Source organism: Ziziphus jujuba, chromosome 6 (assembly GCF_031755915.1).
Source record: "Ziziphus jujuba cultivar Dongzao chromosome 6, ASM3175591v1".
Classification (NCBI taxonomy): domain Eukaryota; kingdom Viridiplantae; phylum Streptophyta; class Magnoliopsida; order Rosales; family Rhamnaceae; genus Ziziphus; species Ziziphus jujuba.
The window spans coordinates 28,838,679-28,977,477 of NC_083384.1; the positions used below are offsets into that span (position 1 = coordinate 28,838,679).

General features: G+C 33.0%; 16 protein-coding genes, 1 long non-coding RNA gene and 2 pseudogenes across 27 annotated transcripts; 7 read left to right on the forward strand and 12 right to left on the reverse strand.

Moving 5' to 3' along the window:
• Positions 1–3,107: 3,107 nt before the first annotated feature.
• Positions 3,108–5,637, forward strand: LOC107430001 (NADPH HC-toxin reductase 1). Its single transcript, XM_060817945.1, is given in 6 exon segments — positions 3,108–3,231; positions 3,314–3,483; positions 3,573–3,685; positions 4,203–4,323; positions 4,326–4,600; positions 4,881–5,637. Coding segments are annotated over 6 exon segments (939 nt in total). The 3' UTR covers positions 5,017–5,637.
• Positions 5,638–5,823: 186 nt separating this feature from the next.
• LOC132799103 (uncharacterized) lies at positions 5,824–7,508 on the forward strand. 4 transcript variants are annotated; one of them, XM_016040781.4, is made up of 4 exons: positions 5,824–6,321; positions 6,764–6,781; positions 6,882–7,074; positions 7,169–7,508. In XM_016040781.4, the coding sequence occupies exons 1-3, from the start codon at positions 5,970–5,972 to the stop codon at positions 7,058–7,060; spliced, it is 549 nt and encodes a 182-aa protein (XP_015896267.1). In that variant the 5' UTR covers positions 5,824–5,969; the 3' UTR covers positions 7,061–7,074; positions 7,169–7,508. The 4 variants fall into 4 exon arrangements, with proteins under 4 accessions (XP_015896267.1, XP_024934916.1, XP_024934915.1 ...); XM_025079148.3 differs by having other exon boundaries at positions 7,242–7,508; XM_025079147.3 differs by having other exon boundaries at positions 6,882–7,056.
• Positions 7,509–7,535: 27 nt separating this feature from the next.
• Positions 7,536–9,612, reverse strand: LOC107430000 (probable WRKY transcription factor 53). The gene is made up of 3 exons (XM_016040779.4): positions 8,901–9,612; positions 8,663–8,791; positions 7,536–8,309 (listed from the first exon to the last, which is right to left on the reverse strand). Exons 1-3 carry the CDS (start codon positions 9,251–9,253, stop codon positions 7,679–7,681), a joined length of 1,113 nt encoding a protein of 370 aa, XP_015896265.2. The 5' UTR covers positions 9,254–9,612; the 3' UTR covers positions 7,536–7,678.
• A 3,304-nt stretch (positions 9,613–12,916) lies between these two features.
• LOC107429990 (transcription factor TRY) lies at positions 12,917–17,278 on the reverse strand. The gene is made up of 3 exons (XM_016040774.4): positions 16,707–17,278; positions 16,334–16,421; positions 12,917–13,243 (listed from the first exon to the last, which is right to left on the reverse strand). The coding sequence occupies exons 1-3, from the start codon at positions 16,729–16,731 to the stop codon at positions 13,120–13,122; spliced, it is 237 nt and encodes a 78-aa protein (XP_015896260.1). The 5' UTR covers positions 16,732–17,278; the 3' UTR covers positions 12,917–13,119.
• Positions 17,279–27,638: 10,360 nt separating this feature from the next.
• LOC132804054 (uncharacterized) lies at positions 27,639–28,748 on the forward strand. The gene is made up of 2 exons (XM_060817946.1): positions 27,639–28,371; positions 28,474–28,748. Exons 1-2 carry the CDS (start codon positions 27,639–27,641, stop codon positions 28,746–28,748), a joined length of 1,008 nt encoding a protein of 335 aa, XP_060673929.1.
• Positions 28,749–30,525: 1,777 nt separating this feature from the next.
• LOC132804055 (cell division control protein 48 homolog C-like) lies at positions 30,526–42,229 on the reverse strand (annotated as a pseudogene).
• A 1,962-nt stretch (positions 42,230–44,191) lies between these two features.
• On the reverse strand, positions 44,192–52,392 carry LOC107429980 (cell division control protein 48 homolog C). The gene is given in 12 exon segments (XM_060817947.1): positions 44,192–44,440; positions 45,235–45,375; positions 49,514–49,715; positions 49,804–49,868; positions 49,966–50,034; positions 50,321–50,384; positions 50,386–50,423; positions 50,523–50,639; positions 50,895–50,941; positions 50,944–51,043; positions 51,384–51,943; positions 52,095–52,392. Coding segments are annotated over 12 exon segments (1,950 nt in total).
• An 11,758-nt stretch (positions 52,393–64,150) lies between these two features.
• On the reverse strand, positions 64,151–67,963 carry LOC107429985 (E3 ubiquitin-protein ligase RSL1-like; annotated as a pseudogene).
• Positions 67,964–69,018: 1,055 nt separating this feature from the next.
• Positions 69,019–70,986, reverse strand: LOC107429989 (E3 ubiquitin-protein ligase RSL1-like). Of its 2 annotated transcripts, XM_048463873.2 has the most exons (4): positions 70,769–70,986; positions 70,577–70,641; positions 69,494–70,258; positions 69,019–69,242 (listed from the first exon to the last, which is right to left on the reverse strand). In XM_048463873.2, the coding sequence occupies exons 3-4, from the start codon at positions 70,210–70,212 to the stop codon at positions 69,173–69,175; spliced, it is 789 nt and encodes a 262-aa protein (XP_048319830.1). In that variant the 5' UTR covers positions 70,213–70,258; positions 70,577–70,641; positions 70,769–70,986; the 3' UTR covers positions 69,019–69,172. The 2 variants fall into 2 exon arrangements, with proteins under 2 accessions (XP_048319830.1, XP_048319829.1); XM_048463872.2 differs by lacking the exon at positions 70,769–70,986 and having other exon boundaries at positions 70,577–70,762.
• A 5,110-nt stretch (positions 70,987–76,096) lies between these two features.
• On the reverse strand, positions 76,097–77,994 carry LOC125419025 (E3 ubiquitin-protein ligase RSL1-like). Of its 2 annotated transcripts, XM_048463871.2 has the most exons (4): positions 77,809–77,994; positions 77,581–77,615; positions 76,694–77,461; positions 76,097–76,426 (listed from the first exon to the last, which is right to left on the reverse strand). In XM_048463871.2, the coding sequence occupies exons 3-4, from the start codon at positions 77,398–77,400 to the stop codon at positions 76,345–76,347; spliced, it is 789 nt and encodes a 262-aa protein (XP_048319828.1). In that variant the 5' UTR covers positions 77,401–77,461; positions 77,581–77,615; positions 77,809–77,994; the 3' UTR covers positions 76,097–76,344. The 2 variants fall into 2 exon arrangements, with proteins under 2 accessions (XP_048319828.1, XP_048319827.1); XM_048463870.2 differs by lacking the exon at positions 77,581–77,615.
• Positions 77,809–83,061, reverse strand: LOC107429988 (uncharacterized). 4 transcript variants are annotated; one of them, XR_007237944.2, is made up of 9 exons: positions 82,784–83,061; positions 82,334–82,395; positions 82,121–82,256; positions 81,627–81,699; positions 81,202–81,267; positions 80,651–80,897; positions 79,560–79,635; positions 79,404–79,441; positions 77,809–79,290 (listed from the first exon to the last, which is right to left on the reverse strand). XR_007237944.2 is itself a non-coding variant. In XM_025079210.3 (7 exons), exons 1-6 carry the CDS (start codon positions 82,945–82,947, stop codon positions 80,691–80,693), a joined length of 708 nt encoding a protein of 235 aa, XP_024934978.1. In that variant the 5' UTR covers positions 82,948–83,061; the 3' UTR covers positions 77,809–79,635; positions 80,651–80,690. The 4 variants fall into 4 exon arrangements, 2 of the variants coding, with proteins under 2 accessions (XP_024934978.1, XP_015896258.1); XR_009639390.1 differs by lacking the exon at positions 79,404–79,441; XM_025079210.3 differs by having other exon boundaries at positions 77,809–79,635.
• A 1,421-nt stretch (positions 83,062–84,482) lies between these two features.
• On the forward strand, positions 84,483–86,318 carry LOC107429984 (uncharacterized). The gene is made up of 2 exons (XR_001582487.4): positions 84,483–85,863; positions 85,952–86,318. It is a non-coding gene; the product is annotated as an uncharacterized LOC107429984 (long non-coding RNA).
• Positions 86,319–88,429: 2,111 nt separating this feature from the next.
• LOC107429987 (subtilisin-like protease SBT2.5) lies at positions 88,430–89,341 on the reverse strand. Its single transcript, XM_016040771.4, has 3 exons — positions 89,176–89,341; positions 88,867–89,014; positions 88,430–88,717 (listed from the first exon to the last, which is right to left on the reverse strand). The coding sequence occupies exons 1-3, from the start codon at positions 89,250–89,252 to the stop codon at positions 88,655–88,657; spliced, it is 288 nt and encodes a 95-aa protein (XP_015896257.3). The 5' UTR covers positions 89,253–89,341; the 3' UTR covers positions 88,430–88,654.
• Positions 89,342–93,801: 4,460 nt separating this feature from the next.
• On the reverse strand, positions 93,802–97,856 carry LOC125419114 (probable inactive receptor kinase At3g08680). The gene is made up of 2 exons (XM_048464338.2): positions 94,909–97,856; positions 93,802–94,585 (listed from the first exon to the last, which is right to left on the reverse strand). The coding sequence occupies exons 1-2, from the start codon at positions 95,384–95,386 to the stop codon at positions 93,990–93,992; spliced, it is 1,074 nt and encodes a 357-aa protein (XP_048320295.1). The 5' UTR covers positions 95,387–97,856; the 3' UTR covers positions 93,802–93,989.
• A 150-nt stretch (positions 97,857–98,006) lies between these two features.
• On the forward strand, positions 98,007–99,057 carry LOC112493417 (uncharacterized). Its single transcript, XM_025079212.3, has one exon. The coding sequence runs from the start codon at positions 98,047–98,049 to the stop codon at positions 98,821–98,823; it is 777 nt and encodes a 258-aa protein (XP_024934980.1). The 5' UTR covers positions 98,007–98,046; the 3' UTR covers positions 98,824–99,057.
• LOC107429995 (probable polygalacturonase) lies at positions 98,889–104,211 on the reverse strand. Its single transcript, XM_016040777.4, has 6 exons — positions 104,006–104,211; positions 103,216–103,902; positions 101,435–101,555; positions 100,830–101,004; positions 100,265–100,335; positions 98,889–99,958 (listed from the first exon to the last, which is right to left on the reverse strand). Exons 2-6 carry the CDS (start codon positions 103,549–103,551, stop codon positions 99,318–99,320), a joined length of 1,344 nt encoding a protein of 447 aa, XP_015896263.3. The 5' UTR covers positions 103,552–103,902; positions 104,006–104,211; the 3' UTR covers positions 98,889–99,317.
• Positions 104,212–104,792: 581 nt separating this feature from the next.
• Positions 104,793–109,377, forward strand: LOC107430144 (uncharacterized). Of its 2 annotated transcripts, XM_048464448.2 has the most exons (17): positions 104,793–104,954; positions 105,206–105,371; positions 105,616–105,666; positions 105,837–106,012; positions 106,325–106,402; positions 106,506–106,617; positions 106,693–106,777; positions 106,876–106,927; positions 107,017–107,078; positions 107,158–107,273; positions 107,371–107,492; positions 107,836–107,904; positions 108,088–108,145; positions 108,405–108,478; positions 108,608–108,656; positions 108,906–108,985; positions 109,135–109,377. In XM_048464448.2, exons 2-17 carry the CDS (start codon positions 105,254–105,256, stop codon positions 109,195–109,197), a joined length of 1,365 nt encoding a protein of 454 aa, XP_048320405.2. In that variant the 5' UTR covers positions 104,793–104,954; positions 105,206–105,253; the 3' UTR covers positions 109,198–109,377. The 2 variants fall into 2 exon arrangements, with proteins under 2 accessions (XP_048320405.2, XP_048320406.2); XM_048464449.2 differs by lacking the exons at positions 104,793–104,954; positions 105,206–105,371 and having other exon boundaries at positions 105,621–105,748.
• A 710-nt stretch (positions 109,378–110,087) lies between these two features.
• Positions 110,088–111,833, reverse strand: LOC107430137 (ethylene-responsive transcription factor ERF061). Its single transcript, XM_016040935.4, has one exon. It carries the CDS (start codon positions 111,332–111,334, stop codon positions 110,357–110,359), a length of 978 nt encoding a protein of 325 aa, XP_015896421.3. The 5' UTR covers positions 111,335–111,833; the 3' UTR covers positions 110,088–110,356.
• Positions 111,834–121,214: 9,381 nt separating this feature from the next.
• On the forward strand, positions 121,215–125,424 carry LOC107430140 (uncharacterized). Of its 2 annotated transcripts, none has more exons than XM_016040939.4 (4): positions 121,215–121,755; positions 121,886–122,363; positions 122,865–122,992; positions 124,229–125,424. In XM_016040939.4, exons 1-4 carry the CDS (start codon positions 121,678–121,680, stop codon positions 124,691–124,693), a joined length of 1,149 nt encoding a protein of 382 aa, XP_015896425.2. In that variant the 5' UTR covers positions 121,215–121,677; the 3' UTR covers positions 124,694–125,424. The 2 variants fall into 2 exon arrangements, with proteins under 2 accessions (XP_015896425.2, XP_048320474.1); XM_048464517.2 differs by having other exon boundaries at positions 121,216–121,755; positions 121,890–122,363.
• The last annotated feature ends 13,375 nt before the right edge of the window (positions 125,425–138,799 follow it).

Below are 138,799 nucleotides of genomic sequence, written 5' to 3' on the forward strand. Positions count from 1 at the left end.
AGACAATATCGGTCTGTTACATCAGACATATCAATTGGAAATAGAACTGTCAACTCAACGCCTGCTTCAAGTCATCCTATGCAAACTAGGTCTAAGAATGGCATTTTCAAGCATAAGGTGTTCTTCACTAACCATCATATAGCTACTTTGGAAGACACAGAACTTGCTACAGCTCAATAAGCATTAGCTAACCCAAAGTGGAAAGCTGCTACTATGGACCAAGAGTTTGAAGCTCTAGTTAAAAACCACACTTGGTCTTTGGTTCCTTATTGTCCTGGAATAAATCTGGTTGGTCATAAATGGGTCTTTCGAGTAAAGAGGAATGCTGATGGAACTGTTCAAAGGTATAAAGCAAGACTTGTTGCAAAAGGTTTTCACCAACAACCAGGCTTTGACTTCAATGAAAATTTCAGTCCAGTTATCAAGCCAACAACAATTAGATCAGTTCTCAGTCTTGCAATTTCACAAGGATGGGAGGTAAGACAATTAAATTTCAATAATGCTTTTCTTAATAGAGACTTACAAGAAACTGTTTATCTCTCATAACCTCAAGGATTTGAAGATAGAGGCTTGCCAACACATGTTTGTAAGCTTCATAAAGCCTTATATGGCCTTAAACAAGCTCCACAAACTTGGTATGATAAACTAAAAGGGGCCCTACTGAGTAAAGGATTTACTAACTTTGTATCAGATTCTTCTCTCTTTGTTTTGAAGAGACAATCTGCATATATCCTAGTTTTGGTTTATGTAGATGATATTATTATGACTGGCTCAAATAGGGATGTAATCAAACAATTGATTACTGATTTACATTCTCATTTTTCTTTGAAAGACTTGGGTGCCTTAAGCTTGTTTCTTGGTATAGAAGTAAAAAGAAGTGAAAAAAGCATGATGTTGACACAAACAAAGTATATAAGTGATTTGCTTAGGAAAACTAAAATGGGTGGAGCTAGAGCATTACCATCACCTATGGTCTTGAGTAAACCTCTGTTATTAATTGAAGATGATATTATGCATAATCCTGACATGTATAGAAGCACTATTGGAGCTCTACAATACCTTACAATTACTAGACCAGACATTTGTTTTGCTGTAAATAAATTGAGTCAGTTTGTATAAGCACCAACACTATTACATTGGGAAGCTTGTAAACGTTTATTAAGGTACTTGAAAAGGACTGCATCTCATGGCTTGCTCATAAAATCAGCAATGAAATTTGCTATTCATGGTTTTTCAGACTCAGATTTTGCAAGTGATAGAAATGACAGAAGGTCAACAAGTGGATATGGCATTTTTGTTGGTTCAAACCTCATCTCATGGAGGTCTAAAAAGCAACCTGTTGTGGCTCGTTCGAGCACTGAGGCTGAATACAGGGCTTTAGCTCACATCACTTCTGAAAATTGTGTTGGTTACAGAATTTGGTCAAAGAACTTCAACTAGAGTTACCTAAGCTAGTGATTTGGACAGATAGCCTTAGTGCAGCAGCTTTGGCTGAGAACGCCGTACTGCATCAGAAAACAAAGCACATTGAAATCGATATGCACTTTGTAAGAGACAAAGTAATGGATAAAACTGTTGAAGTCAGGGATGTGCCAACTAAGGAGCAAATAGCTTATGTGTTTACCAAAGCTTTGGGAACCTCTAGATTTCTCTATTTGAAAAACAAATTAGGGGTTGCCAATGTTGCTTAAGTTGAGTGTTCAAGAGGGAATTTAGTTCATATTTTTAGTTGAATGCTCAAAGAGAATTTTTCAGATGTTTATGCTCAAAGAAGTGTTCTGCTATTTTCCTGACTTCTTTTGCTGCAGACCAGTTATATATTAAGTCATTCTTTGGTTATATCATATATCTACTTCTGGTTTTCTGGCTGCTGGTGCTCTACTCTCAAGGAGTTCTACTTCTGATTTTTCTGGCTGCTGGTGCTCTACTCTCAAGAAGTTCTCTGTTGGTCTAGTTTGCTCAAGCTGAATGTCTCTAGTGACATGTTAATTTCAAACTCATATTTTGCTCAAACACAGTTTCACAAAATAAGAGTTTGAGGTGGAATGTTTGTGAAAAATGACGTGGCATTACTAGTTAGTTTGTTTTTGTTTTGTTTTTAGTCCAGGTCAGCAACTGAGGTGTTAGTTTGATTCTGTATTAATATAAATAGCACTCACATGTAATAAAATTTTTAACGGAAACAGTTTACTGAATATTCTAGAAAAGCCAGTTCATGTTTCTCTCTTCATTTTCTCTCTTGTTCTTGTATTTTCCTTTATTTTCTTTCATTTTCTTTATATCCAAACACTACTTTTACAAATATCACCTTACCCAACCGCTGTCCTATCTTAGCCGCTACACCAGCACACTTCACTGCTTTCTTTGCTGTATCAATATTGATAGCCAGTCTTCCATCAGGCAATCGGGTCACTTTATTTTATTTTATTTTTGGGTTGAACACCAATATAAACTTATCCCAAAAAAACATAAAAAATACCAATATAAACTCTAATATATTCTTAAAAAAAAAAAAAAAAGGTAAATATGAGCTTTTCAAGTTGTAGCAGAAAGAAATGGATCATATCTTTAATGTTTTTTTTTTTTTTTGGGAACAATCACATACGTTTTGACGATCAATCACATTCATGATTCAACTGAAATTAATCAATGTAGCGTTGTTGAACAGGGGCGGCTAGGAAAACAATCGCTTTCCGGTTTGTGCAATCTCTCTCTCTCTCTCTCTCTCTCTCTCTCTCTCTCTCTTATGTAACTATTTGGAAAACTATAAAGCCGCAAACATTATATAAATCACACTTGAATCCAATCATTTTAGAGTCAGCTTTCATTTCAATTTCATTCCTTTGCTAGCTTACAAATTTTCTATTTCCTAATAAAGGTAATAATTGTTTTATATTTTCTACAAAAGCATTTTACTATTTGTTTAAAATCAGAGAACGCCACCTGTCTGTTACTATACACGTGGAACATAGACAACCAATTAGCGTTCCTCAAAGGTCAACAACTCTGTTGTGTGATTTTTGTCCTAAGAAAACACAGATAATGTTTGTGTGTGCATATAATATATATTCATATACATTGCTACTAAGAAAAATAATAAACAAAGAATGGAGAAGCAGAAGCAAAAGTGTAGAGTTTGTGTTACAGGGGGTTCTGGGTATATTGGTTCTTGGATAGTGAAAAGGCTACCTGAAAAGGGTTATAATGTCCATGCAACTCTCAGGAATTTGGGTCTCTGTTTCTGTCTCTGTTCTTTTTGTTTATATGGGTGACCCTCTTTAGGCTCTTATCAATGTGATCTTATGGTTTTTAGAGGATGCATCAAAAGTGGGAGTTTTAAAGTCTCTTCCTCACGCAGAGACCAGTCTGGTGCTATTCCAAGCTGATATATACAATCCCATTGACTTTGAGCATGCAATTAAAGGGTGTGAGTTTGTTTTCCATGTGGCCACTCCTATGCTGCACAACTCTCAAACCTCTCTGGTCAGTCCCATCTTAATCATCAATTTAACTCGTCAAATTAATTTTGTGATCATGATTATTAACACTTTTCAAAGGGCTTAAAACTACAGTACAAGGACACTGCTGAAGCTGCTGTAGCTGGGGTTAGATGCATTGCTAATTCTTGCATTCGATCACAGACCGTCAAGCGGCTCACCTACACCGCGAGCTGCATGTCCACTTCGTAACTGGGGGAAGATGGTGCCGGAATCAAGTCTTGTGTTGATGAATCCTGTTGGACACCTCTTAATGTTTCATTTACTTATGCCAGTGATTTTATGTTGGTATGCTGTTTTCTTCCTTTTTTTTTTTAATTCAAATTTCTCACTTAAGGGTGAATTTACCATTTAGTTTTACACATATAAACTATTTTCTGAATACTATTTTTTATGTAGTTTTGTTGAATGGAATTGACAAAAGTAGTCATACGTTCTGAATAATGAAAAAAAAAAAAAAACAAAAAAACCAAAACAGCATACAAAGTAATTCTAAATAAACTTATTTAAGTGTGTATGCTTAGTTTTGTTAAATTCATTTATTGAGACGTATCATTGAAGTAATCGAACAAGAAAATTATAGCTTAGGATTAATCCCAATGAAAATATATTGTATGGTCAAAACTATGAAAAGGTAGTTATCAAAATATATATATATATATATATATATATATATGAAAACACGATTTTGTTTTTGGTTTTTTCTTTGGGTTTTTTGAAGGCATATAAAAGATCAAAGACATTGGCAGAGAAAGAAGTATTGAGCTACAATGAAATTGAAAATGGTATACTAGAAGTGATAACCATTCCATGTGGTGTAGTGGGGCAGATCAGCCTCTTCCTCCCTATCTTAATGCAACTGTCGGATCACTATTGGCACAGCTTACCGGGAATTTAACTGGTTACAATCCATTGAAAACTGTGCAAGAAAATACAGGTTCAATTCCTCTTGTACACATTGAAGATGTTTGTGAAGCACATATCTTCTGCACGAAACAACCTTCATTGAGAGGTAGATTCTTCTGTTCAGTGGTCAATCCCGCTCTCAAAGAAATTGCTCTCTACTTCTAAGAAAACTACCCGGAATACAAGATTGCAAAAGAGTAAGAACACTACATATAGCTTTTTCCTACTGTGCATGCCAATCCTACACTATAAAGGTGTGCCACCAATTTTTTGTCGACAATAAACTAATGGCATAACCCTTATAGTGTGGGACTGATGTTTTTTTTTGCAAATAACTCGCTATATATGCATCAATCTCCTTAATGATCATCTATGGTATTCTTTAGTTTTTTTGAAACTTTTTATATGTTTTTAATAAGAGCTTAATCTGTTTAGTTATAAATTCCATATAATTACCATATTTGCCATTAATTTTAGATTCATAGAAGAACCAGAGAAAGGAAGCGTACACGATTTCACGAAGCTGATCAAGATGGGTTTTGAGTAAAAATATGGTATGAAGAAGATATTAGATGACAGTATAAAGTATGGAAAGCGAATTGGAGCTGTCTAATAAGTGAATCCAAAGATTAGTTATGTGGGATACTTGTCTTTTTCTCTTTTTCCTTACGTGTCCCTATTTTAATTTTTTTCCTACCGGTTCACATGTTCCACTTCAAATCTCTTTAATCTTCTCTGCTTTAGACCATGTGAATATGCCCTAAGTATTGATCCACACCATATTACGTTTTTTTTGGGTAAATTTCACACCATGTTACTTTTTAGTGCTTTTTAATATCTTTTCTTATTCAATCCAAATACAACCTACTTTATTTTCTGTCAACCAAAAAGAGAGATAAATTATAGTAACACAAAGATGAAACATGTAATAAAATGTGACACAGAACTTCCGCAGCTGTTGACCATAAAAAAATATATAGATTTTATGTAAAAAATAAAATAAAATAAAAATTTAATAACAAAGTGTTAAATAAAAAATTATGTAAGAAGGTTGAAACTTGAAAGGATAGGTAAGGAAAAATATCAGCACCACTCACAATTTGTTGTTTAAGGGTAAGTTTCGGATTCAAAAGCTTCCATTTTTCTTTTCTTTTTTTCTTTTTTTTTTTAATAATGATCAAAAGTTTCCACTAACAACCCAATGAAGGTAAAGTCCACTGTTTGTTTGGTTGCCAAGAAAATAACGGACAGGCCCAACCCAAGTGATATACCGATAAGAGTGATAGACCATGAAATTTATGGACCAGGAGCCCCATCAGCCCAATTCAGGTTATCACGCAAAAAAGTATACAAATTATGCGATCCTGATCACCTTCCCATATTTCACTTTTGATGATAACACAAAATTGCAGAGGCCCATCGTCCCCAACCACGTGCATCTCCCAAACGACTTTTAAACTTGGCTCTGTTTCATCGCACAGTGCATTAGATTAATTCCCAGATACCGTTTCTCAGAGCCACTGCTCAGCTAAAAAATAGTGGAAAAATAGGAACTTGTTTCCCAAAATGAAAATTTCCAGTATTCAATTTCTCTGTAGGGCACCCTCAATCCTTGTCCCTTCAACATTTCTGGGTTGCACTTCTTTCAACCCATTATTTGGAAGAGACAGAGAATTCAAGTGTTGCAGAGTAAGAAGGCTTGGGAAGAAGATAAGGGGTGGAGGAATTGTGTGTGGAGTATTTCTGCCAGTTGATCCATGGGCACCCAACATTGATTCAGAGAGTATAGCTTCACAGCTTTTTGCAGCTTCTTTGTTTCCCTATCTTGGTTTCTTGTACTTCATCACTAAATCTAAGACTGCCCCAAATCTTACTCTTTTTGGCTTCTACTTCCTCCTTGCCTTTGTGGGGGCTACTAGTAAGTTCCTCTCAGCCTTCTCTTTAGATTTTTAATATTTCCTTTCTTTTTTCTTCTTGGCTGGGTGGGTGTTCTGATTGGAGTTTGAAAATCATATATATATATATATATATATAGAGAGAGAGAGAGAGAGAGTGTGTGAGATTGCAAATTCAGTTTATGATTGTTTTTAGTATTGCTTTAGGTCCTATGTATGTCCTAAGATTGTAGACTTTTTACAATCTGCAACTTGCCCTTGCACCTTTGGTTTGTGGATGGTGTAGTTTTGTTCTTTCACTTTTTTTTTTTCCTCATATTAATTGTTTCCCATCTTCATTTCCCGACTGAATTTCTCCTTGTCAAAACAAAAAGTTCTTCCATTTGTTATTAGTTGTTAGCTTTGTTTCATCTTTACTGACATCCTTCATTTTGGTCTTTTGATGCCCTTGTGTCTATTGAACAGTCCCTGCTGGCATTTATGGTAAGATTTAACTTTTGAAAGAGTTGATTATTTTAAGCTCGTATATATATCTGGTTTATTGTACATAGCTTGACTATGTTATTCTCTCTGTTGAAAACAGCAAAAGTGCATTATGGCACTTCCTTGTCTAATGTGGACTGGTTACATGGTGGTGCTGAGTCTCTTCTCACTCTCACCAATATATTTATTGTGTTGGGATTGAGAGAAGCTCTTAGGAAATATGAAGATGGAAAACAAACAGAATCAACTCCTGTTTCAAAGTTGGAAGAGGAGAAGTAAATATTCCCATTTAGGTACAACTATCTGATTTACGTTCTCCTTAATTTTTGTGCATTTTAACTACATGTCCTGCTTTCATTCTGTTTTTTTTAAACTTGTTTTCTCCAGCTTACATAGAATGGTTTAAACGCCCAATATTCCTCCAGTCTTCTTTACAACTTTACCGGATGGAATGTTGCAGGTTTCCTTGTTCCTTTGTCAAGTGATTCAAATATTGGCTTATATTCGGGATTTTTTACGAGGGCATGAACTTTATAGGATCATGTATATTGTCGTTTATTGGTTTATGTTGTTGTAAATTGGATTAAGAGATTGCTCTTTTTTTTTTTTTTCTTTTAATTTTTTTCATGTGTGGTTTACTTTTCCAACCTTGTTCTATGTTGGGGAGAAAGTTTCTGCCTTGTATTGCACCAATCAAATGTGCAATTTGAAGAACTTGTTAATGCCATCATTACTAGTTTTATGTCTAGTCATATTAGGAAAAAAGCTCTTATGTATTCTAGAAATCATTCTTCCTCTCTTATATAACAAACTACTTTTAACAAGTCCTGCTAGCTATTCTGGTGATTTGCAACTTGAAATGCTTACTTATTCTGATTTTACAATCTTCAAGTGGAATTAAGGGAAAAATCCCGCTGTGTCAAATGGGAAATTTGTATCGATTTCCACACGTTCAAGTGAGAAATCCATGTCTGGGATAGGAGAGTTGCTGGCTGAAGTGTTGGCCGAGATTATCTCAGGAAGATCAGATTCCGAACGCTGCCCGTTATGAATCCCTGCAAGGTTGTTCATCCGGCTCGGCGAAGCCATGTAGTAATTCGGTTCTGGCGTTGCCGGCGATAAAAATGATTGAGAGAAACTCCCCAAGAAAGTTTCATTGTCAAGAACCAAAGCTGAAAAGTTATCTTCACCCATCATGTATCCACATGAACCAGAAGGAAAGGAGAATGGAGGTGCAACAACCTCTCTGCGTTCCAAGTCCTCATTGTTGACCCTCGAATTACTTGGGGACTGCAGACTAAATTGCTCACCATATTGTTGTTGTTGTTGAGGAACAGGGTTCTGGTTATGTAGTTTCCTTTCTTGCTTTTCTGGTGATGCTGGTGGTTGAACAGGGTTGCTGCCTTGTGAGCATGTATGTTTTCCCCTGTATGTGATCTCAAACACAGATGGATCATCATCTGATCTTTGCACTTGCTTTGTAGCCCAACAACTTTGAGTGTTTCTGAAAGTGCATCTGTAATAGCTTCTGCATATATAATAATCTGATATTAGAATTCCACAAAGAAAAATGAAAAATGATATTCTTGGTGTCTTTCATTTTAAATTTGACTTTGGTTCATGACAGACAAAACCTGAAAACAATTGCTATTCAGCACAATTTGGGCTTCCACATGGCATGCTCTCATTTGCTGGCTTCAGTGAATTTGTTGTCAGTCCCAATGGATCATGCCATGTAGACTTCGCACCATTGGGTAAAAAAAAAACAAATTTCTTTTTGTGGGTTTTTGTGCATAAGATAATGTCTTATTTTACTCTTTTTTTGGTAAAATGGGATAATGATTAAATGGGCAAGTGAATAAAGTAGAAAACTTCGTTTACCTAGGATATTTGGCTCCGAGGATGTCCTTTTGCCCATATTTTCTCCAGCTATAGCCGTCATCATGAGGACCTTCCAAACCATTCTCAGAGTTAATTCTCACGTGGTCAGTCCATCTAGGCAATACCTTTCTGAAACCCAAAATTATCAAACATTTGAAAGAAAAGAAAAAGTATTAGGCTCTCAAGTAACAAGATTCATTGACTTTCAAAGAGTTAAATAGAATGGCAGAAAATTCACCTCTTCTTGGAGCAGTCTCTGAGGTCCTCTTTAATAATCGTACCTCTGTCAAATTCATCTCCACGTGGACTTTCATCCACTGAGATTGGAGACTCAGGAGGAACACTAACAGTGACAGTCACTCCCTGAATCTGAGTCTGAGTCTGAGTCTGAGGCTGTACCATTGGTCCACTCCATTTCAGAATCATCAGAGATTTCTCATATGAAGACAATATCTTCTGAAGTAAAAACTCTCTGGTCTCTGCTGAAGATTTCGCACCTAGATTTAGCCTCAGCTGTTTAGCTAATTCCATCCCTTCCATTAGCTCATTCATCAATGTCTTCTGCTCCCACCTGCAGCTATTACTCTCCATTGTTGTTTTTCTCTTTTTTCCTTTCTATTTTTCTTTTTATTTTTTTTTTCCTTGCTCTTTGTAGTTCTGTAAATTGGGCCTTGTCAAAAGGGACTAATATAAGCAGCAAGCAGAGCAAAAGGTCATTTCAAATTGGAGATCTATGGCTGTGAAGAAGCAAAAGGTTCAGGTGTAGGAATCTGTAAGACCCAAAAAATTTTGAAGAATATTTAGAAGGAAAAAACATGGAAGTAAGTGAAATAGTGTGAATTATTGTGTTATCGGAAGAGTAAAAAATGAGAAGCAGAACAGAGGAATAGAAGATTTTTGAGTTTGAAGGAGCAGAGAGAGTAAAGGGTGGTGTCTGCATATTACAAAGTGAAAGAGAAAAGGGCGTATTTAAAGTGGTGGAGTTTCAAAGTGTTGAAGAAGACCAAAATTAGAGGTTTGGAAATTTGAAGTTTGACTGAGAAACCGAGTTTTTCAGCTCTGACTGGTCTTTGGTCATTGAGAATGCGAGAGAAAGAGAGAGAGAGAGAGAGAGTGATGAGTGTGAGTGTGGTGGGTTCTATGCTGACCAATTCTTACTTGGAATATGTATTACTTGTAAAAGGGTGTGTATCTTTCTCTGATATGTCCAACTTGGCATATTATTGTATGACTGTGATTTGGTTGTTGAAAGTCAGAGATAAAGAGAAAAAGCGAGAGAGAAGGAAAAAAAAAAAAAAAATTAAAATATTATACCAAGAAATTTCAAAGATAATTTCCGCGTTGGTGCAATTGATAAATTGTTTGCAATCATTCAAGCAATAGAAAAAAGAAGTTAGATGGAAAGTGTGTTGACTAGCACCACACAGATGGGCACAGTGAGACTTACATTTTCCTGCACAATTACTTATTTTCAAAAATCACCCACAAACCAAGTTTTATTTTATATGCTTCCATATGCAAAAAGAAACTAGGAATTGCAGGAACAATTGCTTCTTTATCCGCGGTTTTAAGAGTAAAAAAGGAAGAACTTAGCAAAAAGTGAAAATTTGCCGCGGACCCTTTTCTCTCATGACCATATTATTGGTTGGAAATGGTCTTTTTGAAACAAAAAGAATCCAAAAATTGAAAAAGTCATATTTGAAGACTATAATATCTCAGAAAATACCTATTTTATATCCAAAAATCATCATAGTAATTATATTTAATATATACATGAATATTTTAAAATATGTTTGAATTTTACATTACAGTGTCAACCCTTGTAACGTATAAATGTTTGGGAAATAAGATCTGACAAAAAAGAAAAAAAAAAAAACTTTAAATTATTGTTTTTAATTTCTAAACTCCTATTAAAGACTACTGTTTTTCCAGGTAATAATTTTGAATTCAATATTTCATTTGAAAATCATAAAAAAGCAACAAGAAGAAATTTCTAAATTCCTAAGTTGCTTGTGAGTATTGAGTGTATAATGTGTTGAACTAGTAGCCACCACTATCGTACCCTATTGTCATAATTTTCTTAGAAGGTGAGCTATAATGCATTCTAGATTATGTGTAGCATGCATGGGCTATTGACCACACGAGTGACTATGGTCCGCTCTATATCCAACAGATTCCCTTGAATTGTAAATTTCAACCACTTGGGCCAAAATAATAATATTATTATTATTATTATTTTAAGCTAAGAGACCAAAAATAATATTTAATGTGGTAAGAATTTGGTCAAGTATAGTTCTTTTCATGCGTGTCTCTTGGTTAATAACAAAAGCAATCAATGTATACCAAACAATCTTTCTATCAAATTAGCAGTTTCGGATTAAATTTCATAGATTTTTTCTTTTTTAGAGCACTTAGCTGTCCAAAATGAATTAGAGCACTTAGCTATCCAAAATGAATTGAACTTAATTTGATGAGGTCCATTTAGAGTGACTAATTGGATCTATTAGACCCATTTATTTTGATTGGAACAAGTTAATGGATGATATCGGACTCCATTTCCTGAAAGGTAAAGGATTAGATATTATTTTATTCTAATATCATCAAATTTTGTATTAATTTATAGTTTATGTTAATCCGATATTACTTTTGTTTTTTTTTTTTTTTTATAATAGTAAAAAGTGATTGGAATAATCAGAGGTCTTGAAAGGATGATGTTCGAAATTTCTTAGTATCGTCCTGGTAATGAACACATCACTATCTTGTCTCTTTGTTAAAAGAACTAATATATTAGAATGGGTATTTTTAAATACAATATCTCTAATTTTTTCAATCTCAGTATATTATATTTGATTTTGTCTTTAGTTTTCAGTGGGGCTTCAGCTCCATTTATCAAAAATACGCTAATGAGGAAAAAAAAATAAAAATGAAAAAGGTCAATTTTGTGGCTATTTAAAGGTGGAAATGTCGGACCTACAGATAGTAAATATGCTCAAACTATGATGTAGACTAAAGTTGTCTAAATCTTTAATGCAATTTGTTAGCTTCCCGGCAACTGAGAGTAAATATATATGTTAAATGAGGTTGTTGTATGAGTTTCACATCTATATTTATAAATTTTATATTTGAGAGATATTTTTTTTTTTATAAATTTTATATTTGAGATATTCTTTCTTTTATACATATATTCGTATCTATTGTAATGATAACATTTATATATATATATATATATAAATATATATATAAAAGAACGATATGCTATATGTGCATTTAAGGAAGGCAGAAACATGGCGCATTAAGCTGACAATAATTAACCCAATCAAAGTAATTAAAAATTAATTAATTTCCTGTGTACTTAAGATTGAGATGGTAATATATATATATATATATATATATATGTGGATTTGATATATTGAAAGATTCATAAAGACGGGCGGTCATCTACAGCTCTCAAGTACTATAGGTAATACAAACTTAATGATTATGAATGTTATTTCTTACCACTTTATTTATCCATAAGTCTTTATATATATATATATATATATTAACTATCATTCAAAATATCCCTTCTATGTTTATCCCAAAAAAAAAAAAAATCCCTCCTATAGTTTTAGCAAAAAAATAGCATCGGTCCTTTCTATATATTCTCTATCTTGTTATGGAATATCAACCATAATTTCTTAAATATGAGATGACAAAAATGCATAAACGATATGAATATATATAATCATTCTATTTATTAAAAAATTATGGATAAAAAATCCGATGTATACGTTTATAATAAATTATAAATTAAAAAATATGGGACAAAAAATATGAGTATAATATGTATATAATTAAAATGAGTTATTTTTAATATTTATGATAAAAATATAACTATCAGTAAGATAATAAAAGTTTAATATATTAAAAAATAATAAATATTCAAAAAAACAAAAAAAAGTATTTTTATATACATTCTTTTATGTTCTTGTAAAAGAGAAAAAAATAACCAAAATTGTTTTTTTTAAAATACATAATTTTTTAAAATCAATACAAGAAGCAAATTCTTTTTTTAAAAAAATATGTACATATTTATTTATGAATCTACTAATTAGGATATCAACAGATATGCATATTATTTGTGAATTTATTAATTAGAACATGAATATGTGTGTGTGTGTGTGTACATATAGATATATGAACAAAAATAAAAAATTTGCTGACTTGATGATTAGCAAAAATAAAGAAATTAAAAAAAAAAAAAGTTGCATAGGGTGTAGAAAGACATAATCAATTATCACATGGAAGATGTTCTAATTCAACATTAAATATTACAATAATCAGAAAATAAATGAAAATTCCAAAAGAGGACAGTCTAAAAATTTGCTAGAGACCACCAAATTAAGATAATTGATGCAGCGAATGAGGAAAAATTAGTCAAATCTGTGGAAGATCACATTAAGAAGTGGAAATAAACATTAATCGTTGGGCGGATTAATGTGGCCCCTTTTATCGGCAAAGGCTTCAGCATTTCTCATTAGCCAGAACCTCTCAATTTCTTCAGCCGTACGACCTGGGATGCGACCCGCTATCAAATCCCACCTGCTCAATCTTCAAACCATTAATTGAATATCATCCATGCTCTCGTTTCATGAAACATGTGTTAACGGTCTTCATGGCCGTATATGTATGATCACTTCAAAAAATGTTTTGACAAATACCATCTTGGTAATTGAATGAAAACCTCCAGCTGTTTATAAATTATGAGTACGACTGCTAATAATTTCTCGATGTTTTACCCATCCTTAATGCACTCGTTCAAGGGCCAAAATGTGTCTGTTATTTGTCCAAAATATCTTGAGCCTAAAACATTCTATATTTAATAAATAATAAAAATAATCATTATAGAGTGTGAATATTCATATATTATGCACCTATCACCAATGTATTTTGGTAATGAAACATTTGGTTTATATATCCTTTAAGTTAATTCTACACCATAAAAGAACTATAAAATTTTATTATAGCGTATTTCCACACTCATATTCCTATAATGGATAATAGAACTTGCATACTCACTTAAGATGGGCATGCATGTCCACTCTAATGGACCTATATATTATATATTTATATATATGCTAATCCCAATTTTTTTCTAAAATGTTTATGAATCCTTAAGCAAGTTTTATTTGCTTCTATCAAACATAAGTATTTGTTTATTTATACGATGGTTGAGCAATAATATTATATTATATTTAACACTTGGAGCACCAAATTAGGGGGGAAACCCCCTATTTTTTTTTTAAAAAATATATGTTATATGTTTTATTGTTTTAAAAAGTATTTTCTTTAGAATAATAATTACTGCCTTCTCTCAAAATAATCTCTCTATAAAATAATGTTCCCTTTCAATTTTTGATTTTAAATTACATGAACTCTTATATTCTTTATATTTTTTAAAAAAGTTAATTTTTTCCTTTTATGTAGCTAGTAGCTACTTTTTCTATTAAAACTATGTAAAAAAATTTATAACATTATTCAACTTAAAATTTATATTCTTATTGGTGTGTATGTGGTTAAAATTTCTATTTTCATTTTGAATAGAAGTTGTCTTTTTCTTCTTCTTCTTCTTCTTTCTTTTATTTATTTATTTATTTATTTATTTATTTATTCTCTTTATATAGTTACCTTCGTAATTTTGCATAGAAGTTTTAAGAAAATGAAGTTCATTTCAGTTTATTCAAAATAGTAGCTAATAAATCCTATTTCAAATTCATTCCACTTAAAAAAAATATATATTTATTAGTTTAATGTGACCATTTATATTAACATCGCTTTAAAAATTATATTTTATCATTCAATCATAGAATATATTTTATTATTCAATCATGTTTTACTCCACCATTACTTTCTAGTATAATTCTTGGTTCAAGATGCTATATTAATAAAAAGATAAAATCTATCTCAGTCTAGTACTCGCAAAATCATTATTTCCACTCAAACATTCAAAATTGAAATCCCCACCATTAATTTTCAAAACTGATAAAATTAATTAGCCACAAAAAGATTTGATTTCACCAATGTACATGGCCACATAATCTATAGATATATATATATATATATATATATATGCATACATAGGTAATCAAGACAGAATATGTGTACATTTTTGGACGATCATGTTTTTGTCAAATCTTCCTGATTATTAAAATGGTCTCATATCTTACACTCCCCTTATATATACACGTACGTAACACGCGCGTATAATACATATCAAAATCAAGATCCTAAATAAATTATTTCCATGTGTATTACATGTGCAAAATTTGACAGCAAATAGTAAAAGGACAGAGGTGGATACGTATATTATATGCACGTTCGATGCATATTAATATTAACATAAATATATAAAACCATTATATTTTTTGATCAAAAAATATATATATTTTTAAACTTATCTCTTGTGTAATGCGTTAAATGAATCAAAGTAGTATAGCTTCGATGCAATCTCTCTTAATTAATAATTTTTACATTAGAATGTTAGATGGATTTTTCAATTTTTATTATTAGTTATTAGATTATTTAAAAATTTATGAGATTTAAAAATAAATTTAAGATTTATATTATTTATAACCATATTTATGTTGATTTCTTAAAATTTAAATATTATAATGAAGTCATATAAATTTTAATTTTTAAAACAATTTAAAAATTAATAATAAAGATTTTAATAAAACATTTATCACCATGTTTTGATAGAAAATTGACTCCTCTTTTAATTATGCATGTTGCTACTAAAAATGCCTCGATAAATGAGCTGAGGTGGACCGCTATAAATAAATAAATAACTCATTAAACTATGACAGTACCCGTTGCGAAAAAAAGAAACATTGACAATGCCCAAAAGTCGAACGCTGGCAAATCAATTAATGAACAACCACCGAAAAAAGAAAGGTAGCTTATATATATATATATATATATATATTCTTATTATGGTGACTAGGATTTTGGCAAATACCCATTACAACATTTAGAAATTGTCTCTTGAATACATGGGGCAATTTAACTTTTACAATTAATTTTACCAAGATAGGTTTGGAGAAGGAAAACTGGTAGTACCATACTACTAGAATGCGTGCTCTGAATTTAATTTACGTCAAGTAATAGCCTAGTTAGTTTTTTTTGCTTATTTTAACATTTTATGAGCAAATTGTTTCCTTCTAATTCTCTTACACACACACACACACATATATATATATATATAATATATATATCACGATTATGTTGCCGATTTAACCACTGTTTATGCAGAGCAGGAAATATAGGAGTATTATATTACTTGATTGCATGCCTTAAAATTTTCATCTTGACATAGCCTAACTAGTTTTTGCTTATTCTTTTAACATTTTGTGTGCAATAATTCAATTTTATTTATTTATTTATTTTTTTCCCTCTTTCACATATACATATATCATGGTTATGTCGCTGATCCAGCTTTCTGGCATTTATATATATATAGGGTTTGAAATTTATATAATCATTATCATAATAATCTGATTATAGATTTGGGACAAATTTACATATGCAGCTAATTATAAGAAGTATTTAATTAAATTGAAGCCAGAAAAAAAAGGAAATTGAATGGTGATTATCGGGTTAATTAATTTAATTGTAAAAAATGTTTAAACATACCTGTCTCCCACAAGCCTGTACATCCTGTTGATGAGATCTTCTTCTTGTTCAGTCATCTTTATGAGCTCCCACTCGATGCTGCTCACTTCTGTACTCATGAAAATAAATAAATAAATAAAAACAGGGTTACAAACATATATACATTATATATATATATATATATATATCTATATTACTACTTTGAAAAAGTCTTTCATAAATGGATCGTGGAAAAAAATTACATCCACTTTTTCTTTTTCTTTTTCTTTTTTCTTTTTGGTCATCAGGACCAATATTTTCTTGACATCCAAACAACAGTAAGATAAAAAACAGACACATCATGAAAAATTAAGATTGAAAAAAAATTGAGAAGTGAAGGGAAATACGATAAGACCTTCCGACTTGCAGCTTTTTGTCATGGTCTTTTTTTTTTTTCCCACCTAATGTTTATCCTTAATTGGAAGCTTTTGCTTGCAGTCAGAAAGAGAAAGAGAGAACAGAAGGGAAGGGAGAGATCAAAAGCAGTCTAATTCCAATGAACTCCAAGAAGAAGAAGAAGAAGAAAAAATATCAGTGGAAGAAAATTCGGAGAAATCGCAAAGCCAGTGACCCTTTAGGAAACCAATGAAGTCCAAGAAAGGAGGACTAAAAGATTAGGAGGAGAAATAAAACTCGAAGAAATTGCAGAGGCAGTACTGGTACCACCTGTTGAAGAAAACCAAACCAAATCATAACCATCATGAAACGACAAAATAGAGGAGACTATGTAGAGGGTTTGCATGGAGATCGCCCGAACATATATTAATTGAGTTTGAAGATTTTTTTTTGGTGGTTAAATTTTCCCAGAGACGAAGCTGGCTCAATGGAATGTCTGGTGCAACCGAACAGATGATGTAAAATCTTTGTTGACTTGTAGTTATCATTTGACTCCCTCTCTTTCACACACGCACACACACACACACACATACATACATATATATATTTATATATATATATATATATATATTATATTATCGGATTTAATATGGTAGAAAACTGCAGGGACTTATAAAGATGGACAATCGTTCATTAACAGTTAAATTATGTAGATCTGATCAGTATAAATAATTATCTCTTTACACAGATTCTTTATAATTCTTAATCATATCAAAACTAATTATATATATAAAGAGAGGGTTTGAAAATGTTAGAAAAATAATCTTTATCTTATATTGAAAGTTTATTAATTTGGTAAGTGTTAAAGGTTGTTATCGGTATTTGTTGAACGAAAATTTTAATATATATTAAAATCATATGTGTATATACAAATATAATTTGTGGTATTAAATTATATTATCTCTTTCAAAAGTTGGGGATTTTAAATCCACATATTTATACATATTTAGGATATAATGTGTGGGATGTAAAATTCTACATAAATTGTTGTCCAATAGGTAATTTCTGTATGAATGTATATATTTTATTCAATTCATATTAGTTTGAATACTTGGCCATTGGCACTAAAAAATATAAATGCGGCCAAAACCAAAATTCAATTGGAATACGTACTTTCATATATATATATATATATATATATTTGGATAAGAATAAGGACTTTCATATTTGTCGCATAAGCAAGATGTAAACCTTTCTTTTATTTAAAAAATAAAAAGAAGTAAAAACCTTTATTACCAAAAAAAAGAAAGAAAAAAGAGTAAAAACGTTGTGTGAGGTCATTCTCATGTCCACCTGGCTATGAAGACATCAGATGGCACGTATGAAGAGATAGTGATTGCATGGACAGGATGAAATTATGATACTTGTGAAGAGATAGTGATTGCATGGACAGGATAAAATTGTGTGGACATGAAATGATGTGTTCTAATAAATATTTACTAGTAGTAGTGCATGCATTTAGTATAAAAAAGATTAAATTTCCAGGTTAAAAATGATCCATGTGAGGTATTGTTTTATTATGGATTAGGCTACACTATCACTAGGTAGAGTGTGTAATCCAAAGGACAAAACGAAATACAACAGGGGCACCAAATACAAAGGGGACCTAAAAAGGTGATATTACTAAAAAAGATTCATCTACTGTATATGATGCATAAATTTTAATGAATTCATTACTTAGCATGGTCCAGGAACAATCTTTTTGCTTGTGGCAGTAGTTTTCATAGCCGGTGAATTTATTTACCATAATTTACTATATTTTAAATAACTAATCTTGAAAGCAAAACAATTTTCATTTCGTAGATCAAGAATATAGGGGTATTTTTTATTTTTAAAAAAGAATATTCTAAATTAAAAAGAATGTTAATGTACTTCAAAATAAATAAATAAAAAAATCAGAAACATAAAGTACTCTTCTTGAAAGATTTCCAATAATTTCTTTCCTAAAAGCATGCTTTACTTCTTAATAAATCTAACATTAATTACCACTTTTATTAAGGTATTGTTTAATATAGTTTTTGTTTTTGTTTCAGCTTTTTTAAAAATGCTTTGTGAAAAAATTATCATCCATTATTTTCGTTATAAGTGTTTTTGAAAGTGAAAATTATTCTGTGACATTTATCAAACACTTTAGGAACAATTTTTAAATTTTAAAAACTGTTTTTACGCTTTTAGAAATTATATTAAATAGATCTAAGATTGAGATAACTTATATATAATTATCTCTCAAGTTCTCTTATAAAGTTAATAAGTTTTCATGTTGATGCAAAAAGGTATACATATATTAATTATTTTTTTATTTTTTATTTTTACTGAGCGATCAATCATATATATATATATATATATAACTACTATAGTTTAACTGAATATCTATTAGACGAAGTGGCCTGGCCTGGTGGTCGAGAGTCATTACTTGCGCCAGAGATACAGTCGCTGGGGTGGGGAGAGCATAGGGGTCAGATAAAAAAAAAAAAATATATATATATATATATCACATGCTTTGATTTTCTAGAGTAAAAACAGTATCACTTTAATTAAGTAGGATTGGTGAACGTCTTCGTTTGGCAAAGTTTTTTTTTTACTTTATATGTCCATTTGAAATAACTGATGAAAATAGAATTTTATATAAGAGATTTTTTTGAAAAAATTTTTTTATTAAAAAGCTAATAAGTGTTTGGTTATAAATAAAAAAATTATATTAAATGTTCATTAAATTTCTATATAAATTAAAAAAAAAAAGCTTTTTTTAGAGAAACTAAAAATTTAGATTTCTATAAAACAGTTAAAAATTTTTTTTATCAATAAATACTTATTGATTTTTACCAAATATCTTTATTTTTTGATAAAAGAGTTTTTGGCCATCTAGTAGAGTTTATAAGCAAAAAAAAAATTCTATTAAATGAACGCTTAATATGAGCATTTAATACAGCTTAATAAATATTTAATACAGTTTTTTTATTTGTAACAAAACATTTATTAGCTTTTTAATAATTTTTTTTTAAAAAAAATCTATTATATAAAATTTTACAAATTAAAGTTTTACTTTCATCAATTATATGAAATGGGATCCTAATCTTAATACTAAGAAACGTGGTCCATTAAACTAGCTACCACATTATTGGTTCTGACTAATAACACACATAATCAATATAATACATATACTTAATTCGCAGCCAACTTGGACAAAAACTTTCTGTGCTGTTTCACGCTAAGTTCTGTCTTATTAGGGAGCCCTTGTTAAATGCATGTTGTTTTGTTTTTGTTTTTCTTTTAATTTATCGTCTATTCATAATTAGAAGCATTATCTGATAAAACACAATAATCTAGTTAATTTACTATTGGGGGTTGAAATTAATTGGTTTTTTCATAGTACCATATCCGTGACTGTGCAATATTCGTCCTGGTTATATATATATATATATATAGAGAGAGAGAGAGAGAGAGAGAGAGAGAGAGAGAGAGAGAGGAAAGAAAATCATTGTGGGCTGTAGACTGTTTGGTTTGAGAATCAATTTTGGAGACTAGGTGGGCAACGGTAAGTGAATGTCAGTATGTATGTATATAGATATATATATATGATATTTAATTTGTGGATTTATGTAATATATTTCCATATCATTTTCTCCGATGGGTCATTCTCAGCCATATGACAAAAATATACCTTATACGCATTCCCAATAAAAAAACATACACATTAAAACAAGAAGAAACTTCAAACCAAATCATTATATATCCAAACACAATCAGGAGGGTCGTTATTAACTATTCCCCTCACTAACAGAACTGACTAATTTTCCATATATTATAGAGCTAATATAAATTATAATTTGTAACAGAACTGACTAATATTTTTAGTGAGAACTGAAAATTCGTAACTATTGCTCTTTTTTTTGTTTTTTTGTTTTTGTTTTGGAGTGTTAAGTCTTCAGCTTGATAATAAGCATGTTAAAATATTGAAGGTGAAAGGTGTATGGACCAACCCTTCAATGGTTTTGAAAAAATGAAAAATAATCATCTTAAAAGTCCTTTTGGCAGGCTATGGAGCAGGAACTTTAAGCAAAACTCTGATAGAATAAAGTCCAGCTATCAGAATTATCCAAATCCACCTCTCTCATATCGTAGAGTTGCGTGATAAGTTGTAAGACCAACAATCAATTAAGGACCTTTATCAAAAAAATAAATAAAAAAATCAATTAAGGACAGATTGAAAAGTTACCAAACAAAAGAAATTTTTTCAGAGGAAAAGATAGCGTCACCAAAATAAAGTTCCTTTTTATCCCCTAGAAGACACTATACGAGGATGTTTGGTGATTTGTACTATTAACCTGCACATTATATATATATATATATATATTTGTTTTCTTTTTTGGTTGAATTATTGTGAATGATATTTGGCAATTTAAAATACTCAAACCGATGCATCTTAAATAATACCGGACCCACCCCTTTTAACACTATTTGCGGCGCACTGACCGCCGGGATGGGTTTTCCCTTTATTAGTTCAATTGATGCAAATAATAAATTTATTCAAATATTATTTAATTTTTATTTTTTCAATGATAAACTTTCTAATAATTATTTTTATAATTAATATTATTTAACTTTAGATAATGTAAATGCTACCATGAATGACAATAAAATAAGTCAACTTAGTATATTATTAGTAATGTAATTAGTTAAAAAAATCCATTAAAATACAAAAATCAAGTTAATCTATTTTGAAAAATGTAACTATTTTTTTAAAAAAATTAGGTGAATAATGATAAAATACAAATTTCTTTTGTATATTTTTAATAGTATACTTATTTAAGAAAATTTATAAAAATCAATTTTATTTTGTCAAAATTAATTTTTTGTATAAAAATTATAATATAATATGTTTCTACACCAAATGTTTGTGAAATATTAATTATGCGTATCAAACGTACTTTAATTAGCTGGCTACCATCGCAAATCAAACGGACTATAATTAGCTGGCTACCATATATCCATTTAGCGTGGATTCTCCAAATGAGACACATTTTGATACCCAGTCTACGTTTTCAAATTGCCAAGAAAAATTTTGTTTGAGTGGGAGAATATTAAGATAAGGTAGAGTACGTATACTAGGGGGTATAGTCGTATAGTACCACAATGACATGGTCATCAACGATTGTAAACAATCAGGGAACTTATTCAGTGGGTTGATTTTGGATAGAGAAAGGGCATGCCCTCTTTTTGTCTCTTTCTGGTTAGGGAATCAGGGCTGTTTTCTCAGGCCATAATGTCATTGCAAAAGCAGATTCAAAGGGCTAAATAAATAAAAAGTGAAGGAATCCCACTTTTTGCTTCAATGACTATATAAGAGCTTCATATCTCGTTCTGATATGCACCAGCAGAAAACACAGAAGAGAAGATAGTATAAGAAAACTAGCCTCTGCCTTTGTTTGAAAATGGCCTCAATCCAATCCCACAAGCCAGCCGATGAACCATGCCACCACACCAACCATTGTTTGACCAACTTGTTCAAAGGTAATAGTCATGACAGCAAGCAGACCCAGTCCACCCACAAACACCATGAAAGCACTGGCTCCGCTGGCCATGGCAAGACCAAGAAGAAAGAGAGAAACCTATTTCAGAGGATCAAGGATGGACTCTCTGGTAATGACAGCAGCAGCAGTGACAGTGAGAGCGACAACGAAGGCAGCCACAAAACAAGGACTTCAAAGAAGGCAAGTTGTTTTTCTGTATATATATGTATACATATATAAATAACCATCTCAAACACATATACCTTCACTAATTTCTCTCAAGCATCATGCATGCTTGTTGTTTAGACTAATTATTTCTTGCGTTTTTCATTGTAATCTAAAATCTTTCCAACTAAAGTTTTGTATGCGTGTGTTCTTTGTTTGCAGAAATAAATTGAAGAGGCAAGAGTGCTTCTGAAATATGGGAACACATTATTATGATCAGCATAATCAAGATGCTTATACTATATGATATAAAAATATAAAACTTAAATAAAAAGCCAATGTTCTGACTTGGTTAGTTTCCTTGAGGGATTTTATCCCTCAAAATGTAAAATAATTGAATGCACTATCTATAATATGTGCAAGAATAAGCTTGTTTGGTCTAAGGTTGATTCAAGCTCCCAATCCCTAGTATATCCTTTAAGGTTGCACACTTTGAACATTTTTGCTAACGTCCAATGGTGCTGTCTATCCTGCTCAGTACCAAATGGGATGAGCCATAGTAAAAAAAAAAAAAAAAAAAACAATATTTATTTAAGTTACTGATAATAGTTGTTAAAGGAAAACGAAAAGGAAAACTGAGAGAACCGAATGATACAGATGGAGAGATCTTAGTGATAATTTGCTCAAAGTGCTTCACGCTTTGATGGTCCACTGAGATGTATCTGAGCTACTGATGTTGGCTATTGCTTCATCCTGAGCAGCCATTAGAGCCTCTTTCATCTGTCATATTAAACCAAATTAACACCTTAATTTCATGTTCATATATTTTGATTAGAGACAGTCTAAGTGTACAAACTAACCAGAAATTTGAGATCATTTCCAATGAAATTATGACAAGCTTCATGACGTCCAATATCATTCAGATTCACACTTGGATCTTTAGGGCTCCCTTTTCCAAGAGCATTTAAGATCACTCCACGTTCATCTGCGCATGGCAGATATGATCAATTCTGGCCGTGAAAATGCCACATCTATATGATCAATTCTGCAAGAAAAGTTGGTGGTTAACTAAATAGCAACTAAATGAACTGTATCAATCATGTGAATCAAAGAGTACAAAGGAAGAAATTCTCTTTTACTTGTTTGTTGCACCGATTACAGATATGCCCTCCGGCTGGTCTCTGCCATCTAACTCTATAAGTAACTGCATTGTTGAGAATTATATCATATAGGAATTGTTAGTCTGAAATTAAATACTTTTGTTAAAATTAGTTCCAAGACTATTGTCTTCAGCAGATTGTTTGATTGATCACCTGCGTCACCATTTGCTGAGCCGAGCGTCCCCATGCTGCTGTTGTCTTGCTTTGCTGTTAAGCTATTTATCTACAATGATGAAAAAGAGAAATTTTATTAAGTAAATTATTAAAGAAAAGTATCACAAAATTAACTCTATGATTTGGTTCTATAAATGTAGTTTGAAATAATGTTTGTTGAGTGAAAAATAAAAGATTTAAAGAGAGCCACAACAGGAAAAGCAGCTAATATAGCTGGCCTTACCAAATGGGATTCAACTTTAGGCTGATAGTGAAATAGTCCATAGTTTTTTTTTCAATCATCACCATACATATTTACATGGGTAGGAAATTGAGAAAATTAGTACCTTATTTTGCTAAGTATATTTCACACAGCTAACAATAAATGGATCAAACATCTGCCTTATATCATTCAACTCTCCAACATCTTCCCATTTTACATCAGGAATGGTAGAGAAACCTTCTCTTTTACTTGAAGATTGAACCTTTTGAATCACTTCCTGCATATATAAATATATATCACATATAAAATGTTGGCAACTTGACTTGGTATCTAAACTAGCAGGATCATAGATATTAACCCATGAAATTTTAATACAATCATCACCACCTCAATATCATCCATATGTAATATTTAGGTTGTCAACAGCTTTATGCAACCACCGTTCCATCCACCACTTTTCTTTAAATTCCTTAGACTTGTTTATAAGCCTCCCCAAGGCAGTATAAGTAGACTCAGTAAGCAAGGAATCGATATCAGCCGGAAAATACCCTGGAGTAGAGGTTGCTATCTTCATAACACGAAAGGAGCCTTCAAATCTCCCAGCTCTCCTTAGAGCAGGCTCAAGATCATCAGGCCTATTCGTGGCATCAATTACAAGTATGTAGCCAGAATCTTGTGAGCGCCTGTGATATTCATCCATGCAACACATCGATTGTGCCACAATCTGCTTGTATATCTGGTTCCATAAATCCTGTCTTTTTGAAGCAATTGCTTCGATTTCATCAATAAATACAATTGAAGGGGCTGTCTTCTAAGCTTCTGTGAAAGACACCCTCAAAGTTGTATTCTGATTCACCTTAATTAATTACAGAGTAATATTAATTGAAGCATATAACTTGTTTGTTTTGTGGTTAAAGCTAAACCCATCCTCAATCCCACTTTCTAAAAAAAAACTTCCAATGTCTGACATTATTAGGAACATTGGAAACCGAACTTATTAAGCTATATTATTTGCCATAAAATTTTTAATTCATGGAAAATAAAATGGATGGATATAAATTAAATTGGTAGTGAGTATTTCAGTTAACATATATATTACAAAAGGGTACTTTCTTCTCATTGGTAATGGCATGGGCCAAAGTGGTTTTGCCACAGCCGGGTGAGCCATGAAAAAGAAAACCAGTCCTCAACTTGGATCCCACAGTTACCAGCTTCCTATGGCATAACAAGGGGCAAAATCAGAGTATTCTGAATCTCCTTCAACAGAGAATCCATTCCATCCAAATCCCTAAGCCTTGGCCTGCGACATTCCGGTTAGCTTTTCGGTTCAGTATTTCAATTGATATATATATATATATAGATATTTTTGGGTAAATATTGCAATTGACATTAGTCTAAATTAAAGAGGGGGAAGTGTGACTTGAAAGGTATACCAAAGGCCAACCGCACTAATCAAGAGTTGTAGGGCATAAATGGAGCTGAAGCTGGAGCAAGGGTCCCAAAGTTGAGAAGAACGATTGGCTACGGGACTGATCAGCTAACTGAGAAGCTCTTCTCCGTAGCCATGTCTGTCAACTAACTCTATGTGCATGCGGCTTCTCTACTAAATGTCAAAGCAATGCATATAAGAGGTCCAACGTAACTTGGGCTTCAAGTAAGTCATAAGTAAAATCTTGAAAACGTGTGTCACTTATTTAGTAAAGATAATTAAAACCAAATTAATACTTTACATTCACATCGTAAAATTTTTTAAAAACACAAAAAAAAAAAAAAAAAAACCCCTCCTGATAGATGTGTATTATATAACTGGGAATATCAAACACCAATTAGTTTTTTGATAAATTAGGAAAAAAGTTGTTAACACCTGATCCCAATTAGGATTTGGGATTATAACCAGTGATTATTATCATATGGACTGACTGGGACTTACAACCTATGGTCATTGCCATATGGAATTTTCTAAAAAGAGTTCCCGAATGACTTTTTAAGCTAAAAGATATCGGTGCTAATAAACATTTCTAAAATAACAATTGTCATATCTTTTTAATTTTTAAAAAAAATTAAATAAAACCAATAAATAATTGCCATATTATATATATATTTTTTAAAACTACTATCATTTTATAGTTAGCTAGTGATAAAGCGACAAATAGCAATATACATGTTCAAACATCATTTTTATTTTAGGTCTTGCAAGCTCTAAACGTATGACCATAGGAGAGGGATTTTGTACATGTAATGTTGATCTCCAACAAACAAAATACTGCGTCCTTTATTGTGTTTATCTTTTTTAATGAAAATTATTATTATCCTTTTCCAAAAATTTCATTTTAGAAGCTCTTCCATTTAATTGGGAGAATGGAATATAAATTGAAGTCTCAAAACTTCAACGGTTGAACCTGTTCTTCTCGCCCCATCCCACCCTAAAAGAAACAAGACAAAAAAAGAAGAAGAAGAAGAAGAAGAAAAGGCCAATACATTTTTTTGTTATCAATGACAATCAATGTGGGGCATGCATGGGACACATTTTTTATACCCAAAATCGCCAAGAACAATTTTGTTTGAATGAAAAAAATATTAAAATAAGGTATAATACCCAACATGTCATGGTCATCAACATTTATAAACAAGTAGGGAACTTATTCAGTAGGTAGATTGGATTCAAAAATGAAAAAAGCCATGCCCTGTTTTTGTTTTCTTTCTAGTCAGGGAATAAGTGCTTTTTTCTCTGGCCATAATGGCATTGCAAAAGCAGATTTAAAGGGCTAAATAAATAAAATGTGAAACAACCATACTTTGCTTCAATTCCTATTTGAGAGCTTGCTAACCTGCCTCTTATATGCACCAACAGAAAACGCAAAGAGAACAAATTATAATTTATAAGTAAGTGTTAGTGTAATGACACTTTTGTTAGTGTCTTAGTTCCTTTTTGATGTTTAGTTACTTTATATTCAGCTTTTTGATAAAACACTATTGTATTATGTAGCCAAAGTATGACTTGTCTTTTGGTGGTATGATTACTGCAATAGTAGGTGAAAAGTAGGTGATTTACTATTGTAAGCTCCTGTTTATATATTTTTGTCTAGAAATGAATGAAAAAATAACCACACCAGTTTAAGCTTCTTTCTCTTTCATTTTTGCTGTGTTTTTTGTTATAAAAATCCTACAAATGATATCAGAGCTCTAATGATCTTAGTGGGGCTATGAGTGAAATAGCAAAAAAAATTCAGAAACCTTCCTTTTACCTTTCCTTCCTTTTTTAAATAGCTTCAACTCATTTTTCCGCTCCATCGCATCCTATATTTTTTGGAGAAAATTATGCCATGTGGTCTATAAAAATGAAAGCTTATCTTCAAGCTTTTGACTTGTGGGAAGTTGTAGAGACCAATAGAAATCCTCCCCCTTTGACGGCAAATCCCACTATTGCACAAATAAAGTAACATAGTGAGGAGGTTGCAAAAACATTTAAGGCTTTATCTGTTTTACATGCTGGTATTTCAGATATGATGTTTACCAGAATTATGGCTTGTACTACAGTCAAAGAGGTCTGGAACAAGCTGAAAGAAGAGTTCCAAGGAAGTGCAAGAATAAGACAGATGTAGGTATTGAATTTAAGAAGGGAGTTCGAAACTTTGAGAATGAAGGATTCTTAGTTGGTAAAAGACTTCATTGATAGACTCATGAAGGTAGTAAACCAGATCAGAATTCTTGGAGAGGAGCTAGGAGACAGAAGAGTGGTGGAGAAAGTGCTGATCAGCTTACCAGAGAAGTTCGAAGCAAAGATTTCATTCTTGGAGGAGTCAAGAGACTTGAATCAGATTTCTTTGTCAGAGCTTGTTAATGCTTTACAAGCAACTGAACAAAGAAGATCTATAAGACAAGAAGAGGCTTTAGAAAGTGCTTTTCTAGCACTACAAAAAGGCAAGGCTCCAACAAACAATAACCAAAGGAAGCAGCAAGGTGGAGGAAGTAATGACGAAGGAAGATATGATGTTGGTACAAACAGAGAGGGTGAAAGAAAGAAGTTTGTGAAGTGCTCTCATTGCAAAAAAGACAACCATTCTGAAAAATATTGTTGGTTTAGGCCTAATGTTCAATGTAGAGCTTGCAGACAACTTAGACATATTAAAAAAGTTTGCAAAAACAAAGGAGGACCAATGCAACAAGCACACCAAGTACAAGTTGCTAATGAAGCATGGCAAAGTGAGGAAAGGCTGTTTGTTGCTACATGTTATGCAGAAAATAGTAGCAAAGAAGCGTGGTTAGTGGATAGTTGCTGCACTCAACATATGACACATGATGCTGATCTCTTCAAATGCTTAGACAGAAGCTTTGTTTCCAAAGTCCGAATTGGAAATGGAGACTTTATTCAAGTGCAAGGCAACGGAGATGTGGTTGTGGAAACTTCAACAGGTATTAAACTCATTTCAAATGTGTTATATGTACCTGAAATTAATCAAAGCTTGTTGAGTGTGTGACAAATGCTTGAAAATGGATATTCTCTAAACTTTCAAGATAAGTCTTGCACAATATATGATCAACATAGAAGTGAAATTCTAAATGTTGGAATGAAAGATAAAAGTTTTGAAGTAGAATGGAATTGGAAAAAAAGTGAAGTTCAAGCCTCAGAAGAGAATTTTATCCCAGAACATGATGAAATTCAAGAGGAGGCTGATTCAGATGATGAAAATGTCATTGGAATCCGAGGTACAAGATCCTTGTCCGATGTATATGACAGAGGCATCAGAAGTTCAAGACCCCTATCCGATGTATATGAGAGAAGCATCTGAGGTACAAGACACTTGACTGATGCATCCGAGGTACAAGACGTTTGACTGATGCATTCGAGAGAAGCATCCGAGCTACAAGACTCTTGTCTGATGCATCCGAGAGAAGCATCCGAGGTAGAAAACCTTTGATCGATGCATCCGAGAGAAGCATATGAGGTACAAGACCTTTACCCGATGCATCCGAAAGAAGCATCCAAAATACAAGACCTCTATCCGATGTCCGAGGTAAAAGACCCCTGACTGATGTCTAAGGTAGAAGACCTTTGACTGATGTCCGAGGTATAAGACCTCTGACCGATATCCGAGGTAAAAGACCCCTAACCGATGTCCGAGGTAGAAGACCTTTGACCGATGTCCGAGATATAAGACCTCTGATGGATGTCCAAGGTAAAAAACCCTTGACCGATGTCTGAGGTAAAAGACCTTTGACCAATATCCAAGGTATAAGACCTCTGACTAATGTCCTAAGTAAAAGACCACTGACAGATGTCCGAGGTAAAAGACCCTTGACCGATGTCCGAGGTAGAAGACCTTTGACCGATGTCCGAGGTATAGGACCCCTGGCTGATGTCTGAGATACAAGACCTTTGATTGATGTCCGAGGTATAAGATCCTTGGCCGATGTTCGAGATACAAAACCCTTTGGCGATGTCCGAGATACAAGATCCTTGACCGATGTCCGAGGTAGAAGATCCCTGAATGATGTCTGAGGTACAAGACCTTTAACTGATGTCCGAGATACAAGACCCTTGACAGATATATATGAGAGATGCCACCTAGCATTGTGTGATCCAATTACTTTCTATGATGCAAATCGGTTTAAGAAATGGAGAGAAGCCATGGAAACTAAAATCAGCATGATAAACAAAAACAAGACTTGGGAGTTGGTGAACAAACCTTAAGGCAAAAAGGCAATTGGAGTGAAGTGGATTTTTAGGACCAAGCTTAATGCAAATGGTACTATAAACAAGCATAAAGCAAGATTGGTAGATAAGAGTTATGTGCAGCAATCAGGTATTGATTATGGAGATACGTTTGCACCATTTGCAAGGCATGAGACAATCAAATTTCTACTAGCTCTTGCTGCTAAAGAAGGTTGGAAAGTTTACCAGTTAGATGTGAAATGGTTACTTGCAAGAAGAAGTGTATGTTCAATAACCTGAAAGCTTTGTTGTTCAAGGAAAGGAAGACAAAGTTTATAAGCTGAAAGAAATGGTGACGTGAAGCTGGTTCATTGCAGGTCTGAGGTCCAGCTTGCTGATATTTTGATAAAAGCCTTGCCAAGAAAAATGTTTGAAACATTAAGAAATGATCTTAGTGTTTCCAGCAAAAGTGTCAAGGAAAAGTGTTAGTGTAATGATACTTTTGTTGGTGTTTTAGTTCCTTTTTGATGGTTGGTTACTTTATATTCAGCTTTTTGGTAAAACACTGTTGTATTAGGTAGCCAAAGTATGACTTGTCTTTTGGTGGTATGATTACTGTAATAGTAGGTGAAAAGTAGGTGATTTACTGTTGTAAGCTTCTGTTTATATATTTTTGTCCAGAAATGAATGAAAAAGTAACCACACCAGTTTAAGCTTCTTTCTCTTTTGTTTTTGCTGTGTTTTTTGTTCTAAAAATCCTACAGTAAGCTTTTGCCTTTGTTTGAACATGGCCTCAATCCAATGCCACAAGCCAGCCAATGAACCATGCCACCAGCAGAAATGCTCAAACAATTCTTTGACCAGCTGTTTCAAAGACCCAAACCCAGCCCCAATCCCAGCCATGCCACAACCATTCAACCTCCTCCATAACCCACACTCAGACTCACTGTGACGAGAAAATAAACAAGGCACACCACACCAAGTGCCACAACCACACCCATCATCACCTTGCAAGCAATGGCTTGGCTTGCCATGGCAAGACCAAGAAGAAAGAGAGAAACCTGTTTCAGAGGATAAAGGATGGACTCTCTGGTAATGACAGTTGCAGTGACAGCAGCAGCGACAGTGAGAGTGATAATGAAGGCCGCTGCAATAAAAGGTGTTTGAAGAAAGGCAAGTTCTTTTGCTAACTAATTATCTCCATCTCAAGATTAATCGACTTTAATTTTCTTACATCTTATACTTCATTACTGCTTTGTTGCATTTACTAATCTAAATCTTATTATCTTCCAACTAACTTTTGCAATTGTTTTTTGTTTGCAGAAATTAAATAAATAAATAAAGCAGCGCTTGCTGGAGATTAAGCCATTAGAACATGATAAGCAGAAGATGCGCAGACTATAATATTAATATAAATAATTAAAATGTTATTACATATAAATAGTAACCGATATTCTGATCTGGTTACATTTAAAGGCTTTGTGTGTAATATTTACAATATCTACATGAATAAACTTGTTTAGTTTTAAGATTACTTTCAACTATTGTAAGCTTTGTGCATTTTCACCAACCACGGATGATGTTGTACATCCTGCTCAGTCCCCAAATGGGATAAACAATAGAAAAATAAATAAAAATTTTAAAGTTACTAATCAATTAGTTGTTTAAAAAAAACAAAAGGGAAAATAGAAAGAACAAAACAAAGCAAACCTCATCTGACACAGATGGAGAGATCTTAGTGATGACTTGCTCGAAGTGCTTCACTTTGACAGTCCATTGGGATGTATCTGAGCTACTACTGTTGGCTATTGCTTCATCCTGAGCTTCCATTATAGCTTTCTTCATCTGTCATAACAAACCAAATTAACACCTTAATTACATGGACGCATATTTAGATTTAGAGGCAAACAAAGTATATAAACTAACCAGAAATTTGAGATCAGCTCCACTGAAATTATGACAAGGTTCGTAACATCCAATATCATTCAAATTCACACTCGGATCTAGAGGTCTCCCTTTTCCAAGAGCATTTAAGATCATGCGGCGTTGATCTGCTCTTGGTAGAGGCACAAAAAGACGTTTACACAGCTTGCCTAGCCGCAAAAGAGCCTCATCTATGTTATCAATTCAGCAAGAAAAATGTTGCATATTCACTAAATAGCCACTAAATAAATTATGAAAATCTTAATTTCTAACATCAACTTAAAAGAGAATCACATAATACAAATGAAGAAATTCTCTTTAATTACATGTTTGTTGCACCGATTACAAGTACACCCTGTCGTTGGTCTCTGCCATCTAACACTGTAAGCACTGCAATGTTAAAAATTATACCATATGGAATTATTAGTCTGAAAATGAAGTACTTTTGCAAAAATTATGCTAAAAATGGATAAAAGACAAAATTAGTTCACCTGTGTCACTACTTGAATAGACGACCGTCCCCATGTGGTGTCATTCCGCTTTGATGCTAAGCTATCTATCTACAATTGTCAAAGAGAAGATCAAAAACTACATGACAGGACCCACCCTGGGGACCCTTCCAGGATCTCCCTGGTGGTCCCGCCTGGTGAAGTACCACTGGACAATTCCTAAGAATATCCAATGGAACTCCACTTGACACGTGGACAACCAACGCAAGTAATATCAATAATACCCCAACATATAAATATAAATAAATCCACAACAGCATAAAAGTCCACAACCGGCCTAAGGTACTACAGGCCATAACAAAAACATAAATACCGTGGTCTCTACAGAGTCCCAAATTTAATATCAGAGCATTCTAAGAGTGTAAACGAAGTCTGAGAGTGCAAATAAGTAATAAACGGGTCTGAAAAGATAAGATAAGATAAGAAAGATAAGTACTGCTGCTGTCGCGGAAGAACGAAGTAACGAGCGGTGTGCGAGGTAGACTGCTACTAACTGCCTGAGCCTAGGGGAACGAATTTAAAACAAATAAAACGTGAGATAAGGAAATCTCAGTGAGTGGCATAGTTATAATAGGAAAATAATAATTTACTTCAGCAAAAATCTTTCTCTCAAGACCTCTCATTCCTCTCGTTAGAAAAGTTCCCCGTTTAAAATCATTTCACAAGACCCAAACTTGTACCCCATTCAATATCATAAAATCGATGCTCAAAAGTATAAAATGAACGATCATTACAATATTATAAAATGTCTTAATCGAGATATAAGAATTGAGCATGAACATATTATACACACAAATCCACAAAATAATTATTACAGTGTAGCAATAACCACCATTTTTTTTTTAAAACCAACAATATATTTAAACATATGCAATTTACCATTCGATGTACTAAACTGTAAACCATGGGATTCACCCACCTCACGATCCTCAATATCCGAAAGGTATCGTGGGAATAATAAATAAATAAACCGTCGGTTAATCCCGACCTCACGGTCCATGGCAATAATAAACCGTTGGATGAAACCAACCTCACGGTACTGTGGCAATAATAATAAATCGTCAGTTAAACCCGACCTCACAGTCCGTGGTAATAATAAACTGTTGGATGAAACCAACCTCATGGCACCATGGCAACCCAGCGCGTTGTAATATAATATAATACTAAACCAAACCTCTGATACTATATGGTACATCGATTAAACATGACCCATACAGTACTCCACTGTATCGTAAATCATAATTTATTATTTAAGTTCCACCGCTTATTGAAATATTTTAAAAAAAATTCCAATTCATCAACTTCAAATAAAACCATAAATAACACAGTGAATTTATAGTCACCATAATCCAATTTTAAGCATATAAAATTTGAAAATACTTGAACATGCTTAAAACAATATAAATTTTTCACTCTGCTCCTCAAATCAAATACTTTCCAAAATAATCTGAAATCTCAATTCAAATACCAGAATATTTAATTAACATAATTTACAAGTTCACTATGAACTCATCGAATTTAGAAATCACTGAAAATCTTATTAAAATCCACATAAAATGATAACTTGTATAAGTGAAAGCAGATATTATATATACGTATAAAGCAAGCATTTCAATCAAACGGTATATATGCCAAATTATTCAAAACACATACATATTATAATATGCCCAAAATAATTTAAACAATATAACCACTCACAGTATAGATGCTGCTCAACTCCGCTCTCCTGCAGGCTCACCTCCGGTCTCAGTAACAGTGCCTGTCATAATATAAAAATATTTCTCAGGCTCCAATAACTAAACTAAAGGCATTATTATAATCCAAATGCCTTACAATAATTTTTTGAACTCTAAAATTTTCGAAATTGGACACCGGGCGGTCCAATTATACCGTGTCCCCTTCGGACCCGGTACTCCAAATTGGGGCTTTTTGCCCTAAGCCTAATTTTTCGCTATTGACCCACCAAAAAGGTTCCAATAATATCTAATTGCACTAATCCAACTCCAATTTCAACTGATTTGACCAATTTTTGTCCAAACACAGTCTAATTTTATCCGAAAGATTAATAAAATAACCCGAAAATAGGAAAATTACCAAACGATCTCCAAAATTCATAAATTATATGTCTATGGAAAGCCCAAGAGACAAGGAGTTCACCAGTGGCCTTACCTTGGTCCGGTGACTCCTCCGGTGGCCGGAAAATCGAGGTAAAGTTTCGGCCGAGTTTAAACTTGAGGGATCTCTCAAACGGTGTGGATTTTGGGCAATCTAACCCCGGAAATGGGCTCAGAGAGGTCGAAAATGGTGGGATAGAGGTATGGGGTGAGTTGGGTTGGCCGGAAAACACACAAATCGAGGAGAAAGAAAAACTCGGGCCGTCGAGCTTCGCCGGCTCTATCTGGGCGCATCCGGTGGCCGGAAAATTTTAGGGCCGAGCTCGCCTCCTCCCTCCGCTCCTCTCTGGCCGGCGCGTGTAACAAGGTGGTGGCCGGATATGGTTGAACGGCGTAAACCCGGTTGTGGGTAAAAACGGGTCGTTTTGACCTAGTTTGGGTCCAAAGGCTGGGGTGTTTTTCCTCGGGTTTCGTGAAGGAAAAGGGAGCTCTAGGGTTTTGGGACTCTCTTTGGCACACAAAACGAGGCTTTTATAAGCCTGGGGTTGCTATCAGACAAAAACACTTGGACTGGTTTGGACACAGATAAAATACTGAAACTGAACTTCATAGAACCGTAACTTTTGATTCGTAGCTCGCAATTTGGCATGCCGCTAATCTTTAAACTCGTATTGATGAGCTTTATCCAATGATACCTCGGTCAAACTAAAATATAAATGATAGAAACAATCAAATTTGGACCCATACTATTCACTTGGTCAAACTTGATCAACCCGGTCAAACTTAGTCAAACCTAGTCAAACTTCTCAATAGGTGCATTTTTTGGGTGTGGGGTGTTACACTACACCCCATTTTGCTCTTCAAGGAGAGAGCCAAATAGTAGAAGTTCTTCAATATATAATAAATATTTTAAATCCAGTTCTCAAACCTAGAAATTGAAATTCTCCCAATCAACCATTTATAGATTTAACAATAATTGGCTTTATGTTTGGTGAGATGAAATAATAAAATAAGTACAAATCTCATCAAAGAAAATTATGCATGGTGAACATGCCCTTGCACGGCTTAATAAGGTCCGGACTGCCCATTCACTTTCTCCAAGCACATATTGAAAAGTTCAGGACCCTAGGTACCATTAACGGAAGCCAAGGTTAATCAATCAATACTAGTTTTTCAAAATGAAAAATAAAATCAAAATCCAAGACATGTACAAACCTTGATATAGATGAAGTTAGCTCCTGCTTCATTAGCTACAGCTTTTGCTATTAGTGTTTTACTCCACATCCTAGAGGCCCAAATAGTAAAAATCGTGTCTCTATGTCCCCTCCACATATCTACAAAAGGTAGGTATGTTAAGTGAATTAGTCAAGAAAGCAAACAAAATTCACAGCTTCATCATTTGGTTTTGAAATTAAGTTTGAATAATATTTATTGGGTGACAAATGAGAGAATTAATAAGAGCCATGACAGGAACCAGCTTTTTAGCTAGCCTTCCTAAATGTGTTGCAAGTGTAGCCTTATAGTAACATAGCCTATTGTTTTTCTAATTCATCATCATGCATATATACATTGCATTGCAGGGAAATTGAGAAAATTAATTATACCTTATTTTGCTCAAGATACTTAAGACAACTGACAATAAATCAATCAAATGTCTGCCTTATATCATCTAACCCTCCAACATCTTCCCATTTTACATCAAGAATGGTGGACAAGCCTTCTCTTTTAGAAGAAGGTTGAACCTTTTTCATTGCTTCCTGCATATATAGACATATATCATATAAAAAGTTAGCAGCTACCATCATCATGTCCCCTCGGGGATAGTCCTAAGAGAATGATCTTGAATTCGATATCTAAACTATTACTATAATATTGCTAAAGAAATTTTAATAAATCATCACCTCAAAATCATCCATGGTAATAGTAAGATAGTCCACTGCTTTATGCAACCGTGGTTTCATCCACCACCTATCTGTGGAGGTAAATCCATTTTTGTGTTAGAGAATCATGGCAAGTGTTAGCCATGAAACATACAAACCTGAGACCAAGGCAAGGTAAAAGCTGAAATGCCTTGGCCGAAATCATTAACCTAGTTTGTTTCATATTTGGCTTGTATTTTTAATTCTAGCAAATTATGTAATCTAGGCTAGATAATTTGGCGCACAAACACACCAAAATATGTTGTTTAAAGTATACTAGCCAAATTAGGGTTTAGGAAAAACCAAGCACCTAGATGACATGGAAAGCACCTTGGTGATAAGGATGGTAACATGGAAGCTACTTGGTGACATGGAGCTTCACCATTCGGCCTCTCTCTCAACCAATGCATGAAAGGACATGTGTCATCATGCATGAGGACTACTTCACCATTAAGCAACTAATGAGGCAGCAACACTTGTCAACCAACCATGATGCATGTGGCAAAGTTACTTTATACATGTGGTTTTGCTTCACCATGAAGGACTTGTTTGTATTGGTCCTTAAAACCGGTCATGATGTGCTTTCGTACCTATTTTGTATGCTACAAATATGTATTACATTTCAATGAATGAATATATTTGAATTTTGAAGAAATATACCTTAGTTTCCATTTGAAACCAAGAGAACACTAAAACCGGCCTTGTTACAATTTTTTCAGCAGCTTATTACATCAAAGCCGAGATACACCTTCATTCCAAATCAATTTCAATCCTTCATACCTTGTTTTCTTTTGATTAACCTTGCCCTCATTATTTCATTTTGTTGACTGAAGTGAAAAGGTAGTCAGATAGAGTATAAATTCAATTTGAACTCTACTACCTTAGAAGAACTCAATTTCAATTTGAATTCCATCAAAAGAGAATTCAAATTCAAGTTGAATTCAATTTTAATTTGATCTCTACTGCCCATATGCATCTATAAATATGCACATCTCCTCACTTTGAAAATCATCCCATTTTGAAGAAGGACTGATCCCATTCTCATGTAGAAGCCAATTCCATTCTTGTTGTGAAAAACATGGAAACAAAGAGAGAGAAGGAGAGTATTAGAGAGAGAATTAGAGGAGAGAGAAGGAGAGTATTAGAGAGAGAAATAGTAGATCTTTGCTAAATATTTATGTCTTTCCTTTGTATTCCATTTCTTGGCATGAAAAGCAAAGAGAGAGTAGGAGAATATTAGAGAGAGAATGAAGAAAGGGTTTCTCCTAAATATTTGTGTTTTTCCTTTGTAGAGAGAGTATGTTTTCTCCTATTATAAGAGAGAGGATACTGTCAATTGTGCTTTACTTATTTTAGAGAGAAATTGTTATATTCTTTTGCTATAATTAAGTCATTCTACAATTGCCAATTATTTTGTGTGTATTTTATTTGAATATTTTATATGCAAATTTCTCATTTTTATAATTTCGACTTAAGCTGTAATTGTGTGTCACACAACACAATTTCCTAACAGTGGTATCAAAGCCTGGTTCATAGGCATTTTCAACAATGGCGGCAAAGTATGAAATAGAAAAATTCAAGGGAATAGTTTTTCATTTTGGTAAATGAGAATAAAAGCAATTTTAAGAGAAGATAACTGCTTGGTAGCAATTGAAGAAAGGCCCATGGAGATCGTTGACTATGGCAAGTGGAATGAGATCGATGGCAATGCTATTGCTAATCTGTACTTAGTACTAGCCAATAAAGTATTGTCAAGCATGGCAGAGAAAAAGAAGGCAAAAGAAATTTGGGACATTCTCACAAAATTGTACGAGGCCTAAAGAAAAACCTATTGTCTTTGGGACAATTAGATAATAGTGTGTGTAAAAACCCATATTCAAGATGGGATGTTGAAAATAATTAAAGGCGCGCTTGTGGTGATGAAAGCGAAAAAGATAGCTGTAAATCTGTACATGCTTAAAGGAGAAACACAACAAAAAGGAGAAGCATCTACTGCATCGAGAAGTTCTACAGAAGAATCAATGATAATGTGGCACTGTAAGCTTGGCCACATATCGAAACGAGATTTAAAGATTCTTGCTGAACAAAAGCTTCTTTCAAGGCTCAAAAAGGTTTCATTACCATTTTGAAAGCATCATGTTATTAGTAAGCAGCACAGATTAAAGTTTAGCAGTTCTAATGCTAGAAGCAAAGCTATTTTAGAGCTCATCCATTTTGATATTTGGTAAGCACCAGCTCTGTCCCTAGGAGGTGCAAAATACTTCATATCTTTTATTGATGATTACTACAGGAGATGTTGGGTGTGCCCAATCAAAAAGAAAGCAAATGTATTTCCAGTTTTCAAAATATTAAAAGCGCGGGTGGAACTTGAATTTAAGAAGAAGATCAAGTGTTTAAGGACGGACAATGGAGGAGAATATACTGGTGCAGAATTTGATAGCTTCTATCAACAAGAAGGTATCAAGAGGCAGTTCACGGTGGCGTACACTCCATAGCAAAATGGAGTAGTAGAGCAGATGATAGAACTTTATTGGAATGGACAAGAGTGATGTTGAGAACTGTAGGGATGGCCAAGTCATTTTGAGTAGAAGCAGTCAAAACTGCCTGTTATGTGTCAATCAGTCACCATCAACCGCAATTAATTTGAAAACATCGATGGAGATGTGGATCGGTAAACTAACTAATTATTCTCACTTACATATATTTGGAAGTCCTGTTTATGTTATGTATAACACCCAAGAAACATCAAAGCTGGATCCAAAATCCAGAAAGTGTATTTTCTTAAGGTATGCTGATGTAGTTAAGGAGTACTGCCTGTGGGATCCCACTGCCCACAAGTTAATAATCAGCAAAGATGTGAAAATTGCATTTCTTCATGGAAAACATGAAAAAGAGATTTACATGCTCCAACCAAGAGGTTTTTGAAGAAAAAGGAAAAGAGAACTTGGTTTGCAGTAGGTTGAACAAATCTCTATACGATCTCAAACAGGTGCTGAGATGTTGGCATAGGAGATTTGATTCCTTCATCATAAGACTTAGATACAACAGACTTAGTTCAGATCCTTGTGCTTATTACAGGAGATTTGGTGATGGTGATTTATTTTTTAGCTGTTGTATGTTGACAACATGTTGGTAGTAGGCCCTAACAAAGATCGTATTAAAGACTTAAAGGCACAGTTGACTAGGGAGTTTGAAATAAAGAAATTGGGACCAACAAATAAGATTCTAGAGATGCAAATTTACCGAGATAGAAATAATAGGAAGATTTGGCTTTCTTAGAAGAATTGCTTGAAGAAAATTTTATAGTGTTTCAACATGCAAAATTATAAGCCAATTCTTATCCCTCTTCCTATTAATTTCAAGTTATCCTCAAGTACAAGCCCTAGCAGTGAAAAAGAGAGGATGGAAATGTCTCGAGTATCGTCTACATCAACAGTGGGTAACTTAATGTTCGCTATGGTATGCACAAGACCAGACATTGCACAAGCAGTGGGAGCGGGTAGTCGATACATTGCGAATCCTGGTAAAGAGTATTGGAATACTATGAAGAGGATCCTTAGATATGTGAAGGATACCTTAAGTGTTGCATTATGTTATGGAGGATCAGACTTTACTGTCAGATTGACAAGTTTATGTAATGTAGATCTTCTATTGGTCTGGCAGAAACATGAGTAGCATAGGAATGAAATGGCAAGTAGAAATGATAGAAGGGTTATAACAAAAGTGACTTTAAATGGGAGATATGTGCAGGTAAAGCCACTTTTGTTGACTGAAGTGGAAAGGTAGCAAGATAGAGGACAAATTCAATTTGAACTCTACTACTTTAGGAGAATTCAATTTCAATTTAAATTCCACCAAAAGAGAATTCAAATTCAAGTTGAATTCAATTTCAATTTGAAATCTACTACCCATATGCATCTATAAATATGCACATATCCTCACTTTGAAAATCATCCCATTTTGAAGAAGGGCCGATCCCATTCTCATGTACAAGCCAATTCCATTCTTGTTGTGAGAAACATGGAAACAAAGAGAGAGAAGGAGAGTATTAGAGAGAGAATTAGAGGATCTTTCCTAAATGTTTATGTCTTTCCTTTGTATTCCATTTCTTGGCATGAGAAGCAAAGAGAGAGGAGGAGAATATTAGAGAGAGAATGAAGAAAGGGTTTTTCCTAAATATTTATGTCTTTTCTTTGTAGAGAGAGTGTGTTTTCTCCTATTATAAGATAAAGGATATAGTCAATTATGTTCTTCTTATTTTAGAGAGAAATTATTATATACTTTTGCTATAATTAAATCCTTCTACAATTACCAATTATTTTGTATGTATTTTATTTGAATATTTTTTATAATTTCGACTTCAACTGTAATTGTGTGTCACACAACACAATTTCCTAACACTATCCTCCTGATCATCTGTACAAGCTTCAGACTTGATCCTGCAGCAGTTTGTAAGCCTCCCCAAGGCAATGTAAGTGGCCTCAGTAAGCAAGGAATCAAAATCAGCTGGAACATACCATGGAGTAGACCTTGCTATCTTCATAACATCAAAGGAGCCTCCAGGTGGTAGCTTATGAGAAAGAATATCAGCTCTGGCATTTTCATCAGGCGCACCCAAAAGAAACTCCTTCTCGAATCTCCCGGCTCTCCTTAGAGCATGATCGAGAGCATCAGGAAAATTTGTATCCCCAAATCACGATAACGTAGCCGGAATCTTTTCCGGTCTTCAATTGTGAATGCCTGTGACATTCATCCATACAACTCATCAATTGTGTCACAATCCGCTTGTTCGTCTGTTCCCATAAATCCTTTCTTTTTGAACCAATTGCATCAATAAATACAATTGAAGGTGCTGTCTCGTAAGCTTCTTTGAAAAGCTTCCGTATGTTGTAATCTGAGCCACCTGAATTGCGAAGCAGCACCAAATCATATATAAACTGTTTGTTTATTTTGGGTTAAGCTAAAAACGTCGTCAACCCATGCACTATCTAAAAAAGATATAATTTTGACAGTAACAAGTTATAAAGAATTAGCAACATAACTTTTAATATACAAAATAAAGTCACTTCCTGATAGCATAAAATTTTTAATATAATATTAGTTTTAGTTACATTGACAACCATTTAAAACAATTAACATTGAAAGGAATGTTAATATAGTTTGATAAATATAATACACCCGTAAGCTTTCGAATCATTAACTTTTTCTTAAAAATAATAATAATAATAGTAAATCATCATGAAGATAAAATAGGGTGTATATATGTATGTGTATATATAAATATTGGCTAATTGGCGCAGTTAGTCCATGAAATATACTTATATTGCACTTTGATTTTTAAATTTTAACTCTTGATGCATTTTGATTCCTACCAATTCTTTTATCTATTTTTAATAGTTTTTAGATATAAATTGCATTTGAGCAACATGTACAAATCTTATGGAGTAGTTTGATTTTCTAATTTTGTCTTTTTTTATTACAGTAAATATACTTTACTGCATGTTTCACAACTGCTAACAATTAGATTAAAAAATAGTTTAAAAACCAAAATTATTACAGTAAATGTATTGCATTTTTCAAAACTACTAAAAATTAGATTAAAAAATAGTTTGAGAACCAAAGTGCATTAAAATATGAAGTTGAGGAATCAAAGTAACAAGAAACGAAGTTCAAATACCAAAATGCAAATATGAGTATAGTTACGGACTAACAATGCCAATTATCGATATGTGTATATATAAAAATATATATATATGAAATTAGTACCTGTGTCCTGAGAGAGTACTTCAGTTGCACAAATCTTATGAATTCGACTCCTAACTCATTGGCAATGGCATGGGCCAAAGTGGTTTTGCCACAGCCAGGAGGGTCATGGAAAAGAAAGCCGGTCCTCAACTTGGTTCAGAGTGACAGCATCTTCTGATGCATGACCAAAGGCAAAATCAAAGTATTCTGAATCTCCTTCAACAGAGCATCCATTCCACCAAAGTCCTTAAATCTAGGTCCTACTTTTTCTTGTTTGGGAATTGGTGGAATAATCCGAGTTGCTGCTGCTGCTGCTGCCACTTTTGATCTGTAAGGTGTATATTGAGCTTCAACTGCAGCCGCTTTCAAAGGCCAACAAATTGGCGTTAGTAGGTCAGCCGTGTTTAAATTTTTTCAGGGGAGTAGCAGTACACCGAGGGCATAGGTCTTTTTTAGCTGCTGCTGCTGCCGAGCTCATCTTTACCCGCGCCATGTCTGTCAAATATCTGATCTGTCTCTACGCGCAAGCTTCTGGCTTCTCTATGAATTCACTTACTTATAGCTTCTTTTTCTTTCTTTTTTCTTTTCTTTTTTTTTTTTTATTGAAAAAAAAATCCTATACCTGTTAGATAATTGTCATAAATTGTGGACATTTTACCATGGGGAAGGATCCTTTATTGTGTTTTATCTTCATCTATTTATTTTCCTAATTATTAGTATCCTTTATGATTAACTTATTTTGTTTATTACAAAAAAATAAGAAAAACCCTCCTTGGTTTAGGAAATTAATTCAGTTCATTATAATAAAATAATTTGATAAATCTAACTATTTCATTTTTCAAACTCTTTCGATTTTTTTTTTTTTTTTGAAGATATTAAAATTGGGAGATTGGAATATAAAATTGAAGTTGCAAAACTAAAACCTGTTTTTCTCACCCATCGCGCACCCACCCTCCTCCCCCTCCAATAAAAATAAAAAATAAAAAATAAAAAATAAAAAAATAAAAAAATAAAAAAAAAAGGAAAAGAAAGAGGAATAACACAAAGCAATTTTTTTTTTTTTTTTTTAACCATTAGGATCACTATCTGTTTGTTTATTGTTCTGTCCTCATTTTCGTTCATATTTTCCTTTGAGAGAGAATAGAAAAAGGAAATAAACGAAACCCAAAATTAAATCTACTTAGCTAGTTCGTATACATAAATCAGATTTATAAACTAACAACTACATATCTAGAATTGAGTATTGAGAAAAAGATGCATGGAACATATATTGTAAACTTGAAATATTTTCCATCTTTTTAGCAGGAAAAAAAAAAAAAAAAAAAGAAGAAGAAGAAGAAGAAGTATTATCCATCTTGAACCCATGGAGTTAGCATGGATTCTCGAAGGGACACATATGGGACACAAATTTGATACCCAACTATTTTGTTTGAATGTGGAAATCATAAAATAAGGTAATGTCACACGTGGACATGCTCATAGAAGTTTATAAAACAAACAGAGAACTTATTCAGTGGGTACATATATATATATATATTTATATCTGTAAGGAAAAAAAAAAAAAAAAAAAAGGACCTTGCGTATTGTTAAAATTTTACAGATTTAAATATACATAATAAATTTCATAAATCATAAATTACTAATTTCCAAATGCAGCCATTAATAAATTAAATCTTTAATCCTGCAAAATAGAAAACAATGTAAAGTAGTACCTATGGACACACTATTCTCAAACCACTTTCAGATCTCTGAAAACCCTAATATCAAAATACCGTATGGCATATATTTGTTTGTTTGTCCTAGACCTTTTATAGTCTCTGCAAGTTACACTTATTTATTAATTTTAACACACACAAAATAGTAATAATTTAATAATATAATAATACTAGAAAAAACATGGATAAGTCAATGGGCTTATAAAGAGAGTTGGTCCTCTAGTCCAGTGGACCAATTGGAGTCTTATAGAGAAAGTGTGACCAAGGACCCTACTACAAAATATTAAAATAAACCAGTCCCATTAATAACATAAATAAACCCTATAAATGAGTAATTGATTATACTAAATCCACAATTATTAGTTTATTTAACATTGCTTTGCTTTTGTTTCTCGCCAGTGAAGTGAGGATATAAGTGCTATTTTCTCAGGGCCATAATGGCATTGCAAAAAAACAGATTCAAGAGCCTATCTAACTGAAAAGTGAAAGAATCCCACTTTTGCTTCATTGCCAATATAAAGACCTCCAAAATCTCATCCACTGTGCAACAAAACAAAACGCAGAGAGAAAAATTGAATAGAAGCCAGCCTCCATGTTAAAAATGGCCTCCTACCAATGCCACAAACCAGGCCTATAAAACCTGCCACCAACAGAACTACTCTGAACAAAGCGAGTGGTTCAGTGGCACTACCATGCCAGCAACTGGACCGATCCAACTCCAAACCCAACCCAGCAGTGCCATAACCATGCCAGCACCAACCAGACCCATTGGTCCAGCCAAACCCAAGCCCAGCTCTATTATAACCAACCCAGCACCAACCAGACTCACTGGACAACCACCCAACCCAAGGCCATCCTGGTTATAACCATTCAAACTCCATGACCCAGATTCACAGTCACTGTGCTGAGAAAGTACACATGGACCAACAAGCCCACTCCCACACCCACACCCACACCCAGCGGTACACCACCATGCTAACAATGGCATGGCTTGCCATGGCAAGACCAAGAAGAAAGAGAGGAAGATGTTTCAGATGTTCAAGGATGGATTCTCTGGAAATGATAGCTGCAGCGATGACAGCGACAGTGACAGCAACAACGAAGGCTGCAACACTAGGTATATGAAGAAGGCAAGTTTGTTTAATTTCTCTGATTTTTCTCTCCTGCATGTTTATATGCTTTTCACTATTTCTTGCATTTCCTCCAATTCTGATTATTCCAAATTCAAGAATTTCATGTTGTGTTTGTTTTGCACCAGAAATAAATTTAAAGAAGCAGTGCTTGAAAGAAAAGATCACATCATCATGGATTAGCATAATGAAGATGCTCAGACTATATGATTAAAAAAAATAATAATAAAAATAAAAATAAAAAATAACTCAAATAAAAAGCCAAATATTATGAATTGGCTATCAGGAATTCCGTATTCCAAAATGGTTAAACTATCGGAGTTACTATCTAAATACGACATCCTTGGCTAAATAAACTTTGTTTGGCTTTAAAGTTATATTGATGGTGATCTTCAAATGTTGCATGCTTTGAACATTTTCGCCAAAGTCCAATGACGTTCTCTGACCTGTTCCGACCAAAATGAGATGAACAATGGAAATATATAAATTTGAAAGATACTGATAATTAATTGGTTTAAATTTAATCTTTTAATTTATATATAAAAAATAAAAATAAAAATAAAAAAACCTTTTTTGAGACTGATGGAGAAATCTTAGTGACAACTTGCTCAAAGTGTTTCACTTTTACAGTCCAGTGAATTAGAGATGCTTCTGAACTGCTGCTTTTGGCTATTGCTTCGTCCCAAGCAGCCATAATAGCTTCTCTCATCTGTCATAATAAATAAAATTCACATCTTAATTGCATGTTTATGATCCAATTCCAGGAATATATATATATATATATATATATATATGTATACCATTCGTCCAATGTCATTCAAATTCACACTTGAATCTATAGGCCTCCCTTTCGCAAGACATTTGAGATCACTCCACGATCATCAGGGCTTGGCAGAGGCACAAAAAGACGTTTACACAGCCTGCCTCGTCGCAAAAAGAGCCTCATCCATCAGATCAATTCTGCAACAAATTAAGATTGGAGATTTATATCCAACATACGACTAAAGATAATTGTTGACTATACAAAGGATAGTTCTTTTTTACCTATTTGTTGCACCAATTACAAATACACTCTGCCGCTGATCTCTGCCATCTAACTCTGTAAGTAACTGCAATGTTGAGAATTATATCATAACAAGGGAGTTATTAGTCTGAAAGGGAAAATACTTTCACAGAAAGAGTACTAAATTAGATGAAAAATGTCAGACTCCGTAGATTTTTTGATCACCTCTGTTAGCAATCCCTGAAACGACCGTTCACCTGTGTTCTTGTACGGCTTTGCTGCTAAGCTATCTATCTATAATAATCAAAGGAGAAGATCAAATACTACATGCCACTTTGTTTTCCAGAGAAAGCCAGATTATAAAAGTTCTTTAAAAAATTGTAAATTTAAATCCAGTGTCAAACTTGAAGTGACAATGATAAAATGGACTTTCTCTTTCAAATTGGTTTCATTTTTGGAGAAAAGAATATACATGAGTGGATTAAAAAAGAAATTGAAATTCCGCAATTTAAGTACCAGTACGATGTAAGAAACCATGCATATGTACAAACCTCATCAAAGAAAATTATACATGGTGAACATGTCCTTGCACGACTAAATAAAATCCGGACTGCTCGCTCACTTTATCCAGCCCCCATAGTGAAAAGTTCAGGACCCTAAAGTACCATCAACTAACGCCATGGTTAATCATATTAATGCAATATCTTGAATTAAGAAAAATAAACTTTTTCATTTTTTAGTTTATCAAAATAAAAAATTAAAAATGAAATCCATGAAACATGTATAAACCTTGACATAAATGAAATTAGCCCCTGCAGCCCCTGCGTCGTTAGCAACAGCTTTTGCTATTAATGTTTTACCACATCCGGAAGGTCCAAATAGTAAAAACCCAGTCTCTATGTCTCCTCCACATATCTACAAAAGTAACGGTTATTACTTAACATGAATTATTCAGAACCAGCAATTTAAGTTCCACTAAACTATCAAGCCAATGAGTCAAGAACTGTACACAACCATCACTGCTTTATGATTTGGTTTTATAAATCCAGTTTGAAATAAAGTTTTTCTGCTCAAAAATATTGAGAGAATTAAACAAAGCCACAAACTATGTCTATATATATATATGTACGTAAAATTTTAGATTAGTTGACCATACAAAGAAAATTGTTTTTATAAATCTAGTTTGAAATAAAGTTTTTCCGTTCAAAAATATTGAGAGAATTAAACAGAGCCACAAACTATATATATATATATATATACACACACAAATATATGCACATGGCAGGGAAATTGAGAAAATTAATTACCTTATTTTTCTCAGGATACTTAACACAACTAACAATAAATCGATCAAATGTTTGCCTTATATCATCCAAACCACCAACATCTTCCCATTTTACATCAGGAATAGAAGAGAAGTCTTCTCTTTTAGCTGAAGATTTAACCTTTTTAATTGCTTCCTGCATATATAAGTATGTGTATATATATATATATATATAGATATAAAAAGTTATCAATTACCACATGATATTATCAAAGAAAATTTAATAAAAACAGCACCTCAATATGATCCATGGTAAGGGTGAAGTCATCGATTGCTTCATCCAAGCAGGGTTCCATCCACCACTTACGCTTCTCATCATCATCTATAGAATTGATACCCTTATGTTCCTTAGGCTTTCTCATGTTTACAGCTCTCTCCAACACAATGAAATTAGCCCGAGTGACCAGGGCATCAAGATCAGCAGGTACATAGCCAGGAGTAGAATTTGCTATCTTCTTAACATCAAATGAGCCTTGACATGGTAGCATCCGAGAAAGAATATCGGCCCTGGCATCATTATTCATGCTTGACAAGAAAAGTACTACCAATCTAGTTCTGCTCTCTGTCTCTCTTTGATCATATACTACTCTTTCAATTATATATATATATATATATATATATAGTTATTGGTTTTTGGGCTTTATTGCTTGAGCTAGGGTTTTTCCTTGAGGTTTTTGTCAGAACTAGGATTTTATAATGTATATAAGAGGACTCTTTTTGTATCTTTACGTGCATATCAAGTCATATATTGTAGTATTTATTATTTACTGTATAATCGATCAAAGACAAATCGATAATAAGCAAAAATTTGAAGGAAATAGAAGTCAAACCGACTTACGGCCTTAATTTATCAAGAGGAAAAAAAATATATATATATATATATATATTCGTTTACAATTTAATCAATTTTTTACTTGGTTACTTACATTATTAAACACAACATTAAGCTTCATTTTTTTTTTTTAAGTTTATTGGAAATTATGCAGCAGTAAATCAAATGCATTTACACCTTGATTAGATCTTATTTGCAGAAACTAAGTAAACTTGATGTGGAATTTTAGGAGATATGCCATTTAAGTAACTCTAATCATTTTTAAGCAATTTTAATACCCAAACCAGAGTGTACTAAAAGTGTATTAACCCTAAAAACAAATAGAATACAAAACTTGCTCTCAAAATCACATAAACATAATTGGGGGAGAATAAAGAGGAAAACAATTAAAAAAAAAAGAAAAAAAAGAAAACATTTATCATCCAATCAGATGAAGAAGGAGCACGAGCACGAGCACCAGCTTCATTAGTTTACCCCTTTTCAAATCTCATTGAAACCCTAGAAATTGGTTATTATGAATTTATGATTGACAGATTGAGAGTCCCGCAGCGCTAGTTTTCGCGCCAAATATGTTTGAGAACTTAATAAAGCTAAACATTTGGGCCTTCGAACAGGGCGGTTCATGTTCCTCTTGTATAATTGGGTCTGATAAGTTCCAATTGGGCCCCATAGACCAAAATACCCAGAACTAGCCCAATGTCGATGATTTAGACCAAGAGTCACTTTCAGAGCACCATGCAAGCAATGGCTCAGCTTGCCACGGAAAGGCCAAGAAGAAAGAGAGGAAATTATTTCAGTCAAAGGGTGCAATTATATAAGTTGTTTTGCTTAAGTGCCCATCTGAAATCATCTTTCATTTTCCCTCATGTATTCCTATATATATATATATATATATTAAATTTTTTGCATTTCTATATATATATATATATATATTTAAGATTTTTGGGAGATGAGATTATATCATGGATCAACGTAATTAAGATGCAGACAGACTATAATTGTAACATAAATATAACTTAAAATAAAAAGCCAATATTCCTAAGGAATTAGTACTTATCTAATATACAACATCATTCATAAATAAACTTGCCATGCTAGATATAAAGTATTGCTGGTGATCTTCAAAGGTTGCATGCGTTGAACATTTTTGCCAAAGTGCAATGGTGTTGTCTGTCCTGTTCAGGCCAAATTGGATAAACAATAAAAATAAGTAAAAATATTTTATAGATACTGATAAATTAGTCGTTAAAAAATAATAATAATAATAATAAATAAATAAATAAATAAATAAGGGGAAAACAGAGATATCCAAAAGAAGGCAAGAACCTTTTCTGAAACTGATGGAGAAATCTTAGAGACAACTTGCTCAAAGTGCTTCCCTTTGACAGTCCATTGAGTTTGAGATGCTTCTGAGCCACTGATGATCTTCGGTAGTTGCGTTCTACGGAACAACCTACTCAACTTACATGTGGGACCCACCACATGTGAGTTGGGCATACCGTGGGACCATCTCACCGTAGTATTTTGGCTGATGTTGGCTATTGCTTCATCTCTAGCAGCCATTACAGCTTCCTTCATCTGTCATAATAAACAAAAATCCACACAACTTTAATACATGAATATGATATAATTCCACAAAAACTATATCCTTTTTAGATTAATCAGAGACAAAGTGCATATAAACTGACCAAACATTTTAGATCAGCCCCACTAAAATTTTTACAAGCTTCCATTCGTCCAGTCTCATTCAAATTCACACTTTGATCAATAGGCCTCCCCTTTGCAAGAGCATTTAAGATCACTCCACGATCATCAGGGGTTGGTAGAGGCACAAAAATACGTTTACACAACCTGCCTGACCGCAAAAGAGCCTCGTCTATCTGATCAATTCTGTAAGAAATTTAGGTTGGACACTAATTTCTAACATCTAATTAATTAAAGAAAATTGCTAAAACACGAAGGGATAGTTCTTATGTACTTATTTGTAGCACCAATTACAAATACACCATGCCTTTGATCTCTGCCATCTAACTCTGTAAGTAACTGCAATGCTGAGAATTATATCATATCAAGGAAATTATTAAAAAAAAAAAAAAAAAAGTGCTAAATTAGTTGAACAATGTCAGACTATTTAGATCACCTGTGTCACCATTCGATGAGATGACCGTTCCCCTGTGTTGTTGTTCCTCTTTGCTGCTAAGCTATCTATCTACAATAATTAAAAGAGAAGGTCAAATTACTATACGCCATTTTGTTTTCCAGAGAGAGCCAAAATAGTAGAAAATTAACAAATTTAAAACCAGTGCTCAATTTGCTTTTTTGTTTCTGGAGCGAAGATTAATATGAACTAGAGGATTAAAAAAGAAATTGAATTTCCCCCAATCAATCATTGGTTGATTAATTTTCAATAATTCGCTCTGTATTTGGTGAGATGAAATAATAAAATGTTGTTAAATACCAATATAAGCAATCAAATTTATGCATAATGTACAAACCTCATCAAAGAAAATTATACACGGTGAACATGTTCTTGCACGATTAAATAAGGTCCGGTGCCCGCTCACTTTCTCCAAGCCACGTATTGAAGAGTTCAGGACCCTAAAGTACGTACCATCAAACAAAAGCCAGTTAAGAATAAAAAAATTCATTTTTCAGTTTATCCAAATGAAAAATGAATTCCAAGAGACATATACATGCCTTGACATAAATGAAATTGGCTCCAGCTTCATTAGCAACAGCTTTGGCTATTAATGTTTTACCACATCCCGGAGGTCCAAATAGTAAAAACCCTGTTTCTATGTCTCCTCCAAATATCTACAAAAGGAATGTTTATTAGTTAACGTTATTCAGAACCAGCAATTTAAGTTCTACCAAGCTATTAAGTCAATGATTGAAGAAAAGTACACAAACATCACTTCTTTATGTTTTGGTTTTATAAATCTATAGTATGAAATAAAGTTTTTTGGATAAAAAATATTAAGAGAATTAAAGCCAAAAACTGGATATATATATATATATATATATATACACATATATGCACGTGACAGAGAAATTTAGAAAATTAATTACCTTATTTATCTGAGGATATCTAATTGAGTTAACAATAAATCGATCAACTCCTTTATATCATTCAATCCACCAACATCTTCCCATTTTACATTAGGGATAGTTGAGAAGCCTTCTCTTAAAAGAGAAGGTTCAACCTTTTTCAATGCTTTCTGCATATATATGTAAATATAAATATTATTAATCATTCTATGGTATGACTATTCTTATATAAAAAAATATAGATATATATATTATTATGGACATGGTGTAAAAGTCTATTTTTTATATATATTCATAAATTTTTATAGGGCGGATAGAATTTTCTATTTATATCGTACATAATATATTTTTAAAAAAAATTTATCAACTACTACAGTCATGCTTTCTCTATGGTAGCAAAGTGGCAAAGCCTCTATAAATGTCAGAGTTGGAAACTAGATATTAAAAATAAACAAATAAAAACCTATCATACCATAATATTACTAAAGAGATTTTAACAAAAATAATCACCTCAATATCATCCATGGTAATAGTAAGGTTGTCAATTGCTTCATCCAACCACCGTTCCATCCACCACCTATGCGACCTCCCATCTTGATTAGGTTTTCTCATGTTTACAGTTCTCTCCAAGGCAATGGAATTAGTCTGAGTGATCAAGGCATCCAAATCAGCAGGTACAAATCCAGGAGTAGACCTTGCTATCCTTTTAACATCAAATGAGACAAAAGATGGTAGCTTACGGGAAAGAATATCAGCCCTAGCATTTTCATCCGGCACACCTAAAAGAATCTCGGTTTCGAATCTCCCGGCCCTCCTCAGTGCAGGATCAAGAACCTCAGGCCTATTGGTAGCACCAATCACAAGAATGTAGCCTGCTTCTTCACCAGCCATTTGTGATCTCCTGTGACATTCATCCATGCAACTCATTAACTGTATCACAATCGAGTTATTCTCGGATACATTTTGTCGTCTTTGTGTACCAATTGCATCAATCTCATCAATAAATACAATTGAAGGGGCTGTACTGTATGCTTTTGAGAAAAACTCTCGTATTCTACTTTCAGATTCACCTGACCAATATTTTACAAAAGATATCAATATCAAAAGCATAAACTCAACTTCTCTGGCACTATATATATATATATATATATGTATAAACACATAAAAAATAAAATAAAGTAAATAAAATCTAACAAGTTCTTGAATACTTTGCATATATACCATAGAATTTATCCCCGATTTCACTTCCACTGATGCTATAGAATGGTAGGCCTAACTCATTGGCAATGGCATTGGCCAAAGTGGTTTTGCCACAGCTAGAAGGGCCATGCAAAAGAATACCATTCTTGATAAACTTGGTGCCTTTTTGAAGCAGCTTCTGATGCTTAACAAGCGGCACAATGATTGTGTTCTCTATCTCCATCAATATTTCCTCCATCCCTCCCAAGTCTATGAACGTTGGACCCTTTGTAGTTGGAGGACCATTATTATCGGTGTTGTTGGTGGTGGTGTTATTCATGCTTAACCTGTGCAATAGAGTTAGGGCGTCTCTGTGTCTAGCTAGATCTATTTGGGATAGTACGTCTCTGTGTCTAGCTAGATCAATTTCTCTGGAATAACTACGTAGTGCTGTTCTCGTTCTGTGTCTACCTTGATCATGTACTCCGAAATAATTGACTTGCCTTTTGGGATTTGTTGTTGTAGCTAGGGTTTTCTCCTTCGTGTCCGACTGAAGACATTAATTCTAAGTACTATTAATATGGATATTGCAATGAGATTATAATTAGGAGATGTGTAGAAGTCCAATTTAACTAGGAATTTACCCAACAAAAAAAAAAATCCAATTTAATTAGGGCTTTAATTAAAACCAAATCAATACTAGTTGAATTATTAAAAAAGATAAAATACAAATCCTCTGGCATTATATACTCTATGATGGACGCATTGTGTATGGTGGTTTAGTCTCATAGCCTATTAGTTCACCTATTATAGCATTATCGTATATATTTAGTTGGAAAATATATCAACAAATAATAGGGATTCACCAAAAAAAATGTTGCTTTCTTCGTCTTCTTCTTCTTCTTTTTATTTTTTTATTTTTATTTTATTACTCTGCTCTCGGCCGTATGTCTTTCATCACCCTTTTCACCATATATATATATATATATATATAAAATCTCCCACCCGGGCCCGCTAGGCTCATCATGCACGAATGGGCATCTCACCCGTTTTCCACCCCAACTTTGTCTTCAGTGGGTCCATGTATTTATGCTTAATTTCATATTTTGTTTTTTCTGTTTTAGTTTAATATTATGTACTAAAAGCATGTTGAATTGTAAATGTTATTTTGGAATTACCAATCCTATTACATGACATTAGGATGAACTTTTCAGCAGCAAATATTAGTGTTAGTGTTAAATTTTTCTTTTTATATTTTAATGACAAATATTAAAAAATAATAATGTTTAATTTTAAATTTTATTAAATAACAATTGAATCCATTTCTTACTATTTTTTTACCACTTAAAAATAAAATAACATTAATTAATTCATTAGATGACATGATATCCACATGATATCCACATGATAATCGAATTCAATACTAAATTTTGCCAATTTCAAATTTTTCAATTCCCATTCAAGAAGCCAAATGCAAGATAATTTTGATAATGACGTGCAATTGGAAATACTTTTAGTACACTTCAATAACAAATGCTATTTTGTTATTGACATAAATTATTCAACGATAAATGTTAAATGGCAACTCTTGAAAAATAGTAATACTAAATTTTAAATTTTAGAATCCACTTGTGGATTATTCAATTAAAAATAAAATAATACTAATTAATTCATTAAATGATATGGGATCCACATATTTTATGAAAATATTGCCTAATACTAAAATTTGACAACAAATTTTGCAATTCCCTTATTATTATTTTATAATAAAGAGCTTTTTTTTTTTTTGCTTTTTTTTAAATAAGTAGTAAAGTTTTAAAACATTTTTCAACAATATTATTATTTTTTTTATAAATATTTATTACTTTATTCGTAATCTATCATTCTAACGTTCTTTTTATTGGAATTATTTATTCAATTCTATAATAGTAATATTGTAATGTGTGATGTATTAAATTAAGTTAATATAATATTAAAATAAATAATTGATTTAGTTTTCTATATTCTGATGAGTCAAAGTATACTTTTTATATTAATAAATTAAAATTAAAATTTCTTTAGAGCTCGTTCTTAATATTTGACTCTTTGAAAAATATAATTTGATATATTTAGAAAATCTTTTAAAGATGCTCTTAGAGAATTAAATGCTTGCTAAGATACCATAATATTGGAAATACTACAGAAACCTACAGGCACCGCTTGAACTGATTAACAAATTCTGATACCAACAACAAATACCAATATTTTGGTAATTGAGTAAAAATTAATTAATGCGTGGCTGAAACGAAATTGCTTCAAAATTGCCCTAATATTGTAGGGATATTATTGGTTCAAATATCATTTTCATTAACAATAGCTTTTCAGGATACATTTTCATTAACAATAGCTTTTCAGAAGCGGTTCTTCTCTTCGATTTTGAATCCATGTCTTCGTCAATCTTCACTAGAATCCGATCTGGATCAGCAGACCAAGATTCTTTCTGTTTCTAGGTCCTATTCCGATTCCTCAATCTGACAATCCCTCTTCTCAACTAGGTTAAGAAAACTAATTTCATCAAGCTATCTCCGCTGAAAAAAAAAAAAAAAAGGTAATGGTTAACCATATAATCAACATTAACGATGATTTTTTTTTTTTTTTTTTGGTTCCAAGCCTCGACTAAAAGGTATTGATTTGATGTGAAGGAAAGAAAAATAAATAACTACTAAAGTAAATAGTTCATTCTTATTCAGATTTGTGCACACGGCTCCAATCCCCAACTTTATGGAAATTTTTTCTTTTTTCTTTTTTTTTGGTTAGATTTGATCCTGCTGGTTTATAAAGCTAGTGTTAGAGTTAGTGACCCGAATTCTTGTTGACTCGATCCGAAAAGTTCGCGGTGCGACCCATTTGATGAAACTAATTTTGGAGAAAAATTTGGGGCTCTGTGGTGGAAGCGGAGGTCTCGGGCCGATAGGCGCGGTATGGACCTGTTCAATTTTAGGGTTTCTTCCGTACAATATATATTGTTATGTTTTTGGGGTTTTTCAGCCGTCATTGGGGGTTTTAGGGTATCTGAAAATTTGGCTCACCTTTGTACCAATCTTTCGATATTGGATTTACTTCTCCCTGCCCGTGGTTTTTCCCGTCAAGGGTTTCCACGTAAATTGTTGTGTTTGTTCTTCGTTTTCTTTGTTTTCGTTACTATTTGTTTTTCTTCCAATTCCGTAACAAGTGGTATCAGAGCCGCGTCAATCTATTTGGGAATTTTTTTTCTTTCGATCATGGCAACAAAGTTCGACATTGAGAAATTTGAGCGCAACATGAGTTTCTCCATGTGGCAAGTCAAGATGAAGGCGATTTTGACACAGAACGGTTTACACAAGGCGTTGGTTGGCAAGGAGCAGATGCCGTCTTCGTGGGATGCCGAAAAGAAAGCCGAGGTTGATGAGCGTGCCCTATCCACCATTCAGCTATGCTTGTCCAATGAAGTTTTGAGGGAGGTCCTTGATCAGAAGACAACAAAGGACTTATGGGACAAGTTGGAATCTTTGTACATCACAAAGAATCTCACAACGAAACTGATTGCGAAGCACCGTCTATACACCCTTTCTATGGTTGAAGGTACGTCTATTAAAACACACATAGATGACTTTTCTACTATTTTGTTGGATCTGGCGAACATGGACATTAAATATGATGATGAAGATCAGGCCCTAATGCTACTGCGTTCCTTACCTCCATCGTATAAAAATTTTAGGGAGACTTTGATTTACAGTAATAAAACCCTAAAATTGGAGGACGTGAAAGCTTCTTTATATTCTAAGGAGTTGTTTGATAAGGAGTTGACCAGCAGTTCGGATAACAATAATTTTGGGAGTTCCGGAGGAGAGGGTTTGATTGTTAGAGGTAGAACATCATCTAGAGATCAAAATAACAATGGTGGTAGTCGGCCAAGATCGAAGTCAAGGTTCAGAAACCTTATTTGTCACTACTGTAAGAAAAAAGGGCACATCAAAACTGAATGTCGTAAGCTTCAGAATAAAAATAATGAAAAGAGTAAGGAACATGCCGAAGCCAGTGTCGCACATGAGGAAATTGAAGATGGAGATGTTTATTCAGTGACTGAGGATAGTTCGGGCAAGCAGGGATGGATTTTGGATTCAGCCTGTTCGTTTCACATCTGTCTCCATAGGGATTGGTTCTCTTCTTATGTTCCAGTGGATAAAGGTGTTGTGCTGATGGGAGATGATCATCCTTGCTGTGTCATCGGCATTGGAACTGTAAGGGTGAAGATGCATGATGGAATTATCAGAACACTATCTGAGGTACGTCACGTTCCAGATATGTCTAAGAATTTAATTTCTTTATCTGCTTTGGACAAGTCTGGTTGTTCCTTTTCTGGTGGAGGTGGAGTTTTGAGGGTTCTAAAGGGTGCTTTGGTGGTGATGAAAGCTAGCCTGGTTGGTACATTATACAGGCTACAGGGTTCTGTGGTAATGGGGTCGGCTGCTGTTTTAGTGTCCATGTCAGATTCGGATGTTACTCGTTTGTGGCATATGAGATTGGGCCATATGAGTGAGAAAGGTTTGGCGATGTTGAGCAAACGGAGTTTGCTTGGTGATCGGAGTATCTCGAAGTTGGAGTTTTGTGAACATTGTGTGTTTGGGAAGCAGAAGAGAGTTAGCTTCGGTACTGGAATTCACAAAACCAAAGGTACTCTAGACTACATCCATTCAGATCTTTGGGGACCCGCACGTACTACTTCTAAGGGTGGTGGCAGATATATGTTGACCTTCATTGATGATTTCTCCAGGAAGGTCTAGGTATATTTTTTGAAGCACAAGAATGACGTATTTGCTATCTTCAAGCAATGGAAGCTTTGGTAGAGAAGCAGACGGAAAGAAGGGTGAAGCGCCTTCGTACAGATAATGGATTGGAGTTCTGTGATGGTGTTTTCAATGAGTTTTGTAGAAACGAAGGGATTGTTAGACATCTCACAGTTAGAGGAACTCCGCAGCAAAATGGTGTGGCTGAGCGGATGAACAGAACTCTTATGGAGAAAGTCCGATGCATGCTGTCGAATTCTGGGTTAGCACAGGATTTTTGGGCAGAAGCAGCTGCTACAGCTTGCTACTTGGTGAATCGTTCTCCATCGGCAGCAATCGATTGCAAGACTCCTGAAGAGGTATGGTCTGGAAAACCTGCTAATTATTTAGATTTGAAGGTATTTGGATGCCCTGCCTATGTTCATGTTAATGATGGTAAGCTTGAGCCTAGATCGAAGAAAGGCATATTTCTTGGTTACCCGCAGGGTGTAAAAGGATATAGAGTTTGGCTTCCTGATCCAAAGTCATCTAAGGTTGTGATTAGCAGGGATGTTGTGTTTGATGAGATGGCAATGCTGCATCCGAAAAAGGAACTCGTTGTTTCAAACAGTATGCCAAAGCAGGTGGAGTTTAGGGTGGAGGAAGTAAGTACTTCACAAAATGGTTCAGTTTCAGGCCCATTTGAGACACCCACTCATGTGGAAGAAGAGAGAATTGAGGAGGTGCAGGAGCATTCGATTGCCAAGGATAGACCTCGTAGGGAGATCAAGAAGCCCTCTAGTTTAGCTGACTATGTCACTTTTGCTTGTGTTGCAGCACAGGAGATCGAGAGTCCCAGTGATCCTTGCAACTATTATGAAGCCATTTCATGTGAGGATTCTGCAAAGTGGTTAATTGCTATGCAGGAAGAGGTGGAGTCGCTTCATAAGAACCACACTTGGGAGTTGGCATTACCTCCAGAGGGTAAGAAGATTGTGGGATGCAAGTGGGTCTACAAAAAGAAAGAAGGCATTCCTGGTGTTGAAGATGCGAGGTACAAAGCACGTCTAGTAGCGAAGGGGTATTCACAGGTACAGGGAGTTGATTTTAATGATATATTTTCCCCTGTCATTAAACATACTTCTATTCGTGCTTTGTTAGCGCTAGTTGCTATGCATGATTTAGAGTTGGAGCAACTAGATGTGAAGACCGCTTTCTTGCATGGTGAGCTTGAGGAGACAATTTATATGCAGCAACCCGAAGGTTTCGAGGTTGAAGGAAAAGAGGATCATGTGTGTTTGTTGAAAAGGTCCTTGTATGGTTTGAAGCAATCCCCTCGTCAGTGGTACAAGCAGTTTGATAGTTTTATGGTTAGCCATGGCTATTCTAGAAGCCAATATGATAGCTGTGTGTATTTTAGGAAGTTGGAAGATGGCTCATTTATCTATTTGTTGCTTTATGTTGATGACATGCTGATAGTGGCCAAGAAGAAATCCGATATCAACAGATTGAAAGCAGAATTGAGTGGTGAATTTGAGATGAAAGATTTGGGAGCGGCAAAGAAGATTCTTGGTATGGAGATTGAGAGAGATAGATCTGCAGGTAAACTTTTCTTGACTCAAAGATCTTTTGTTGAGAAAGTTCTGAAGCTTTTTGGAATGAAGAACGCTAAACCTGTAAGTACTCCATTAGCTACTCATTTTAGATTGTCTGCTGATATGTCACCACAGTCGGATAGAGATATTGAGTATATGTCACATGTTCCTTATTCTAGTGCTGTTGGTAGTTTGATGTATGCTATGGTGTGTACCCGTCCTGACATTGCACATGCTGTTAGTGTTGTGAGCCGGTATATGGCTAATCCTGGCAAACAACACTGGCAAGCTGTCAAGTGGATTCTAAGGTACTTGAGAGGCACTACTAACACTTGTTTAGAGTTTGGTGGAAGTAAGGAGGGTGTAAATGGATATGTTGATGCAGATTTTGCTGGGGACCTTGATAGAAGGAGGTCCGCTACTGGTTATGTATTTACTCTTGGAGATACTTCTATCAGTTGGAAGTCTGTTTTGCAAGCAACAGTTGCACTATCAACTACAGAAGCTGAATATATGGCTATAGCTGAAGCGGTGAAAGAAGCTATTTGGTTAAGGGCGTTGATAGGTGAGTTGAGCTCTGAGCAGGAGAGTACGGTCATCAATTGTGATAGTCAGAGTGCTATCTATCTCACTAAGGATCAGATGTTTCACGAGAGGACAAAACATATAGATGTTCGGTATCATTTTGTACGTGATGTTATTGCTCGTGGAGATATTGTTGTCAGCAAGGTGAGTACTCATGATAATCCTGCTGACATGATGACCAAGGCACTTCCAGTAGCCAAGTTTGAGCATTGCTTGGACTTGGTTGATGTTTGTTGTTGAGCTTTGCCTTTAGGGGCTTTTGTGGAAGAGGATGGCAACTTTTATCGAAGATTGGAGTTTTGTATGTTTTTCATTCCTTATATGGAATTCGTGTCAAGGTGGAGATTGTTAGAGTTAGTGACCCGAATTCTTGTTGACCCTATCCGAAAAGTTCGCAGTGCGACCCATTTGGTGAAATTAATTTTGGAGAAAAATTTGGGGCTCAGTGGTGGAAGCGGAGGTCTCGGGCCGAATGGACCTGTTCAATTTTAGGGTTTCTTCCGTACAATATATATTGTTATGTTTTTGGGGTTTTTCAGCCATCATTGGGGGTTTTAGGGTATCTGGAAATTTGGCTCACCTTTATACCAATCTTTCGATATTGGATTTGCTTCTCCCTGCCCATGGTTTTTCCCGTCAAGGGTTTCCACGTAAATTGTTGTGTTTGTTCTTCGTTTTCTTTGTTTTCGTTGCTATTTGTTTTTCTCCCAATTCCGTAACAGCTAGCAACATCATGGAATACATTGGGTTGTGCGGTTTCTAACTTCCACTGGAGCACTGCTTCCTTTCGTTTTTTTCTTTTTTTCTTTTTTTCTTTTTTTCTCTTTTTTTTTTTTTTAAGAGTGGAAACACAGAGAAAAATTGCAACATGTTTTTTTTTTTTTTTTAAAAAAAAAGTTGACAAAGGGCTTTGATTATTTCTGACTTTTTGTATTTAATTTCTTTGTGGATTGATTTACGCTTCATTGTTCATCACTGGAGGAAATACTCTATTGGCCGCGGGTGGCCGATAAAAGCGAATATCATCTAAAGGAGAAATTGCTGGTGGCTATAAAAGCTAACGTCCATCAAGGATTAAAATGTTTAGTGCAACGTGGCAAAAACATTATTTATGGGACAGGAAATGAAGCAGGAATTCGAGACAAAAAATCTGAGTGCGTGATAGACCAACCTTCAATAGAGAGAGAACAAAAGAGAAAGAGAGAGAGAGAGAGAGAGAGAGACTTCTTTAAACCAAGTATCAAATGTGTAAAGAGTGACCACAGTTATTTACAGACCAATTTAAGATGTCCAATAATAAACATTATTTATGGGACAGGAAATGAAGCAGGAATTCGAGACAAAAAATCTGAGTGCGTGATAGACCAACCTTCAATAGAGAGAGAACAAAAGAGAAAGAGAGAGAGAGAGAGAGAGAGAGAGACTTCTTTAAACCAAGTATCAAATGTGTAAAGAGTGACCACAGTTATTTACAGACCAATTTAAGATGTCCAATAATAAACATTATAAAATACTCAAATCGTTTTTTTTTTTTTTTTTTTTTTTTTTGTTTTGGTTTGGGTACATCTTCTTACATCTGAATTTTTAATAAAACATTCTAGGGATACTACAACCTGTCAAAGTCAGTGTAACCAATACTATTAAGAGGCTTAAATGGAAATTCATGCATAAGCTAGTAATATTATACCACCCCAAGCGAAGATCAGCATGGGTTCAACAAGGATCCATATGAGACAAGATAACTAATCACCTGTATGGCAGTGCAGTGAGATCTCAAATGGAATAAAAACCCGCATAAGGAAGCTAACAAAGGAAATTGGGTATAGACAAATGGTGAGCAATGATGGTGACAAGTGTAATAATGTAATAGGGAAGACAAGTGGAGGGACAATTGTGACACGTGAAAAAATGGCAAAAAAAATCTAAACCTTTGTATAAGTAAAATAGTAAAAATTAAATCTTGGCAATAAACAAATAAATAATCAGAATATCACTTCTTCCTTATACAGAAAAAGAAAAAAAAAAAAAGCTATAATTTTACAGATAAGTCATATGGACTTCAGTTCCTCACTAATTGGACCAAAATTAAAACAGTGCAATTTTTATACATACTACAACAGTGAAAATAATAAAAACTGATTCAGTTTGGAAATAGGTTCACACAAAACACAGAGATAAGATAATTGAATGAGCCAGAGAAAAAAATAATAATAAATAAAAAAACTTATTATCCAATCAGATGAAAAGGAGCACCAGCACACCACCATGAGCCATGAGCCAAGACCATCACAGGGGATAATCGCTCCAGGATGGATGATGGTGGTGATGACATTTCACCTACATTGTCCTTCCTTTGGTTGGTCCAGCTAGAATAAGCATTAAATTATCATTTATCTTTAAAATTTAAACTGCCACGAATAGAATATAAATTTATTATGTAAATCAAACTATATCTTGATAAATATTAGTTATTTTATTGTTATCTTTAGCTTAACTGATCTCTTGTATATAGATTTTGAACATTGTTTTGTTGTATAGTTATATTTAACAACTATCAGTTACATATCTTGTATAAATACTAGTTTTAATACTCATTTTAATAAAATTGAGCTTTTTCCATCACTTTATTTAATTCCTCATATGGTATCTGAGCAATAAGCTCTAAGGATTTTTTTCTTTTTCCTTTTCCTCAATCCAGTCATTTTTTTTTTTCCTCCTTCTTTCAATCTTTTTCCTTAGATATGGCTGAGCAAACACCCATCTCATCTGCTTCTTCCTCTTCCGTGATGAATGCTCAAATATATGATTTTGCTAATCTAGTTTGCATTTACTACACAGGCACCAATTCGGCTCTCAACAAAGATTATAGTTCTTAGACCCAAGCTAAGTATTCTTACCACACATAGCTTAAGTGATCTCTTATACATAACACATAACTTAATGGATCTCTTGTACATAAATTTTGATCACTGTTTGGTTGTATAGTTATATGTAAAAACAATCCCTAGAATGTTTTGATCTCTATATGGATATCTTGTCTATAAATTTTAATCTCTATATAAATATCATATTAAAATATCATTGATTTTAATAATTTAAACTATTAAAATGTAACTTTATTATATATATCCAACTATGTCTAACAAGAAAAAACTATGAAGTAGCTATATATATATATATATATATATTCAGCCTATCAAGTAAAATAAGGTGTTGGAAATTTCATTAATTGATAAACCCCCATAAATTGGTCATTACATTGTGGGATCTAAAATTGGGCTTTCAACTGAATTCAGATTGGGCCCAAAAACCTTACCACCTATAACTAGAAGTATCCCAAATTCCATGAGCAACACCAAGCAAGCGAGACCTAAGGAAAAAAGAAAGGAAAGTATTTCACATGTTCAAAGAAAGGGTGGATTTCGCTGGAAAAGCCAGCTGTAGCGTCAGTGACCCCTATTATAGATTTAATTTATTTTGGTGACGTGTTTTTTTTTAACCTTTATGTATTTTCAACTAAAGATACTTCAATCAGAGGTAATAAAAGGTATTACCAATGAAGACAGCTAACTGTGTACCCTGAAAGCTAGACTTCTACAATTTCCTAATGCAAAACCAGTAGCAGAAAAACGATATGAATTGTGTTGACTTGATATTGAGGACTGAAAACTGCTATATATCCAAATTAAGCCGTTTGAGGTGTAACTATTTGCCGAAGCACAAATTGCGTCCTTGCAATTAAGCTACCATGCAGCTGACTCTACAGACTCGAGAATATTTATATATGTCCAGATAGAGCAAAGCACAAACTTAACATGCTAATATTGGTATCAGACAACAAATTCAACCACGACTGTTATTTCACTTTTTAATTGAACATGGTTAAGCAATGTCAAACATGCAGTGCATGGCTCTGTTGAATAAGGCATCAATTAAACTCACTTGGGTAGTGAAAGGTAAACCAATCAATAGCATATATGTAGTGCTTTTCCCATCATAGCTTTCCATTTGAATAAAAATTCAAATTATTTTTAGGATTAATGTAAAACAAGTTCTTTTGTCATAGTTGGGCAACTTATATATCAATCCTAAAATGTCCCCCAAAAAAAAAAAAAAAAAAAAAGGATAGTTCTTAGTTTTAATAAGTTATTCATAATTTAATTACCGTTCTTTTTCAATTCGTAATGTACTACAATCATAAATAATGATAATCCATGAAAACAATAAATAAATAATAAATAACCAGAACTTTCATAGAGCCTTAGCCAGAAAGCATGAAATCTGAATAATTTACAGATATGATTTCACTAATCGGATCAAAAAGACAATTCTTGCACTTTCTAAAGGTCAATTCAACAAACAGGATATTCAAATAGTGAAAATAATAAAAACCAATTAAAGAAGTGTAAAATTGGTTCATACGAACAAAAACATATTAGAGGAGGAAAAGGAAAAAGCAGAAGAAGAAAAAGACACTCTTATCATCCAACCAGAAGGAGGAGGAGCACCGGCACCATGAGCAAACACCACCACAGGAGATAATTGATCCAGAGCCGATGATGGTGATGATGACGTGTCACTTGCTTCATCCTTCCCCATGTTAGTAAAGGAGAAGATACTATTCCTTTTCAAGTAAAATCCCTTTGAATATGGTGCTGAAATTTCATCAACTGAAACCCTTCAAATTGGGCTATGACCGAATTTGATGGATTGAGTCCACAGCTAATTTTAGCGCCAAAAGTGTTGGAACCGGAGAGCCAATTATTGTGGGTTCGGACCCAGGTCTTGTACTTGGGCTTCTTAAATTCCAATTTGCCTAAAAAGCCCAATTTATTTTTTCAACCCAGAATTAGACCCAAAGTCTATATATAGTACCTTTTTTTTTTTTTTTTTGTCCGCTGATTACAGTAATTTTTCTAGACTTAAAGGGGAGGGGGATTAGTGATACTTCATCTTTCATTTACCATCTCAAATATTTCATTCTCACTCACGCATGTTTTTATATATGCACTTCATTATTTGTTTGTATTTCCTCTATTTTCTAAATGATCCAATTAAGTTTCACGGCATATCTGTTTCATTATTTGTTTCTCAAAAAGTATTCTTGAAAAAAAAAAAAATTGTAGACGTCATATCAAACAAAACTAATAATATATTTTGATTAATTTTCTTATTTATGGATTCTTTATGTGGTTACAATCCATGATGATGATACATACGCAAACCTTCATAATTAATAAATGGATCTATCATGACAAGATGGCGTCTACTTATAGGGCTAGTAAGATAGAAGATAATTCCACCGCAAAACCCAATAATCATAGGAAAAAAATTGATCCATAAATGAGAAACTTTCCAATTGGATTGGAGAGTTTTGGAAGAATTTTTTTTTTTTTTTTTTTAAATATGTATCAAATGATGAGACAAACATTATCTGAAGGTTTGTGAGCGGTCCATCTAAACAATATTGGTCGAACTCATTATGAGCGGTCCATCGAATCAGGTTTTACACTCCAATTTCCAACACTCATGGAATCAGAATTGGAAAAGCTAGCAATGTCCTGAATAGATTCTTCATGTCACTTGAATTTCCCTTTTTTTTTTTTTTTTTTTTTTTGGGTAAAGATGTCACTCAACTTGAGTAAGGCTTGAGCAATTGCTGTTCCTTAAGAAAAACAAAAAGCTTGATTAAAATACATTAATAACCTTGCTATTAAGTAAAGTTAAAGATCTTTATAAGCTTCTTTTATAGTGGAGTAGGAATACAGTTACAAGTATAAGTTCTCTGAAGCTTCTTTTATATTGGAGTAGGAATCCGTTTAAAAGGTATCAGTTCTCACTTCAAAGATCTTTTAATATCTGTTTAAGTCATTTGACAAACATTCCGTTAATTTCAAAAAAAAAAAAAAAAAAACACTAAAGCATGAAAAAAAAAATAATGGTAAACAAAAAACAAAAATCATGCTTACATATACTTCGATGATTATGATAATAGAAAGGAGAATCCTCAAAATCTTCTTTCTTTGATTAGTTGCCGACTTGAGCTGGATCACATTTATGATTCTGAGACCACTTTGATCCACAGGCATAGCAGAACTCATATCGACACCTATATAAAGCATAGGATAAAAATAATTAAGACTTAAAAAAAATAAAACTAAAAAAGCGAGAACCACAATAATTTGATAAGGCTTAGCCATCAAGACATATATGAATCCCTTTTTATATATTGTTTACACATTTTATTCTATCATCCCTGTCTTTCTAATTGTGTTCTCTATTACCCAAGGATAATTAAGACTTAAAAAAATAAAAAACAATAATTTGATTAAGCTTAGCCATTAATACATATATGAATGCCTTATATATGTATATATTTATATTGTTTACACATTTTATTCTATCATCCTTGCCTTTCTAAATATATTCTCTTTTACCCCCCAAAAAAAAAAAAATAAAAAATAAAATAGAGGGAAAGGTTGACAAAATGTAAAAGCAGAAAGCTTCTTTAATAGATGATGATTACCTGCATGTGATGTGTATGCAACCAGATATCTTTTCCACATACATTTTGCAGCTGGGGCATTTTCTCCATTTCTTCTTCTTGGCAAGCTCCATAGCCATTATGTCTTCTCTGCCTCTTTCCTCCTTACATAGTCTCTGAAACTTCTTACATTCCATACCACTATGCCATGAAACTTTACACCGAGCACAGAACAATCTATGGCAATTGGGACACTCGGACTGAGTCACAGCCTCTTCTCCATCATCTACTAACAAAGCAGAACAGTCCTTAAAGGGACAATAAAATTTCTGCTCTTCAAGAACCAAAGCTTCACAAAGTGCATTTTCCCATTTATCAAACACTTCCTTTGGAACAATAGAACGACAAAGATGCGGCTCCAATACCCTATTACATTTGAGATCAGGACACTCCACCTTTGATATATTTTGCTGAATCTTTGTTGCTATATATTCCGAGGCATTTGTTGCAAAAGGAATGAGAACAGCTGCTGTTTCTGAACATTCTTGCACTAGATTTTACATCCATGCAGATTAGACACAACTTATGTGATTTCTCATCTTTATTTCTCTTTGGTAGTTTAGCATCACTCATGGTTGTTTTCATTTGTTTCCCCTGGCTAGTTGGCCTTCGATGATGTGGAGTTTCTCTACTCTGTTTATTATATAAAAGGAATTAGATTGGGTTAAATCCTTTCCATAGAAAGTGTACAGTTATAGCTCTAAAAGTGTAAATCAATAAACATAATAGCAATAATGTCATGGACACTTTACCTTTAATATATTTTCCTGAATCTTTGTCGCTAGACCTCTCAGCAAAAAAAATCCTATACTAATCAACAAAACAATCAAGTAGTAAAAATAAACAAAATCATCCTCAAGAAATCATCTTAGCATGAGAAACAAATCAAATATAAAAAATCAACCTAATCCAGATCTTAAATTCAAAAGTAAAACGTAAAAATAAAATAAATAAATAAAAGTAAAATCAAATACAAAAGTGAAAAATATATACCATACTTGAAGGCCGACGCGTAACATGGAATTGGGGAAGAGGAAACTTTCACCTCAAGCTCGTTGCACTGGAAAGAGATTATAGAAAATGATATCGAATTGGATAAGAGGAAACTTGCGCTTCAAGCTATCTAGATTTTCCACTGCACGCCCACTCACTCCGTGATATTTGTGAGGACATTGTTTGGTTGGAAAGAAAAGAAAAGAAAGAAGAGAGGGAAAAAGAAGCTTTGAGAAACTTTTATTACCCTGTATTGTCTTTGTTAATTTATAACAGAAGCAGGAGCTCAACCTTTACATTTGGGCTTAAAGTACACATGCTTAAAACCAACGCTAACTAACTCTGAAGTGTCTAACCAGAATAACAAGACTGCCAGCTGGAAGATGACATGGCAACTATTTCCAACACTTAGAATCTTTATAAAAATTTCAATTAAAACCAACAGTAATTGGACCATTGTAAATGCATATATATTTATGTAAATCTAGTATTTCCGTATAATTTTAACATAAAAGTTCATTTGATAAGAGCAAGATAAACAATATATAAATGGAAAATGAAAATCTCTACTGGCAGGTCAGTCTATAAAAAGCCTTTAAAGAAGCTGAATCAATACTAACAATATCTAATGCTGTCCTACTCATATCTCTCACTGCACCATTCATATCCTGAAAAGGCTATCTGGATTAGAGACAACCGCTAGAAACCTAAAATAATCTTACTTACCCCTCCTAAAGGGACAAGAAGGCCATTTTTAACCAAAGACACTTCAATCGGAGGTAATAAAAGGTATTGCCAATGAAGACAGCTAACAGTGTAACCTGAAGCCAGACTTCTACAATTTCCTAATGCAAAACCAGTAACAGAAAAACGATATGAATTGCGTTGACTTGATATAGAGGATTGAAAACTGCTATATATCCAAATTAATTCGTTTGAGGTGCAATATATATAACAACCACTGACATATTCCATGTTAAACTCTATAGTGGATATCCCAACCAAACTATTTGCCAAAGCACAAATTGGGTCCTTGCAATTAGGCTTCCATGCAGCTGACTCTACAGACTCGAGAATAGTTATATATATTTACATAAAGAGCAAAGAACGAATTTAAAACGCTAATGTTGGTGTCGGACAGAATTCAACCAGGACCGTTACTTCACTTTTTGATTGTACATGTTTAAGCAATGTCAGAGATGCAGTGCAGGGCTCTGTTGGATAAGGCCTCAAGTAAACTCACCTGGGTCGTGAAAGGCAAACCAGTTCAACAGCATATATAATCCTACAAATTGGATTACGATCGAATTTGAGGGATTGAATCCAGTGCTAATTTCCCGCCAAAAATTTTGGAACCGAAAAGCTAAAAATTGAGCCTTCGGACCCGGGAGGTTAATCTCATGTAATTCGGCCTGTTGAATTAATTCGAATTAGCTTAAAAAGCCCAATTACCTTATCTACCTAGAACTAGCCGCAAATCCATATATATTCCTTTTTTTTTTTTTTTTTTGCTTTTTTTCTTTTAAATCAAGATTACAATAATTTTTCTAAATCTAAAGGGGCAGGTGGGGATTACTGATACTTCATCTTTCTTTACCATCTCAAATATTTCATTTCATCTCACGGATGTTTTTATAATGTACTTCATTATTTGTTTGTATTTCCTCCTATTCTTAATGATCCAATTAAGTTTTGCTGCATATATGCTTCATTATTTGTTTTTGAAAAAACACTAATAAAGAAACAGAAGCAAAAACTATGTCAAATAAAGCTTAATAATGTACATCAACTCATTTTCTCATTTATGGACGGGTCGTCTAGTTACAATGATAGAAGATGATAGATACATGCGGCCTTCATAACTAATAAGGGGATCAATTGCTACAAAATTGTTTCAACTTATAGGGCTAGTAAGATAGAAGAGAATTCCTCTACAAACTCTAATTATCATAGGAAAAAAAAAAAAGCTATTGTATATCTGAATGCAATGTAATCAGATAATGTTTATCTTTTCATTTGTTAAAAATTTAAAGGGGGAAAAAAATTCTTTCCGAAACTCTCCAATCCTATTGGCCTATCTGAACAATATTTGTCAAACTCATTCGGTCCTTCGAATCAAATTTTACACTCCAATTTCCAACTTTCATGGAATTAGAAAGGAAAAGCTAGCAATGTCACTTTGGTCAGGCTTCTGCAATTGGAACAATTACCTTTCCTTAAAAACACAAACAGCTTAATTAAAATACAATAATAACCTTTGCTATAAAGTACATTATCAAGATCTTTCTAAGCTTCTTTTATATTGGAGTCGGAATCCGCCGATTATAATGTTTCAGTTCTCCTTAAAAAATCTTTTACTATTTGTTTAAGTTATGAGGCAAATAGGGATTTGCTTTGCTCTTGTTTCGGCTTTATTAATTTCCTTAATTAAAAAAAAAGAAAAGAAAAAAACACTCAAACATGGGGAAAAAAAAAATAAAGGTAAACAAAAAACAAAAATCTATGTTTACTTATTTCGATGATAAACAAAAAACAAAAATCTATGTTTACTTATTTCGATGACTATGATAATATAAAGAAGAATTTCCAAAACCTTCTTTCTTTTAATTAGCTGCCAACTCAAGCTGGATCGCATGCATGAGTCCAAGACCATTTTGATCCGCACGCATAGCAGAACTCATACCGACACCTATATATATAAAAATAAAAATAAAAAGCTTAGGATAAAAATAATTAAGAATTAAAAAAAAAAAAAAAAAAAAAAGGAGAAAATTTGATTATGCTTAATCATGAATACATATAAAAATCCCTTTTTTATATTGCTAAACAGTTTATTCAATCATCCTTGTATTTCTAATTATGTTCTATTTTATCCCAAAAATAAAATATAAAATTTACAAAATGTAAAAGCAGAGATCTTCTTCAATATGTGGTAATTACCTGCAAATAATGTGTAAACAACCAGATCTCTTTTCCACATAAATTTTGCAGCCGGGGCATCTTTTCCATTTCTTCTTCTTGGCAAGCTCCCTAACCATTTTGTCTTCTCTCCCACTTTCCTCCTTAGCTAGTTTCTGAAATTTCTTACATTTCATTCCACTATGCCATGAAACTTTACACTGAGCACAGAACAATCTGTGGCAATTCGGACACTCAGACTTAGTCACAACCTCTTCCCCATCATCCACTAACAAAGCAGAACAGTCCTTAAAGGGACAATAAAATTTCTGCTCATCGAGAACCAAAGCTTCGCAAAGTGCATTTTCCCATCTGTCAAACACTTCCTCTGGTACAATGGAACGACAAAGATACGGCTCCAGTACACCATTACATTTGAGAACAGGACACTTCACCTTTGATATGTTTTCCTTCATCTTTGTTGCTATATATTTTCTGAGGCACTTGTTGCAAAAGGAATGAGAACAGCTGCTGTTTCTGAACATCTTTACGCTAGATTTTTCATCCATGCAGATCAGACACAAGTACTTACATGAAGATTGACCAGTTTCTTTCTCAACTTTATTTCTTTTGGGTGATTTAGGATCACTCACGGTTGTTTTCTTTCTCTTGAGTGATCCAGTAGTACTCATGGTTGTTGAACAAGCCATTGCAGAGGCCTGTAGCTCTTCTGCATCAGAGATTGGAAATTTTCCATCCATTTGTTTCCTCTAGCTAATTGGCCTTGGATAACGTGGGAATTTTACTCTGTTTATTATATAAAGGATTAGATTGTATAAAATCCTGTACAGCTCTAAAAGTGTATATCAATGAACATAATAGCAATAATTTCATGGACAGTTTATCTTTAATATATTTTCCTGTATCTTTGTTGCTACATCTCTTAGCAAAAACCCTAATACTAATCAACAAAACAATCAACAACGCAGTAGTAAAATATAAACAAGATCATCCCCAAGACATCATCTTAAGAGCATGAGAAACAAATCAAATATCAAAAATCGACCTGAAATTCAAACGTAAAAGAAATAAATAAAATCAAATACAGAAGTAAAAAATATATACCACATATGAAGGACGACGAGGATTTGAGGGTGCTGCTGGCCACACGGTTGATGGTGGTTGCCTATCTGGTAGAAGGGGAAAGAGATTGCGGTGATTGATATGTAATTGGGGCGGAAGAGTGATAAACAGTAGTTTTAGATAGAAACATAGAGAAAAAAAATCGGTAGAAGAGAAATAGATAAAGAGATAGACCTGCGGAAAAGGAAACTAGTAGTAGTAGTAGTAGTAGACTAGTAGTCGATATCAAAGAGTTCCACTGCAAAAGAGGTTATTAGAGAGAGTGATATATATCGAACTGGGGAAAAGGAAACTTGCGCTTTTAAGCTTTCTAGATTTTCCACTAAGTACCTAATCACGCGGAAAATCTTTTTAAAATTTAACAAATTTTTAATCTGATGAAATTAAAATTGGGGCGTTGTAATTGCAAATATATATGTGTATATGGTAAGGATTCTTCATACAAAACTATTTAACAAAGGTCTATAATCTAGTTTAATAATATATATATTCTAGTCATATATATATATATATATATAATCTAATTTAAGGTTTATATTTCATATCTAATTAAATATGAAATATTTAAGGATTTTTAATAGATAGATATGAACACTAGATTAGATTATTAAAAAGACTAAATTATTTGTTAAATACTTTTGTTAACAATCTTTGTAGGGAGAACCTCACCAAATGTTAATATGTTTTTATCTTTAAAAAAACATATCTTTACTCATTCAGAACAAAATATATATATATATATATATATATATATATATATATATATATTTAATCTCTCCTCATAAACCTCCTAAAAAATCTCACCTCAGAAACATTATTTTTCACAGCAGGGAAAAAAAAAAATTAACTCAACTAAAAATAATTAAAATATCAACATGATAAGTACAAATAGGTAGTTGTCTCTTTTCCATTATTTATAAGTATGTAATCCAAATTCTTAATCGATAGTTTCAAAAAAAAAAAAAAATCATTAAAGAAAAAAATAATTTAAATAAAGAACAATAATTTTGTGTTTTGATATTTGGTTCATAATGATCTCCAATATACTTTTTTGGATATACAAAAAAGGAGAGATTTTTCATTTTCCAAAAAAAAAAAAATGTAGAACAGAGATGAGGAGAGAGAAAATAGGTTTTTATGAGAGAGAATTGGAGATTTGTATTAGTTTTATTATAATAAATATTGTTTTTAAAATGGAAATAAATTTTTTTAGGTTGTTTTAAATAAGTAAATGTGTCTACCATTAGAGTTTACCAGTTTAAACATTGAGATCATTATTAAAAATCCTCGTCAAAACTATTGGTAAAAGGAATGGGCTCCTTAACATTTTTTTACATAAAAATTAGCATTGTTGATGAGAAAGAATATTGCACATTATATTATTTTGGCAATAAAAAATGTTGTTTTAAATATGAACATAAAGTTTAATAAGTGAATAATTTCTAAAAGTGATCATTAATACCTGTCATGGATTATATCAATTTAAAGGTTGAGATTATTTGTAAAAAAATCTTTACCAAAAACTATTGGCATAAGGAACGGGCCTCATATATATACATATAGTTAGTTCTTATGAAAACTTTTATTATCAGATTGTAAAACTATATATTGAAAAACTAATTGTTAAAAATTTATTAAAGAAAAGAAAAATAAAAACATAAAAAAAGGGAAAACAGAGAGATCTAAGGAAGCCAAAAACCTATTCTGAGACTGATGGAGAAATCTTAGTGACAGCTTGTTCAAAATGCTTCATTTTCAGGGTCAATTGAATTTTAGATGCTTCTGAGCTATTTTGTTGGCCATTGCTTCATCTCTAGCAGCCATTATAGCTTCTTTCATCTGATGTAATAAACCAAATTCATAACTCAATTACATTTTTAGCGAAATTCCAGAAAAAAAAAAAAATATATATATATATATATATATCTTTGTTGGATTAATTAGAGACAAAACTAAATTAACTAACAAACAATTTTAGATCAGCACCACTAAAATTCTCACAAGCTTCCATTCGTCCAATGTCATTCAAATTCACACTTGGATCTATTGGCCTCCCCTTTGCAAGAGTATTTAAGAGCACTCCACCATCATCAGAACTTGGCAGAGGCACAATTGCAAAATTCTGCAAGAAATTAAGGTTGGAGATTGATTTCTAGCATATAATCAAAGAAAATTGCTAAAATACAAAAGAATTATCATTTTTACTTGTTTGTGGCACCTTACAAATACACCTCGGTGAGTTACTGCAATGTTGAGGGTTATATCATAGCCAGTGAGTTATTAGTCTGAAATGGAATACTTTTGCAAACATTCCTAATTAATGAAGTTCAACTATTTCAATTTCTCAGATTGTTTGATTACCTGGGTCACCATCTGCTGAAGCACCCCATCCCGATTGGTTCTCACGCTTTGTTGTCAAACCATCTGTCTATAATAATGAAAAAAATAAATAAATAAATAAGATCAAGATTCAAAGTCTTACAGATTGAAGATTTCAGCTGCAGTGCACAAACATACAGAAACCATTATCTCATTCTATATCTATTCCTCTCTAATTACTGTTTTTATCTTGACCATGTTACAAAAGATCATGCTGGCGATGAAATCATTAATACCATATAAGATGGATGAAGTGTAAACTAACATCTGCCATTGTTATTTTTCCACAGCCATGTTTCAGTTTTGTTGTACACAGAAAATCCAAAAATTAGCCATCCAATTTACTTAAAAATTTCTTAAAGATTTGGTTATAGATGATAAAATAGTAAAATATTATCAAGTACCTTCATCAAAGAAAATTATGCATGGTGTGCACGTCCTTGCACGGCTAAACAAGATTCGTACTGCCTGTTCACTTTGTCCAACATTATTATTGAATAAGTTCAGGACCCTGGCCCTGAGAGAAATCAAAAAAAGCCGCTACTTAAGAAAAAATACAATGATTTTCACTCTTTTGTTGGAAACGAATAAAATCCAAGAGACATGTACAAACCTTGACATAAATGAAATTAGCTCCTTCTTCATTAGCAACAGCCTTTGCAATTGATGTTTTACCACATCCAGGAGGTCCAAAGAGTAAAAACCCTGTCTCTATGTCTCCTCCACATATCTACAAAAGGAATGTTTACTAATGAATATTATGTTACGGAATTGGGAGAAAAACAAATGGCAACAGAAACAAAGAAATCGAAGAACAAACACACAATTAACGTGGAAACCCTTGACGGGAAAAACCATGGGCAGGGAGAAGCAAATCCAATATCGAAAGATTTGTACAAGGTGAGCCAAATTTCGAGATACTCTAAAAAACCTCAATGACGGCCGAACAAAAAATACAGATATATATATAGTACAGAAGAAACCCTAAAATTGAACAGGTCCATACCGCGGGGGCGCTGCCCCCGCACCCCTGTTGGCCTCAGTGGTGGGCTACGGTCTCGGGCCTATTGGCCCGAGACCTCCGCTTCCACCACAGAGCCCCAAATTTTTCTCCAAAATTTAGTTTCACCAAATGGGTCGCACCGCGAGCTTTTCGGGTCGAATCAACAAGAATTCGGGTCACAAACTCTAACATATTAATTACCCAGAAACAGGATTTTAAGTTCCACCAAGCTATAAGTCAACATATGATTCAAGAAAAGTACACAAATATGAGGATCTTTATTATGAGTTAGTGTTTTTATAAATCCACAACAGGATGGATAAAAATGAGAGAATTAAACAGAGCCATGATAGGAACCAAATAGCTATCTAGTCTTCTCAAATTTGTTACAAATTTAGCCTAATAGTAAAATTGAATATTGTTTTTTCTTATTCATCATCAAACATATATACATGGCAGGAAAACTGAGAAAATTAATTACCTTATTTAGTTCAGGATACTTAACACAACTAAAAATGAATCGATCAAATATATGTCTAATATCAATCATCCAATCAACCAACATCTTCCCATTTTACATCAGGAATGGAAGAGAAGCCTTCTCTTTTAGCCGAAGGTTGAACCTTTTTTTATTGCTTCATCCAACCAAGGTTCTGTCCACCACTTATGCTCCGAATTATCATCTCTACATGAGAAATATCTCCCTTTTTCTTAGGCTTTCGCATGTTTATATCTCTCACTAAAGCAATGGAATTAGCCAGAGTAACCAGGGCATCAAAATCAGCAGGAACAAACCCAGGAGTGGCCTTTGCTCTATCTTCTTAACATCAAACGAGCCTTGAGATGGTAGCTTCCAGGAAAGAATATCCGCCCTGCCATTTTCATCCGGTACACTTAAAAACAATCTCGGTTTCAAAGCTGCCAGCCCTTCTCAATGCAGGAGACAATTGCTCCAAATTCAATGATGGTGGTGATGACGTGTCACCTGCTTGGTCCTTCCCCTGGTTAGTTAAAGAGAAGAAACCATTCCTATTCAAGCAAGATGGCTTTGAATAGGGTGTTGAAAATTTCATCAACTGAAACGCTAGAAATTGGGTTATGATCGAATTTGACGGATTGGTCCAAGTGCTAAATTTCGAGCAAAAATTTGGAACAGAAGAGCTAAAAATTGGGCCTTCAGCCCAGGGTGGTTAATGTATTGTAATTGGGCCTCTTTAATTCCAATTTTCCCTAAAAAGCCCAATTTAATCTACCTGGGGCTAGCCCAAGTCTGCATACACTTCAATTTTGTTTTGTTTAATATTTTCATTGTTTTTATTTTTGTCAGGATTTACAATAATTTTTAAAAATCTAAAGAGAAGGGGGATTAGTGATACTTCATCCTTCATTTCCTATCTCAAATATCTCATTTTTTCTCATGACTGTTTTTATATATGTACTTCATTATTTGTTTGTATTTTCTCCTTTTTCTATACGATCTAAATGAGTTTTGCTATATATGTGATCCGTTATTGGTTTCTTTAGAATTATTTTTAAAAAAATAGAAGCATAAACTATGCCAAATAAGGCTTAATAGCGCACATCGACTAATTTAATCATACATGGACGGATCATCTTGTTACAATCAAAGAAGATAATAAGATATGCGCAGCCTTCACAACCAATAAGGTGATCCATTGCTACAAAACTGTGTTGTATAGGCCAGTATGATAGAGGATAAGTCCACTACAAACCCTAATTAACATAGGGTTTAAAAAATAATAATAAAAAAAAAAAAAAATTGATCCAGTTGAATATTTGAATCCAGTGAAATCGGCTAATTTTTATCTCATCATTTAATAAACATTTAAAAGGAAAAACGACATTCTTCCAAAACTCTCCAATCCAATTGGACTATCTAAACAATATTGGTCAAAACTCATTATGAGCGGTCCATTGAATCAAATATTACACTCCAGTTTCCAAAACTCATGGAATTAGAAAGGAAGAGCTAGCAATGTCCTGAATAGATTCTTCATGTCACTTATCTTTAATAAGGCTTCAACAATAGGAACAATTACCTTCCTTAAAACAAAAACAGCTTCATTAAAATAGAATAATAACCTTCGCCATAAAGCAAATTATCAAGATCTTAATTTCTAGGCTTCCTTTATATTGGAGTAGAAATCCGGTTACAAGGTTTCAGTTCTTCCTTCATAGATCTTCTACTATTTGATTAAGCCATGAGGCGTAGAGTGATTTGCTTTGCTTTTGTTTCAGTTTTGTTAACAAAACAAAACAAAGCAATAGACAAAAAACGAAAATCATATTTACATATTTCGATTATTAGGATAATAGAAGGGAGAATCCCAAAACCTTCTTTCTGTAATTAGTGGCCAACTCGAGCTGGATTGCATGCATGAGTCGAAGACCATTTTGATCCACAGGCATAGCAGAACTCATACCGACACCTATATATACATAAAAAAGCAAAAAGCTTAAGATAAAAATAATTAAGATTACAAAAAAAAAAAAAAAAAAAAAAAAAAACAATCTGATTAAGCTTGGCCATTAATACACATACGAATCCCTATTTTAATATTGTTTACATAATTTATTCAATTATCCTTGTCTTTCAAAGTATGTGCTCTTTTACCACCAAAAAATAAAAAATAAAATAAAGTAAAAAAATTTACAAAATGTAAAAGCAAAAAGCTTCTTCAACAGATGGCAATTACCTGCATGTAATGTGTATACAACCAGATATCTTTTCCACATACATCTTGCAGCTGGGGCATCTTCTCCATTGCTTCTTCTTGGCAAGCAACATAGCCATCATGTCTTCTCTCCCTCTTCCCTCCTTAACTATTTTCTGAAACTTATTACATTTCATTCCATCATGCCACGCAACTTTACACTGAGCACAGAACAATCTATGGCAATTGGGACACTCAGACATTGTCACAGCCTCTTCCCCATCATTGACTAACAAAACAGAACAATCCTTAAAGGGACAGTAAAATTTCTGCGCATCGAGAAACAAAGCTTCACAAAGTGCATCTTCCCATCTATCAAACACTTCTTTTGGAACAATAGAACGACAAAGATGCGGCTCCAATACACTTTCACATTTGAGATCAGGACACTCCACCTTTGATATGTTTTGCTGAATCTTTGTTGTTATATATTTTCCGAGACAGTTGTTGCAAAAGGGATGGGAACACGTGATGTTTCTGAACATTTCTACACTAGATTTTACATCCATGCAGATTAGACACAAGTTATGTGAAGACTGACCAGTTTCTTTTCTCATGCTTGTTTTCTTTCTCTTGAACGATCTAATAATAATTATCAAAAAAACAAAGCAAAAAAGAGTGATCCAACAGTCTTCATGGTTGTTGAACAACACATTGCAGGGGCCTGAGATTGGGAATTTTCCATCCATTTGTTTTCCCTAGCTAATTGGCCTTCGATAATGTGAGAGTTTCTCTACTCTGTTTATTACTCTGTATATTATATAAAGCAATTAGATTGTGTAAAATCCTTTTCCATAGAAAGTGTACAGTTACAGCTCCAAAAGTGTAAATCAATGACCATAATAGCAATAAAGCCATGGACACTTTACCTTTATTATATTTTCCTGACTTTTTGTTGCTAGATCTTTAAGCAAAAACCCCAATAACAATCAACAAAATTATCAAGTGGTAGATATAAACAAAATCATTCTCAATAAATCATCTTAGCATGGGAAACAAATCAAATACCAAAAATCAACCTAATCCAGACCTAAAATTCAAAAGTAACAATAAAAAAAATAAAAGTAAAATCAAATACAAAAGTGAAAAATATATACCAGATTTGAAGGACGACGATGGTTGGGGCTGCTGGAGGCCGAGAGGTTCAGGGTGGTTGCTGACCTGGGAGAAGGGGAAAGAGATTAGAGAGATTGATATCAAATTGTGGAAGAAGAAAACTTGCACCTCAAGCTCTCTAGATTTTCCACAGCGGAAAAAGCTACAGAAACTGACATCAGTTGAAAAGCAAACCAGCTCTGATAAGGAATCTAGAGGATGATTGAGAGGAAGTGTACTAGTCAAGCTTTTCTTAGAGGAAAAAGATTCACCTATTTCCGGAGTACCAAACTCCACTCTTAGGTGGACGTGGGTCCCATGGGCCCATCCTCTAATAGAGACACTTGATGTTGCTAGACCTTCTGTTTAAGGGTTGTCAATGAAGCAGTTATGTTCATCTTTGTATATAATGATATCCCAAATAGTGTAATCGTCAACTGTGATCGTCAACCGTGATTTATAATGTTATACCACCAGGCAAATGTATCTGTGTTAGATCTATTGAAGACAAACATTTAATATTTGTTGAAATTTTGAACCGTGGACTAACTATAATCATGTCACCCATTTACCTATTCTTTCTTTGTGTCCAGTGATGGGTTAAACACGATGTTTTACTATTTACTGAATAAAGGCCTATAAGCACAATCCTTTTATTATTACCTTGGTCACCTATGGGACCGAGGTGCACTGTATTGTGTAGTATCTCCTTAATACAATTACAGAGCCCAGCATACTAAACCACATTATTTTACTATTATTATATTATGTTTACATTAATATATGTTGAAATAAAATAATAATGTATTTATAAATTAAACGGTGGTTTGAACAGATGGGCTTTACACCCGTCTCTTTTGGGTTAAACCCTGCGCTGTTGGTAGCTTGTGTGTTAATTCCATATTGCGGACAACTAATTAGGCTAGTATTCTAGTTGAGAAGGGTGATAGCCATGTGTGCTGGTTGGAGTCAAGCCAGAAACTCGTATATATATGCACTGGCTAAGGCAATTGATGTGAAATATACAGACAGGGAAGAAAGGGTATGTGTTCAGGGTATACTTTCTGTACATTTATTTACTAGCAGATTGTGGAATCAACCATTGAAAGCCAAATGGCCTCCGGTTCAACCTCTGCAGGTCACTGTTAAGTTTTCTTGGTCCCTATTTTTAACTTGTCAAACTGATATACGCTAAGCATACTTGAGTGATTTTGGCACTTGCAAATATGTTGTTTTAAATAACTAACAAAACCAACCAAAAATTTTAAATCAGCCACACTAAAATTCTCACAAGCCCCCATTCGTCCAATGTCATTCAAATTCACACTTGGATCTATAGGCCTCACTTTCGCAAGAGCACTTAAGATCACTCCCCAATCATCTGGACTTGGCAGAGGCACAAAAATACGTTTGCAAAGCCTGTCCGGCCACAAAAGTGCCTCATCCATCTGATCAATTCTGCAAAAAAATCCATCTGATCGATTCTGCAAAAAATATTAAGGTTGGAGATTATTTTCTAACATCTAATTAAAGAAAATTGCTAAAATACATTAGCATAATTCCATTTGCTTGTTTGTGGCACCAATTACAAGTATACCTTGCCGCTGATCTCTGCCATCTAACAATGTAATGTAACTGCATTGTTGAGAATTATACCATACCTAGGGAATTATTAGTCTGAAATGGAATATTTTTGCAAATAATTCCTAAACAAAGTTCAACAATGTCAGTCTTTTTCAGATTGTTTGATCACCTGGGTCACCATCTGCTGAAGCGCCTGTCCAAATTGATTCCCGCGCTTGTCCTTGGAAGCTACCATGCAGCTGACACTGCAGAACCATGAATAGTTAAATTTTATGAGGAGCAAAGCACAAATTTAATACGCTAACATTGGTATCAGATAAAGAATTCAACGACTTTTATTTCACTTTTTAATTGTACATGATTAAGCAATGTCAAAGGTGCAGTGAATGATTGCATGACACTAGGAAGCACATATCGGCTTCATTTGTTTTGAAATTCATCGGAGAGACCAAAAAAGAAAAGTCCTCTGTTAACTAAATCCCTTTGTCATTGTGTTGGTGAAGATCAAGGTTCTCTCTTGACTAATTCATGTCAACATCAGAAAAACGAACCAATACATGATAAGCATGTCTAGAACTGAGAAAAGACCAAAGATGCTTCATATAAGAAACCAGAAAGATTTTTCACCTTGAATTCATGGATTTAACTGCCAAATTCAGTGGATGGATCATGGCCGAGGGTACTTATCAAATGAAACTCAACCGGTTTTTCTGCCTTGGAGGTACCATTTTTACCCATTGGACATCTCTAAGCAAGTGCCAAATTTCGTTAAATTCAATCCATGATATCAGATTTGTTGAATAAGGCATCAATTAAAGTTATTTTGCTTAATCAGCCTTAATTTTCTCTCATGCATGTTTATGTATCTGTACCATATACTTCCTTAGTTCTTGCACTTATTCCTAGCTATTCTAAATGTTCAAATTACGTACAATGCTGTGCTTTTCACCCAAAAAAATAATAATAATAAATAAACAAAAAAGTGTCATGTTGTGCTTGTTTGCACCAGAAATAATTTAAAGAGGCAGTGCTTGTTGGGAGAAGAGATCATATCATGGATAAATAACCTAAATAAGGAATAGGTATTCCAAAATGGAAAATCTCCTAACAAATTCATAGAAGGTGCTTCCATTGTTATTAATTACATTAGATAGATTCAAGCTGAAAATTATACATAGGATAAGAAGTAAGAATTGTCAACAACACCACTGAAAAAACAAAAGCAAATGGGAAAAAAAGAAACCTCGACAGTGATATTACATTTCAAAAAGTCCTGTGTATCAAAGACATGTCCTTCCTGCTAGAGAGACCTTGACAAAAAGGCAGTGATTGCCTGAATCGCAAAATCTTCAGCTTCATCTTGGGTTGATCCATTGGTTTGCAGGTGCTTCTTCGCAACCTTGAAGGAGTGGTCACCACCATTAATCACATGTAAGCTGGTTAAGGATTTCATTTTCTTACGAGTAGATTCCAGTTTTTCCAGAGGACAAAGTGCGTCTTTGCTACCCTGCATGAAACATAATCTTAGCATACAGGCTGAACAGCATAAGAAATAATAAACATAATGAAGAAATTTCCATTCATGCATACCATGAGAATAAGATAACCCATGTAAATGAAAAATGAAAATCTCTGACAGGTCATTCTATAAAAAGCCACTCAAAGAAGCGGAATTGTTGCTACACTAAAAGGTTAACTGAAACATTAATAATATAATCACACTTTTTCCTAATGTAGGTATTCCAGTGGTCTGGGAACATCATAAAATATATAAATAACTGCTATGCTACTATACTAGTAATAATAAGTACCTGGACAAACATTACAGGAACTGTAAGTTGCAACAGAACATCATCTCTCACTGCTCCATTAATACCCTGACAAGGTTGTAGGGTTAGAGACAAGTGCTAGAATACTTTTACTTAAAACAGTAAAACACAAAATAGCAATCCCCAAGAACAAGAAGGCCATTTTCAACACAGGACACTGCAATAAGATCTAACAATAGGTGTGAAATAATAAAGCCAGTTAATAGGGTGCCCTGAAGGCTCTTGCTATTTGGTAATGAAAGCTGGGAACACAAAAACTATGTCAATTATGTTAGTTTAACAGAGTTTGGTAATGAAAATTGCTAAACATTCAAATCACGCGCTTAGAGGTGCAACATAACAACCACTAACATAGTTTATGCGAAAGAAAGGAAAATATACACAAAATATGTACCAGGAAGGCTAACCTTTAGTGGATATCCCAAGCAAACTATTGCTGAAGCACAAATATCGTCCTTGCAAGCTACCATGCAGCTGACTCTAGAGACCAATGGATAGTTACATTTTATGAAGAGTAAGCAGAAATTAATACACCAATACTAACATCTGATAAGGAATTCAACAAGCACTTTTTATTTCTTTATGAAACAAACACTTCGGTTTAGTTTTTAATTCTACATAATAAAGCAAAGTAAAAAATGCATTGCATGCCTGCTGCATACCACTAGGAGACATCCACAGCCTTCATTTGTATCTTGAAGAGACTAAGATAAATATAAGTCAAAAATCTGAAAAAATCCTCTGTTATCTAAACCCCTTCATCATTATGTTGGTGGAGATCAAAGTTCTCTTCTTAGCTAATTTATATTTACATCAGAAAAACAAACCAGCATTTATAAACTGACTACATATCATAAAAGACAAAAGAAGTATCAAATTAAAAACTAATAAGATTTTTCACCTTGAACCCATGGATTTCCCTGCCAAAATCAGCGGATGGCCAGGGTACTTAGCAACAGCCTCCTTGACAACAACAGAGTGAAACTCAACCAATTTTTCTGCCTTGGGAGGTGCCCTCCGTTTCCCACCAGACATGTCTAACCAATTGAAAATTTTCATTAAAATTCAATTCATGATATCAACTTTTCTTGAATTAGGCATCAATTAAACTCACATGGGTAGTCAAAGGTAACCACTTCAACAGCATGCAGTGCTTTGCCCAGCATAGTTTTCCATCTGCAAAAAAATTCAAACATTTTATAGGCTTTATGTAAAACAAGTTTTTTCTTTCCTATAAGTTGGATACCTTATCAATCCTATAATGTTCAATAAACCATAAAATCAATTGTTTGGGTAATTTTAAGAAATTATTATTATTATTTTTTTTTTATTCTATCATCCTTTTTAAGTTCATAATTTATTCTAAACCAAAAAGTAAAAATCCATGCCAGCAATAAATAAATAAATAAGCTAAATAATTTACAGAGATGGACTTCACTAATTGAACTAAAAAAGCAATTTTTGCAGGTTCATGCAAACAAACTACAGCCCATAGAGACATAAAGCATAAACATGGATATAATCGTGAGAGGAAGTGGTAAATCAATGAAAGAAAAAACAAAACCTTATCATCCAATCAGAAGAAGAAGGAGCACCAGCACCATGAGCGAAGACCACCACAGGGGATAATTGCTCCAGGGTCGATGATGGTGGTGATGACGTGTCACCTGCGTCGTCCTTCCCCTGGTTAGTACGCCTGCGTTTTGAAGGAGGAGAAGAAGAAGCCATTTTCTACTTCAAAGTAAATAAATATTCCTCTGAAAATGGTGTAAAAATTTTATTGTTTTGCCCCTTTTGAATGTCACCGAAGCCCTAGAAATTGGTTTAAGGTTGACAAATCGAGTTCAGCACTGATTTTCGCGCCAAAATCATTGGAAACGAGAAGGCTGAAATTTGGGCCTTTGCTTTCAAGAGCCTTAAACTCCAATAGGGCCGAGTAAACCCAAGCTGCTTTACTTAGAGTTGGCCCATACCAAAACATTAAAAGAAATGTTAGTTAAATTTATATTATATATAAATGAATTTTTTTGGATTATAATACATTTTTAATCTAAAAGGAAAGATTTATCATCAACAATAAAAAAAATAAAAAAATCCAAAGGGAATACCACTGGACTAAATATTGCGCTTACTTAAAATTTGTGGTCTAACGGATGATGATCTTCTGTTTTATTTTTCTATGCTTTTATCACATGATATTAAAAACAATAATTTTTTTTTTCTTGGATTATTTTGTCCCTTTGTTACAGTTTATAAGATTAATAATATTAATATAAAAAAAAAAGAATGATATTATATATCACTGAATCTATAATATAACCATTTCGCTTTGCTTTTCTATTAAAAATAAATAAATAAAAACTAGATTCCAAGAGAATGGAAAAGCCCAAAAAATTAAAAAATAGAACTCCACCAAAATTTCGAACTAAGTTTTTATACTTAGTGATTCAGTTCAATGCTTGAACTCATCTTGTATTGGTCCAAAACTGCCTAAATTTACACCATGGACGAATATAATAGTGCAAGAGGAATAAAGCTAATCATCATCCTTAATGATACGAACTTTACACGACATTAATAAATTTCATATATATATATATATATATATATAATCAACCACATCAAATAATGTTATATGCATCCTTATTAAGAATAGCATTTTTTTTTTTTTTCCTTTCACTTTTTGACAGATATGAAGAATCTAATGACCATTTCGCTGCATGCAATGTAACAGATGAAATTTGGTCCGCAACGTGTCCCATGAAAACAATGATCGACTCTGTTTTCAGCCAGTTTTGTGATCATAACGTTTTTGTCCCACTTCATGGTAGGCCACTGGCTGGCTATTTGTAACACTGAAAAGTTTATGCACAAGTTAAATGTTTTTGAGGAAACCCATGTGAACGATTTAAGGAACCCTATTATCTAATTTGAAGATATTCCATTGGCTATAGCCTATAGAGATAAAAAAAGCATAAAAATTAAAAAAATTAAAAAAAAAAAAAAAGGATAGGGATAGAAGAATGTCAAATAGAATATATATTATATATTTTGTATTGCCCCATTGACCTTAATATGCCTTTAAAGATAAGGTAAAGATGCCTAAGTTCTATAACCAAGCTGCTTTATTCTTTATTTAAAGAAAAGATTGTCGCCCTGTCGAGCTTCCTAAGGGCCAACTTTTCTTTTTCGGTTTCTGGAAGTAGTCGTCATTTATCAGCTGGTTTGGTGCTCCATATTAACTTTAAGGTTCCCAAAATTGATTGGACTGAATTTTCCAAAAATCATCCACTATATTTCAGATAAAGTATAAATCTAAGAACAATTCCCAAATATTTTTAAGTTGACTTTGCATTCTGATTAAAAAAAAAAAAAAAAAAAGATTTGTTCGTTTTCAAAGTTTTTGGGCATTTCTGATCACTACCCTTGTACAGTGTTAGAAACCCTCTTAGGAAGCAAGAAGATCTGGTTTTGCCACTAAACATCAAGTGCCAAAGATATGGTGACCCCACCAAATGGCCAAAAATGTCTCTTCACCATTATTTGTTGGCAACCATGTATTGTTAATTTTGCAGCCTATAAAAACAGGGTTTGGGAGCCAATCCAATTCTTCATCGAATAGGGCAAAAACCAATAAGCAAGAAGTTGAATCTTTAAGTAGCAGTTTCAAGGCATTGGTTGCTCGTCTCTCTCAAGGGCTTCTCACTTGGGCAATCCAAAAGGATCTTTTTCATATTTTTTTTTCCCTAATGGTGGGAACCTATGGATTGTTGCTTAGGAGCTCTTGGGGGGGAACGAACAAACTTTGCTTTGCTTGCCCACCAATCTATATATAGATGCATATATAGATGCATCTAAGTCCAAGGCATTTGTCTGTTGCTCACTCTCCCTCAACGGCTTCTAGCTAGATAGCAATGGCAGACATTGTAAACTCGAAGCCTTGTTGGAGAGCGAACAAAAGGTGTCTTGATATTATCATCCAGCTCAAAGGCCGATCGATTACCAATAACATTCGTATTGATTAGATGATCAAGTATATAAATATATGTACATGTTTGTATGTATATATATGTTGGAGTCCAAGGCATTTTTGTTGCTCACTCTCCCTCAAGGGCTTCTAGCTAGATAACAATGCCAGACATTGTATATAAGCTCGAAGCCCGGAGGAAGAGTGGACAAAAGGTGTCTTGATTATATTACTCATCAAGCTCAATCGGCTGATCAATTTGCACTGAAGAACATATACACATGTGTGTGTATTGAAGTCCAAGGCATTTTTATTGCTCACTCTCCCTCAAAGGCTTCAAGCTAAATACCAATGCCAAACATTGTTAGCCTGGGGCCTTATTGTGGGAGAGTGAACAAAAGGTGTCTCGATATTACTCAAATTAAGCTCAGAGGCTGATCAATTAGCATTGAAGATATTGTTTAGCAAGGTATATACGGTACTCCCAAGGCATTTTTGTTGCTCGCTCTCCCTCAAGGGCTTCTAGCTACCATGGCAAGAGATGGTGACGAGCTCGAAGCTTTGGGAAGAGCGAACAAAAGGTGTCTCGATAAATTTCAAGCTCAAGAGGCACAGGTTGGATTGAAGATTTATGGGGGAGAGGATGATGATTAATAATTACTGCTCTAGCAGCTCGGGTATGTATAAACTTACATGTTTTATGTATTTATTTATGTCTTGGATTAGTTATTAAATGATGAATTAATACTTAATTTAATTTTGTAGTGGTTCTCAGTTTATAAGCGGAAGAGTACAGTGCATGAGCAGGATTTGAAAGTGGTTTCTGCTATAACATATAGGAAACTACTGTTAATTTTCAAGTTTTTTCATACTTTTCAAAAGTACCAAGTTGCTATTTTTTTATATAGCAATTTTCAAAATAGCTAGCTAACTAGCTAGCTAGCAGTATACACTAATTTTTGTCTCCTTTGGTGATGGTGATGGTGGTTGGTATTGGAAAACTAGCAAACTGATGACAATTGAAGATAGGATTGACACTAGTATATATCTTTTGGTCCATAAAGTGTGCCATTGGAAAAAATATTGTGTTGAAAATGCATAAAAACCTTTTCTTTTTTTTCTTTTTTTTTTTTTTTTTTTCAAAAAGCTTAAGAATTCTACGAGAATCAAAGGGGGAAAAAAACACCTTTGGCTCCATTGGTATGCTTGATAAATTCTCAAGAACTTGATTTTTCACAAAGAGATGGAGAAGAAAACCGATCCAAACCAGTGGGTTTGGCCCCATAAAATGAACTTTTGGAGAAACTTTCTCTTCCTTAATGAAATTTGATATATCTTGGTTTGTGTCCAGGGGATAACTATACTTCTTCACCGTATGTTAAAATGGCATATTCTGCTTTCATGTAATATCGTACAATTTATATGCACATGATTCAGCCAAACCATTCTGTTCTATTTTATAAATTTTCTCTCACTCTGTAAAAAAACAAAGCAAGCAAAAGAATCAAACAACTGAATCAAAGATAGTGAGAGTACAGATGAATGCCCTTTATAACATCCGGCTTTCCAGCTGCATAGCCCTTTCTTAATGTTTGTCATTTTCTTATATTTCTATCTCATCCGACCACCAGGACTGTGTTTTCTCTCAGACCACTCACTCATTGGTCCTTAACTCCTATGTTCTTTATATAATTATAGATCTTAATTTGCATAATTTTGTTTTCTTCTGGATGTTACGGTCCCAAATTATATTGGGCGGCAGCATCCTATAAATAGTACTAGGACGTGGGCATTTGCCTTATGTTAGGCACCAAAATGCTTATAATGGATGCTCCTTGTTATTTAACCCAAAAGAAAACACGGTTTCTGTTTTGTTTTTCCTAGCCCATTTTCTTACTTTAGTTTTAATACTCTTGTTTAATTCATCTGTGATTAGTTCAAAACTAATACACAAATCAACCCATGAAGCCTAACATTGGATATCATGTTCGGGGTAATAATGTGTAAAAAAATGGATATCAGGGCATGGTTAATTTTCCCAAGAATAGAGATTTTGTGAATTGGGAAGTTTAATTTCATTCATGGTGGAAGGAGAGAATAAAATATATTAGTCTGTGGGACACAGAGATAGAGAGAGTGAATGGTGGTAACAAGTTTTTTGCATTGCATGTGAGGACGGAGGACGAACATGACCCACAATGTCAGATTGCCTCTCTCTTTTCACTCAACTTTTTTGAGAAATGGAAGAGCTTCAAGAATATTGGCCGTGCTTGGAAGTTACCTTAACTGGATAGAAGTGTTGGGAGAGACTGTCCATGAAATGTATCAAATCCCTGCATGCCCTTCCCTCTCCTACCCCTATTAAACAAATTGTAGAAGGAATCAGTCTCCTTTTATCTATCACCCTAGCTTTATTGTTGTGTTGTTCTTATGCATGTGTTTGTGGGGCCTAGGCTATTAATGGTCATTTGCAAGTTATAGGATAGCACCACATAGAAACTGCCATAATCCCATAAAACAAAAGGGTCCCATTTGTTAACCCCACTCAAAGAATATACAGCTTCATTTTTACCACCCCTCAAAAATGTAATACATTTCACATGAAGATTAAACTGACTTTTGAACCTTTTTACGCTTTCCTATGTTGTTTCACTATAATTCATTTCAGTCCAAAACACATTTTGTACCGAATTTGCATAAAATAATATATTGGAGATGAAGAATTTGAACTCTAGCTCTTTGTTGATTGCCGCTAAGCTGACTACATAGATAAAAAAATATCAATATACTTATGTCGTCCCAAATGAAAGAAAAGATGGAGAAGAGAAATTTAATAAAGATTTGGTTTTTCCGTTATCTTTTTAATAAGAAGATGAAAATCTTGACAGAAAAATGAAGAAAACAACATACAATATTTGAAATGAAATGGTTTTTTTTAAGAAAAGTGAGATTGTCATTATTAATGGATCCAAGATGAAAGTGTGTGGTACAAATATGACAAGCTTATGGAACTCTCAGATGAATGGCAGGCTATTCACCCAAAAAAAAAAAAAAAAAGGAATGGCAGACTTAATATCTATTCAGTACTCACATGGCATTGCAGGGTTGGTCAGTTCAATATACCCTGTTAATTATCCCTACTTTTTGGGTTGTGGGGGGGGGGGGGGGGGGGGGGGGGCTTTAATGACATCAAAGAATTGGAGAGAGAGAGAGAGAGAGTTTGAGAATATATAGAGGACCAAATCCAAAACTCATTTGTAAACTAGATAATAATTCTTAATTAAACTGATATTTAAAATAACATTAATTCACCGACTGATCCATTTTTTTCCAATACACAAATCTTCCTTGACTTCACCAGCATTAAAAATAACCCATAAAGCAATAGTAACCCAAAACTAAAGGGAAAAATTAATACACCAAATTATCCATCTATGATCAAGTACTTTCTCTCTGGTTTTATATAAACTAAGCAAGCTCTTGATTTTTCTCCACCACTCTAACTCCTTTTGCAGATCTAAGCACATTGGCCTTATAAGAACAAACAAAAAGACCACAATGAGTTTCTGGACCAAAAAAATAATCATATACAGAAATCAGAAGAGAAGGTTAAAGTAAGTTGATGATATAGTGCAGCACAACAAAATCTGAAAAAAAAAAATAAAAAATAAAAAATTCACCTGGTCCTCAGTGATTTCAACAGAAAACCCATCAACAATGACCAGAGACGATGTCTTCTTGTAGCTTCCAGGCTCCAAAGTGGTTGCCAGTAGCTCATCATGTTTCCGGCTCATGTACAAATCAAGCTCATTTGTCCCTTTTTTTGTCCTGTAACCAAACATCACTGTTGTCGTTAGAGATCATCAGGCATCTATATATTTTCCACGATCATCAAGTTACAAAAATAAATAAATAAATAAAGAATGGCTAATAATTATATATTATAGTATAAGAAAATGATTGAACATACAGATATATAATAGACTAACCGATCAGCTCGAAGGCGTTCATATTCGGGATCATAGTTCATGAAAACAAAGTATGACTCGGTTTTTGTACTTGCCATTGTGCCAAATTTTCTCAAAAATGCTAGTTTGTTATTTTTTCCAAGTAGCTAGGGTTATTGACGAACTTGCATATATGCAATGGTCTCGAGGACTGATGCTTATTTATACACATGAAACACCCCATGACTCCATGACCAAAGGCCAGCTCTGGGAGGCCCACAATATTTCTGGTTTTTTTTACAACCAAAAAAATAAAATAAAATAAAATAAAAAAACACAATGTATTACTAAAACACAAATTAATTGTATATTAAGAAATTTGTGTTTTTTGCCTGCCTCTGTTTCCGCCTGATAAGTTTCTCTTTTCACACTAGAAAATGGTAATTAATTTATACATGTAACTTTCATTTTTTGGCTATATATGAAATTAAGAAAAGAAATTCAATTGTTACCACCAAAAAGAAAAAAAAAAAAATTTCAATCCTAAACAGCTAAGGCGACCTATACAATTAGCCTAGCTAGAAGACTTATAAAAAATGAAAAATAAATTAAAAAGGAAAACTAGCGCTTTTATACGGCTAGCTATTTTAGGAATATACAATTGTTCACATACTTTGAAGTTTTCTCACCTATTAATACTGTTTATGAAGGCAAATGATAAAAAAATAAAAAATTGTAAACCACACGCTTTGGGCAGAAAAATCAACCTTATCAAGTGTATATAATTTTTTTGCAGAACATTTGTTAATCCAATCATATTAATTGTAACCGTGGATCTACCAAATAAATAATTAACTATATAGCCTGTAACGAGCACATGAAATTAATATATATATTATACAGTCCATGCATGTTCATGAGCAAATTGGACTATAAGATTCTCATCTCTCTTTCGATATATTCTATAAAATAATAATCCTGATTCTACTAAACGCATGAAGAAAATCAGCAGAGCAAAATAATATATTCTTCTTCTTTTGTTTTTTTATTTTTGAACAAAATAATATATTCTTCGCAGGCAGTCTTTTTGAGATAATGTAAGAGAAAAGTGACTTGAAAGTCAAAGATGCAATTCAGAATTGGATTAAAGTAATAAAAATTAAAGTCAAACAATACTTTTATCTCCACCACATATCCACATGGTTACCACTTCACATTTTCAGTCAAATATGTATGAAAGCCATTTTGGAAACAAATATTGCCTTGGTTTTCGTAGTCATTGATATATAAACCCAGCAATTCATCTATATAGCTACTTTTTCCAACAAAATGTTCAATATTTTTTTATAGACTAATTCAAATTTAAAATGATCGATGCTTAATTAGACTTCTCTAATGCTTCCTTCTAATTAAGTCTATTTTTCAACCAATATATTACTTTTGAGTTTGTTTTAAGCACACTTTGAATCAATGTAAAGCGGAAGGAAAACTCAGTAAGGTGAAAAACATGCTGGTTGTTGCTTTTTATGATTGCCCTTTTGACTCAACTGTTGTGATCTTTCGGGATGTTCTTTCAACAACCCTTTTTGACTCGATAGGTGATCTCTATGAAGCTATTAAAATTACTAGCCAGTTAAAATAGTAATTTTAACTAGCTATGTAGCATAGATAGGTACCATTTTTTTAATCTGTTTTCTTCTTCTAATGTAGTACTTCACTAGGTACTTTGTATTTATCAAAAAACATGCAATTTACATTAATAAAAAAAGGACTCTTATTAAGTGATTAATTTTATTAACATGAATATTACAGAATTAATGAAAGAAACAATCATGCAAATGTGTACGTATTAATTATTCCTAATGTGAACGGGCAAGTCATAGCCATCTTTCATAAAATGGGATTTGAATTATTTAAAAGAGTAGATCCGTTTGAAGTTTGAAAAGTCATAAAAGAGTAAGAGATTCGAAGGCAGGACATACGGTTAATTAAGTTCCATGTTAATTAATTATACAAGTTCATATATTATACAATATATAATTATAGATATATTAGACTAGGCATTAATTTGTAGAGGGTGAATGAATCAAAGATTCGAAGTGTATATAGAATATGATGCACGTGAGGAGAGCAGAGAGCAGGTGACCTGGTGCAGAAATGGAAGGGTGGAGAGTTGGTCACCAAAATCTTTGAAAAAAAAAAAAAAAAAAAAAAAAAAAAGAAGAAGAAGAAGAAGAAAAATCCAGTTGTCAAAGCAATAGAGATGTTAGAGCGGGGGACCTTCTTCCTTTAATTTTCTGGGATTCCTCTCCCCTCTCAAAATTAGAGGCTCAGATCCACAGCACAGCCTCTTATTTTTTCCCTTATGGAGTCTGGAAAGCTGTAAAGCTTGACCATTTCAATGTCTTTTACAAAATTAAACTCAAACAAACTCTCTCTCTATCTCTCTCAAATCTTATACAAATTACAAAGAGAAGAGTACAGGTGCATTTTGCTAAATACTGACACCTGCCACTCACGTGGTGGTCCTCTCTCTCTCTCTCCTATTTCTGAAAGACCAGGTCACTAGACTTTCTTCTCTTGGTCCACTGACCCACACGTGAGGATTGTTGGATGGCTCTCTTGTTAGATTCTTTTTTCTATATATATATATATATATATTTATAATAACTACACCGCAACTTCAATTGATCAACCATTGAAAACGTTACCAAAAGAAATAAAAACAATTAAATAAAAAAAATAATACTGCTTTTCAAAATGAGATGGAATTCTAGAATAAAAAATCTCCCAATTCCCATTGAGATATATGTTTATTTATTGCCATACCAAATTTTACACTTAGGAATTCTCATTTTAAAATACACCACAATATGTATATATGGTTCAATATTGTAATTATTATTCTAAATGTGAAAGATATAGTTCATATGAAAAAAATTTACATCTAGGAAAGCATTTTTCCAGGTCTATTAGGTTGCTTAATTGGACGTTATCTTATTTCGAAGATAAAAAGTTAATTTTGTATGCATTTCTTAAAAAGTTGAACATTTTGAGAATAAAAATTCAAAAATAATAGTAAAACCCAAAAGGAGCTATATGGACATCACTTGAAAGGATTCTATTAAACGTGTCCTGCTTATTTCTTTTTTGCTCTGAAAGATGCTCACTAGCTATAGCTAGCCAGGCAGACCAGCTGTTTAATTTACTGTATTTTTGTAAAAAAAATTAATTTCAAAATATATATATCCTAGTGGGATATTATCGATGGGTATTGATGATAAGTTAGCTGAAAAACTTTAGGTTTTTTTTTAGATTCTTTTAAATTGAAGAATATATACATATATGGTTTGAGTGTAGTAGAAGATTTAGGACATCATTTATAATTATTAAATTTGTATAATTTTTGTGGTTTAATATTTGTAGATGGCTATCCCTCACAAATCTTTTTTATAAATTATGTATTATATCATTTTATATGTGTATATATATATATATATACTTACACATTTGAAATTCTATTATTCAGTATTTTTTTTTTATCTGAATTGTTTTTTTGTGGAGAATTATTTTTGAAAACATCTATCCACATGTGATATTGTATATAAAATTTTGTATAATACCCATTAACCATAACGAGGCATTTTTCTACATAAAATATTTAAGATAAAATATCATGGGTATAAAAGTAAAGTTTCCTTTGTATATGTATAATTTTGCTAAAATATGCAGACAAGTCCAAATTAAGATAACATATCTAATCAATTACATATAATTCACTAATTATATATATGTTAGATTTCATATAATTGGATTACATAGTTTGACTACCATAGCCAATCAGATACATATAACTGATCGGGTATGCCGACATTACGATGGGGGTGCTTGTATATACATATATATATATATATATATATATGGGTATTATAAAATGTGAAATCAAAAGGTAATTTTACCCCCAAAAAAAAAAAAATCGAAAGATAATTAAAAATATTGTTGTCTTCCCTCAAAGGACTCATATGGTGGATTTTACTTACATAACAAAAACAAGAGAACAATAAGGATAATCCCTTTCATCAATTCTTGTAGTGTATATATTGTATTGTTTTGAATGAGACAGCATCTCTGCATTTTTACGACCATAAACAGTTGTCCACTTATCTCTTTTATTCCGACCCGACCAATCTGTGTCTTCTTCAGAGACTTGAGTATTCAGCTTTTTGCAACTATAAGACATATAAATAGATGCTGATGTTTATATTTATATACATCATATTTCTTCTGCATACATATGAATGTCCGTCATCAAATAAAAAATATTATTATGTAATATGGTTACCAATTTTCTTATCCAATTTGTTCTCCAACTTAATTATATTTCAACGGTGATTAATCCTCTGCTATGTAAACCATAGTAGTTAAAATACCATGCAACCATTCTAAAGAGCTAATTGGTCATGATGTATTTTTATTCCAAAAAACTATAATATTTTATCAATTAATTTCGCCTAGCCTAGATCAAAGCAAGCAGAAATTTGTCCGTGTTTGTGTGTGTGTAAATATATACATACAGGTACATTGTATATATTACATATCGAAAGGAAGATATTATGCCTCTGTCCACAACGAAAATAAAAAGGGAAAATTTCATAGGATGACCGAATTGCAAGTATTATTGAATATACCATTGATAAACATACATGGTTTATGTACATGCATTTATAACTTATAATTATAATTTGCCCCACAAAAAAGGAAACACAGATACCACTATTATTAGGTCCATAACTTAAAAACAATTGGTAAGCTATAGCATACAGAAAAACGAGCCGTTTCCCCTTACATATACACGATTATTTGTTTGACATAATTTTGACATTATTATTAATGCAGCAATTTATATCCCTTGCTACAAAATCTCCAAGACATAAAACCACTTGTTCCATTGAAGGTCTAGCCTCTGGTTTTCCATCGGTACATTCCAGTGCAATGTCCAAAACCTGCAAAGCTTGCCTTTTTTGTGTCTCTCCACTCAATGGAAACTCAAAAAACTCTACACTTCCTTCTTTGATCATTTCCTTAGTCTCTGCTATGTAGTTGATCATAACCAAAGCCTCAGGCCCTGCCAATATATCCAACAAAATCAACCCAAAATTGTAAATGTCGCATTTCTGAGACAAATCCTCCGAGTAGATCGGCTTCCACTGCCATGCCTTCGAAACTTCAACTCGCTCAGCCAACTGAGCTAGACCATAATCCGCTAAGCAGGCTGAGAAATCTGTATTTATCATGATGTTGGAAGCTTTTATATTCCCATGCACGTTCATTTGCATGTTTTTTTCTTGTGCCGGTGTTTGTCTATGTATGAATGATATCGCTTTCGCTATGTGAAGAATTATTTTCAGCCTTTGTTCCCAATCCAATGCCGAGTGACCATATTCCCTACAACCTTGATAAGAACCAAAAACGAGAAAAAAAAAAAAAAAAAAAAGAACCGTTTATTTTTTAAGTTCATAAAAATATTTTATTTTTTTTTGGTTAGATGGAAATTTGTTTAATTATCACTTTTTCAAAGGTGGAGTTTTATACACTTTAACATCCTTCCTTTGCATGAGTAATAAGGATTGAATCTAGAGTAGTAAGGATTATTAAAATCTAGAATTAGGCTCTGATACCATATTAAAGAACCTTTTTTTTTTTTTTCCCCCCAAAATCAAAAGCTCAAAACTTATAGAAAGTCGACTTTTATACACTTAAATAAAAATTAGTTACCTGAAAGCAAGTCAGCGAGACTTCCCATGGGATAGTAATCGCATAGAATAAACTTAATCCTCTTGGCATAAAGATAAGCTGTAACAGGCACAAGATATTTGCACTTATGGCTCACCATAGCCAACCTTTGTATCCTCTTCCCAAACTCACTCCTCCTAACGCTCAGTTTCCTAAACCTTTTCAAGGCACAGACTCTTCCATCTGAAAGCACCACTTTCTCTGTAATTCCAAGCCGGCTCTCACCTATAACTCCTACTGAAGATCTCAAAACCTCCCTCAAGGTCAAGTGAGCAGCTCCAGCTTCCCCACAACATACCCCACGCTTATTACCAACATGATGATCGCAGTGAATCAACGGTAGATCTTTCATGAACCCGACGATGCCTTCCTCGTAGTCGTTGATGGACACCGATTTGCTGCAGCCGTATCCATATTGAAAGCTCTTTCTGGGCTTTACTGTGAGAGCTCTTGACATCATGTTTTCAGAAACAGAGAGAGGGTGGTTTTTTTGTGGTGTTGTGGTTTGGGAAATGGAGGAATGAAGAAGGTTTCGGCTGTATTTGTTTAGTTTGGAATATGCTATTATATCATCTTGTTATTAACGATTTCCAGGTTGGTGGTGGTATGGTTTTTGTCCCTTTGGGCTTTTGGGATTCAGAAACCAAACATGGAATATCCCTGATAATTCCTACTGTTCCTCAGGCTTTGGAGAAACTTTCGTGGCATTCTCTTGTATATTCGCTCAAGTTAGATTCCGGTATTGTCATATGTTTCATGCAAACCAAACCATTTTGTCCACTTGGCTGGTGGGCTATAAATATGGAGGATTCATCAAAATTAGTATTATAGGCCCAAAAATAGTAATGCATGGCTGTATTCAAGAGTTATAAAAATTACCAAAGCAATATTCATTTATATTAGTCCCCACTCAAACTTCTATTGAGTATTTGGGTGGCTAAAAAAATCTAATTATGATTATTTGTAGAACTCAAAATTGTAATTAATAAAGCTTATAATCCAAACTTTCAATGTAGTCAAGTTAAACTTTATCAATTGGTATATCACCATGTGGAAGCCATTTGTAGTTTCAAGACCATGTAATTTTTAATCTAAAATCTTCATTTATGGAGAAAGTTATAAAGTTTTGAGTTTTTATGTGTTTTTTTTTTTTCATAAATATCCATGTGGGAGGGCCTTCATTGGAAATTAAGCATATGTTAAAAAAAAAAAAATGCTAAAAATTAGAAGCTTAGCCAAATATAGTGTTATATGGATCTAAATACCCATTTTCTAAACATCTTAAGAAATCAAAAATTAAAAAGAAAAAATATATATATAGAGAGTGAAAACCCACAACTAAAGATTACCAAGAGAGAAAGTTATAAAGTTTTGAGTTTTTATGTTTTTTTTTTTTTTTTGTTCCCATAAATATCCATGTGGGAGGGCCTTTATTGGAAATTAACCATATGTTACAAAAATATTAAACATTAGAAGCTTAGCCATATATAGGGTTAGATGGATCTAAATACCCATTTTCTAAACATCTTAAGAAATCAAAAATTAAAAAGAAAAGAAAATATATAGAGAGAGAAAACCCACAACTAAAGATAACCAATATTGCTATTTTTTTTTTCAACTTTCACTTTCTGCTTTTCTTTTCTATTTGTCTCTCTCTTTCTTTTTCTAGTTTCTAAATTTTTTTTTTCCTCTCTTAACTTTTGTGACTCCTATCTCAATTTCCCTTACTCTCTCTGTTTTTTAACATAAAAAAGGGGTAAAAATTATGTTCTTCTCTTTCAATTTTACTATATTGGTCAAATCAATTTTCATATATAAGATGTAATACAATGAATAGTTCACTCATATATATATGATCAACTGTTCACTTCTTCATTAATCGGAAATGCTTTATTCTCATTAAAAATTTTCAAAGAACCATCATCGGGAATGTATTGGAATCCCATAATCTTTTGAAACCTAATTATAAAACAAATAAAAAGAATTGTGGAGAGAATAAATAATAGTATAATAATGGTTATATTAAAGGTAATTAGGTAAACTCAAGTTAACTATTGGATACTCTTTAAATTTATTTAAAAAAAAATACGAAAAAAAAACTTAAAAAGTTTTTGGTCTAATAGGCAATAGTTAGTGGTCTCAACTTTTTGTTGGGTATAAATGACATTAGATGGGCCATTAGCATAGTCTATGGGCCAAAATATTACCGTATGCACTTATACTTAAATTATTAATAAATAGAAATCAAATGATATTTTATATTTTTTAAAGTTTTTTTTTAAGGTGTTTTTGGTAATGTAATTGTAGTTTTTTTTTTTTCCTTTTCTTTTACCTAATTATGTGTAATTTATTATTTTAAATGTTTTTTAGAGTTAGATGATATCTATTATAATTTGTTAAACACTTCAAATAATTATAAATTTGGAAAAACAAAAAATCAACTCAATTTGAAATTATGTTTTATTTTATATCATAAATACAAATATGAAACACACACACACAAACGAATAGATTGACAAAACAAAAAACACCATCCATGTTAATCTCAATGGGTAAAGTTTTCCCAACCAACCGCTATAATTAATATTATCTAATAATTTAAAAGATTATCATTTATCGTTTCTTTGGTCTTTCACTGCACAGCTGGTGAACTCAAAACGCGTTTTCTTCTTTATAAAAAAAAACAATTAAAAAAAAAATGATCAAACGTCCAACATGACATCGGTAGAGTTGAAACGACATTGAGAGACCCATTTTGGTAAAATTTGGCGTAGACAAAATAGTAATTCCGCTTTAATCCACTGATTTCCAAAGTCAACACGACGAAAGAATCGTCTTATACGTTGTGGAAGAAAAAGAAAAGAAAGAAATGGGAGCTCAAAATTCCACAACGTGGACCCCGCCCCTCCCCGACCAACACGCAATATCACCCACACCACCAGCCTTCCATTCACGTGGCTGGTCATCCCCATTGCCCGCTGCCCCTTTTTACCTCCGCCTCCGCCAAATCCCCACTGCCCGACCTGCCCGTATTTCCTATTTCTAACCTTCTTATATATATATATATATTGCACATACTCCTATCTAAATTTCTCATAATTTCGAAAACTAAATTAAAAGATGGCGAAACTTTACCTTACCGTCGCCGTTATCTTCCTCATTTTCGCCTTCTCTAATGCTCGTACTCCGGCAGATTTGCCCGCAACTGAAGTCATCGGCGACGAGTCGTTGAACACTCAAACCCGATCGGATATCCAGACCGCCTCCAACAATCCCATCCTCTTACCAAGCGAGAGATCCGACAACGAGCCTGTAACGCTGGTGGAGTTGGAACCCGATACCATCCGGTCGAATTTTGCCGAATTCAGAACCGGCGAATCCTCACCGAAGGACTCCGAACCGACGTCCGAATCCGTTCCGTTGACGGTGATCAGTTTCCGTCCAATCAACCGCCACTTTCCGAGACGTCCGTTCCCCTTATCTTTCCGTCATGGTCACCGTTGCCGCCATGGACACTCTCAGTTCAAGCCGTGGGGTCCTCGTCCCCTTCGCCGGGAAGTATCGTACGGTAACGATATGATCATCGACGGAGAGGAGGCGAAGTCGTTCAAACCAGTGTTTCGCGACGAAGAAGAGCCGCAGATCCGGACTAGAATGATCAGGTTCAGACAAGGACCTAGGTTTCCGTTCAGGCACGATGAAGAAGATCAGATGGAGAGGCCGAACGATCACGAGCACGAGCACGATCGTGATCATCACCACCACCTCCACGTCTTCCATCGCCACCATATGGATGTGGGAAGAGGGCAGCCTAAGGAAAGAGAAGCGGAAAAGGAGCAGCATAACCCTGTCGAAAGTTTCATGAAGAGTTTCCGCAAGTTCTTGAACCGTTTCTAAATCCATATGTTATGCGTAAAACCCCCATACCCTATATTTGATGCCACCTATTAGGCAGTTCTGCGTTGTTTTTCTTTTTCTTTTCCCTTTTTTTTTTTTTTTTTGGTGTAAATAATTTTGCATCCGGGAGAGATGTAGAAGCATGTAGAATATTATATACCTGTACTTCTAGTTTGATTTATGCAAATGGTTTATCTGCCTTTATACAATAGAATGAGAATAGTATTATAAATATATCGATGCCAAATCGCTCATGGGTGCAGAATTTTCAGTACTTTTAGGGGTTGTGTTGGCTTGTGCCTAAAATATCATATGCAGACAAAAAGTGAAGAAAGTATTGGAAATATTAAGTCAAATAATCGTTCTTAAAATTATGATTTTATTTATAAATTATATAAACTGAATAAATGGGGTACAACATCATGTAACCAAAGAAAAAGGAAAAAGGTAGAAACTGCAACATTACATAAAGATGAATATTATTACATAAATTTTCAGAAGTGAGTTGAGCAAGAACCTGTATTTTGGACACTGCTCAACTCTGAACATGGCAAAGGGCTAACCTGATGAGCAGCCCCTCTAACGTCGGAGCATTTCCAAGTTGGTGTTCGCGGCCTTGTTGTGGTGCGGAGGTTGATATTGGACAGACAAATCCCAGTAAAAGGAGAGTCCCTCAGGCCTTGTATTAATCCTGCTTGCAGAACATTCACACCCCAGACATCCTTCAACGTGATACCATGAACTACTGGGAGAGCATTTCGGTTATAGTTGTCATCCGGGTGGTCTCCAACATCTCCTGAAATCTTTATTCCCTTTCGAGCATTTTCTATGTAGACATTGGAAGCAGTAATATTTTTGATAAATCCTCCCCTGCCGATGTTTGTTTTTATATGGATACCAGTTCCCATGTTGAAAAGGTTTATGTGTTCTGCAAAGACATTCTGCACTCCACCAGAGGCTTCACTTCCAACGGCAATGCCACCAAACGGGGATGACCCAGTTACCCGTCGGATGGTGATGTCAGAGCTAGGCCTATCATAAGCAATCCCATATTCATCCCATCCACTTTTTACAGCCACAAGATCATCTCCAGTGGAGATGTATGAGTCCTCTATGCAAACTTCAGAGCTTGAATCTGTAAGAAGTAAAATCAGTTAGTATTAAGCCTCTCACAAGACCCTTCAGAGGTCTTACACAAGAATTATATCAACCCAATTATCTTCGCATTTCTCGAACCATGTATGCATGATAACTTGCAAAAAATTTGCATGCAGATATATAATGATATTCCTATGTATCAAGAATGTTATTGGGTCATCCCTCGGAATGAATTATCCGAATTAAGTTGAGGTACTCATGTTGCATCTAGCATTAAAACTGGGAACATCATCTCTCATCCCCAATCAAGATAATGTGGCGTATTGAGAATGTGGATACATACCTGGATCAATTCCATCAGTGTTGGGAGAGTCAGATGGAGCCAATATAGTGACATATCGCACAACAATATTTCTGCATAACAGAAAGTAACAAATCAAAATAAGAGTCAGGCTCCAGCAGTTCTTACAAGGGATGAATCAAGCCAGAAGCATAGAACAATTAATGCTTTGCAAGGGGCTGTTCAAAGTAACCTGGAATCATTTGGTCTAGTTTGTTCTACAAGATACTACAAATTAATATTTAATTGTAACTTTCTAAAACTCACAAGTAATTGGGAAACCATAGAATCTAAGACCCATATGTTTAGGGGAGTATCAATTATAAAATATGTTTACTTGATATTATAAATATACATATCAATTTCAGGCACATAATTGGTTTAATCATGTAACATAAGTCACTCTGAAGATGTAAAAAACCCTAAAATGTTGAATAACTTTCAGGACATAAATGGCTCATAAAAGAATACAAAACAAAATTTTTTATATAAAAGATTTTTTTTTTTTTTTTTTTTTTGGTTGCTCAATAACATCTATTGTTGCAGAAAATAGGTGTACAACTTTTACCTGGAATAAACAGGATGAATGTTCCAAAAGGGAGAGTTTCGAAAGATCACATTGGATATGATAATGTTTTGCGAATTTATGAATTCAACAAGATTTGGTCTAGTAAATTGAAGAGTTCTTTGCCTCCACATGTTCCACCAAACTTCACCTTGGCCATCAATTGTTCCATTTTCACCTGCATAAGAAAAAAACAATAGATGAACACATGTCATTTACCGTGTATATATATATAGTTCAAAACTTATGTATGATAGAAATATGTCAAATTAAATATAATGCCTTGTACCTTTCCTAAATGCGACATAATACAGAAAAACAGTTTGAGTTGCAAAAGCATTTCAACTTCATGGTCAATTTTCTGCAAGTTGCAGCACCTGATGCTTAGTTTATTATTTATTGAAAGTTCTATTCATATTTATATATTTTTTTAATAGAAGAAGAGATTGTCTTGGGGATACTGAAGTTTAGGCTTTCCTAGTACACAGCAATAGCACGTAACCTATATATTAAATAACTTCTTCACATGATTTTATAGCTACATGAGGTATTCATTGGCACATGTTCTAAACCATCACATAGTGAAGATGATTACTGTTTATACTCACCGGTGATGATAACATCACGAAGTCCATCTCCATGAATAAAGCTCATATACCTCCCACCAGGGAGCTCCCTCCCTCTTCCATAAGATGGCAAGGGAGCAATTAAAGGCCAATTCAAGGTATTCTGAAGCATTAATAAGGGGGTAAGAATATAAGAAAAATAAGAAGAAAAAAGGGAAATAATATAACCAACAAGAATATGAACTTTACAATTTTAACACATCACTTTCTTCTCGACAAACCATATAACATGCTAGAGTAAATTTACTATGTCATATTTAGAAATCCCATCGCGTACAGCACGCAACACCTCTAAGCTGGCTACAATTATCATCCAACAAATACAGAAATGAAAATTGAGAAAGACATTATATCAAGGAGATGTTTCACTATAGCAGAAAACAGGGACAACTAGAGCATGATAGATGCTAAACAATATGACCATGTCAACTGGGCTGCACGTGGAGAAGAGTATGGATTGATGAAATTTGTATGATGACCTGTCCTCTAACGATATAGGAGTGGCATTCTTTTCAACCAGCAAGCATAAAACCAAAATATAGAAAGTTGGCAATGTATGACAATGATTAGAATTATAAATAATATTTTATTAATCATCTTGGCTTAAGGAATATATTGATTGCAGTGGTTTATTTAAAAATAATATTTTACTAATCTCAAATATAACTTGATAGTAGTGTACTTCACAAATACAGAAATGAAAATTGAGAAAGACATTACATCAAGAAGACGTTTCACTCTAGCAGAAAACATGGACAATTAGAGCATCATAGATGCTAAACAATATGACCATGTCGAGTGGGCTGCACGTGGAGAAGAGTACGGACTGATGAAGTAAGTTTGATGCCCTGTCCTCTAACGATATAGGAGTGGCATTCTTTTCAACCAGTAAGCATAAAACCAAAGCATAATATCAGGAAAATTGGCAATGTATGACAATAATTAGAACTATAAATAATATTTTATTAATCATCTTGGCTTAAAGACTAATATCGATTGCATTGGTTTACATAAAAAATAATATTTTACTAATCTCAAATATAAACTTGATAGTGGCGTACTTCACAGTATAATACTAATATATACACTGCTACCCATAAAAACAACCCTTCATGCCTTAGCGGGATTAGCAATATTCCAAATGTAAATATGACAATCTCAAAGATGATGACATTCCGGGCCACCTATCTAGCTGTCCAACTATCTTTATTCTTGAGATGGAAATGTGAGGCACATGCAACCATGCGACATCAAACCCACCATGTTTTTCCTCCCTTAAAGCCCGGACCCCACACCGTGTCTTATCAGGATTTTCTTAATCCTCAATTTTAGTCCTTCCATTCTTGCTTAGCCGGAAAATGCGATAATACATCTAGATTTCAACCAAACATGCAGCAAAGCAGTATTAACCGGACCCCACACATTATTATTATTATTATTATTATTATTATTAAACAATTATGCTTACAGCCTAGATCGGCATTAACAAAATACATGGCCAAGTCCCAGCATTATTGTTTTTATTTTATCACCTTTTGTAACAATACCAGTCCCTATTTCATTTTCCGGTCACATTTGATTCATGGTAAAGTTTTGAGTGATTTAAAACTTCGAAAAATCAAACACTAAGAAACTGCAATTTCTCAGAGAACGTTTAAATTCCCACTAAAATTTCACGAGAACCAAAGGGGTGAGCATTAAACAAAGTCACACATATTTTAACGTTGAAGCATAATTGAGAGAATATGAGATTAAAGAAGTACCTGAGTAGCTTTGATAACAGCACCTCTGGCCAAGTAAAGCGTCATGTAGCTTGTGAGATTGAAGCTCTCCGTTAAGTATACCCCAGGTGGTATATAAAGAAGAGTGCCTCCTCTCCTCCTCAAATGCTCAATCCGATATATTGCCTCCCGAAACGCCTTGGTGTTCACCGTTTTCCCATCGCCGACTCCCCCAAAGTCCGTAATCGAAATCTTATCGTTTCGGTACCTCATCGGTACTATCCCCGAGCAAGTTATCAGTTCCGCAAGTGAGAAACAGTTCAAGAACGGCGCGATGGCCAAGTAACAGAGGAAAACCGAGATCAAAAACCGATTCATTTTCGTAAATTCAGCGTCCTTGAGGAGCTAATTTTTTTTTTTTTTTTTTTTTTGGATAAAATGTTAATTTAAAGAAAATCAGCAGAGAGTGTGCCAAAGAGAAAGATTACAAAAATCGCTTTCTAATGGAGGATGGTTGGAAGAAAATGCTAGAAAATTGTGAAAGAGATTTCTTAACGAAGCAGAAAATGTGTCCAAAATGGAAAAATTGTCGGTGATTTTGGGAATGGATACAAAGACAAAGATACAAAAACCATTTAAGAGCTCTGAATTGAGAAGAATTATTTTTATAATAGATCTGGAAAATGCTCCAGTTAGAAAGATCCAAGCCAAATACTAACAACGATGAACCTGCATTAATTTAATTAGAAACGAAATGAGAAATTTCATTCTTAAATAAAATAAATATTAACCAAAAAGCATTAAAAATTTTGATCAGACGGGAAAGAGCGACCTGTGAATTGAAGCTCCAATGGAGAAGCATCGTACGGCTAAAAACAAGCTTGAAGAAGCCGAAGCCAAAGAGAATCGAAGTCGTAAAGCAGAGCTGAAGAGCTTTTTTTTTTTTTTTTTTTTTCTGTCTGGAAGTGAGTGTCTTTAGCAACAGAAAGCAAAAAGAAAAGAGAGAGAGAGAGAAAGAGAAAGTACTGGCATAAGTTTCAGAGAAACACCGACTTTATTATACCTGTACATGTTAATAAAAAGTATTCATGATTGTGTCTGTAAATTATATCTAAATAAATTAATAATGTTAAGTTTATTAAAATATTTAAAATTTATTGATTAAATTGATTTATTTTTTTTAATTTATTTTTTATTTAAAAATTTATTTATTTATATTTAAATTATATTAGTGTATCAATCAATAATATTTTATCTAATCTATATTATTTAATAAATCTATTAATATTTGTTGTATTATTGATAAATTATCCATCGATTGATTAACAAGATATATATATATATATATAGTTATTTATAAGATAAAAAATTAAAAATAAGAACAAAAATCATTCAATTTGATATTGAAAACAAAAATCATTCAATTGGTATTGACAGCCAATCTTTGTCCTTTTGAGGGAGCGGACCGTTGGAAGCGTTTAATGAATGCCCTTTTTTTTTTTTTTTTTTCGCAATTTTGGTTTTCCAATAAGTCCAGGCCCATTTTAGCTTCCATAAGCCCATACGTTTCACACTTCCAAGATGTGAGCCATCCACTTTTTCCAATAATTCCCGCCAAAAGCCCAACTTGCCCTCACTGTCGATCTCTCTTCCCGCCATTTTGAAGCTACACTCTCATCTCTCTTTCTCTCTCTCTCTCTCTCTCTCTCTCTCGTTCTTCTCTGTCTTCGGTGGTTTCTGCTTCTACGGGTTCAATCAAAAACGAAAAAAGGAACAAAAGCGTAAGAACCTTTTTTTTTTTTTTTAATAATTATTTTAATTTTTTAAAATTATTTTATTTTTTTCCTCGAAATATTTTTATGCATTTTCTCATTTGACGGGCTAGGGTTTTAGTACATGGACGCTTTCGTTTCTGCATTTATTTGGTTTCAAAATTCGAAATGGAAATGATCTGGGTTGTATATTCCTGTTCAAGTCTTATCTAAATTTTTTCGTAAAAATTTTATTTTTAAATTTTGAAAATCTGAGACAGTGACGACGGGTCGTTGATTCGAGAGTAGAGGAATTGTGGTGAAACAAAATGAAGAAAGAGGAAAATGGGAACGGCAGGGATGAAATGGTAATAGATGGATCTGAGGAGAGAGAAGGGAATGCAGTTCCTGAGGGACTCAATGTTAATTATCTGAAACTTTATTATGGTAAGCCATTTGGTTTCTGTTTTTGGCCTCTATTTTCTGGTTCATCTGCCCCTTGTGAGTGTGTTAATTTGTGAAATGGAGTTGATTTTTACCAAAATACTGCATGCTTTTTCAGTGCCCTTTTTTTTTTTTCTTTTATCTTTTTTAAATAATTTGGAGGGCATTAGATAAGTTCACACCCCCCCCCCCCCCCCCCCTCCTTCCAAAGTAAAAGTTTTTTTTTTTTTTTTTTTTTTTTCGACAGGAAAGCTATTTCCTCATGCTGATATTCATAAATGGATGTCCTATGGAAATGGTGAGCTCATATCTTAATCAACCTGGTCTCCAAACTCATCTGAAATATTGGGTTTTCGGTCATATGAGCTGGGCTTATTTGGGTGGGCTGTTTTTCTCTTTTTTATGGGTACTCTTTTTTAATGTATTTCTTTTTGATGGAATTATGTGAATTGGGTTGTTGATGTGTAGATGGGAAGCATCCTGGGTGCGACCAGTCGTACTTCGGTCGAAGAGAGTTTTCCTTCACTTTAGATAATGATATATACTTGAGATTCCAGTCATTCAACAGTGCATCTGAACTTGAGAACTCTATCAAAGAAAAATGTCCATTTAAAATAGATATTGGACCTGTTTACAGTGTTGATGTAAGAATGAATTTTATTTTTCCAAATGAATTTTATTTTTCCTTTTACCCTTTCTGTTGATCCTGAGTTTCCTATTTTTTACAATTATAGTTTGGTCCTTCGACTTGAATTTTTATATGTTGATGATATTTTTTTAGTACTCCAATAACCCAAGAAGTGACTTTGTAATTAATCATGAGCATGCTTTTTTTGCTCATAATGTATTAAATTTTAGTAATATGGATGGCTCCTTCTAGATTCTATTTCTTGTCTGTCCTTGCCTTTATTTACTTTTCAAGCCTAATTTTTTCTCCAATATTTCATATGCTTCAGCCTTCAAAGAGACATGCATATGCACAAACTGGTGATAATGTTTTCACTCCAGTAGAGAGGGAGCTAATTTTTGATATAGTAAGCTAGTCAACTTCTGAAGCTAGTAAAATCCCATTGTACCTTTTGTCTTAGTAGTTATAATTGTATGGCTTGTATGAGCTCATATTTCCTTCCCCCTCAGGATATGACAGATTATGATGATGTTAGATACTGCTGTGCTGGGGCTGATGTTTGCTTGGACTGCTGGCCTCTAATGACGATTGCCATAAAAGTTATTGATACTGCCCTCAGAGGTGGGATATTAATAATTGCTTCATCGTGTTTATGTTATTGAAGTCATTAGTTTACACTGTTTGACTCTTCTACAGATGACTTTGGTTTCAATCACATTCTCTGGGTATATAGTGGGCGACGCGGTGTTCATTGCTGGGTCTGTGATGGAAAAGCAAGAAGGTAGTGCAGTATATATAAGACAACTGCAATATTATTTCTATTGGTTGCTTGCCTTTACGGCACTACTGGTCTATAACATGGTGTCATCTCTCCTGCAGGCTGACTAATGAACAGAGGGCAGCTATTGCTGACTACTTTCATGTCTATAAGGTGATATGGAGTGTTTAAGATACATATGGATTTTAACAACTCTTGTTTTGTAAATTTAAGCAGAAGTCGCTAATCTGTACTCTTTTCAGGGAAATGAGAATAGTCAAAAAAAGGTTTCTTTAACTGGTGCCGCCCTCCATCCATTCCTTGCGTAAGTATTAGCATATATAATTAATTTTCTGATGCTGAACTCTTAGTTTGCTCTGCTAATTTGTACCTTATCCCTGCAGGAGATCATATACTGAAGTTCTTAGGAACTTTTTTGAGACAAAATTGCTTTCAAGTCAAAATTTATTTTCGACAGAGGAGAGATATGAAAAGATTTTAGACATGATTCCTGATGAATGTGTGTATTAAGTTTCTTTTCTTGTACATAAAAGGGCTCTTTTCTTTCTTTCTTTCTTTCAATGGCAATTACTAAAGCTAATACTTATTTTTTGCAGCTCTTACTTCTGAGCTTCGTGGAAAATGGCAGGATAATAAGCGATCTACCTCTTCAAAGAAAGACATTGATTCTATTCGATGGGAGCAGCTGAAAACTATGCTACAATCAGGAAAACAGAAGGTATGAAAGAAGTTACACAAAGGTATCATAAGCATATAGCCCTTATTTTTCAGGGTCTAAAGTAATTTGTACAAGTGCACTTCTCTACTGAAAAAATAATCATATGTACGTTGAAGTATTTACCCTCTAGTCTTTGTTTTTTTATCAACCCAGTTATGCATTTTGGTACCATTATGTTACCCAACATGTTTATATGTGTGTTTGCGTGCTTGTTTGTCAGATGTTTATGAGTTCATGCATCAGACGTATGTGTATTCTGGGAGCAAGGTTGTGGTCACAAAGTTGCTGTTGATAATTATCGTTGCACGTAAACTAATTTCTTTAATTCCAATTTTTGTTTCAGGTGCAAGGGCTACGAAGGTGTGTTGAAGAGATTGTCTTCTCTTTTACCTATCCTAGGCTTGATATGGAGGTTTGTGGTGGTCTCATCCTTCTATCAACATGTTTTTAACAACTTTTAACAATAGTATTTGTACTTTCCAGGTTCAATTTTACCAGTGTAGATAATGGATAATATAATCTTTTAAGTACAAACTATTAAATTTAATAGGTAGTATCCATTCTTCTGACAGGAATGTATCTGTTATCATCTTAGGTTTCGAAACACATGAACCATCTGCTAAAGGCACCTTTCTGTGTTCATCCAAAAACAGGTTAGTGCCTGTACTATTTATTAGAATGTAATTCCAACAGGAACTCGCACTATATGCTGCTTTAAATTCATGCGGGTTACAATTTGTTTGAGACATAAACATCACTTTTCAAACATAGAGATGCATTTTATCTGTTGACAAATATTAGTGGTGAGAGTTATATGCTTACCTTATCACCTAAGAATATTTCAAGGATTTTATGCTTGATTGGTGTTTGGATGTTCATAGTGTTACTTTAGTTATTCTATCTTTGTTCCAGGTCGCATTTGTGTTCCAATTGATCCAAATGAGTGTGAGGAATTCAATCCTACTACAGTACCAACCCTTGCAACGGTAAAATATTTACTATACTGATAATTTTATTCTTCAACAGCAAACTTTTTATTTAGCGTGAGATTCTTGCTCCATTCCAAGACAATCTTCTTTTCAACCTTAAAACATATTTTTCCTTAATCTTTGCAGCTTTTAGAAGAGCTTAACATGGGAGGGGTGAGACAAGAAGTTAATGACGGTATGTTAAATATTAGATATATTACAATTTACTTTTCATTCAGGATTGGTCCACTAATTGAGGGTGGACACCGGTTAAAGAAAAGTAAAGAAAAGCAGGAAATTATATTCTAAAATTAGGTGTGTAAAGAGATGGTTCTATGCGTACCACTTAGATATTCCTGCCCACTTTCCTGCACATGCACCTGCTTGCATGCTATTCAAAATGTTTTTCTTACAGTGACGGTGGTATATTTTTGCTTGATTACAGAGCTGGATAGAACATCCCTTGGAGAGTCAATCAGGTTTTTCAGATCATCATTTTTGCAGCCTCTCTTAAAGTCTTGCAAGGTGTGCTATGATGCCATCTTTATTTGATTCTAATTTGTACATCTAGTTAGGAAATTAACATGACCCAGAATCATTTTGTAACACTAGTAATTGGCTACAATTTTCTAGAAACGCAAGAATCCAACTTTGTATTCCATGAATGTTTGCAGGAGGAAATAGAAAGTTCCTACAACACAAAGCTTCAGCGCTCAAAGAATTCCCTGACCTGGTAGTACTATACTAATCATTTCATTACGCTGAATTTGGTATCAAAATACTATTGGTGCAAAAATTAATGTCTTCTAGAATCAGTTCAACCCAGAAACTTGTCCACAGAATGTAATTGCATCTATGTTCGGTCAGTTACAGACTCTGTATCATGTTTTGTGTCAAAAGTTTAATTCTGCTGCATCTATATTTGTTTTAAACCATTGAAGTTATAATCTGAAAATCAATAACCCAATTCCTTGACGTAGTCATTGCATGCTTGTTAAAAGGGACATGTTTGACTATTCAAGCAATCTGTCCGATTGAGGAGTAAAGGTTATTTTGTTATAAAATTTGGCTTATGGTCAAGCTTAGCCTACTTTAGACAAATGAAAAAACAGAGTGAATGTTTTCATTGGATTAAGGAAAAAGGATCAAATTAAAATTTTAATTTCAGATTTGATTCTTCACTCGGGGTGGACCTAATTTCAGAATTCAGTACTTGGTCCCTTGTCAAGCTTTTTCACGCTTTTTTGTCATATTTTTAAGTCTGAATAGTAAGATAGTACAAAAAGGATAATATAATACTGCACGGAAAATGCTTGTATTGTGTTGTCGTTCTCTATTTAAGATGAGTAACTAATCCCAAAAAGGTATATCACTTTCACTTGGTCTCTTGTGTTGTTCAAGGACCACAGCCTCTTTTCTTAAACGATAAGCCTCTCTGTGCCTTGCCTAACGCCATGTATGACATAGCATTTTTCATATACATCCTGCATAACAAAAACAATATTTAATTCGGAATACTTTTTCTATAACAAATCTAGCTCCTGGTCTTTCTCATAAAATTCAATAACAATTACTGGAAAGATAAAAATAAAATAAAATAAACAATAATCATAAATTATCTCAAAGATACTTGAAATAAACTTTTCATATAAATAGCAAATAGCCATACAGTAGAATCTCTAATTGCCTTCATAAAAAAACAAAAAGGCACATAACATGGCGACATATGATCGAAACCCCTACTTTTAGAAACAAAAAGGCGCATAACATCACCCCAAAAAAAAAAAAAAAAGGCTAAACTAAACTAAAAACAGAAAAATAAAAATAAAAAACACAATTTTGCTACTCTCAATTCGTATTCAACGAAGAAGAAGGTGGGTTGTGGGTTTTGTTCTTCTAGTTAGCAAGAACTTCCCAGATCAATTCTGGATCGTAGGATGGCATCCTCGCAAGAGAACAGCCTTCCAATTCAAAATCCTCTGCTACTGCCATGGTAGGACACTCTGTTGAAACAGAGGGGGTTGAATTCCTAGAATTCCAAAACCCATCCTCCGAAGCCTCCGGCGACAAGAATTCCGACCCCAAAGTGTCACCAAAAACCAATGGAGACAACGATATAGACGACGAAGACGAAGTGGTTGTCGTCGTAGTCGTTGTGGTCGTGGTGGTTGAAGAATCAACTTTCGTAGCTGCCAGGCCTTCCCTGCCATTGCTATCACCTCCTGAACCTGAACCTGAACCATTCTTTTTGGCAATCTTTTTGGCTTTTTCCCTCTTCACCTTCTGACAGATTGCCTGAATCTTAGCATCCACTGCGATTTTCAGAGCATTCAATCTGCTGCAATCTCCGAAACCCAACTTGCTTGGATCCTTAAGATTTGGAAAATTCAAACGGGCATATTCACCTCGGAGCTTGTAAGCCGCTCTATCGTACGCATATGCGGCAGCTTCGGCTGTGTCGTAGGTTCCCAACCAGACTCTCATTCTGTTCTGAGGAAGTCTGATCTCGGCCACCCATTTTCCCCAATGCCTCTGTCTCACTCCCCTGTAAAGCTTCTTCTTCAATGGAGCTATGAAAGTGGCTGTTGTGCAAGCTGGTTGGTGAAGTGGGTTTGTTTGGAAATAGCGGTTAAACGCACCGTTTGGTCTGTTTTCATTGCAGAACTTCTGGAGAAGATCTATCTGATGGAGATAAACAGAGGAACCCAAAGGTTCAGAAACAGGATTGGTTGTGGAACATGAAGGTGGACAATGAGAGAAAATGGAGTCCAAGGTGTTTGTTCCACTTGTTAGTATGAGATTTGACAACGAAGATCGGATATCAAAGCTGTCGGTGAATGCGAAATGAACGTTGTTTTCTTTCATTCTTTCCATGATTTTGGAAATTTTCGTTCCCTTTTTCCTGGAAAATCGAAAAGAGTGCTCGGAAACAGAGAAAAAAAAAATTCAAGGAAACAGGACACTAAAAGCCAGTCCTATTCCTTGCAGGAAAAAGAAGGATAAAAACAGAAAATTTGTAACTCTGTATCTCAAATTGAAACGAAAAATGAAAAACTTGAAATGGGTGAACAGAAAAATAACTAACTTTTTAGAGATTGGAAACGAGGATGAAGGAAAACAAGCAAGAATTCTTACTTTTCAAACAAAGTGACCCGTTAAATATGGTCAATATAGAACCGACGAGCTACTGAATCTGAAAATACAGATTTTTTGGGTTGAAGAAATTAGGCAGAGTGAAAAATTAGAATTTGAGAAGCAGGGTGACCATGGCAGGAGAAAGGAGAATCATTGGAAAGGTTTTGGTTCTGAGAGAAAGAAGAGAAAGATTGAGATTTTTTTTTTTTTTTTTTTTTTTTTTTTTTTGAGTTACTATCCTTGATGCTAAGGTTGGTCTCCAACTATGCGTATTTATAGCTGCAGTGTATTGCGTTTCCTATGGAAACTTTTTAACCTCCATCTGTTCATGGCACCAAAATTCTAAATGGTTTGACATTGGGTCTTACCTAGAAAAAGAACAAAAAATCTTCCAGGGATATGTGTATTGACTTTTTTGTCCCTTCCATAGTTATGAACATTTTGGATGGACCCAAAAAAAGAAAAAAAAAACAAAAATTAAAAATTGAGATGGAACCATTAAAATCTCAATGTTTTTATTTAATTAATAGCCATCAAGAGTGGATTTCTCATTAACCATGATTTCTCATTCACCCTGTCTTAATGATTGGATTGACTCTCTCCCTCCTTCCTTTTCTACTATTGGACTTTAAAATTAAACATTTAAATTTCTTATGCAATTCCAAAGTTAATGTTTTTCTAATCCAAATTTCAAATATACTTTCTATTAAATATGAAAACTTTGTTTAATGAAACTTGATCGTAGACAATTTCTAATACCTCCCTTGTTATTACTAATTGAAAACTCACCCTATGTTTGAAACTTATTATTTTTATTATTATTATTATTATTTATTTATTTATTTTCATTGGTTGTGGAGAATTCAAATTCAAATTCTTTATATAAAATAAGACTTTTTTTATTTTTAAAATTTAAAATTCACTAGGAGAGAATATCGGTTTCAATTTAATGGATTTATAGTCAATATTTAAAACGGTTCTGATTTTTCAATTCGCCAATTCAATTCAATCTAAATGTAAAGAAAATTTTGAACCAATTCAACTAAACCTTAGTCGGTTTGAATTGGTTACTTCTATCAGATTGGAGTGGATCCAATTTTGTCAAATCTAGTTCAATTTTGATTGCTTAAATTTTAATTAATTTTATGCAGACACTTGATTAGCCATAATCATTAGTTCTCATATATATAAAATATTAAAAAAAACTATTAATTAAATAACATATCAATAATATCATGTATAAAAAGATTATATGGCTTTTTAAGTCGATGCAATCAATAACAATCAATAACAAACGCACACTACAACATCAAAAATGAGTTATTTTGTTTCATAAAACATAAACTAACAATGGAAAAAGGTTTGAAATAGGCTAAATATGCACAACCAACAATTACATCCAAGTTTTTCCATGACAATAATTAGAACTCCAAAAAAAAATTTGCACACCTAATAAATATTTAACATATTGTATAATTATTAAATTGAATTTATTTGGATTAGTTATTTATAACACCAGAATCAAGAGTTAATTCAATTAAAATTTTTAAATTCTCAAATCCAATTTAACCTAATCTAATTGGATTGATCTAAGAAAATTGAATTGTATTGCTCACATGGGCGGATTTACATGGTGACCTGGAGGGCAAAGACCCCCCTCAAAAAAAAAAAAAATTAATATGTATGTATTATTATATTTAACTTTAGAAAAAAAAAATGTTTGAGACAACAAAGAGTGGCCCCTCTCAAAATACAAAATAAATAAATGTGCCCTTCTTAATTTTGCTCTTTCCAAATTACGAATTAGATTATTTTTACTTATAAAACATTTTCCTTTTAAAAGTGTAATTTATTCCTTTAAAAGTTAGCTTTATATGAAAAACATGTAAAATTATTTTCTGCAATTTCTCAAACTAATTTTTTTTTTTACTTTTAAAAAAAACTAAAGTTTAATTAGGTTATAATTATGTCTCAAAAGTTTTCCAACTTAAATTTCTCTTCCTAATCAAGTTATAATGGTATGTATCTATTTTGGTATAATATATTACTATCTAATCATTTATTTTAATTCTTCTGTTTCTAGTTTGGCTTCAAATTGTACCAAATAATCATATTTTAAAGTTTTGAAATTTTTAAAAAAATCGTTTTTGATGAAATTTTTAGCATATTATTATTAATTTATTTTTTTGAAATAAAAAATTTTATATAATTAATTTAATATAATTATATAACATATTATTAAAAAAAAACTTTTTAACATATTATTATTACTCTTATTAATTTTTCTTATTGAAAAAGTAATAATAATTATAAAAGTTGAAGAAAGAGGTTAAGGATGAAGGGTAATAAAGTAAATGCAGGTAGCATGTTCTAGAAAGAAGAAGAGAAAAAGGGTAATAGAGAGAAACAGAGTCAAAACAGTGAACGTGAAATTTGTAAGACAGGAAAGTGGTCTCACACCGTGTGGTCCCATCTCTCCCCGGCGACGTCTGTGAAGGTCGCAGCAGGCTCTAAAAGCTACTTTTTCGATTTATTGCAGACAGTCAGCTTCCCTATTAAAGTCCACACTTTCAATTATTTCTTAACCCTACGTGTCTCCTTCTCAACACATCTCCTTTCTTCTTATTAAACCCTCTTTTTTTTTTTTTTTTCTTTTTTTCTTTTACAAATTTTATTTAAACAGCTCTATCTTATATTTAAATTATCTGCGTTCGAAAAACCATTATCAAAATTATTTTTAATTCGACGGAGTAGATATTTTTATTTATGTTTATCAAAACACGAGTTTAAATAATTTATAAATTAGATAAATTATTAAAAAAATTTATTTTTAATTATATATATATATATATCAAAACAATCAATCTATCAATTTTTATCCATAAATTTTAATAAAAAAATTAAAAATTAATATTTTATAATTAAATAATATTATAAATATACCATTATAATTTTTAAACTGTAAAATTTGATAGATAAAAAAGTTAGTAATAATTTTTTTGAAATGTAATATTGAAATATAATTAGAACAAAGTTAAAAGGATCTAAAATAAATAGTTCTTTTTTTATTATTTTTCCTTTCTCTTTATTTATGAATTATTAATGAAGAACTCATATATATTTATCATTCTACCAACAACCTCCAGTTCTTTTGCCAACTTTTAATACTTTCGGGACCAGTTTATTATTATCCAACATAGACAGGAAAAAAATAATAATAATCTTTAATTTGATTCGTATACCTTCTTGGATTGACTGCCTACATAAAATTTTATTTTATTATTATTATTTGTTTTTTGCTATTTTACAATGTCATCTGTGATATTTGTTTTTATGTGTTTTGATTGTACTTATGTACTTACAATTTGATTATCATCCAATTAGGCATGAAGCATGTGTGTCATGCATATGTCAATTTATCATATCTTATTCCAACAAACAAACTTAGAAAATATAGTTCAAATGTTCTTGTGAATTGTAATATTATTGATTGACCCTTGTATTCTTACTTGTCAATGTCGTATCAACGAAAACATTCACTTATATTATATTTGAAACAGTTTTATTACAGAAATGATTAAATTCATTCATAAGGTGAGAATTTAAAATTGAATATTATTTGGGAAGGTTCAATTTTATTCTAGAGCAGATAATTTTTTTACGAAAATATGCTTACATTGTAAATATATATACTTCAATGCAAAAACTGATCATTTTAAAATGATTGTTCGATATTAAATTCTTATAAAGTAAATCTGATTATCCACAGCAAAATCAATATTTGAAATTTTAAAATTAATTACTAAAAAACAAAAAAGTATTAAGAAATTGAATTGGTAGTACTCAAAGCACAACCTTACAATACGTCTGGCATGTTGTGCTTTGTACTTGCAACGTGAGAGTCTAAGAGAGATCATAACACAAGTGATTGTTGTTATCTAAAGTATCCGACAATATAGAAGCAAAGAAGGAGGACAATGCAGCTCTCTCTCTCTCTATATATATGTATATGGCTGAAAAAGTACTTAATTAAACAGATTAGAAAGCTGGATGACTCAATCATATATGGCATTAAGGACAAGTACCATATTTGGTTCCCATCCTTTCAAAAGATTAGGCGGACCTATAAGCAAAGCCTAATGCGTTTTCCACGTGTATCCTTCCTTATTCTCAATGACTTGCATTTTTTTTTTTTTTTCCTTCTTTTTTACAGTCTCATATGTATTCCTATGCAAAAACCCAAGTGCTAATTAATTATGGGCATAGATCAGATTTCACAAAGTTGTAGAGACAATCACATGATAAGTAGTTACAAAGAGTAGTCCAAAAGGCTCAAATATCGAAGCACTTGCATATGCAAGGTCGTGTATGGTTGTCCTCGACTCAAAAGCTGCTATAACAGATAAGCAACTTCAATAAGCAAAAACCCTAGAGTCCATATATCCTTATTTCAATTTGCTTCTTTTGCTTGTTTTGGTTGCTTACTGTTTGCTTTGCATAAATCCATATCTCAATCACTACTGGACTGGCAGGCGTGTATCTCATGCACCATTTTGAGAAAATCAAAATCAATAGTATTAGGTAGAATGTTTCACAAATTTGAACAGGCAAACTTTTTTGAATCATATAAGCATTGAGATGTAATATAAATATACATAAAGATGGTAGAAAAATTAATCCAATATTAATTTGTCACTCTTCAAGTTGATTGTCACGGCAAGCAAACAGTTAAAAAGTTCACATGTTTTTAAATTGACTTCTTGTGCTAAAGGATATACATACATATATATATATATATATATATATTATGAGAAAAGGAAAGGAAATTTACTTTTTCTCCACTTTTTGTGGACACGAACAGCAGAAATGGTACATGGAAAATGGCAGAGCATGTGAGACACATATCTATAAATCCCACAAGTCAAGTCTGGCCGAACCAAAACACAAAAAAAAAAAAAATATATATATATATATATAATAGAAAGAGGGCGTTTCTTGGGGGAAAAAAACCAATTGTATGAATAACAAAAACAAAATCCAAGCCACAAAATGAATTACAATTTCAAAGGATATTTTTAGAGATCAGTTTTTCCTTTAAAAGGGTAGGAATCACATCAGATTGTGGAGCCCAAATTTCAGTGTGGTGTATTAAAGATGTAAAGGTATAAAAAGCTGATATATATAAGGCTATCCAAAAGACAAAGCTCGTGAAAAGACAACCTTGATCATATTATCAAATGGCCAAAAACAGAAAGAAAAAAAATTTAACTTCTGTGTTTTTGCATGTGAACAGACCTAACTCTCCTCCCGCCCCTTAAAGTCAAAAGCCAAAACACACTACTCTTTCTCAATATTCATGTTATCTATCTCCCTCTATTTCTCTCCTCATCTTTCTTATCTTCTCTTTTTCTGTCCTTCCAACTATCAGAACTTTTACCTTTTTAAAACAAACAATGATAAAAAACCATTATTTTCTTCGAATTAAATTTTTTTTTTATTATTATCAATGTCAAAAATTTTAACAGAAGTTTTAATAAATTAGCTATAAAATTCCTCTTTGCAGCTAAACAAAAATCAAAACTAAGGTTGAAATATTTGACTATTTATATATAATTAATGTATGAAAGAAGCATTATATGTATTATATATGTGAATCCTACTACAAGTTGTGGGTGGTGTACTAGGATTTTCTCAACATGAGAGAACGGCTGAAAAAGTTGAAAATATATATTTGTTAGCGGAAATGACACCAAGGAATCGAATATTGGCTTCATGTAATTATGAGCAATAGCAAGGGGCATATATAATATGGACTCCAAAAAGTTATGTTTTGGCAGTATTCGGACTTTTTGTTTTGTTTTTTTTGTTTTTTTTGTTTTTGGTAATAATGGCAGTATGCGGACTTGGTCTCGATAAAGTAAGCCAGAGACGCCGACTATAAATGTCTTTTTATGGGGTCGTCCACGCTTCCATAGCCAAACACGACTCTATCCTCAAAACAGTCACAGATCATCATATCCCACGTGTCATTTCAACACTTTCCAGCCGGAAAAAAAAAAAAAAAATTATCAGAAAAAAAAAAGGTGAAGTTTGAAAGTCTTCTGAATCTGATTTCCTTTTCCCACATAACAGGTCGCCGTATTTGTAGATTTGGGTTTGATAATTTTCCCCACCCATTCCCATTTTCTTTCTCTGTCAAATTAGATTGGTTAGATTGCTTAACCATTCAAATTTACAATCAAAATTATACTTTCAAGTCACCGGTGAAAAATTATTGTAATATTCAAAAAACAAATTTTCCCACTCTCTCTCTCTCCCCCCCTTGGTGAAACCATGCCACGTCATAGGAGCCCAAAAGTCCCGGCGGTGAGCCACTCACATGGGCTCCAGCCCATCTGATTAGAAGTGTGATAGATGCTTGACTGACTGGGTCATACTGGCTTGGCACAAAACTGGTCCCCACATGTTTTGTTGAGGCGGTGTTGGCTGTAAACTAATCGCCCAAAGAGAGAAGCCACGGTCATGAAGTTGACATGTACGATACATGTTTGCATATGTGTTCTTCGCAAAACTATCCCTCGGTTCATAATGGATGGATGATATGGTAATATAGTAAGTGTTATTTTTTTTTTTTTTAGGTAAATTATGGTAATATAGTAAGTTATACATATCATGGTACTTCAAATCATTTTAATTAAAAGCTTAATTTGAAATGCATGATCTGTAGCATTTATCAATTTATTATATTTTTCATTATAAAATAAAAAAATAATTTTAAAAAAATTTAAGTTTGTGGTGATCTATTAAGAATTTCAACATAATATAGAAATATATTGATATATTCATTTTTAAAGATATTATCTCAATTATTTATCATTTATTGTATCGATAAATTTTTCAATATAAAATGAAAATTATGTATTAAAATCATGTATGTGCAAATATATTGCATATATATATATATGCAGAACACGTGGTTGGCCTTCAATTATGGTAAATTCCCTTTGGATAAGCTTTATTATTTTCATTTTTTGTTTATTTATTTTTTGGGTACATCTCCATTATTTATTCTTCTCAAAATGATAAGCTAATAGTGATAGCTAGCGAAACAGACACCAAAAATTCTAATAAAAAAGTCTGAAGATGAGGCTGAGTTTTATGCATATAGTATTGAAATGTTGAAAAGAGAGACAAAGTAATTATTGTGAACATCAACCTAATTATGGTCCCCTATTTCTCTGATATTGATATTTTCATCAGGGAACTATACTATTCACCTTGAGGTGTTGCAGAAGAACTAGAATATGAAGGGAACCCTGGCAGCTTATCTTCATTTTAAAGCTCCATGTGAAACAACAATATTGAATTTCTTAATAAAAGGTAGACAAACCCAGCTAATGTTGCACCAACTCTTTGCCATGGGCGCGCTAATTTGTTTGCAATCTTGAAGGCCAACATATTTTATTTCATCATAATTAATCCAAATATTTCATTTGTTGAGGTCAAAAAGGAAGAGTTGGAATTAGGTGCACACATTATGAATATATCAAACCCAAGGTATGAATCAGAAAGCCAGCTTCAATAGACAGAAGCCAAGGCCTAAATGGAGATGATTATCATCCAAAATTCATTCTTTTAATATCCGAAATGAAAAAGAAATTTAAAAATTAAATTGTGGTTCTTATAAAAGTCTGCCTTTTTTATAAACTTTTGAAAAATGGTATTTTAACACAATATCTTACAACCATAAAATCAACCCATATTACTGTCTGTTTATGAAATCCTTCTAGGAAAAATTGTCCTCAGAGATTAACATGTCAAGTAGTTCTTCAACTTAAATTTTGATTTGCATTTTCGACTGCTTTTTTAACTTTCCTTGGATTCCATCGAAATAGTGATGATTGCATAGTATACCTAGGAAAATTGGATCCAAAATCTTGGGCAACAGGATTTGCATCTACAACTCATGCATAGGCAAAAAGTAAACTTTTAAAACCTTTTGTGGAAATCGTATATTCAAGGTCCTGCACTGATCTTAGATATGGCCTCTAATAATTTATTGAATCATTAAGCATAAAAGGTGGAAGTCAAAGATTTAGCTTTTGGAACAGAACAGGAGAAAAGGAAGAAAGACCCATGTCTAATCAGGTTTCCATTTTCACTTTTTTTTTAAGTGTTTTAAATTTCAATGAGCTGGCTTGGACTCTTTGTCCAACATGGAAATTTCATTGAACTTCTTTTCATTCTTTTTCTGAGGTATCATTTTGATGGGTATGTTTTGGGCCAGGGCGGTTTGACAATTCTAACACTACCAAATTAAGATCAGGTATTTTCTGACCCTACACAGCATCCCAACTCCCAAAACCCAATCTAAACTCAACTGTTCATGCATACTTACATACATATTAGATGTTGTGAACTAATGCAAACACTTGAAACTGTACAATTGTATAGCTACATTATAGTTTTTATAATTTTCTGATATTAGATCATGGACTTTTTGGACTCTCAATTATTAAGCACCCTTGCTGATTTAGAGATATAACCGCTTATGACTTTCTTGCTACTTGTTGTCTACTTATTAAACCCTCAGTTTTGGGTAAGTTGACTTGATGCCCATGCCCATGTGGCCGATGTGCAACGCCGACACGGCTACGTGGTTGCACTTTATTGCTCCTTTTGTTGTCGGAGCGAGCTGTTAAGGAGGGCATATTGTTGGTATAATTACTACAAATTCATAGAAACATCATTTTCGCATTATCTTCTTTTAGTCAAATTCTTTGTTTTATGATTAAATCAAAATTGTTCAACTTGGAAACCGGCAGCTAAGAAATAGATTGAAAGTGTTGGGTTTGGTCTAAAATTGGACCCTGCTATTAGCCCAATACCCAAAGAAAACCCAAAAGGCTCTTTAAGTGAGACCAACTTGTGGCCTATTGGGTTTCAACTTTAAAGTGTCAATGGATTGGCTCCATGGAAGTCTACAATGAGATTGTCACTAATTTTCTTTAAACTATACTGATAACTATAGTAATCCCCTAAAAATTAGTTTCAAATGAAGAATAAATTTTTATCTATATTAATTAAGCATCGTCCATGTGCAAGTAAAGCTTGTATCCTGAGTAGACCCATTTTAGAAAACAAATTTAGAGAAAAAAGGTTATGAATGATAGGTAGTAGATTTTGTTCTTTGCCAAGTGCTGAGGCTAAGCATATTCTATGCTTATAGATGATGCTAAGTATATTGCTTTTATCGTAAACCATCCATTTTTTTTTTCTTTTTCAGATAATATACAAGTTAATATTTTTATACTAGTTTCTTTTTCTTTTATGTTTTTTTACACACATTTTTTTGTAGTTAGATTGAGTATTTCTTTGTTCTTTTTCATTTATAAAACTAATAACAAATCTAATACATTTCAAATATATTATGATAAACAGGACTTATTAGCCTCATTGGGCTACATGCATAAAAATAAAAAAGACGGACAATTTGTCGATTCCTTTTCCATTTTTGTTTTATTTTTTTAAATATTGTTTATTCATTTAGGCCCATTTGGGCCCAAACAGAGAAGGAATCACAAAGTTTTAGGAAGCACTGCAGGGGTAGACTACAATCGTAGACTCCAATGGTGAGTAGGTCATAAGTCAACCTCGCTTCCTCTGTTTCTCTGATGGGTAGTTTCGTTATAGTTTATGTTTCTCTGTCGCACACTCACTTCACAAACACTTTTTGTTCCCAATATCTGTTACGTGCACGTTCCAACCCAATGGAAAAAGCATAGCTTCTGTAACCGCAATCCTCACTAGGTTCATGCTAAAACAAGGACAGAAAAACGCTACGCTCTCTTTTTTTTTTTTTTTTTTTTTTTTTCCTTTCGTTTTTTAGGTGACCAATCTCAATCCTTGTTGGTTTTGTTTCTTCATACATAAAAATGTTTTCTCTTTCTCATTTTGTTTGTTGGGTTTTTCTCATTTTAGTCTCGTACTTGTAGCTTTGGTCTCAACTTTATGTTCCAATTCTGTGAAAATTAGGATCCTCTTTTAGTTTGAAGAAGTGGGGTTTTACTTTTACATCGGAAATGGATAAGAATTTTGCTCTTTTGCTTGGGTTTTTACTGGTATTACCTCTGGTTCATTGCTCTGATGCTGATTCTCAGGTAAAGAATGAATACAAATGTTGACTTCTTCTTCTTCTTTTTTTTTTTTTTTTTTTTTTTCACTCTTAAGTTATAAATGTAATTTGTATTTTGTGATTGTGTTTAATTAAAGCGATAGATTTTAATTTAGACAGGAGCGAATAGGACTACTGGTTTAGGTCTCGAAATTTCATTGAATCCGAACGGTACAGACAGTACAAATGGGAAAAACAGCGCCTCGGATTTGGTTTTGAATCCTACTAAAGTTGAAAAAGTAAAGTCAATGGAAGATCAAGTGGGTGGAGAAAACAAGGATATTGAGAAAGGTAATGATGATAAGAGCAATTTGGGTATGCAAACAGAAGCAAAAGAAGCTCAGAATTTGCAACAGGGAAAGGGTGGATCGGATGAGGAACCAAAGCCAAAGGATGTTTATGACAAGAAAGAGAATAATGAAGGTGACAGTACTGGACCCAAGGATGTGCCTAAAGAACCAGTGAAAAAGGAAAATGAGTTAACTTACAAACCGGTTAGGAAGGAGGTTTCTCGCGGGGAAGAATGCGATTTATCTAACCGTTGCACCGCCAATGATCATAAGTTGATAGCTTGTTTGAGAGTTCCTGGAGATGGTATGTGTTACTTGCATTTTGTAGCTGACTTTGCTTCTTTAAAAGTTGAATTTTTTAGTCGTTCGTTCCATTTAATTCAATTTTTCAAAAGAAAGATGAAAGAAAGAAAGAACAGGTCGAATTCTCTTTTTCTTGTATATCAGCAATACCCTTTTGACAAATTATCTGAGTAGTGTGTTAAAGTTTAGCCATCAAAAGTAGTGCCCAAATTGCAGGAAATAGGTAATATCCCATGGTTATTGATTGTTATGGAATGAAGAAAATTACTATTTCCCATTGGCATTCTAAGTTGGTGTATATTAGTTCTGTGAAATGTGAAACTGAAAGGACATTAGAATTTATGCTGTTTTTAGATAAAATGTCAATATATATATTCCGTTGCCAGTTCAATTGTGCTGAAATTATACATATATATATATATATATATATATATGAGTGTGTGTATAGATAAATATATAAATTTGTAAATATGTTTAATTCCTCATATTGTTTGTTTTTCAGATATTCCTCAGCTTTCACTTTTGATTCAGAACAAGGGTAAAACCCCTCTTAAAGTTGCCATTTATGCTCCCAAATCTATTCAGCTAGACGAAGCTGAAGTAGATCTTCAGGAGAACGAAAACACAATGGTACATGTGAACACAGCCCAATAGTAGTTTTTTTACGAGTTCCTTCACAGGGTCATTTTAATACCATAGAGAATTTTTCTTTTTTGCTTTATAATTAATGTCAAGATGACATATAGTTATGACTTCGAGTGAATATTTGTTTTAGCACTGGTTTGTTATTTAATACCAGCCAAAAGGCCAATGCCTTTGGTTATAAGATTATTAGCTTTTCGGTGATAAGGTACAACAATTTGATACTTGTCATGACATGGCGTTGCATTGCATCATTAGACTTTTCCGAAGGTGTTTTATTATTGTTATTGTTATTATTGGTTTATCCAAAAAATATTGTATACATTGAGGCATCATGAGAAGGCATCCTTTATAAAGTGTCTTTAGATGTGGGTTGCATTCAAGGTTTCAGCATGCACTGTAAAAAGTGATGGATCAACTTCATGCTGATACATGAGTGGTTGACTGTGAACATTTTGTGCAAGGTTGCTTCATAGTCATCTTGAAGAATCCACCACTTTATTGAAACATCTTGTAATTATCAAAAAACCTAAAAAGGAATAGAAAATTGTCATCCTTATAATGTTTCAGTTCATTAAGAAGCGTGTGTATGCAGATTTAGGACTAAAATTTAGCTGCTTCTGTTTCTTATCGTGAGGGAGTTAAACTCCAATAGGTACTCTTTACCAAGAAATAACATTATTTTTGGTAACAACTTATAAGCAAGTACAGAAATGAAGATTGGCTGCTGATTCTGTGCAAGCAGAAAATTCTAAATAATCATAAGAGGAAGTGCCATAGTTGTTAGGGGTTAGAACTGTTTGTTGATATCGCCTTGCCTAAGAGACTTTAAGCCAGATTCATCTCATTCTTTGGCTTACCCATTTTCAAAACAGAGTTTTTAATTTCAATTCGTTTTATCCACATTACCACTGACTGATTTTATGTTCTTAAGATTTCGAGAGATATGAAATTATTGTGTTTTTGCAAAACATTCATACTGATTTGTCTGCCACTGGAATGATTCACATCTTGAACAGATTAATTGCATAGACAAGATATAAGGTTATGATTTTCCTTCTGGAGTTATAGGTTCATAGTTGGTCTTATAATCTTTAATAAACGACTGTACTTGTCACCTGCCAAATCGTTGTCATATTAGGAATGATAGGGTAACATGTTAACATAGTACTTATTATTCACCTCTTGGCCAGATTGTGACCTTGATATGCTTGGATTGTGCAGGTCACATTTTCAATCCAACATGAAGGAACTGACAGTCTGATCGTTTTAAGAGGAGGGAATGATAATTGCACTCTTGATTTCAGGGATCCGACATTGCATGGTACAAGAAAGGATGCTGATAATTCTCTCAACTCCACACACAAAAACCTCTTGTCACGGAGATATGTCATTGCATTCGTATCCTTTTCTGCAATGTTGATAATTGCATCGCTTTGGATGTTCATTGGCTTCCAGCGAAGGAAGCTTTTGAACGGTGGCTATAAATATCAAAAGTTAGACATGGATCTACCAGTTTCTAGCGGAGTAAAACCGGAGATGGACGTAAATGATGGATGGGATAACAGCTGGGGTGATAATTGGGATGATGAAGAGGCACCCCAGACACCATCAATGCCTGTTACTCCAAGCCTCTCTGCCAAAGGCCTTGCCCCACGCCGGTTAAACAAGGACGGTTGGAAAAGTTAATTGCATTTTATAAGAGCTGACTAATGCATTTTTCTGTTTGATAGTTTTTTTTTTTTTTTTTTGGTGGAATTTATATATATATATATATATTCCCCCCCCCCCCCCCCCCCCCCCGCGGGGTTTTTCTTAGGTGAAATAGAAACTCAGAAAAAACTTAAATATACATTTTGCTTGTTTCCACTTCTTTTTAAAGTAAGCCATGTGATTTTTCTTCTAAATCAGATGGGTGCTTCTTCCACAGTTTCCTGTAACATTTCTTTAATGCCACAATTGTTCAAGCTGGGCTCTACTCTGGTCCACGACCTCTTCATGCAAAAGAAGGGAAGTCTGTTGAAAACTTATATATTATTAACATGTTCAACCGAGCTCATTCAAAAGATGCTTTTGCTTTGAGTTTCTACTTCTTCACCTAACTAGATTTTTCCCTACCTTTTGTTCTTTTCTTTTTTTTTTATTTTTTTCTCCCTCCAAATAAAAACAAATCAGATTGAAATTTTTTTAATAAAGTTCATGAACTATAAGCTGTCTATTGCAGAAAAAGCATATTACTTGATGAAGGCTGAACTGGTCAAATTAAACTCTAATGCACCAACCATTGAAGTGGACCTTCCAACTCCATGCCACTAAAACTCCTCCTACTGGGCCAAACTTCTAGCAGATCATCAAAGTTGTTTGGTTTTGGACTTTAATTGGGTTGGGCAATCCAAATACATGCTAAATCTGTATGACCATTTGGGTTTCTGTTTGATGTAGTTGGCTTTTTTTTTTTCTTTTTTCTTTTTTTTTTCCGTTCAAAAGCATCTATTAATGGTCAAAACCATTTTTAAAAGGAAAAAACATTTCAAACTATGGTTTTAAATATACATTTTTAATTTGTTGAAATTAAATTCTATATTTATATTGAAAACCATTGAGCTCTTTTAACATTTACTATATCAGCTCAGATCTCAATATAAAATGAAAATACGTTCCAAATTTCACAACTTTATGTATAAAACTCTTAAAAAAAACACACCAAATAGAATCTTTTTTCCTTTTTCATTTTTTGGAATTCAACCACCAATAGACTTAATGTGAACTATGATATATTATTACTGGTGGTTGGTGATAAAAGAGAAAGTAGCAATTGAGCATACTGGGAGTGAATGAATCTACCAACCTATCAAATCCATCTAACCAGTATAGATTGGTACTACTCCTAGCAAGGTTGAACCATTTGCTATACCTACAAATTGTTCAAGCATTCAAAACCAATAAATAAAAAAGAAAAGGAAAAACAAATAAAGTTCAGTTAAAAATAAAAAATAAAAAAAAGACTTTTATGTTTTTCTATGAAAGGAAACAAATTTTTGTTAAAATGGTAGAGGTTGACAAATTCTAGACGGATTCAGATTGTACACAATTTGAGTTTTGCTTGATATAACTACATTATTATTTGTTGTACTTTTGTTTTGTATTGTTGGAGGGAATGCTTTTTCCTCCATACTAGTTCAATGAATATGTGAAATTCCTTGCGGCGATTTTGTTTTTTTTTTTTTTCCTTTAAGAAAAAAGTAGAATGCTACATATGATAAAAATGATCGTGTGATTGCTTTTAACACAAACATTGTATGGAAGCAGGTATCTTTTAACACAATTCTACTTGACATTGACATTTGATAAATAACATGTTCTTGCCATGAAAATTTTTGACTATACCATTTGTCTTTCGGATCATATCTTTATTTTTTTTTATGCATTGTCGGATTCTTAAATGTCCAACATCACTTCTTTTCTTTTCTTTTTTTTTCCTTTCTTTTCGAATTTAATTTTTTGATCTTATTGTTTTTACCAATCATTTAAGTTTATCAATTCAAAAAGTTGCTTTCCCTTTTTTAGAAAAAAAAATATATATATTTTACTTGAAAACAATAGAAAATCGTAGGGTAATTCCCATTTTTAATTTCCCTGTCTTATCTTTTCATTTTATTAACTTATCTCTTCCCCATTTATCTCCTTTATCGTTTTTCTATGTTTCATTTTCAATTTTAAAATTTATCAAAACAAGAATTTGATTTAAATATGTTAAATTTTATATGGAAATTATTCTTCTTGTACCTTTGGCTAAAGTTAATTAAAGTATTAAATTTATTGCAACACAACCAACATAAGCAAATGCATAACAAAACAATAACTTTACCTAACCACCATAATAAGGATGGTTTTAAGTTTTAAACTTTTAGGTAGGAGCCTACAAAGTTAAAACAACACAAATAAAGCTCATCAAATCTAATTCAAAGATTAAAAATTGGACCACATTTTGATTTAGTTATATGTGTGCAATCTTATAAAGTCACCCCAAAATCTATATTGTTTTGGGGAAAAAAAAAAAATATATATATATATATAATATTACAAAGAGAAATTATATGGTAGTCCCGTGTTTCCGTTACACTCAAATCAATCCCCTCCATGAGTCCATGTTCTTGTACATTCTTCTATTCCACAGTGTTGTCCTTTCTTTCAACTTTATTTCAATAAAATCATGACCCAAAAAAAATAAAATAAAACCAATAAATTTCAATTTATTACAATAAAAAATGAAAATCTTTGTAATTTACTGTATACAACGACAGACAACGGTGGTTAGGAGCATGTGAGGGTGCATCAGTAAATGCGGCCGTGGTAAATCCCCATTGGAACACCATGGCGGAGCACGTGGAGTCCCTATCTCTGCCTATGTGGGTCCACGGGGAGAGGATCGGCACGTGGAGGGACCCACTCGAGCTTGTCAGAGTGCACGAGGCCTCACATGAGCAAGATTTAATGCCCCACTCCGGAAAGATACACGTGTCCCGATGTCCCCGGGATTTTCGGCACGAGATCACCGTTGATCACGATATGAGAGTGCCAATGGGGGGCCCCACGCTTTCGACGTGACCTGCGGAGGTATAGACGGCTCAGATCTTCCAACATCACATTCTCTATCGTATTCTCGGTCTTTACTCCTTACTTTGTCACTACTTAGTAAAGTCAAAATTTTTATTTTACGGCTCCAAACGAGCGCCGATCTATTTTTGTCTGATTTCATTCTTTTTTATTTATTTATTTTTACTTCCCTGATTCCGCATTTTTTTCCCATAAAATATATATATTATTATTTTTTCCCTTAGTAACAAATTTATGGTTCCCTAATACAATAACCACAAATTCGAATACTTCAACTTTTATTGAATAAAAAAAATAAACTGAACCTTTTGGTTTTGTATTAAAGAATAAATTTCTTTGTAAACCAACACCATTATATTTTAGCATTATAGATGTTTTGGGAGAAGAGATTGTATGGAAAAAACACAATCTCCGGGGCAAGTTGCGAATACTCACAAAAAACTGTTGGGCCATAAAATCCAATATACAGTTAGTGGAGGGCGTTAGTTCGCCGGGATTCTGGTGTCGGCCTACGTAATTTCACTATCAAAATCTTCTCCTTTTTTCATTATTTTACACACACAAAATCAAATTAACCTCCTAGCATATCTTCTTTCTTTTTCTTTTTTTTATATGGATATATTTTATTTTAATTTTTTCGCACTATCGGCTAGTATAGCGTCATTGAAATCCTTGAATGAAATGAAAGTGCGTTAGAACTCACAGGTTTTTGGGGACTAGTGCCTCTTTAAGCATACATACCCTATCTCTTTCAAATTGTTTCTAAAGGATGGGAAATTAAATTGGAAGTGATAAAAAAAATTGAGGATGTAAAAATCCTAATATGTTTTTTTTTTTTTTTTAAAAAAAAATTTTAGTGTTTCCCAAATAAAATAAGGTAATTGTGCTTATTATGAAAAATTAATTGGAAAAGGACCATTATAGAGAAGCATTAGTTGTCTCTTTTGTCGGCTGAGTTCTAATGTCTCTACAACTTTTTACACTTAATAAAAAATAAAAAAGACAAAGTGGAATCTTTGGACCCAAAACTTCTCTTCTTAACCCTCCAAAAAATTTGAAAAAAAAAAAAAAAAAGGTAAAACAACAATTAATAATTAATTACAGTGACAACTAGAGGAATAATTACTAACTTTTAAAAAGGCAATTTGAAGACAAAGCAAAGATTTTTACTGCCAGCAGTTAATTAACGAATTAGCCAAATAGAAGTAGTAGTTAATGATTAGATTAATCATTAACGTTTCAAACATAATAATGTACTAGGCTCTACAATAGTGGTAATTTTGGCTTTTAACAATATGAAAATGACCGAAAATGGAGGACATATTGAGCATCATTCTTTTTTCTTTTTTTTAATTTATATATTTTTTTTTGAACTTGAGTATATATCACTCATATTGGAATATTTATCTATTTGATTTTGTTGTCACAAAATGATGTTGATGGTATATATTCCCGTTTGTTTGTCTTTTATATCATCATGGTGTTACATTTTTTAAATATTTTTCACCAAAGTTCATACCCAAATGAACTAATCTAGGGTTTTGAATTTCAATGTTAATGGAAAGAAACCAATCCCGGCCTAGAAGACCATTTTGTCTGTAATATAATATGGAGAGTAATATATATATTTTTTTATGTGATAACAGCCATGATTTAAGATGAAAATGACAGTTAGAATAGTTAATTTGACAGTTGAAAAGCGAACAACAACGACCTTCAAATTATCTTCTTCTTTTTTTTTTTTTTTTTTTTTAAGAAAACACAAGTTTTGAATCAAACTCAATAAAAGTCAAATTGTATAAAAATAACAGACCGGGGTTTTATATTGACTTGGAAACATTATGTTACACTCCACCAAAATAAACTTTAGCTCCAAGTTTAACATGCATGTGTATTTGAAATTTGGCCGCGGATGTATTGATCAAATCATGAAAAAGACAGAAAGCTACATATATAAAAAGGCCAGATATTTCATATATATTAAAGGCTACGGTATATATATGTATGGTGATAATTATTTATATATATATATATATATAAAGCATGCATGCAAAGTGGCAATACCATATGAAACATTAATAATGATACAAAATTATCAAAATAACATCAATCATTCAAAGAGTGGCGGGTAGTGGAGGTCCTGGAGGGATTGGATATTAGGAAAATAAATAAATAAATAATAGGAAACCACCAAATAATAATTTGCAGCCGATAATGGTAGCATCTAGCTAGCAAGCTGGTCCAGACTTGAATTAAGAAACAAAAGTCTTCTATTTGTTGGGAAAAAAGGGAAAAGACCAGCTACCTCCGTGATTACCTCCCTTTTTCCTCAATTTACTTTTCCCTCCTCATTTCCTCATAGCATGCACTTAGAAAATTGCCTTGATTTGCGCTTCGTACATGCTCTAATTAATGGAATTTTAAAACCATATTATACATTCAAATTCTTTGCTAAATCCTATAATATATATCAGCTTTAAAGCTACCCACTCTTTTAACTTTATTGTGTAGTGCTTGTTCATGAGTGAGCTTAGCTTTAAGGTATTGAAGGGTAGGAGAAACCATTTTTTTCATTTTTACTTTTTCCTTCCTAGTTCCTATGGATTGGTGCAAGGATTAATTGGTACATATATTAATATGTGAATTGGTGAATTTGGAAAAAAGTGAAAATTAAAAGCAACATTTTTTTTTGAATTTGGGTCATGTTCACATTTAAAGTTACTTTTGCATTTTGTTGTCTTCTTAAAATTTGAAAAAACGGTATCATTTGTGTCTTTTCTTTTTCTTGAATGTGAAAACATGGATTCATTTTAAACACCAATAAAAACCAAAAGCAGAGAGCAACCTTGTAATGTAATAGGTATATATGTCTACATACTATCACTTTTTCTAATTAATTATTAACATGCGGGATGAATTCATTTTTTCATATAGAATTTTAGCAATAAAAAAAAGGGATGTTACCAAAGGACCATCTACAATTAACTCTATTAATTTCTTCTCTCTTTTTTATATAAAAAAAGTTTTTTTGTAATATTATAGGCATCAGATCGTAATTCTATACCATGTGACATTATGGTATGGGACCATTTGAAACAATAATGGAACTTGTCAAGACTTGAATCTCAACTTTCGAATCCACAAATATAAAAGATAAGTAGTTTCCTTCCGTTTAAACTACCACATCCTTAATGATTAACTCTATTAATTTCTTAGAATCTTATTAAATTTCTCTAAAAATTCAGCAAACAAAGTAATTAAGATAGAAAAAACTCCACAAAACTCGCCAACTCGGCCAATTATGTGAAATGAAAACTTTTGAATTAATATAATAATGCCTATATATATATATATATGTATATATTCTCTTCACATCAGATTTCACATATAAGATGTTATGTTATTGAATCTTTTTGGTTCTGTTTATAATTTTCCGTTTAAGGAAGAAATGGTACCAGCTAGACATGACACAAGACGTTTATTTAATATCTCCAAGGGGTAAAAGAGGAAGAGAAAATATTTATACGGTGAAAATAACTATGTCCACCAAAAATTACACAAAGAAAAAGGCCAACCCTGCTAATGTGAACCATATAATATTCCTGAGCCAGTCACTTCAAAGGGATAAGTGCATGTCCCTCACCGCCCTCATTAAAAGTTTTCGTCTTTACATTCACTCCCACTAGGGAACAACCACTATATCACATTGAATCTTCACAGGGCCATATCTTTCACACAAATTAAAAAGCCTAGTGTTGCACGTGTGAAAGTGGGTCCAAAAAACCCCCCCTTAATTTCTTTACACTTTTTATCCTTTTTATTTTTCCAAAAAAAATAAAAAAAATAAGGGTTAGGTACTTGGGGGGTTCAAAAAGTGATTTAGAGTGATGATATTCATAGACATCAAGAGCAAGCTCCATAATCAGCTTTTCCCTTTATGTTGAAGCTACTGTAGCATGCTGTTTTCTATTGCATGCGGGATTGGATCCCATGCTAGGTTTGGGTCCCTAGTTGCTGCTCTTTTTTTTTTTTTTTCCTTTTCTTTTTTAACGAAGTTTTCTCAATCATGCTAATCTTTATCTTTTATCACTAACGAGCCCTTCTTGCTTCAAAAGCAGAGGATCATTAGGTCCACTCCATTGTACTTGCACATGCTTCGAAAAAAATTCCATTATTTACATAATTTTGATCTTCATTCCATGTTAATTTGGTATTCATATGGTGATGAACTGTACCATAAAAGTAGAAAAAAAAATCTCATTTTATTATAAACAAATAATATTACAAAATTCAAAATGTTAAAATAGTTGGCACAATAATAGCAAAATTAATAATGTTCTTGCATAGTACCGTGTTAATTAACACAAATAATTAACCTAAAAAAATTTAACAAAAATTATTGATCAAGATCATATACATTAAATCCTAATTACCTAACCAAAGTACATTTGTTGTATGTCTTCGAGATATATACATGAAAGTGGTTGGTTTCGGAATGAATATTATCAATCTATAAATTACAAGAGGGAAAAAAACAAAAGAATAAAAACATGAAAACTTTCTGGTTTTTACTAAATTTTCGGAGAAGAGACATCCACTGGATTAAACACAATCCAAACTACCACTTCCTTTTGACGTCATGAGTAGAAGGGCCTTTCAATTCATGATGCAGAGGAAGCTCTTTGATTCTTCACCTAAATGACCAAGCAGAAGAATTTCAGTGCCAACAACCGAACCCAATTATATATATACAGTGAGAGAAGTACAAAGTTAAAGCTAGCTCCTTTGGCAATTCTGGCCCATGGCCATCTATCACTTTGTGGCATCACGAGGCAAAATCACAACCACCATATATAATCTTGTTTCTCAATGCTACTGCTACATACCAACTATACGGAATTTAATTATAAAGGTGCAAGTACTTTAAATTCCCAAACCCAATCCTACAATCTTCTTCTTATGATTAATAATCGTTGGTTTTGGACCTTTTGGTTACGTTTATATAGTTTCAATTTTTCTCTTAAGTTTTACTTGTACGTCGTATAATTGGCTTATGTCTTACATGATATGTAGTTAAGCTTCTCACATAGCTACATGATTAAAGAAGAAGAGGAAAAAAAAAAAAAATCAGAAACACTAAATTGAAAGTTTGATAAACATTTTTGCTTTTTGCCATTGTAAATTGCTATTTACAGTAGTAATTTATCGTTCATGTATGTAAACTTAATCTTTCAAACGAAAAACCAAAAAACACAAACGTTAACTAACAAGCCCCAATTATAGGAGATCTATCAATGTCATTTCACTAGCATTGTTTGGTTACTTCTTTTTTTTTTTTTTTCCTTTCCTATGAGAATTTTTAGTTAGTTTCTTGTTACATTTAGGTGTACATTGTAAACTAATTATGGTAAATTGTCTTAGTGGTGTGTTCAATTTGTAAAAGCGGAGTTTGCCAAAGTACTTTTTGTATGGTAGCATGCACATTCCATGGTCTTTTTCTTGGTACGGAGGTTTAGGATCTTGCTTTGGATATTTCTCGGTGATAGTCGCTGTGTTGGTCCCTTTAAGGATTCAAGATAGACTCTGGCTCTAAGATATGCAACATATATTGCTCTACCCACATGCGAACCTTTTCTTTTTCTTTTTTTTTTTGGGTAATTACATGCGAATCGTTCCTCTTACATATCTCTTTTGCGTATCTTATTAGGCTAGCTTCAATTTTTTTTTTTGGATAATAGTTAGGCTTAGCTTCATTCAGTAATCAGCAATAGTATAACATCTTTCATATTGCATGTCAACTGGATAATGTTCCATTGCTGTAATTTGGCAATGCCTTCCATTTTGTTTTCTCCAATTGTGGAATCAAAATTTAGCAATGCCAAAACTGATATCAGATTTGGCACCAAATTAATTTTCTCTTACTATTTTATGAACGTGGATTCCATATGCTAAAATAATATAAAAGTAAGCTACAATGTAACAATAGATCTCATATTATAATAGTGAATTTTATAATGAAAAAATACAATTAAATATAATTTAAATTTGACGATCTTATATTATAGCATTTACTATTAAAATATTAATGTTATAACTTTATATTAACATTGAAATTTTACATTGAAAGCTAATATCAATGTTAATTTGGTATTTATTATTTAAGATACTCTTAATAGAAATTGTTTTTTTTTTTTCAGCAATCATTTTGAATTCAAATCTTTCATTTAAATATTAAAAAAAAAAAATCATCTTTCATCTTTAGATATGTATATATATACATAGATATATAAATATATAAATATTTCTATATACATGTATGGAAAAATTTTACGATTCGGACTACATCTAAGCCGATGTTTTAATAAAAAAAAAATTAATTTTTACTGTATATGTGTACAGAGCATACATAACAAAACTAATGTATTTTTTCAAAAACTATCAGTTTAGATGTGATCCGCACCGTAAAACTATTTTATATGTATGTATGTATATGTGTATATATATATATAAATTAAATCCCTTGTGATGTAGATATGTGCTGCTTGCAGTCATACACAAGGTCAATTTGAGATAAAAATCCATTGTTTTTAAGGTCGTTGGTCAAAGTTCTGAGTCTTCACCTTGTCACGCCCTTTAAATAAAAATTGATTTGGATTTTGGATATTTACCTAAGAAAGATGAATATTTTTTTGGTTAATTATAGAAATTTCTAATGAAAACTACAACTATTGTGAACGAAAGAAAACCATTCATGTTAAAAACGGGATACACATGGACCAGAAAAACCTGCACTTAAAATTCAAAAAGGAAGAGAGAGAGAGAGAGAAGCAAAAAAAGCATAGAATTTTTTTATTTTTATTTTTTAATTTAAAGAGATGAATTCGAGAAATAAATCATAAATTATACACACAGCTCAATCCGTCGGTGACATGCTATATGTTATTAATTAACTTCATTTGCTAGACCAATGGGAGTGAGTACTGAAAATTAAAGATCCAACCTGTACTATATGTGGCCTAAAAATTGTGATAAATAATCCACTATAATAACTTGACCATTTACTTCACGTTTCCTAAATAAATGTTTGGCAGGAAACTCCGATCTAAGCCAACCAAGTGAGCTAGCTATTTTAGCAGTATTTTACCTCTATATTTAAGTTTTTTTTTTTTTTTTTTTTTTCCTTATTGAATTATTATTGGTTTTTGGGGTGAACCTCTAACTTTGGTTGGTAACTGAGCAATTCCGCATCAACCTTTTGGCAGATATTCTAACCCAACTCATCCAGTCAGGGTTGCAAGCAGTACAGTGTGAACTTCCTAGAATTTAGACGGTTGTATGTCACTTTAGTGGGAATCCCCTAAGAAAATGTAGAAAAAGGGAGCCAAAACCCACTCACACTCAAAACTCAAAAAGCAAGAAGATCGTATATTAAGAGGTACAACTATACTGTTTTCGTCTGAAACAAACCAAAAGATTTTCCGCTATCAGCGCAACGAAGCTTCCCCGCTGTAAAATAAAACAAAGTCTTTTATAATCATATACGGGCTGAAAGATTGACTGCATCCGGACTATAAAAAAAGTATGATTTTTGCTATATATGTATATATAACATATATAACAAAATATTTTTTTTTTTAAAATATTAACTTCGATATGGTTCACATGTGAATCGATTTGTTCCATAAAATTATTTATTATATATGTATATAATAATAATTAAATTAATTATTAATAATTAAAATATATTTATTAATTATTAGATTCTAATAAAATTTATTTTTTAAAATAAAAATTTGATATATTATTATTAATTATTAAATCATAATAAAATTTAATAGTTAATAAAAGAATATCTAATAGAAAACTATCATGTTGTTTTGATATAAATTTCATTGGATAAATATATATGTTATGTTTAGCACACACACATATATCTATATATATATATATATATGTCCTATTAAAAAACGTACTTATAATTAAATCAATCTAAATCCAAAAATTAAATCAATCTAAATCCAAAAATTGCTGCTGTATCGCAGATAGAGATTTAACCACCAGACTATCCTACTAAAACTGCCAATTGATATGTAGTGTGTGTATTTGTTGTGGGTATTCATAAACATCAATAACATGATTTTTCATCTTAATTCTTTTTGGAATATTTGCAAAATTCGGAATATGGGAATTTTACTCATAGATTATCATTTTTATTAATCTAATAATCACCATTCAACTCTAAATTTTCAAAATAACTTGGTATATGGTCCATCACTACCTAACTTAAGTGTACTAATTCCATTCTTGTACTAAAAACATTTTTGAATAAAAATTGAAAACTAGTCTCTAATGTCCTAAGTCCTAACTTAACAGCCACAAGCCTACTCTGGTTTTGGATTGTTACTGGCTGGTTAGGTTTTCTAGGGTAAAGGGGCATTTTGTTAGGCATGCATATAAATAATCACCGTTTGTGAATGCCGTGGCCGTCACAGAACCGGCGATAGCCAGTTATTGCGGAAACTTGCCTCTTTGACCTATTTACGTGTCAATCTTTCCTTTTTTTTAATCCCATTTTAAATATTACTTTTTGAAAAGTTATAAAAAAAATTAAAAAAATTAAAAAATAAGAAAGAGAGATTTTATTTTCTTTCTTTGTTCGGCGAAGACCGTTGATTGCGGTTGAGAATAAAGCGTTCTGACAATGGACATCTCTTTTTGACCACATCCTCTTTTGTCATTTTCCTCTTTAACTTTTTTTTTAATAAAATATATAAATAGAATATAAAATTAGTCACCGGTTTGACGGAAATATTACCTGAAATGCCAATTAAGTTAGAATTTTGTTACCGGGTACTGTCGGTGGAAGCTATAAGGAGTAAAATTTTAAAAAAAGAATTAATTAAATTTAAAAATTAAAAATTTTCGTGATAAGAAAATTAAATTAAATGGATCTGATTGTTGTTTGTCGGGTTGTCTGGCTTCCGAATCCACGTTTTACAGGTCAATCTCCTTGGATATCATGTTCCAGGAACCAGGTGTCGCCACACCGCCTACCTTAACATCCCTTGTAATCTACGTTCTTGCCCTTTCTAATTTTGCTATACGTTTGCTATATATAAATTCATCAAGAAGAAAATTCTAAATATTTTGAAATTTTTGGTTTCTAAATTTCAAAAGTTTTTGAATTAATTAGCTTGACATAGCTCAATTTGATTCGGCAAAAGGTATAACAGAAAACAAAAGTATATAAATAGAAGATTTTACATTTCATTTCGGTTAGAAGAAAAATATGAAAATTATCCCAAGATTGACAAATACCTTGAGGGTAATTTTGTAGCAAAAAGATGAATTGAGTTTTTTGATTGCTGGTGATTCAATTTTGATTTAGAAGGAATATGTATAATGCACACTTGATTTGCCAGAAAATTTTAGAAATTAGAACACCATGCTTGTAGGATATGGAAAAAAAAAAAAATATATATATATATATATATATATATATATAATTTTAATTATAAATTATGATTCGAGATTTAAAGTTTGAAATAAAAATAAAAATGTCGGACACAGATATCAAAACAGAAATATATTAAGTTTTGTGCCCCGTAAGAGTTGGAAGAATTCAATGCGAGTTCTCAAAATTAATTTAAACATTAATAAACAATTTTTTTTTTTGGATGAAAAACATTAATAAACATTTAGAAGTAGAGTTTTTTTTTTTTACCTGAAATTTAATGACTGAAATTTGCTTATTAATGCTATCCGCTTTTCATTTCACATGGGACACCAACTCTCACGTTTTCTGAATTATTAGGCCCAAATTTTTTTATTTTATGTGAAAAACATGGGTTTTTTTTTCATTTTTTTTTTTTTTTTTAATCTCATCCAACAAAAAAATAAAATAAAATAAAATAAATTGGCAACTAACACATTAATTGATGTCCAAAGAAAGAAAAAGAAAAACCACTCATTGCAAATGTAAGTCAAATTTGTATAAAGTTTGAGATTTTGCTGGAAAAAAAAACAGCTATGATAAATTTTTCCTGACAATTCTAATAATGTAAAGGAAAGAGTACTCATGCAATAAAATTGAACGAAAATGTATTGAGATATATACATATGTTACAAGTCCCATAATTTTTTGGATCGAAGTTGGTCCTATCTGTAAAATTGTAAATATATATATATATATATATATTCTCAGATTATTCAGTTGATGCGGATAATCTACCATTCAGAATCGCAGAAACACACTAATATCTACCTTATCTATATTTTTTATTCACAAAAAAAAAAATGATTTTATTAAATTTTTTTGTTATAAGGTATGAGATTTCGAAATATAACTTAAACCCAGCCATTTGTCCTCACTAGCCACTAGCGCATATATGTGTGTATATATATATATATATATGTCGTGGAGTTTAATCGAGGTATTATGTATATGCTTGTCTCTTCAATTGTCTAAACATTCCCTTCTGTCCTCTAGGTTGGATTTTGCTCGTTGAAATATTCATAGTAAACACAAAATAACAACTAGTAAGTTTAACTATAAACAATCATCATTTATTGCTTTGATGAGTGAATTATACCAAAGTACGCTTTTCAGTATTAATTAACAATGGCTTTAATGGAAAGGGGTTAGAAAGTTTGGGATAGAGTTTTTAGAGGGAGGAAAATGCTGGTCATGACTTGCTTCATGAGCAAAACAACCATAAGAGTATGTAATACTCGGTGGATCAATAATATTGTTATACTTAATACAGAGAGTGGGAGGTCATTAGAACAAATTAATACGTGCACTATAAAACAAATTAACATATAAAAAAAAGTCTATAATTACTCATTTTAACTAAATAAGAAAGTTAATGACAATATAATACCATATTTTTTAGCATTTATTTTTCGTCAATTTATACTGTTGTGATTCTTAAATTGAAAAATAAAACCAAACGAAATTGGTAAAAATAAAAGAAATAATTTTGAAAGCTCCACTATGTATAGCGATTAGCAAGGAAAACGTATTAGCATAGTGAATGTTGGTCTTAACCATCTAGACGAAACTTCTAATTGTGCAAAATGACATAATAGTTTTCTTCAATTTGATCCATTTCTACATCTAAAATTATAACAGCACTTGATGTTAAATATTTAATAACTGAGTCTGCGAGGTTTAAA

Bases quoted from the DNA above. Each gene is read 5' to 3' on its own strand.
- LOC125419114 (XM_048464338.2), bottom strand. From the start codon at position 95,386: ATGATGTCAAGAGCTCTCACAGTAAAGCCCAGAAAGAGCTTTCAATAT. The intron at 94,586-94,908 runs GTAACTAATTTT...GTTCTTATCAAG, and splicing joins TCTCGCTGACTTGCTTTCAG to GTTGTAGGGAATATGGTCAC.
- LOC132804054 (XM_060817946.1), top strand. From the start codon at position 27,639: ATGAAGGTAGTAAACCAGATCAGAATTCTTGGAGAGGAGCTAGGAGAC. The intron at 28,372-28,473 runs GTATTAAACTCA...TAAACTTTCAAG, and splicing joins GGTTGTGGAAACTTCAACAG to ATAAGTCTTGCACAATATAT.
- LOC125419025 (XM_048463870.2), bottom strand. From the start codon at position 77,400: ATGGATGGAAAATTCCCAATCTCAGGCCCCTGCAATGTGTTGTTCAAC. The intron at 76,427-76,693 runs GTAATTGCCATC...ATGTATATATAG, and splicing joins TGTATACACATTACATGCAG to GTGTCGGTATGAGTTCTGCT.
- LOC107429995 (XM_016040777.4), bottom strand. From the start codon at position 103,551: ATGAATCGGTTTTTGATCTCGGTTTTCCTCTGTTACTTGGCCATCGCG. The intron at 101,005-101,434 runs GTGAGTATAAAC...TTTCTTATGCAG, and splicing joins TCGTGATGTTATCATCACCG to GTGAAAATGGAACAATTGAT. The intron at 100,336-100,829 runs GTAAAAGTTGTA...TCTGTTATGCAG, and splicing joins ATTCATCCTGTTTATTCCAG to AAATATTGTTGTGCGATATG.
- LOC107429989 (XM_048463873.2), bottom strand. From the start codon at position 70,212: ATGGATGGAAAATTTCCAATCTCTGATGCAGAAGAGCTACAGGCCTCT. The intron at 69,243-69,493 runs GTAATTACCACA...TTATATATATAG, and splicing joins TGTTTACACATTATTTGCAG to GTGTCGGTATGAGTTCTGCT.
- LOC107429987 (XM_016040771.4), bottom strand. From the start codon at position 89,252: ATGGCAAGTACAAAAACCGAGTCATACTTTGTTTTCATGAACTATGAT. The intron at 89,015-89,175 runs GTTAGTCTATTA...GTTTGGTTACAG, and splicing joins GAACGCCTTCGAGCTGATCG to GACAAAAAAAGGGACAAATG. The intron at 88,718-88,866 runs GTGAATTTTTTA...TGTTCTTATAAG, and splicing joins TTGAAATCACTGAGGACCAG to GCCAATGTGCTTAGATCTGC.
- LOC107430144 (XM_048464448.2), top strand. From the start codon at position 105,254: ATGAAGAAAGAGGAAAATGGGAACGGCAGGGATGAAATGGTAATAGAT. The intron at 105,372-105,615 runs GTAAGCCATTTG...TTTTTTCGACAG, and splicing joins TTATCTGAAACTTTATTATG to GAAAGCTATTTCCTCATGCT. The intron at 107,079-107,157 runs GTAAGTATTAGC...TTATCCCTGCAG, and splicing joins GCCCTCCATCCATTCCTTGC to GAGATCATATACTGAAGTTC.
- LOC107430000 (XM_016040779.4), bottom strand. From the start codon at position 9,253: ATGGAGAGTAATAGCTGCAGGTGGGAGCAGAAGACATTGATGAATGAG. The intron at 8,792-8,900 runs GTGAATTTTCTG...TTTGGGTTTCAG, and splicing joins AGAGACTGCTCCAAGAAGAG to AAAGGTATTGCCTAGATGGA. The intron at 8,310-8,662 runs GTAAACGAAGTT...TTATATATGCAG, and splicing joins CTCGGAGCCAAATATCCTAG to AAGCTATTACAGATGCACTT.
- LOC107429988 (XM_025079210.3), bottom strand. From the start codon at position 82,947: ATGGCTTCTTCTTCTCCTCCTTCAAAACGCAGGCGTACTAACCAGGGG. The intron at 81,700-82,120 runs GTGAAAAATCTT...ATTGGTCTCTAG, and splicing joins GGGAAATCCATGGGTTCAAG to AGTCAGCTGCATGGTAGCTT. The intron at 80,898-81,201 runs GTACTTATTATT...TGTTTCATGCAG, and splicing joins TTCCTGTAATGTTTGTCCAG to GGTAGCAAAGACGCACTTTG.
- LOC112493417 (XM_025079212.3), top strand. From the start codon at position 98,047: ATGGCGAAACTTTACCTTACCGTCGCCGTTATCTTCCTCATTTTCGCC.
- LOC107430140 (XM_016040939.4), top strand. From the start codon at position 121,678: ATGGATAAGAATTTTGCTCTTTTGCTTGGGTTTTTACTGGTATTACCT. The intron at 121,756-121,885 runs GTAAAGAATGAA...ATTTTAATTTAG, and splicing joins GCTCTGATGCTGATTCTCAG to ACAGGAGCGAATAGGACTAC. The intron at 122,993-124,228 runs GTACATGTGAAC...TGGATTGTGCAG, and splicing joins AGGAGAACGAAAACACAATG to GTCACATTTTCAATCCAACA.
- LOC132799103 (XM_025079147.3), top strand. From the start codon at position 5,970: ATGAAAATTTCCAGTATTCAATTTCTCTGTAGGGCACCCTCAATCCTT.
- LOC107430137 (XM_016040935.4), bottom strand. From the start codon at position 111,334: ATGGAAAGAATGAAAGAAAACAACGTTCATTTCGCATTCACCGACAGC.
- LOC107429990 (XM_016040774.4), bottom strand. From the start codon at position 16,731: ATGACAAAAAGCTGCAAGTCGGAAG. The intron at 16,422-16,706 runs GTCTTATCGTAT...TCATGAGTACAG, and splicing joins AAAAAGCTGCAAGTCGGAAG to AAGTGAGCAGCATCGAGTGG. The intron at 13,244-16,333 runs GTATGTTTAAAC...AAGATTGAGCAG, and splicing joins TACAGGCTTGTGGGAGACAG to GTGGGATTTGATAGCGGGTC.